Source organism: Vulpes lagopus, chromosome 18, assembly GCF_018345385.1.
Source record: "Vulpes lagopus strain Blue_001 chromosome 18, ASM1834538v1, whole genome shotgun sequence".
Lineage (NCBI taxonomy): Eukaryota > Metazoa > Chordata > Mammalia > Carnivora > Canidae > Vulpes > Vulpes lagopus.
In genome coordinates, this window is record NC_054841.1 from 28,405,503 (window position 1) to 28,529,728 (window position 124,226).

At 43.1% G+C, this 124,226-nt stretch overlaps 1 protein-coding gene, 1 non-coding gene and 1 pseudogene across 4 annotated transcripts; 1 reads left to right on the forward strand and 2 right to left on the reverse strand.

Moving 5' to 3' along the window:
• Positions 1-25,112: 25,112 nt before the first annotated feature.
• LOC121477856 lies at positions 25,113-35,675 on the reverse strand (annotated as a pseudogene).
• A 1,532-nt stretch (positions 35,676-37,207) lies between these two features.
• Positions 37,208-37,314, forward strand: LOC121478474. The gene has a single exon (XR_005984483.1). It is a non-coding gene; the product is annotated as a U6 spliceosomal RNA (small nuclear RNA).
• Positions 37,315-50,556: 13,242 nt separating this feature from the next.
• LOC121478418 (signal-regulatory protein beta-1-like) lies at positions 50,557-93,837 on the reverse strand. 3 transcript variants are annotated; one of them, XM_041733498.1, is made up of 7 exons: positions 93,710-93,837; positions 77,678-78,031; positions 75,289-75,609; positions 74,364-74,702; positions 69,031-69,138; positions 68,426-68,505; positions 50,557-51,006 (listed from the first exon to the last, which is right to left on the reverse strand). In XM_041733498.1, exons 1-6 carry the CDS (start codon positions 93,777-93,779, stop codon positions 68,432-68,434), a joined length of 1,266 nt encoding a protein of 421 aa, XP_041589432.1. In that variant the 5' UTR covers positions 93,780-93,837; the 3' UTR covers positions 50,557-51,006; positions 68,426-68,431. The 3 variants fall into 3 exon arrangements, with proteins under 3 accessions (XP_041589432.1, XP_041589433.1, XP_041589431.1); XM_041733499.1 differs by having other exon boundaries at positions 50,557-51,000; positions 68,420-68,505; XM_041733497.1 differs by lacking the exon at positions 50,557-51,006 and having other exon boundaries at positions 66,181-68,505.
• Between the last annotated feature and the right edge of the window lie 30,389 nt (positions 93,838-124,226).

Sequence of the window (124,226 nt, forward strand, 5' to 3'; positions counted from 1 at the left end):
ATTGAAACTTATTATAAAGCTGTTCTAATTAAGACAGAGCAGTTAAAAAAATACATTTTACATCAGCGAAACTCTCATTACTTCTCATATATGTTCTTTGGTGGAGCATCTGGTCAAATCTTTTCTGTGCATAAAAAATGTGATTGTTATATATGGCATTTAAGAAACAAAACACATGGACATAGGGGAAGGGAAGGAGAAAAATAAAATAAGATGAAAACAGAGAAGGAGGCAAGCCATAAGAGACTCTTAACTCTAGGAAACAAACTAAGTTGCTGGAGGGGAGGTGGATGGGGGGATGGGATAACTGGGTGATGAGCATTAAGGAGGGCACGTGAAGTAATGAGCACTGGGTGTTGTATGCAACTGATGAATCACTAAATTCTATGTCTGAAACAAAATACAGTATCTGTTAACAAAAAATTAATAATAAAAATTTAAAAAAATAAAGTCTCTGGGAACCAAAGACTATAAAGATTTAGTTTTGTTTTTTTCCTTTTTTTTTTTTTATTGGAGTTCAATTTGCCAACATATAGCATAACACCCAGCACTCATCCCATCAGGTGCCCCCCTCAGTGCCCGTCACCCAGTCACCCCCACCCCCCGCCCACCTCCCCTTCCACCACCCCTAGTTCGTTTCCCACAGTTAGGAGTCTCTCATGTTCTGTCTCCCTCTCTGATATTTCTCACTCATTTTATCTCCTTTCCCTTTTATTCCCTTTCACTATTTTTAAAATTCCCCATATAAATGAGACCGTATAATGTTTGTCCTCCAATTGACTTACTTCACTCAGCATAATACCCTCCAGTTCCATCCACATCGAAGCAAATGGTGGGTATTTCTCATTTCTAATGGCTGAGGAATATTCCATTGTATACATAGACCACATCTTCTTTATCCATTCATCTTTCGATGGACGCCGAGGCTCCTTCCACAGTTTGGCTACTGTGGACATTGCTGCTATAAGCATCGGGGTGCAGGTGTCCCGGCATTTCACTGCATCTGTATCTTTGGGGTAAATCCTATGATTTCTTTTAGAAGCTTTATAGCTTTAGGTTTTGAATTTAGGTCTATGATCCATCTCATATTTGTTCTTAGTATTTTGCTATAAAATGTGTAGTAATATTGCTATAAGGTAGCTTGATTTTAAAACAATATTAAATTTTGTGTATGTTATAAGGAAACAGTCAAGATTATTCTTCTGCTTTTGCTTCTGCTTCTTCTTCTTTACACATGAGTATCTAATTGTTTCAACACGATTTGTTGAGAAGACAATCCTTTCCACACTGAATTTCTCTGGCAACTTTTTCAAAAATCACTTAGCCAAGTACATATTATGTATGGATCTATTTCTCTTTTTTTTTATGCCAGGGCAAATTTTATTTTTAAAATATTTTTTTAAATTTTATTATTAGAGCCGATATGCAGTACTATAATAGTTTTAGGTCCACAGCATAGTAATTCAAGAATTCTATGCATTATGCAATGGTCACAGCATAGTAAGAGTAGTTACCAGCTATCACCATACAACATTATTCCAATATTGTTGACTGTATTCCCCTGTGCTATACTTTCATCCCCATGACTTATATAGGATAGGGTAGTTTTGACAGAGACAGACAAGCAGCTCGATGGCAATAAGATCTCATAAAAAGAACCATACATTTATGGAGTGGTTTGCTAAAAGGCAAAGGCGGCTGTGCTTATCAGTGAGTGCTAGATAATTTATCCCAAAGGGAGAAAATAAGAAGATCCCTACCAATTATAACACACACACACACACACACACACACACACACACACACACACACAGACACACATTAGGGGAAAAAAGCTAGGTCAAAGACATATGGAAAGAGCAAAACTTCATCAAAAATTAAAAGCGCTTTTTTTTTTTTTTTTTTTTTTTTAGTATTACAAACGCTCCCAAACAATACTAACACTCCTGCTCCATGGACAACAGCAGAGGAACTAGAGGGACTCTACCATATGTGCCCAAGGAAACAGACAGAAAAATGCTCATTGCAAAGTTGTATTACCCAAACACCAAATAGAGCTTTCATACCATCCTGAGAAGAATCCCTAAGTTATAGCATATGCTTATATAGAGAATTATAGAGTCATGGAAAATTAATAAAATGGAACTCTGCATATCAGCATGAACAAATCCCATGCACTGTGTTGAGCATAAAAATAAAAGTTCCAGAATGTTGTATACAGTATAACAGCATTTATATAAAAAAATATGAATTGGTTAGAGATTTCTAATATGTTGTAAAATTATAAAATCAACTTTGAGAATGATAAACTCTGAACTCAGGACAGTGTTTTTAAAAGAAACAGAAGACCATAATGGCAAAATGTTGGTATTTTGCAAGATAGGATGGTAGGACCAAGGATTTTTAAAAATATATTTCTTGAATATTTCAGAACCAAGAAATGCTTATTTCATGTAGTGATTTCAAAATATGTAGATGTCAAAATAAAATCATACTGGGGGAAGCTCTGTATAAAAGTAAAATGTGCTCATCCAGATTATGGAAGCAGGCCAAGTATTCATCAATAGATGAATGGATAAAGAAGATGTGTGTATATATATGAATATATTCAGTCATAAAAGAAACGAAATCTTGCCATTTGCAACAACAATGGATGGAGCTAGAGAGCACACAACAAAATAAGTCACTCAGAGAAGGATAAATACCATCTGATTTCACTTATATGTGGAATTGAAGAAACAAAACAAATGAAGGAAAAAGGAAGAGTCAAATAAAAAAAAGAGACTCAACTATAGAGAACAAACCGATGGTCACCAGAGGAGAGGTGGGTGCAGGGGTGGATGATTGGTGAAAGGATTAAGAGTACATTTGTCAGGTTGAGCACTGACTAATGTATAGAATTGTTATATTCGGGATGCCTGGTGGCTCAGTGGTTGAGCGTGACCTTCAGCTCAGGTCGTGATCCTGGGGTCCTGGGATTGAGTCCCATATTGGGCTCCCTGCATGGAGCCTGCTTCTCCCTCTGCCTATGTCTCTCATGAATGAATAAATAAAATATTTTTAGAAAAGAATTGTTATATTCTATATTGTACACCTGAACGAATATAACACTCTATGTTAAGTATACTGGAATAACATTTAAAAATAAAAATAAAATAAAGATAAAAAGTGCTCTGAAAATTAAGGGTTGTTCTTGATCAGGAGCAGAATGGAAATCTTGTTTTCTTGACCCACTTGATTCTCTTTTGGGCAGAGGCAGGGCCATTTTGAAACTCAATGCATCAGGGTACAAACATTCCCAGGTCCCTCAGACCAAAGTCCGTTCCTTGACTCAGCTCTGGAGCTCAGAAAGAAGGAACATCACTGGGTATGAGGAAGGGAGCATGTTCAAAGTAGAAGTGAGGGCAGCAGCTTTTCCCCCAATGTGAGCCTCTTGGACAGGGCGGGAGGCAATATATTGTAGAGCATACAAGAGCAATTGGGAAAAAATTCATTCATTCATTTATTCTTGTATTAATTCCCCAAATACTTATTGAGCACCTACTCTGTGGCAAGCACTCTATGTGCCTGGATTTATGGTGTTGATCAGAAAAAAGTCCCCTACTCACTACACTCCAACCCCTTTGCCTGAGTTTTGAACTTTTCCACACTCATGTTCCTCTTTGCCACTATTTAGAGCCTTCCAGTCTCTTGATGGGCTCCATTAGTAGAGTTTAGCATTACTTTCCTTATTCATTCCAAAAATAAATTCTATGAAATTTGACATATATAGCAGTATATGGGGGCACCCTTTGGAAATTGGAACTCAAAGCTTTGACCTTCATCCTATCTCCACACCTTGGACCCACACCCAGGATTCCAAGGGACTTCATTCAAAAACCTTCAAACCCCAGGGCACTGTAGGATGCATGAGAACTGGAAGCCTCTGAGATTTCCAACAGACATTTAAAGAAAACAAGAATGTTTCCAACCTTACCTTGAGGCTAGATCCCCCTGGTATGTGCTGTGTGAAATAGCGGGCTCACTTTGGACTCCTCTGGTCAGCCCATGATGGTGACCATGACCTCTCTTCCTATATAGACCTGCCTCAAACTCACCTGTTATAGAGTCTGCCACCTGTAGATGTAGATGACTATGAAAGTTGAAGCACCTTGAAGCCCAGAAGGAAAGCCACGAACATAAGGACAGGCATCTCTGGACCTGAGTACCAATAGGCAGAATAGGGCAGCAAATGGCTCTCTGTGAGTTTAATACCTCACTCTACCTAGGATATAAGGGTGACACAGTAGCTCAAAGCAATGGAGATGAGCTTACCTGGGCTTCCAATGGGCTTGTATGTGCCATGGGGTGTGTGGACTGTGAGGTTGGCCTGGATGGGAGAGTGTACCTCACGTTGCACCTTACTGTGAGCACTCTTTCGGACTCCTGTGCCGACACATTCACCAAATGTAAGCTTTTCTTTTCTTTTCTTTTTTTTTAATGTAACCTTTTCTAATGGTGTAGTTCCCATTGCTATTCTGCTTGGATGTGAGTTGCTCAGCTCCCTTGAAGATATGACAGTTTTCTATCCAGGTGAGATGCACACTCTGTGGTTAGAATTTCTGCATGTAGCTTATAATAGACACCAAGTCTGAAGACAATGGAGACTGGGACACTGTCACTGTAGGGGAAACTGACACTGTCCAGGAAAGTAATCAGTTACTATAGGAAATTCGCTGTGAGAGCCTGGGGGTTCCTTGAAGATGGGTCATCTGCCCAGGGCCAACCCCAGGGGAGGACACAGGTATCTATTAACAGAGGTATGCATAAATCAATGCATGGCTGAATGAGAGTGTACATTTTGAATGTATGCTTGATGCAAGGGGGAATGGAGGAATGCATGGATGAAAGAATGATGAGATTGAGGAAAGCCATCAAAATCTCTCTCTCTTTCTCTCTGTTTTTTTTTTTTTCCACTTTGGCTATGAAAGATGCAAAGATGAGCGTTACATTCCATTTAAGAACCTACAAGTCAGTTTCCTTACTCTGTGACTTGATAATTCTAAGATTTGAATATTCACAGACTCTACACAGTTATGAGTCCAAGATACTGAGATTTTACATAAGAAGGAACTAGGGTTTGGGGAAGTTCAGTAACTTGCCCAAGGTCACAAGGGGCAAAGCTGAGATTATGTCAGACGCAGCATGTTTACCATCATACTGGGCTTACAACTTTAAGACTATATGTTTGTGATTCCTGGCTTCTGAAATTATGATCTAACGACTTCTAGAATTCTTTTCAACTGATTTCAGCTATGCAGTAGAATGTATTCATAATGAGGAAAATCTGGAAGATGTTTATATATGATAAAATGTTATGTATTTCAGTAGAATTCATACGAACACACAGCATGGTATAGTCTAACACTAAACCAAGGGCAGGGAGATCCAGGTTGTGGTACCTACAATGAAACCACAGACAAATGCAAGAGAATGGCAGGTAAGCCACCTATACTATATTTTTCAGCTTGAGGGAAATATGTAAATTTTCCATGGCCAGTTGGATGGCGTGGAATGTGGTTGGATTTGAAGAAAACATTACTGAAGAAGGCTGGTTTTCCCAGCAGAACAGATGGATACACTGATCTCATTGTATTTATTTATTTTTTTAAATTAATTTTTATTGGTGTTCAATTTACCAACATACAGAAAAACACCCAGTGCTCATCCCATCGAGTGTCCACCTCAGTGCCCGTCACCCATTCCCCTCCAACACCCGCCCTCCTCCCCTTCCACCACCCCTAGTTCGTTTCCCTGAGTTAGGAGTCTTTATGTTCTGTCTCCCTTCCTGATATTTCCCAACATTTCTTTTCCCTTCCTTTATATTCCCTTTCACTATTATTCATATTCCCCAAATGAATGAGAACATACACTGTTTGTCCTTCTCCGATTGACTTATTTCACTCAGCATAATACCCTCCAGTTCCATCCACGTTGAAGCAAATGGTGGGTATTTGTCGTTTCTAATTGCTGAGTAATATTCCATTGTATACATAAACCACATCTTCTTTATCCATTCATCTTTCGATGGACACCGAGGCTCCTTCCACAGTTTGGCTATTGTGGCCATTGCTGATAGAAACATCGGGGTGCAGGTGTCCCGACGTTTCATTGCATCTGAATCTTTGGGGTAAATCCCCAACAGTGCAATTGCTGGGTCGTAGGGCAGATCTATTTTTAACTCTTTGAGGAACCTCCACACAGTTTTCCAGACTGGCTGCACCAGTTCACATTCCCACCAACAGTGTAAGAGGCTTCCCTTTTCTCCGCATCCTCTCCAACATTTGTTGTTTCCTGCCTTGTTAATTTTCCCCATTCTCACTGGTGTGAGGTGGTATCTCATTGTGGTTTTGATTTGTATTTCCCTGATGGCAAGTGATGCAGAGCATTTTCTCATGTGCATGTTGGCCATGTCCATGTCTTCCTCTGTGAGATTTCTCTTCATTTCTTTTGTCCATTTCATGATTGGATTGTTTGTTTCTTTGGTGTTGAGTTTAATAAGTTCCTTATAGATTTTGGAAACTAGCCCTTTATCTGATATGTCATTGCAAATATCTTCTCCCATTCTGTAGGTTGTCTTTTAGTTTTGTTGACTGTATCCTTTGCTGTGCAAAAGCTTCTTATCTTGATGAAGTCCCAATAGTTCATTTTTGCTTTTGTTTCTTTTGCCTTTGTGGATGTATCTTGCAAGAAGTTACTGTAGCCAAGTTCAAAAAGGGTGTTGCCTGTGTTCTCCTCTAGGATTTTGATGGAATCTTGTCTCACATTTAGATCTCTCATCCATTTTGAGTTTATCTTTGTGTATGGTGAAAGAGAGTGGTCTAGTTTCATTCTTCTGCATGTGGATGTCCAATTTTCCCGCACCATTTATTGAAGAGACTGTCTTTCTTCCAACGGATAGTCTTTCCTCCTTTTTTTTTTTTTAAATTTTTATTTATTTATGATAGTCACAGAGAGATAGAGAGAGAGGCAGAGACACAGGCAGAGGGAGAAGCAGGCTCCATGCCCCGGGAGCCCGACGTGGGATTCGATCCCGGGTCTCCAGGATCGCGCCCTGGGCCAAAGGCAGGCGCCAAACCGCTGCGCCACCCAGGGATCCCAGTCTTTCCTCCTTTATCGAATATTAGATGACCGTACATTTCAGGGTCCACTTCTGGGTTCTCTATTCTGTTCCATTGATCTATGTGTCTGTTTTTGTGCCAGTACCACACTGTCTTGATGACCACAGCTTTGTAGTACAACCTGAAATCTGGCATTGTGATGCCCCCAGCTATGGTTTTCTTTTTTAAAATTCCCCTAGCTATTCGGGGTCTTTTCTGATTCCACACAAATCTTAAAATAATTTGTTCTAACTCTCTGAAGAAAGTCCATGGTATTTTGATAGGGATTGCATTAAACGTATAAATTGCCCTGGGTAACATTGACATTTTTACAATATTAATTCTGCCAATCCATGAGCATGGAATATTTTTCCATCTCTTTGTGTCTTCCTCAATTTCTTTCAGAAGTGTTCTATAGTTTTTAGGGTATAGATCTTTTACCTCTTTGGTTAGGTTTATTCCTAGGTATCTTATGCTTTTGGGTGCAATTGTAAATGGGATTGACTCCTTGATTTCTCTTTCTTCAATCTCATTGTTAGTGAATAGAAATGCCATTGATTTCTGGGCATTTATTTTGTATCCTGCCACACTACCAAATTGCTGTATGAGTTCTAGCAATCTTGGGGTGGAGGCTTTTGGGTTTTCTATGTAGAATATCATGTCATCGGCGAAGAGGGAGAGTTTGACTTCTTCTTTGCCAATTTGAATGCCTTTAATGTCTTTTTGTTGTCTGATTGTTGAGGCGAGGACTTCCAGAACTATGTTGAACAGCAGTGGTGAGAGTGGACATCCCTGTTGTTCCTGATCTTAGGGGAAAGGCTCCCAGTGCTTCCCCATTGAGAATGATATTTGCTGTGGGCTTTTCGTAGATGGCTTTTAAGATGTCGAGGAAAGTTCCCTCTATCCCAACACTCTGAAGGGTTTTGATCAGGAATGGATGCTGTATTTTGTCAAATGCTTTCTCTGCATCTAATGAGAGTATCATATGGTTCTTGGTTTTTCTCTTGCTGATATGATGAATCACATTGATGGTTTTACGAGTGTTGAACCAGCCTTGTGTCCCAGGGATAAATCCTACTTGGTCATGGTGAATAATTTTCTTAATGTGTTGTTGGATCCTATTGGCTAGTATCTTGTTGAGAATTTTTGCATCCATGTTCATCAGGGATATTGGTCTGTAATTCTCCTTTTTGGTGGGGTCTTTGTCTGGTTTTGGAATTAAGGTGATGCTGGCCTCATAGAACAAATTTGGAAGTATTCCATCTCTTTCTATCTTTCCAAACAGCTTTAGTAGAATAGGTATGATTTCTTCTTTAAACGTTTGATAGAATTCCCCTGGGAAGCCATCTGGCCCTGGACTCTTGTGTCTTGGGAGGTTTTTGATGACTGCTTCAATTTCTTCCCTGGTTATTGGCCTGTTCAGGTTTTCTATTTCTTCCTGCTCCCGTTTTGGTAGTTTGTGGCTTTCCAGGAATGCATCCATTTCTTCTAGATTTCCTAATTTATTGGCGTACAGCTGTTCATAATATGTTTTTAAAATCGTTTGTATTTCCTTGGTGTTGGTAGTGATCTCTCCTTTCTCATTCATGATTTTATTAATTTGAGTCTTCTCTCTCTTCTTTTTAATAAGGTTGGCTAATGGTTTATCTATCTTATTAATTCTTTCAAAGAACCAACTCCTGGTTCTGTTGATCTGTTCCACAGTTCTTTTGGTCTCGATATCATTGAGTTCTGCTCGAATTTTAATTAACTGTCTTCTTCTGCTGGGGGTGGGGTCTATTTGTTGCTTTTTCTCTAGTTCCTTTATGTGTAAGGTGAGCTTTTGAATTTGAGATCTTTCCAGTTTTTGAATGGATGCTTGTATTGCGATGTATTTCCCTCTCAGGACTGCTTTTGCTGCATCCCAAAGATTTTGAACGGTTGTATCTTCATTCTCATTAGTTTCCATGAATCTTTTAAATTCTTCCTTAATTTCCTGGTTGACCTTTTCATCTTTTAGCAGGATGGTCCTTAACCTCCACGTGTTTGTGGTCCTTCCATACTTCTTGTTGTGATTAAGTTCTAATTTCAAGGCATTATGGTCTGAGAATATACAGGGGACTATCCCGATCTTTTGGTATCGGTTCAGACCCGATTTGTGACCCAGTATGTGGTCTATTCTGGAGAAAGTTCCATGTGCACTTGAGAAGAATGTGTATTCAGTTGAGTTTGGATGTAAAGTTCTGTAGATATCTGTGAAATCCATCTGGTCCAGTGTATCATTTAAAGCTCTCGTTTCTTTGGAGATGTTGTGCTTAGAAGACCTATCCAGGGTAGAAAGAGCTAGATTGAAGTCACCAAGTATAAGTGTATTATTATCAAGGTATTTCTTGAGTTTGGTTATTAATTGGTTTAAATATTTGGCAGCTCCCACATTCGGGGCATATATATTGAGGATTGTTAAGTCCTCTTGTTGGATAGATCCTTTGAGTATGAGATAGTGTCCCTCTTCATCTCTCACTATAGTCTTTGGGGTAAATTTTTACTTATCTGATATAAGGATGGCAACCCCTGCTTTCTTTTGAGGACCATTTGAATGGTAAATGGTTCTCCAACCTTTTATTTTCAGGTTGTAGGTGTCCTTCTGTCTAAAATGAGTCTCTTGTAGACAGCAAATAGATGGGTCCTGCTTTTTTATCCAGTCTGAAACCCTGCGCCTTTTGATGGGGTCATTAAGCCCATTCACGTTCAGAGTTACTATTGATAGATATGAGTTCAGTGTCATCATATCTATTCAGTCCTTGTTTTTGTGGATTGTTCCACTGAACTTCTTCTTAAAGGGGAATTTTAAGAGTCCCCCTTAAAATTTCTTGCAGAGCTGGTTTGGAGGTTACATACTCTTTCAGTTCCTGCCTGTCTTGGAAGCTCTTTATCTCTCCTTCCATTTTGAATGAAAGCCTTGCTGGGTAAAGTATTCTTGGTTGCATGTTCTTCTCATTTAGGACCCTGAATATATCCTGCCAGCCCTTTCTAGCCTGCCAGGTCTCTGTGGAGAGGTCTGCTGTTACCCTAATATTCCTCCCCATAAAAGTCAGGGACTTTTTTTCTCTTGCTGCTTTAAGGATCTTCTCCTTATCTTTGGAATTTGCAAGCTTCACTATTAAATGTCGAGGTGTTGAACGGTTTTTGTTGATTTTAGGGGGGGATCTCTCTATTTCCTGGATCTGAATGCCTGTTTCCCTTCCCAGGTTAGGAAAGTTTTCAGCTAGGATTTGTTCAAATACATATTCTGGCCCTCTGTCCCTTTCGGCGCCCTCAGGAACCCCAATTAAACGTAGGTTTTTCTTCCTCAGGCTGTCATTTATTTCCCTTAATCTATTCTCATGATCTTTTAATTGCTTGTCTCTTTTTTCCTCAGTTTCCCTCTTTGCCATCAACTTGTCTTCTATGTCACTCACTCGTTCTTCCACCTCGTTAACCCTCGTCGTTAGGACTTCTAGCTTGGATTGCATCTCATTTAATTGATTTTTAATTTCTGCCTGATTGGATCTAAATTCTGCAGTCATGAAGTCTCTTGAGTCCTTTATGGTTTTTTCTAGAGCCACCAGTAGGTGTAAAATAGTGCTTCTGAATTGGCTTTCTGACATTGAATTGTAATCCATATTTTGTAACTCTGTGGGAGAGTGGGCTGTTTCTGATTCTTTTTTTTTTGAGGTGAGGTTTTCCTTCTAGTCATTTTGCTCAGTGCAGAGTGGCCAAAAACAAGTTGTATTGGGAAAAGGAGAAAAAGAGAGAGAAGGAAAGAAAAGAGAAAAAGAAAAAAGAGAAAGAAGAAAAAAAGGGGAAAAAGAGAAGAAAAAGAAAGAAAAAGAAAGAAAGGAGAAAAAAGAAAAAAAAAGGGGGGGTGGGGGAAGCAATCAGAAATCAAGAAGAAAGAGAGAGAAAAAAAAGCACAAAACAAAACAAAACAAAAAAAAAAAACAAAAACAAAAACAAAAAAACAAAAAAACAAAAAAAACCACGGGGGAGTATCTTCCGATTCTGTGTAGTTTAAGTCCCTTGACTTCCCTTGGAACTGGTCCGTCTCGCTGGTCTTCTGGGGGAGGGGCCTGCTGTGCTGATTCTCAGGTGTTAGCACTTGGGGGAGCTGCTCTGCCCCTGCCTGGTGCAGGGCTCGGTGGGGGTTGTTCACCCCGTGAGGCCCCGGGAGGAAGCCACAGTGGCGGGGGCAGCTCTGGGACCCTGGAGTCAGCCCCCGCAGTAGCTCCGGGGCTCTCCGTCTGCAGGGCCTGGGGGCTCCCAGGCGGGGCCGCTGATCTGCTCAGTTCCAGGCAGGAGCGTCCTTGCTGTCCTGGGCCCTCCCGGCCTCTGCCTGTCCCGGGGGAGGCCGGATCCTGGGCTGTGTCCCGGCGCCCTGTGCTCCGGGGCCTGCGCTGTTGGGATTCGCGCTCCCGGCGGTGCAGCCCCCTCCGCGGAGCCGCCGCCCGAGCCCCTCCGAGCTGTTCCCGGAGCCCGCGCCGCCCCCTCCGCGGAGCTTCTTTCCTCTGCCCGAGCCGCCGCCGCCGAGCTGTTCCGAAGCCCCGCAGCCCCCTCCGCGGAGCCGCCTCCCGACCCCTCCGAGCTGCTCCGGGTCCCGCCGAGCGCTGCAGCCCTTAGGGAGCTCGGCGCATCTCCGGGGCGCAGTTCCTCTGTTACTGTCCCAGGGAGCCCGAGGGCGTCCCCGCCTTTCTGGGGATCCTGCTCCAATTCCCGGGAGCCCCTTTCCGCAGGGAAGGTCGGTGCAGCTTCTGCTCCTCCGGGACGGGGCTCTCCTGTCCTGGGGACACTCGCCCCGGCCTCAGCCCGGCTCCTCGCGGGGCCCCTCCCCCTTGGAGGCCTTTTGTTCCTTTATTTCTTTTTCCCCGTCTTCCTACCTTGATAGAAGCGCGAACTCTTCTCCCTGTAGCGTTCCAGCTGGTCTCTCTTTAAATCTCAGGCCGAATTCGTAGATTTTCAGGATGATTGGATGGTTTTCTAGGTAATTTGTTGAGGACAGGTGACTTGGAGACCCTGCTCTGCCGCCATCTTGCCCCTCCCCCTGTCGATCTCATTGTATTTAATGTAATTAATTCAGAGAGTGGTAAGAAGTAGGAAACACTGATTGTCTTCAGAAAATAAGAGAAGAGCAGAACTGGAGGTAAGGCAGATCAGGGAAAGATCAAGTGCCAACAGAATGATTCAACCCCTCCAGGACAGCTTTTTCAAACAATATCTGGGGGTGGGTGATATCCAAAACCCCTCCTTCTGGTCTCCTGGCTCCCCCAAAGCCATAATAGGAGACCACATCTACCCACTGACTTCCTGTGTGGGGAACGGGGTCCCTGCCTGCATTGTGGTGGCCCTCAGGGACCTGCCACCAGGCCTCAATCACATTCCAGTTAGAAATGGGTGAGTGGAATTGTGCAGGCTTGTAGAGGTTCTGCCTACCTGTAGATCCCTTTGCTTTGACTCAGGAGATATTAGGTTTGGGGACTCACGTTGAGATTTCATCCAAATCCAGAAGCTAATACATGTGGCTGCAAGGGTCTATGACTGATATGTGGAGTCAGGAAATAGGCACAATAGACACAATGTCTATTCTTGAGCTCAGGTTTATCCCTGAGTTCAAGCCAGTCAGACTTCTAGATTCAGTTTACCAATGTTTTGGACCATGCAGTGCACACTTGTGGTTGCAATTTACCTACTGAGTATCTTTTTATTTTGAATTTCTCTTGCCCTATGTTTAGGTTTTGGTGGTTGGGCCATCAGAGAAAGGCATAGTCTGTCAACATGGCTTGATTGAATATGGGGCACAGGGCCTCCAAGGGACAGAGGGGCCATTTATTGAATCCCAGCCTAAGGGTTGTTTGCAGATGAAGGGGCACAGTGTCCAATGTATGGTGATGATTTGGTAAGTGTTTCAAATTTTGAAAATTTTATTTTTACAAACCAAAAGAATGAGGTTTCTCAGACTGTAGTCACCCTTCATGGACACATAAGTACCTATACCAGATACATACATCATGTTAGGATGCCCTATTTTTTAAAAAAAGATTTATTTATTTATTTGAATGAGAGAGAGTGCAAGAGGGCACCTGACCTGAGGCTTGATCTCATGACTCTGAGATCATGAGATGAGCTGAAACCAAGAATTGGATGCTTAACTGACAGAGCCACCAGACACCCAGATGCCCTATTATTCACTTCACACAGTAATAGATGCTCACATATTTGGGCAACACATCACTAATGCAGATAGAATAGTCTGTTTGGTTGACCTCTGTGTTTTCTACTTCATTTACTCAGGGGCAGCAACTTCCATTGAAATTGTAGACAAGTTGTCATTCTGGATACTCTCCCTAAACCACAAGACAGGTCCTACTGGGGAACGAGCAGATATGTGGCAGCCCAGGGTTAAGGTCTCTCCACTTCTGACTGAAACTGGATTCTCAGGTTGGCTCACCTAGAATTCTTCACCCAAAGTTCCCTGGAAAGAAATTTTGCATCATTTCTCTTGTTTTTTTTGTCTTGGACCAAGATAATCTGAGGGTCTGGTTCTAGGTCAAGATGAGGACTCATTATACACTCTTTTAGCAACATGTACCGATACCAATGCATGAAGATTACAAATTGAGTTGCCATATGAGATGAGAGGAAGGAGGCCAATGTACAGAAAGGAAGAGGATGCCTTCCTTCTGCATCACAATAGGAAAATGGCCTGGAGTAGTACGCACTATATAAACAAGGGGACTTGCTGAATAACAAACTGCCACAAACTTACTGGTTTAAAAAACATATACTTTTCATAGTTCCTGTGGACCAGGAGTTCAGGCACAGTTTAGCTTAGCTGTCATGCACAGAGGGAAGATGATGTGAAACCACAGGGAGAAGGCCATGTACAATCTGTGGGTGGTCTGAGTCTGCCAGAAGGTAGGAGAGAGGCCTAGAACAGATTCCTTCTCATAATTTATAGAAGCTTTAGTCATAATTGCCAAGCATGAAAGCAATCCAGATGACCTTCAGTAGGTAATTGGATAAAGAAATTGTGGTATATCCAGACAGTGGAATATTATCCGGTGCTAAAGGAAATGAGTACCTGAAAGCCCTTTTTTTTTTTTTTAAAATTTTTATTTTTTATGATATCACGAGAGATAGAGAGAGAGGCAGAGACACAGGCAGAGGGAGAAGCAGGCTCCATGCCCCGGGAGCCCGATGTGGGATTCGATCCGGGTCTCCAGGATCGCGCCCTGGGCCAAAGGCAGGCGCCAAACCGCTGCGCCACCCAGGGATCCCAGTCTTTCCTCCTTTATCGAATATTAGATGACCGTACATTTCAGGGTCCACTTCTGGGTTCTCTATTCTGTTCCATTGATCTATGTGTCTGTTTTTGTGCCAGTACCACACTGTCTTGATGACCACAGCTTTGTAGTACAACCTGAAATCTGGCATTGTGATGCCCCCAGCTATGGTTTTCTTTTTTAAAATTCCCCTAGCTATTCGGGGTCTTTTCTGATTCCACACAGATCTTAAAATAATTTGTTCTAACTCTCTGAAGAAAGTCCATGGTATTTTGATAGGGATTGCATTAAACGTATAAATTGCCCTGGGTAACATTGACATTTTTACAATATTAATTCTGCCAATCCATGAGCATGGAATATTTTTCCATCTCTTTGTGTCTTCCTCAATTTCTTTCAGAAGTGTTCTATAGTTTTTAGGGTATAGATCTTTTACCTCTTTGGTTAGGTTTATTCCTAGGTATCTTATGCTTTTGGGTGCAATTGTAAATGGGATTGACTCCTTGATTTCTCTTTCTTCAATCTCATTGTTAGTGAATAGAAATGCCATTGATTTCTGGGCATTTATTTTGTATCCTGCCACACTACCAAATTGCTGTATGAGTTCTAGCAATCTTGGGGTGGAGGCTTTTGGGTTTTCTATGTAGAGTATCATGTCATCGGCGAAGAGGGAGAGTTTGACTTCTTCTTTGCCAATTTGAATGCCTTTAATGTCTTTTTGTTGTCTGATTGTTGAGGCGAGGACTTCCAGAACTATGTTGAACAGCAGTGGTGAGAGTGGACATCCCTGTTGTTCCTGATCTTAGGGGAAAGGCTCCCAGTGCTTCCCCATTGAGAATGATATTTGCTGTGGGCTTTTCGTAGATGGCTTTTAAGATGTCGAGGAAAGTTCCCTCTATCCCAACACTCTGAAGGGTTTTGATCAGGAATGGATGCTGTATTTTGTCAAATGCTTTCTCTGCATCTAATGAGAGTATCATATGGTTCTTGGTTTTTCTCTTGCTGATATGATGAATCACATTGATGGTTTTACGAGTGTTGAACCAGCCTTGTGTCCCAGGGATAAATCCTACTTGGTCATGGTGAATAATTTTCTTAATGTGTTGTTGGATCCTATTGGCTAGTATCTTGTTGAGAATTTTTGCATCCATGTTCATCAGGGATATTGGTCTGTAATTCTCCTTTTTGGTGGGGTCTTTGTCTGGTTTTGGAATTAAGGTGATGCTGGCCTCATAGAACAAATTTGGAAGTACTCCATCTCTTTCTATCTTTCCAAACAGCTTTAGTAGAATAGGTATGATTTCTTCTTTAAACGTTTGATAGAATTCCCCTGGGAAGCCATCTGGCCCTGGACTCTTGTGTCTTGGGAGGTTTTTGATGACTGCTTCAATTTCTTCCCTGGTTATTGGCCTGTTCAGGTTTTCTATTTCTTCCTGCTCCCGTTTTGGTAGTTTGTGGCTTTCCAGGAATGCATCCATTTCTTCTAGATTTCCTAATTTATTGGCGTACAGCTGTTCATAATATGTTTTTAAAATCGTTTGTATTTCCTTGGTGTTGGTAGTGATCTCTCCTTTCTCATTCATGATTTTATTAATTTGAGTCTTCTCTCTCTTCTTTTTAATAAGGTTGGCTAATGGTTTATCTATCTTATTAATTCTTTCAAAGAACCAACTCCTGGTTCTGTTGATCTGTTCCACAGTTCTTTTGGTCTCGATATCATTGAGTTCTGCTCGAATTTTAATTAACTGTCTTCTTCTGCTGGGGGTGGGGTCTATTTGTTGCTTTTTCTCTAGTTCCTTTATGTGTAAGGTGAGCTTTTGAATTTGAGATCTTTCCAGTTTTTGAATGGATGCTTGTATTGCGATGTATTTCCCTCTCAGGACTGCTTTTTGCTGCATCCCAAAGATTTTGAACGGTTGTATCTTCATTCTCATTAGTTTCCATGAATCTTTTAAATTCTTCCTTAATTTCCTGGTTGACCTTTTCATCTTTTAGCAGGATGGTCCTTAACCTCCACGTGTTTGTGGTCCTTCCATACTTCTTGTTGTGATTAAGTTCTAATTTCAAGGCATTATGGTCTGAGAATATACAGGGGACTATCCCGATCTTTTGGTATCGGTTCAGACCCGATTTGTGACCCAGTATGTGGTCTATTCTGGAGAAAGTTCCATGTGCACTTGAGAAGAATGTGTATTCAGTTGAGTTTGGATGTAAAGTTCTGTAGATATCTGTGAAATCCATCTGGTCCAGTGTATCATTTAAAGCTCTCGTTTCTTTGGAGATGTTGTGCTTAGAAGACCTATCCAGGGTAGAAAGAGCTAGATTGAAGTCACCAAGTATAAGTGTATTATTATCAAGGTATTTCTTGAGTTTGGTTATTAATTGGTTTAAATATTTGGCAGCTCCCACATTCGGGGCATATATATTGAGGATTGTTAAGTCCTCTTGTTGGATAGATCCTTTGAGTATGAGATAGTGTCCCTCTTCATCTCTCACTATAGTCTTTGGGGTAAATTTTTACTTATCTGATATAAGGATGGCAACCCCTGCTTTCTTTTGAGGACCATTTGAATGGTAAATGGTTCTCCAACCTTTTATTTTCAGGTTGTAGGTGTCCTTCTGTCTAAAATGAGTCTCTTGTAGACAGCAAATAGATGGGTCCTGCTTTTTTATCCAGTCTGAAACCCTGCGCCTTTTGATGGGGTCATTAAGCCCATTCACGTTCAGAGTTACTATTGATAGATATGAGTTCAGTGTCATCATATCTATTCAGTCCTTGTTTTTGTGGATTGTTCCACTGAACTTCTTCTTAAAGGGGAATTTTAAGAGTCCCCCTTAAAATTTCTTGCAGAGCTGGTTTGGAGGTTACATACTCTTTCAGTTCCTGCCTGTCTTGGAAGCTCTTTATCTCTCCTTCCATTTTGAATGAAAGCCTTGCTGGGTAAAGTATTCTTGGTTGCATGTTCTTCTCATTTAGGACCCTGAATATATCCTGCCAGCCCTTTCTAGCCTGCCAGGTCTCTGTGGAGAGGTCTGCTGTTACCCTAATATTCCTCCCCATAAAAGTCAGGGACTTTTTTTCTCTTGCTGCTTTAAGGATCTTCTCCTTATCTTTGGAATTTGCAAGCTTCACTATTAAATGTCGAGGTGTTGAACGGTTTTTGTTGATTTTAGGGGGGGATCTCTCTATTTCCTGGATCTGAATGCCTGTTTCCCTTCCCAGGTTAGGAAAGTTTTCAGCTAGGATTTGTTCAAATACATATTCTGGCCCTCTGTCCCTTTCGGCGCCCTCAGGAACCCCAATTAAACGTAGGTTTTTCTTCCTCAGGCTGTCATTTATTTCCCTTAATCTATTCTCATGATCTTTTAATTGCTTGTCTCTTTTTTCCTCAGTTTCCCTCTTTGCCATCAACTTGTCTTCTATGTCACTCACTCGTTCTTCCACCTCGTTAACCCTCGTCGTTAGGACTTCTAGCTTGGATTGCATCTCATTTAATTGATTTTTAATTTCTGCCTGATTGGATCTAAATTCTGCAGTCATGAAGTCTCTTGAGTCCTTTATGGTTTTTTCTAGAGCCACCAGTAGGTGTAAAATAGTGCTTCTGAATTGGCTTTCTGACATTGAATTGTAATCCATATTTTGTAACTCTGTGGGAGAGTGGGCTGTTTCTGATTCTTTTTTTTTTGAGGTGAGGTTTTCCTTCTAGTCATTTTGCTCAGTGCAGAGTGGCCAAAAACAAGTTGTATTGGGAAAAGGAGAAAAAGAGAGAGAAGGAAAGAAAAGAGAAAAAGAAAAAAGAGAAAGAAGAAAAAAAGGGGAAAAAGAGAAGAAAAAGAAAGAAAAAGAAAGAAAGGAGAAAAAAGAAAAAAAAAGGGGGGGTGGGGGAAGCAATCAGAAATCAAGAAGAAAGAGAGAGAAAAAAAAGCACAAAACAAAACAAAACAAAAACAAAAACAAAAAAACACAGGGGAGTATCTTCCGATTCTGTATACTTTAAGTCCCTTGACTTCCCTTGGAACTGGTCCGTGTCGCTGGTCTTCTGGGGGAGGGGCCTGCTGTGCTGATTCTCAGGTGTTAGCACTTGGGGGAGCTGCTCTGCCCCTGCCTGGTGCAGGGCTCAGTGGGGGTGTTTACCCTGTGAGGCCCCGGGAGGAAGCCACAGTGGCAGGGGCAGCTCTGGGACCCTGGAGTCAGCTCCCGCAGTAGCTCCGGGGCTCTCCGTCTGCAGGGCCTGGGGGCTCCCAGGCGGGGCCGCTGATCTGCTCAGTTCCAGGCAGGAGCGTCCTTGCTGTCCTGGGCCCTCCCGGCCTCTGCCTGTCCCGGGGGAGGCCGGATCCTGGGCTGTGTCCCGGCGCCCTGTGCTCCGGGGCCTGCGCTGTTGGATTCGCGCTCCCGGCGGTGCAGCCCCCTCCGCGGAGCCGCCGCCCGAGCCCCTCCGAGCTGTTCCCGGAGCCGCGCCGCCCCCTCCGCGGAGCTTCTTCCTCTGCCCGAGCCGCCGCCGCCGAGCTGTTCCCGGAGCCCCGCAGCCCCCTCCGCGGAGCCGCCTCCCGACCCCTCCGAGCTGCTCCGGGTCCCGCCGAGCGCTGCAGCCCTTAGGGAGCTCGGCGCACTCTCCGGGGCGCGGTTCCTCTGTTACTGTCCCAGGGAGCCCGAGGGCGTCCCCGCCTTTCTGGGGATCCTGCTCCAATTCCCCGGGAGCCCCTTTCCACGGGGAAGGTCGGTGCAGCTCCTGCTCCTCCGGGACGGGGCTCTCCTGTCCTGGGGACACTCGCCCCGGCCTCAGCCCGGCTCCTCGCGGGGCCCCTCCCCCTTGGAGGCCTTTTGTTCCTTTATTTCTTTTTCCCCGTCTTCCTACCTTGATAGAAGCGCGAACTCTTCTCCCTGTAGCGTTCCAGCTGGTCTCTCTTTAAATCTCAGGCCGAATTCGTAGATTTTCAGGATGATTGGATGGTTTTCTAGGTAATTTGTTGAGGACAGGTGACTTGGAGACCCTGCTCTGCCGCCATCTTGCCCCTCCCCCTGTCGATCTCATTGTATTTAATGTAATTAATTCAGAGAGTGGTAAGAAGTAGGAAACACTGATTGTCTTCAGAAAATAAGAGAAGAGCAGAACTGGAGGTAAGGCAGATCAGGGAAAGATCAAGTGCCAACAGAATGATTCAACCCCTCCAGGACAGCTTTTTCAAACAATATCTGGGGGTGGGTGATATCCAAAACCCCTCCTTCTGGTCTCCTGGCTCCCCCAAAGCCATAATAGGAGACCACATCTACCCACTGACTTCCTGTGTGGGGAACGGGGTCCCTGCCTGCATTGTGGTGGCCCTCAGGGACCTGCCACCAGGTCTCAATCACATTCCAGTTAGAAATGGGTGAGTGGAATTGTGCAGGCTTGTAGAGGTTCTGCCTACCTGTAGATCCCTTTGCTTTGACTCAGGAGATATTAGGTTTGGGGACTCACGTTGAGATTTCATCCAAATCCAGAAGCTAATACATGTGGCTGCAAGGGTCTATGACTGATATGTGGAGTCAGGAAATAGGCACAATAGACACAATGTCTATTCTTGAGCTCAGGTTTATCCCTGAGTTCAAGCCAGTCAGACTTCTAGATTCAGTTTACCAATGTTTTGGACCATGCAGTGCACACTTGTGGTTGCAATTTACCTACTGAGTATCTTTTTATTTTGAATTTCTCTTGCCCTATGTTTAGGTTTTGGTGGTTGGGCCATCAGAGAAAGGCATAGTCTGTCAACATGGCTTGATTGAATATGGGGCACAGGGCCTCCAAGGGACAGAGGGGCCATTTATTGAATCCCAGCCTAAGGGTTGTTTGCAGATGAAGGGGCACAGTGTCCAATGTATGGTGATGATTTGGTAAGTGTTTCAAATTTTGAAAATTTTATTTTTACAAACCAAAAGAATGAGGTTTCTCAGACTGTAGTCACCCTTCATGGACACATAAGTACCTATACCAGATACATACATCATGTTAGGATGCCTTATTTTTTAAAAAAAGATTTATTTATTTATTTGAATGAGAGAGAGTGCAAGAGGGCACCTGACCTGAGGCTTGATCTCATGACTCTGAGATCATGAGATGAGCTGAAACCAAGAATTGGATGCTTAACTGACAGAGCCACCAGACACCCAGATGCCCTATTATTCACTTCACACAGTAATAGATGCTCACATATTTGGGCAACACATCACTAATGCAGATAGAATAGTCTGTTTGGTTGACCTCTGTGTTTTCTACTTCATTTACTCAGGGGCAGCAACTTCCATTGAAATTGTAGACAAGTTGTCATTCTGGATACTCTCCCTAAACCACAAGACAGGTCCTACTGGGGAACGAGCAGATATGTGGCAGCCCAGGGTTAAGGTCTCTCCACTTCTGACTGAAACTGGATTCTCAGGTTGGCTCACCTAGAATTCTTCACCCAAAGTTCCCTGGAAAGAAATTTTGCATCATTTCTCTTGTTTTTTTTGTCTTGGACCAAGATAATCTGAGGGTCTGGTTCTAGGTCAAGATGAGGACTCATTATACACTCTTTTAGCAACATGTACCGATACCAATGCATGAAGATTACAAATTGAGTTGCCATATGAGATGAGAGGAAGGAGGCCAATGTACAGAAAGGAAGAGGATGCCTTCCTTCTGCATCACAATAGGAAAATGGCCTGGAGTAGTACGCACTATATAAACAAGGGGACTTGCTGAATAACAAACTGCCACAAACTTACTGGTTTAAAAAACATATACTTTTCATAGTTCCTGTGGACCAGGAGTTCAGGCACAGTTTAGCTTAGCTGTCATGCACAGAGGGAAGATGATGTGAAACCACAGGGAGAAGGCCATGTACAATCTGTGGGTGGTCTGAGTCTGCCAGAAGGTAGGAGAGAGGCCTAGAACAGATTCCTTCTCATAATTTATAGAAGCTTTAGTCATAATTGCCAAGCATGAAAGCAATCCAGATGACCTTCAGTAGGTAATTGGATAAAGAAATTGTGGTATATCCAGACAGTGGAATATTATCCGGTGCTAAAGGAAATGAGTACCTGAAAGCCCTGAAAAGATAGGGAAGAATCTTAAATGTTTATTATTAATCGAAAGGAAAATCCTGCATACTGCATGGCTCCAACTATATGACATTCTGGAAAATAGAATAGTAAATATATCAGTCATTATACATTATTTCTTCTCTTCAATTTATCTATTTATTCATTTATTAATTTTTATCAATATGAACTCAAAGATATTTATCTCATGTGTGGGGTTATAATCAGTCTTGGTCAATTCAAGCAGCTATAACAAAATATCCCAGACTGGGTGGCTTATCACAAAGGAAAATTCTTGCTCACAGTTGTGGAAGCTGGAACCTGAGATCAGGGAGCCAGTGTGGTTGGAGGAGGGCCCTCTATGGATTTTTCATTGTGTCTTCATGTGGCTGAAGTGGCTGGGGAGCACTGGGGGGTCTCTTTTATAAGGACTAATCCCACTCATGAGGGTGGAACATTCATGACCTTCTCACTGTCCAGAGGACCTATCTTCTTTTTTTCTTAAACATTTCATTTTTTTTTCATGAGAGACACAGAGAGAGGCAGAGACATAAGCAGAGGGAGAAGCAGGCTTCCTGTGGGGAGCCCGATGTGGGATTCAATTCCAGGACCCCAGGATCACAACCTGAGCAAAGGCAGACGCTCAACCACTGAGCCACCCAGTGCCCCCAGAGGCCCCATCTTCTAACACCAACAAGTGGGCTTGAAGATTCTAACACTTGAATATTGTGGAGACTTCAACATTCAGATCATAGCAGAACCAGATATACTGCTTTACTTATTTGTTGCTCAAACTGTTGCACTTTGGCCATTGGGAGCTCTTCCAGGAGGTTCTTGTACTCATTTGACACACCCAGGAAAGGGTTATTGTTTTGTTTTTTGAAAATCCACTTGCTTACTTTCTGGAGGATATGAAGTTCTGGTAGAATTTTTCAACACAAAGAAGAGAGAGTAGTATTTAACAAAAAGTTTTTAGGTACATGTACCAGTTGATTGAATTAAGTTAAATGTTATTTTACAATCTGACATCTAGTAGAAACTGATATCTTCAATGAAGTATTTTCCAATTTGTTTTTTTTTTTTAATGTGATGGCCTACCACATGGCCGTCATTGTTCTGGGAACTGAGGACACAGGTATGGTCCCTTCTCTGTCAGAGTTGACACCCTATTTGAGGAAGAGACACACACAGGCAGTTCTCACTTTGCATGGTGCTGATGCCTATGAATGTCAGTTGCCACAGGTCAGTTAAATAGCATCAGTCCCCCAACACACATTTCTTTTTATCATGTGGAATTTACCATGAGCAATTGCATGAAGTACAAACTTTGCTGCCAGCTCTTCCTCAGGCCACAAATCCCTATGTAACGAATAGGTGCTCATCTCACGATAAGTAAGCATCACATCTTTTAAAGCCTGTAGTGATTGATCACTGTGACAGCTTCATATTCTTTCCCTTTTCCCAATAACTGTTTTTTTCTTGTATATTTACATTAAGAAATGCAAATAATTTTTGAAATACATGGAATAATCTTAAAGGAAGGAACAGAGAGCTCACCATATTTGCCCCCTGGCATGTTGGAGGATGGTAGGTCTCAGATGGGTAAACTTCTGGGCTTTTTTTTTTCAGTTGAAAGAGCTCTATTGCCTATGTTTGCACTTGCTTAGAGGGGAGCCTGCAGCAGAGGACTGGAAAAAGTAGGGGTACCGAGGCTTAGCCCCTCCACTCCATTTAAAATAACTCAAAAAGAGCATCCAACTAGCCAATCCTATGTCCATGGGCCATGTCTTGCTGTGCTGCATTGTGTTCAAAATCTCCCTTTGCCAGTCCTGCCTCCTTCCCTCTTTCATGCATGTGGATTGGGCAGCACTCCACAGTGAGTTTCCCCTTCTAATATCATCTTAGATTCTGCTTCCCAGGGCACTTGATGTGTGAAGTTTGTGTGGGGAGCATCTAGAAAGCCAGCCCTAATGTGCATATTTGGACCTTGGTCTCTTTCAGCTGGCTGATGAAGAAGTCCCAAGGCCTGGTGGGAGGTAGAACAGGATAGGTCCAAGATATCCTGGCTCCGCACTTCTGATTGCTGGGCACAGATGAAGGCTCAGATATGGCATTCAAATAAAGAAGGTCTAGTTTAATAACCTTTGTTCCCATTTAAAAAAAAATGAGGAGTAAAATAAACCCAGAGCAAGCAGAAGGAAATTTTAAAAAAGGAGAGAGAAAGGCAATGAAATTAAAAACAAACAATTGAGAAAATCACTGGAACAAAAGTGGGTTCTTTGGAAAGAGTGATAAAATTGAAAAATTTTTAGCAGTCTGACAATGAAAAAAAAGAGAAATGATGGGATATCACTACAGTACCTACAGTCATTGAAAAGAAAATAAGGTAATATTATAAGCAGCTCTGTGGGCAGAAATTTGACAAAATGGAACAAGTTCCTCAAAGCACTCCCTGTCACAAACATCCAAAATGAAATAAAGATTTGAGTAGCCTTAGTTAGCTATTCAGATTCTTTTCAAATCAAAGAAGTGTGGAGGCCCACATGTTTCACAGGAAAATTCTTTCAAGCATTTACAGTTGAATTTACAGTTAACTTAAAACCATGTTAGGTGCAAAAAAATAAAATTACAGAAGAAATTTTGGAGGATGTGGATATATACTTCATTTAAGATGCTATTAGGCAATTATTATTAATTTTTGGAAGTGTGTAGTTGCATTGATTTCATAGAAAAACCAATGTCATTAATCACGTGACCATATAATTGTGAACTCCATTTGCAACTGGATGTATATCCATGACTAAGTCATTAGTGGACACAATATGTAACATTTGCATACCTCTAGTTTTAAGTGAAATCATTAGTTCTTCCCTTCTTATCTCTACTCTCCCAGCCAGTACAGACATGGACACTCAGTGATCCAGTGCTGACCCAGCAGTGAGGACAATGCCTCATGGGCCTTTGGGAGGTACTCCAGAGCAGACTCCTGGAAACCTGGCTCAACCTCCTTCTGATGTTACATGAGAGAGAAATAAATATTTTGATTGTAGAAAAGGGACTCTGTAGGTCCTTGGGAAAATTCCCTGCTGCTATAATTGACACGTTTGTTGTATAGGTCTCTGGTCCTATTTTAGGGACTCCAGTATCCCTTGAATAGTTTATCTCATCATCTAAAGGCAAGAAATCTTCACCACCTGTCTTTCATTGCTTCCCAAGTCCCTTCTGTAAAAGGGTCACAGGGTTGGTTGAAGCAGGAAATGAGATCAGAAATGAACTGGAATTCTCATAAAGTAATACTGCAGTAAGTAATCATGATTACTGCTGATCCGTTATCACAAATGGGACAAAAGGAGGCTGTGCTGTGACTACCCATGGTCACCCAGGAACCTGATTCAAACTTAAAACTCCGGTCTCCAGGGCTACTTCTTGGAATTTCAGAGTGGCAGATATAGACATTTGCTGGAGTGATGATGGAAAGGTCTAGAAAGGATACAGACCACCCTTAGGTGAGAAAGAGCAGGGGGAGGGATGGCTGGCCTGGCATAGTGACTTAATCACTGTCAGGTGAAGGAGCAGGAGGTGGGATACTAGGAACAGATCACTGAAGCCTCACCCTGGGGTTTAAGTGTTTTCCTGGCCCTTCTGGCAGGCAGAAGCCACAAGGGTATGGTTTTTGATGACAGTGGACTGCCCCTCATGCTGGACCAGGCAGGTGAACACTACATCTTCCCTGTGGGTGGATGAATTCACCGGTCCCATCCTTGTTCTCTAGGAGGTTGGAGGCCACCAAGGCCACTTCTGTTCCGGACACATTTCCATTCTCCAAACAGGTCAGCTGTAGGCGCTGAGGGTGGAACTTCTTCACTTGGCAAGTGACATTCACCTGGTCCCCTGCTGTGGGGTGCCTTGGAGTACCACTCCAAGGTGGGTGGAACTGAAACAGCACAGAGCAGAAGCTCTGACCTTATGGAACAGACAGATCATGGGGGAGGGGGGAGGCTTGAGAACTTAGCTCCCACCGCACAGCAAGGGAATCACCCAGAACATGCTAGGCATGCAGCTGGTGCTCAAACACTGAGGGTAGTCTGCATGTGAATGACATCCCTAAGTACAGTGCCCAGCACACAGTAGGTGCTCAAGGACTGATAGCTCCTATTAGGATAAGAATGAGTGAAATCAAGACACTGCAAGTTCCTGGCATGCAGTAAAACAGAATAACTGTAGCAAAACAAATGAAATCACCAAGCACATGATAGCTTGGGTTACAGCAGGTGCTTAATAATTGGAATTGCCATGGTAAAGTAAATGAAACCTAACACAGTGCTCAGCACGATAGGTGTTCGCCTGGAAGCTGCCACAGAAACAGTAGCAGATGACTATACATCTATGTGTCAGATGACTGGGAGGGTCTTTCAGGATTCAGACTCCAGACAATGGAAGGCCTGGAGCAGAGTGGGGGAAGGGCAGGCTCCTAGGCTTGGGGGCCAGACCTGGGCTTGGGCTGGGGGTGGGGGGGCATCTACCTTGGAAGGTCTCAGACAAGTTGGCAGTCTCACAAAGAGGAGGGCCCCCCTGCAGGGTCACGTGGGCCACCTCGCAGATGACCTGGGAGCGAATGTCCCCCGGGAAGCACCAGCTTGGTTGTGCTAGAGATGCTGTAGGAAGCGTTGTCTCCCTCTGGGTACACAGTGGTCTGAAGGACTGCCAGTTCATTCCCATTTTTGAACCATCTCAGGGTGCTGCTTCTGGGGGAGAAGCCGTGCGACTTGCAGGTGAAGCTCATTGTCTGCTGAGGTGTGGCCCTATCCATGGGGCCAGACACCATGCGGGGAGAGAGTTTGGCTACAAGAGGAGCATCAATGAACAGTAGCATGACTGTGGTCATCAGCACTAACCATACGTGTGTGACACTGTGGAGAAGCCTCAGCCCTCCTCCTGATAGTGTGAGGAGAGCAGTGTCATCTCATCACACAGAGGAGGACACAAGGTTCCAGAGCTGAACTGTGAGTTGGGCGCATGGCCCAGGTGCAGTTCCAGGCCTGAGTTCAGAGTCCTTTCTCTCCTCTGCCAGGTGACTTCCCACCAATCTGTGCACAAGAAGGACATTTCTGATGGCTCTCACTCTTGGTATCCAGGGTTCCTCGCTGCCTCCCTGGAAACCTCAGAGAGCCTGTGCAGCTTTCTTACAGGGGAAGCAGGGGTGGAGCAGGACCCCATGGAAGCCAGAACCAGATGGGACCATGGCACAGTGTGGCCCTCCTCTGTGAAATGGAACAGCAGGCATTTCTCTTTCCCAGGGTTGCAGTGAGGGGCAAGTGAGGCAATGCAAACAGTTGTTTGGAATTTAACATGGAAATGCAGATGAAAAGAGCAGATGAATCAGATAGTGGCTGACTGTTAGATCAACCTCATTATAATGTTGAATCCCCCTGTGAATATTCTCCTCAAGCCCTAGTAAATGGAGCTGCTGTCTCCTGTGCAGAGCTTGGCTTTGGAAATTTTTCCCTATGATCTCCTTAACTGTAAAAATGAAGACAACTTTGTGAGAGAACCCCCCCTGGATAGTCTCTGTCTATACCTCACCAAGGAGCCCAACTATTTTCATCCAGGTACAAAGAGGTTACTCCGATCCCTTACTGCATCCCTAGGGACTTCCTGTGGCCTCCAGTCTTGTTGTCCACAACTGAGCAAGTGTCCCACCTTCTCCAGCCAGACAGTGACACCATCCTCCTTTTCCCTCTGAGTTTCTGCACTGCAAACAATTATGGGGAGGGGTTCTTCTAGGTGCCAAGACCTGCTGACGCCTCAGCAACAGAGGGAAAATGTGGAGTCCCAACAGCTGAGTCTGGAATATGAACTTTTGCTCAAGGGACTCAAAACACCCTCCAGGAAATGCCGCCAGTCATCCTCAGGGAATGTGCTACTAAAAAGTTCTGTAATACTTGTACCATCAGGATACAGCTACCTTCTCTGCCTATGTCCAGGGGTTATGGGGAGATTCAGTCACTATTTTGTGAGTCAGTCCCCAAATTACATGAAGCTTTTCTTTCAGACTCACTGTCATCATTTCCAACGTGAGATGCCAGAATAAACAGTGAGCCTGTGCTTCTTCTCATTGTGATTTTTCTGAAGCTGAAAGAAAGACATTGACCCACCTCTCTGCCAACGGTGCATTTATTCTCACTGGAAGGGAAGGGAACTTAAGCTCCATGAGAGAGAAGCTCTTGCCTGTTTTGTTTCCTGCTGCTTCCCCAGCACCCAGAGCAGAGCCTGTATACAGCAGGTGCTCAATAAGTGCCGAGTAAAGAGAACAGTAATACATTGAGGGGAGTGCTCTCTGGAGCCAGGGTTGAGGTCAGATCTTGTGACTGGGTAAGTCACTCAGACTTTCATTCCCTTATCCCTGGAACCAGAGGGCTGGTCAGGATTGGAAAAGGCAAGAGCGGGGGCGGGGGGGCGGGAAGGAAAAGGCAAGAGCTGCGGAGCTCTCAGACTGGGGATTCTAGAGTTTCCCACTGTTTTCCCAGTGGGGCACCTTAAGCAAATTATCATAACATCTCTAGGCTTCAAATTCTCTGATATGTGGAAGGGCCTGAAATTAGGGGCACCCACTACAACACCTGATTCTTAGCTGTTGCCTAGACAATGGAGGGCATTCTTATTGACTTGTCATAACCAGGGGAAGAAGGATGCCATGCCATACTCACACTCATGGTGACCTAGGTGCCTGGTCCAGACTTGAACTCTACATGGAGTTTCCTTTCTGGAACTTCACACAATAGTAGGATCCTGTGTCTGTTGGGGTGATATTACTGATGCTTATGGTTAAGTCCATGTTGTTTCTCTTTGTGGCATCTGAAACTTTTGTTACTCAGGGGAAGTGGTCCCAATGGAAGGAGAAGATTAACTCCCAGCCTGGCCCTGTCCCCTTGAACCACTTAACCATCCCAGTGGGGATCAGGGAGGTCAGGGTGCAGCGCAGAGTGGCAGTCTGTCCAGCTGCAACAGATATTGACTTCTCAGGCTGGATCACTTGCAGCTCCAACTCACCTGCCACACCTGGAGGTAAAACAAAGCAGTCATTTATCCATCCTTATGTGATCCTACATATTTCTTCAAGGGTTTATTCACAACAGCTCATTGACTGAGTGCACCCCGTGAGCAGGCCTGGACTCAGCACGTTGCACATACATGGCATGTAACCCTCACAATGAGCCTATAAGGTGAGACCCTATCACAAATGAGGAAGCTAAGGGACACCGAGACTCAGTGATGTGTCACACAGTAGGTCTAAGTGCCTCAGTACTCTCTGGAAGCATCATACTTCACCAAATGTTTCTGAGTGTTCACTTTCTGGCCTCATGGAGTGTTGCACTTTCTGATCAGGCACTCTCAGGACCATGAGACTTCTTTAGAGCATTGTGTATGAGCTAATGGGATGGGTGTATTTTCTGGGCTGTGCATTTAACATCAAGAACCTCTGTGGATCAACTTCTCTCTTCCACATGCAAATCTATGCTGAGATCCCTTCATTAGTTTGGATACTTACGTGACAGTGATGGCAGAGCTTCCAAAAACACAATGAACAGGCAGCTCAAATGAGAAGTAACACAATGTTTTAAATCTCTGGGAGTTTTTTCCCATACTGAAATCACATTATATTAGTTTTCAAATGCTGTTGTAATAAATTATTAAAAATGTAGTGCCTGAAATGTACTATCTTATAATTCTGGGATCAGGAATCCAAAATTAGTGTTGTTGGGCTAACACCAAAGTTCAGTCATGATGCATTTCTTCTGGAGATCTCTTCTTTGCTTTTCCAAATTCTAGAAGCTGCCCACAGTCCTTTACTCATGGTTCCCATTTTCTTACCATATCAAATTCTTGCCTCTATTCTCACTTCTCCTTTTCTGACTTTGACTTTCCTGCCTCCTTCTTACAAGGACTCCTGTGACTATGTCAGAGCCACTTTGATGATCTAGGATAATCTCTTAATAGCAAGAGTCATGACTTAACTACTTCTGCAAAATCTCATTTCCTGTGTAAGAGGAAACTATTCACAGGATATTAGGATATTAGGATACGGGTATTAGGATACAGATCTCTTTGCAGGGCCATTGTTATGTCAACTACATGTCTCCGCAGACTATTATAGAAATAGGTTAGCATAAAAAATTTTTTTGTATGGGCCACTATCATACAGGTTGAGTGAGCAGGCTGAGTGAAATAAGTCAATCGGAGAAGGACAAACATTATATGGTCTCATTCATATGGGGAATATAAAAAATAGTGAAAGGGAATAAAGGGGAAAGCAGAAAAAGTGAGTGGGAAATATCAAAAAGGGAGACAGAACATGAGAGACTCCTAACTCTGGGAAACGAACTAGGGGTGGTGGAAGGGGAGGTGGGCGGGGGGTGGGGGTGACTGGGTGATGGGCACTGAGGGGGGCACTTGATGGGATGAGCACTGGGTGTTATTCTATATGTTAGCAAATTGAACACCAATAAAAAATAAATTTATAAAAAAAAGGATCTGAAAGGACTATTCAAGCAGTGAATTGATGGAGTTCTTTGCAAAATAAAACTAGAAATCAATAGCAGAAGAAGTAATCAATATTCTCAAATGTATTTTTTTAAAGATTTTATTTATTTGTTCATGAGAAACACAGAGATAGAGGCAGAGAGAGAAGCAGGCGACCTATCAGGAGCCCGATGCAGGACCTGATCCAGGGATTCCCGGATCAGGACCTGAACCAAAGACAGATGCTCAACCACTGAGCCACCCAGGTGCCGTCAAATGTATTGAAATGAAACAACACACTCTAAAAAAACCAAAAGGGCAAAGAAGGAATCATAGAGGATTTAGAAAACACCTTGGGATAAATTAAAATGAAAACACAACATGCTCAAACCCATGGTCTGTGGTGACAGCAGTGCTAAGTCAAAATTTATAGGTGTAATGCCTACATTTAGAGAGAGGCAAGATCACAAATCTATTAACAACTCTCATTGTAAGATGTCAGAGAAATAAGTGAAAAATAAACCCAAAGCTAGCAGAACGAAGTAAAAAGGGCTAGTATAGAGATAAAAAATAATTTGAATAAAAAACAAGAGGGAAATTAAACAAACTGAAGAGTACCTCTTCAGAATAACCAACATAGTTGACAAAACATTAGCTAGATTGACTAACAAAAGAGAGAGAGAGAGAGAGAAATGACTTCACTAACTAAAGTCAGAAATAAGAGGAAGACATTACTAAGAATATCGTAGAAATAAAGGAGATTCGAAAAGAATACACTGAACTTTGTACACCAATAAATGGGAAATCCTAGATAAAATGGATGACTTTTTAGACACACACAACTTACCATGGCTGAATCATGAACACATAGAACTTCTGAATAGAATATCACTAGTAAAGGGATTGAATCAATAATCAAAAATTTCCCAACAAAGAAAAGCCCAGGACCATATAGCTTCACGAGAGACTCTTTCCAAAAATTAAAAAAAATAAAAATAAAAAAAGTAACACTAATCCTCTTCAAAATATTCCAAAAAACATAAGTCTTCTAAGTAATTTCTAGTTATTTGAGACTCATCCTAGGGCAGCATTATGCTGATACCAAAGCCAACAAAGGCACTCCAAGAAAGCTACACACCAATATCTTGTTTGAATATTGATGCAACAATGCTCAGCAAAACATTAGCAAACCATGCTCAACAGCATATTAAAAGAATTATACACAATATCCAAGTGGAATATCTTCCTGGAATGCAGAATGCAGATTCAACATATGAAAGTCAGACAGTGTAATAGTCCACATTTATAGAATGAAGGAAAATGAACATGATCATTTCTTTTCATTCAGAAAATAGGTCAACAAAATTAAAGATATTTCGTGATAAAAACAATCAATAAACTAGGAATAGGTGGAAACCTACACAAAATGATAAAGTCATATATGAAATTCCTATAACTAACATCATCCTACATGGGGAAGGTCTGAAAGGTTTCCTCTAAGACCAAGAACATGGCAAAGATGCCTACTTTCACCATTTGTATCAACACAATAGTAGAAATTCCAGAAATGTAATTAGGCAAGAAAAATAAATAAGTAGCATCCAAACTGCAAAGGAATGAGTAAAACTATATCTCTTTGCACATGACATGATTTCATGAGTAGCAATCTTAAAGGTTCCACACATAAACATAAACTGTTAGAGTTAATAATTGATTCAGCTCTTTTGTGTTATACAAATAGAATAGTCATGAACCAGGAGCATTCTATATGCTAGTGATGAACAACTCAAAAAGGAAATTCAGCAAACAGTTCCACTTACACTGACATCAGAAACTATAAAATACTTAGGAGTAAATTTTTGTATGGAAAAAAACACTGAAAAAATGCAAAACATTGCTGAAAGAAATAAAAGAAGCCATAAATAAATGGAAAAACATCCCCCACTGGTGGGTTGGAAGGCTTCATCAGTACTACCTAAAGCAGTTGATATTCAAACAATCACTATCAAAATCCCATGGCATTTTTTTTTTTCAGAAACAGAAAAGCCCATTCTAAAATTCATATACAGTCTCAAGGGATGTCAAATCACCAAGCAACGCTGGAAAGGAACATAATTGGGGAACTCATACTTTTTTATTTGAATACCTATTACAAACGGTAATAATCAGAGTACTATGATACTGAGAATAAGATACAAATATAGAGCAATGGAATAGCATAGAGGCCCCAGCAATAAATCCTCACATATAAAGTCCAATAGTTTTCAACAACAGTGCTAAGATTATTCAATGGAGTAAGAACAGCCTTTTCATAAAGAACAACACTAAGTGGCGGGAAAACAAGATATCTAAATGTGAAGAATAAAATTGAACCCTTACTTTGCTCTACATAGAGAAATGAACTCAGATTGGTTGAAAGGACTTATGTATAAGAGCTAAAACCATAAACATCTGAGGAAAAACTATAGCAAAACTCATGATATTGAATTTAGCAGTGATTTCTAGGGCATGACCCCAAAAGCACACATAAGAAAATAAAAAATATATGATATGGTCTTCACCAAAATTAAAAGCTTTTGTACAGAAGAGGACAATATCAAAAGTGACAAAATAACTCACAGAATAGGAGAAAGTTAACTCAATGATGCAAAGCATATTTCTCACAACGGATTAATAACTAGCATTATAAAGAACTCCTATAATTCAGCAACCAAATAACAAAATGCCCAGTTAAAAATGGACCAAAGACTAGAATAGACATTTATCCAAAGAAGGTATTCAAATGGTGAGAAAGCACATGACAAGATGTTGAAGATCACCAGTCATTGGAAAAATGAAAATGAAAACCACAGTGAAATATCTCTTCATTCCTTAGAATGGCTGGCTTTTATCAAAAAAAAAAACAAAACAATACAATACAATAAGAAATCAGAAAAGCTATAGATACCTAGGAATAAACCTAACCAAAAGGTAAAGGATCTGTACTCTGAAAACTATAGAACACTTATAAAAGAAATTGAGGAAGACATAAAAAATTGGAAAAACTTCCTGTGCTCATGGACGGGAAGAACCAATATAGTTAAAATATCTGCTACCCAAACAATCTATATATTCAATGCTATCCTTAACAATACATCATCAGAATTTTTCAGAGAGCTGGAACAAATAATGCTAAAATTTGTATGGAATCAGAAAAGACCCTGAAAAGCTAAAGGAATGTTGAAAAAAGGAAAACCAAAGCTGGTGGTATCACAATTTTGAACTTCAAGCTGTATTACAAAGTTGTGATCAGTAAGACAGAAAAATAGACACATACATCAATAGAACTGAAGAGAGATCCCATAAATGGACCCTCAACTCTATAGTCAACAAATCTTTGATATTTTAATCTTTTATCTATTGAAAGAAAAGAATATCCAATGGAAAAAATTATTTTCAGCAAATTGTGTTGGAAAATTGGATAGCCACATACTGAAGAATGAAACTGGACCATTTTCTTACACCTACAGAATAAAAAAACTCAAAATGGATGGAAGACCTAATGTGGGCAGGAATCCATCCAAATCCTAGAGGAGAATACAGGCAGCAATCTCTTTGACCTTGGTTGCAGCAACTTCTTGCTAGACACATCTCCAAAGACAAGGGAAACAAAAGCAAAAATGCACTACTGGGACTTGATCAAGATAAAAAACTTATGCACAGCAAATGAAACAGTTAATAAAACCCAAATACAGCTTACAGAATGGGAGAAGATATTTATAAATGCCTTATCAGATAAAGGTCTAGTATCCAAAATCTATAAAGAACTTATCAAACTCAACAGGCAAAAAACAAATAATCCAGTCAAAAAATGGGTAGAAGACATGAACAGACATTTCACCAAAGAAGGCATACAAATGGCCAACAGACATGAAAAAATGCTCAGCAGTACTCCACATCAAGGAAGTGCAAATCAAAACCACAATGACGTACCACCTCATGGCAGTCAGAAAGGCTAAAATTAACAAGTCAGGAAATGAAAGGTGTTGGCAGGGATGCAGAGAAAGGGGAACCCTCTTATACTGTTAGTGAGAATGCAAGCTGGTGCAGCCACTCTGGGAAACAGTATGGAGGTTCTTCAAGAAGTTGAAAATAGAGCAACCCTACAACCCAGCAGTTACACTATTAGGTATTTATCCAAAGGATACAGACATAGTGATTTGAAGGGGCACCTGTACCCCAATGTTTATAACACAATGTCCACAATAGTCAAACTATGGAAAGAGCCCAGATGTCCATGGACGGATGAATGGATAAGGAAGATATGGGGTATATATACAGTGGAATATTACTCAGCCATCAAAGAACTGAAGTCTTGCCATTTGCAATGATGTGGGTTGAACAAAGGGTATTATATTAAGTGAAATTAGTCAATCAGAGAAAGACAATTATCATATGACCTAACTCATATGTGGAATTTAAGAAACAACAAAGGATCATGGGGAAGGGAGGAAAAAATAAAATAAGACAAAATCAGAGGGAGAGAGAGAAACCACAAGAGACCCTTAACCCTAGGAAGCAAACTGAGGGTTGCTGGAGAGGGGTGGGGAGGACGGGGTCATAGGCATTAAGGAGGGCACGTGATGTGATGAGCAGGAGGTGTTATATGCAACTGATGAATCATTAACCTGTACCTCTTCAACTAACAATACACTATGTTATATTTTGATTTCAAATTTAAAAAGGAAAGAAAAAATTCCATATGCATGAGCAAGTTTGTGTATGCAGCTTTTTCACACCCACCTATACATGTACACACCTGCACACACACACACACACACACACACACAAGTGCATTCCCACATATATATAATGTTTGCCCTAGCATGCTACTATAGAGTTCATTTTGAAGAATAAATGAAATTTTAAAACGTGTTAAACTTCAGTAAAAAATTTAACACATAGGAAACATCCAGCACATTACTAATAAAAGTTTCTGAGTTCACAGAGCAGAATTGGAACTCTAGAGACCCCTGAGTGTGATAAGTGACGGCTCTTTTTCTGTTTGTCTCTCTGTGTTTTCTGATGTTTCTGCAATTAGCCTCCACTGAGAAAGAAGGAGCATAACATGGTTAACAGAATGATCTGTGGAGCGGGGTGGCCTGGACATGAATCCCAGCTGGGCCACTCTGACTTAAGTAAGTGATATTGGGCCTGCTGCTCTCCCTGACTCAGGTTCCCCATCTGCAATCAGGACAGTCTGAGCTACCAGGCAGGGCGTTGTGAGGATTAGATCAATGAACACACACATTGTCATTGTGACCAATTGAAGCATCAACTGTTTGGACACCTCTGGTAACCAGCTGCAGGTGATAGATTCATAGAGGAAAGGCTCAGATCCCTGATGTCATGCTCTCAGATGATACCCAGTCCTTGGCGTTCTTTGGCAGACCTAGGTAGCATATCCGTGCTTACCTGGAGGCCTTCAATGTCCACGGGCAGGGAAAGATTGAGGAGTCAGGGAAAGGGGAGTCTCCCCTAAGGCAATGCTCACCTGTGAGTCCCAATAGCAGAGCCAGCAGCAGGTAGAGAGGGGGGCTGGGTTCAGAAGCAGGAGCTGACATTGTGGAGGCCAGAGGACCTTGCCCTGTGCAAATGAGTGTGCTGGAGAAAATGAGCCTCTGTTCTGTAGAAAAAAAATACCCGCCCCTCAGGTGATATAAGGGAAGCATCTATGATGCAGTAACATAGCTGTCAGGCAGCAATCTGCTTGTGCATTGTGAAACAGAAGTCATGTACAGAAGACCTTACATGGTGAGGAGGAAATGTAGGAAGAGGCCTGTTCTTATGTTTCAGAGGGAGTGGACAGTTCTAGCAGAAACAATGGTTCCTGCCAACCTGGGGCCTCTGCGCTGTGCACTGGGCCCCTCCCCCCATCTGGAGGTCTTCCAGGTGATTCTTCACTTAGAATCTCCAAGCCAAGAAGAATCTGTGGTTGGGGGCTTTGTCTTAAACTCCTGAGCCTATGACACTTGAGGGTGGCTAGCTTGTGCCCTCATTCTGTACCATCCTCCACCAAGAGCTACTGTACTGGAGGAAGGAATGGCTTTGACAGGACCTGAAAAACTTGGGGATCAAATGAGGTCTGCTCCACAACTGACTCCCTATTGTAACCCTTTATTGATGGAACTGGTAAAACTTCACCTCAATGCACAGTGCACTGTGGACCTCAGAAAGGGTTGTGCTTGGGGCACCTCACTGGCTTATTGGTGGAGTTAGTAACTCTTGATTCAGGGTTGTGTTTTTGGGCCCCAAGTGGGTGTAGAGATAACTTTTTGTCTAGAAAAAACAATCTATAAAACAATCTATAACAAACAATCTATAAAAAGTCTATAAAAAAGAAGAAGTTGCATGTGTTTGCATCATTTCTTTTCTTTCAGGAGAGGAAGTGGGTTTCGCTGTCCTCAAAGTCACATTCCCAGGCATTTATCTGAGAGATATGAAGACTACAGCCTCACAAAAACCTGTGTGTGAATGTCTACAGAAGCCTTCTTTGTAATGGTAAAAAGCTGGTAACAAGTAAAATATCCAGTGATAAGTGAATGATGGAACCAAGTGTGCTACATTTCTACGAGGAAATACTACTCAGCAATAAAAAGGAATAATTTATTTTCATGTGCACAACTTGTAAGTTTCCAAAGGCATTACACTGTGTGAACAAAATCAATCGCATAATGTCACACACTGTGTGACTCCACTGACACAACATTCTTGACATTATAGAGAACAGATTGGCATGTGCCAGAGCTTGGTGTGATGGAGCTGACTGTCCCAAAGAAAGAGTAGCACAAGGGTAACCTCTGTGGCCACAGAACTGTTTGTACCCTGAATATGGTGGTGGTCACACAAAATACACATAAGCAGGTGGACACGCACAAAAGCTAGGGATGTTACACGATTGAGCTATAAAATCCAGTATCATTATCATGAGGACACTGACTATGATGTTATCCAACATTAAAATATTATGTTGATGGGGTAAAGATGTGCACACGTTGGGAGGGGTCAGGAGTGACAGAGCATTGTATCCCAATCGTCCATAGTGGGAAGTCAGTGAATATTTCCGACGGGTGAGAAGTCAAGAAGTGGCAATATAAGCATGCTATCTGAGTTCTGGCTATCATCTCTAGAAGAAGCAGTTAAAAATAACCAATTAAGTGCTCGCTTTGGCAGCACATATACTAAAATTGGAATGGTACAGAGAGGGCTAGCATGGCCCCTGCGCAAGGATGACATGCAAAAATAATCAATAAAAGACTATAAAATGGTTGCCTCTGGGAGATAGAGAATAGTGGGAGGTAGGGAGACTCTAATCTTCATATGTAGAACGTATAGAACTATTTGCCTCTTAAACCATGTGCATATGTAGGTTTAATGAAGGTAAAAACTAAGGTAGTTGAGCCGATTGGTGTTGGAAGAGTTACACATAAGAGAATGTCCATACTTTGAGCATTAGTGTGAGTGTGATAAGCTTGTTGGAATAAGATTGATGTTCAAAACTCAATTACAATCCTATAAAGCAGCTCCAAACCTCAATGGCGATATGCTTCATAAAAAGAGCCATACATGGATGGAGTGGTTTATTACATGGCAAAGATGGCTGTGCTGACCAGTGAGTGCTGGATAATTTATCCCAATGGGAGTAAAAATACAAGATTCCTATCATATATCACACACACACACACACACACACACACACACGCAACTCAGAAGAACAAAGCTAGATCAGGTATAAATGGAAAGAGCAAAACTTCATCAAAGATTAAAAGCTTATTTTGTGCTACAGTAGCTCCCAAATGATACTAACTCTGCTGCTATGTGGACCATGGCAGAAGAACACGAGGGATCCTCTCATGTGTGCCCAAGGGTAGAGAGAAATACTTGTAAAGTTTCTGACCCAAATAGTAGGTTACCTTTAATATCATCCTCAGAAGAATCTCTAAGCAGTAGCATATTCTTATAATAGACAGCTATAGAGATGTGGAAAGTTAATAAAGTGGAGCTACATATAGCAACATGAAGAAATACCACAAGTTGTATAGAGCATAAAAAATAAAAGTTCCAGAATGTCGTATAGAGTGTAATAGCATTTATATAAAGTATAAAACATGCAAGTAAAATTCTATATTGCTTAAGGATTATAGGATGTCGTGAAATTATAAAATCAAATTTGAGAACGAGAAACTCCAGAGGAAGGGCAAGATGGCAGAAGAGTAGGGGTCCTCGACTCACCTGGTCCCACCAACTACCCTAGATAACTTTCAAAACATCCTGAGCACCTGTGAAGTTGACCTGAGATTCAAAGAGAGAACAGCTGGAACGCTACCGACAGAAGGGTTTTCACTTCTAACAAGGTACGAAGGCGAGAAAAAAAATAAAATAATAAATAAATAAATAAATGAAAAAGAATCAAGTGGGGGAGGGGCACCGCGAGTAGCAGGGCTAAAGGGGAGCAGCGGGAGCCTCAGGGACAGGAAAGCCCAGCTCTGGAGAAGTGGGAACTTTAAAAACCTACGCCGGAATTTTCCCTGATGCAAAACTGCTTAGTAGGGAAATCGGGCAAAATCCCAGGAGGGGCAGTGAAGCCTCAAGATTCCCCGAGTCACTATTAGAGGAGGGGCTCCCGGGGAAAAGCTCACCGCAAACCTCGGGTCCGATATCCATAAAGGGCTGGAGCACCACAGCCCCCGGGGCCTTTGGGAGCAGCCGGTTGGTCAGGTGGGCCTGCTCTAGACGGAGGTGGCTGTGCCCCATTCCCTTTGGGAGAGGCGGTCCCCGGGAGCTCGTGCCCAGCAGCACAGGGCCCCGGATCCCAGGGCATCCAAGCTGGGGATCCTGCGTTCCCCTGGGACAGGCGGAACAGGGGAGGGCACAGGACAGTGAGAACTGCCACTAGGTGACTCCAGGTTGTGCAGATCAGGGCACCCACGCCTGCCCCGGGAGCATCCAGGCCAGTGTGGACTGGAAGACTGCATTAGTTACTCTCGGGAGCTGACTCCAGAGCTGGAGAGCTGGCCACCGCCATCATTCTGTTTCCTCCTGGTTTCACCAAGTGCCTGGGAGAGGTGTGGCCGCCAGGGAACCAAGGCCTCACAGGATAAACAGCTCTTACTGAGCCGGGCACCTGGCATCTCCGCCCAGGCACAGACACCTGAGAATCAGCACAGCAGACCGCTCCCCCTGAAGACCAGCTGCAAGTACAGGGCAGGAGCAAGTTCTTGACCAAGCAGTGATGGAAAGCTCCAGGACCAAGGGAAAATAGGATATAAAACTAGAGGCCCCTCCCTTTATTTTTTAACCTTTTTTTCCCTTTTTCCATTACCACCTGTTTTTGTATCAGACTAAAAATTTCCAATATTTTTTCTCTTTTCCCACCTTACCTACAATATTTTACCAGCTGTTCACTTTTAAGTTGTTTTCCTTTTTCACTTTCATATTTCTACAATTACATGTCCTAGATATATTTTTCACTTCTGGATTTCCTTCAGCGTATTCAATTTAATTTTGGGACATATACGAGAAATGGATTAATGCTTTGTGTTTTGTGTTTTCTCTGCCTCGTTTTGTTCTACAATGTGGAAGGTAATACCTTCTAAAACATGACCAGCGTAGACTGAGAACCAAGTGGAATACTGTGCTGGTTCATTCTGGGAGATTACATTCTCTCCTCACTCCCATTCTGCACCCCTCTTTTATCTTGTTTATGTTTTGGTGGTCATTGTTGGGGCTACAATTCTATAAGCATTGCTGTTTTATATAGATTTGGGGTTGAGCATGTCCTAACATACAGAACAAAATACACTCAGAACCAAGAGAATCACCCTCTAGGACTCCTCAGGTAGAATACATTCTCTCTCTACTACCACTTCTTCACCATCACCATTCCTCAAAACCCGCTTTTTTTCTTTTTTCTCTTTTTCTGCTTTACTTTTGTTTTCTTTTTCTTCTTCTTTGCGGTTTTTGGCCTTTTTTCTACTTTGTTTTAGAATTTGTTTCTCACGTTAGTGGTCCTTTTGTTTTATTTTGTTCTGATCTTCTTTTTCATTTTCTGGTCTCTGACCTCTTTGGAATCATCTAGGGTGTACTTTACGTAGGTCGTGGCTGATATTTTTGACTCAGCCCACTCATACAGCCACTCTGCACTGAACAAAATGACTAGAAGAAAGAATTCACCACAAAAGAAAGAACCAGAAACAGTACTCTCTGCCACAGAGTTACAGAATATGGATTTCAATTCGATGTCAGAAAGCCAATTCAGTAGCACAATTATGAAGCTACTCGTGGCTCTGGGAAAAAAAACCCAAAAATAAAAGACTCTAGAGATTTCATTACTGCAGAGTTGAGATCTAATAAGGCTGAAATTAAAAATAAGTTAAATGAGATGCAATCCAAACTTGATGTCCTAACTGCTAGGGTTAATGAGGTGTAAGGAAGAGTGAGTGACATAGAAGACAAGTTGATGGTAAGGAAGGAAGCTGAGGAAAAAAGGGAAAACCAATTAAGAGACAATGAGGAAAGGCTTAGGGAAATAAAGGATAGCATGGGAATATAACTGTGGTTCCAGAGGACGCCAAGAGGAAGAGTGCCACAAAGTATAATTGAACAAATCATAGCTGAGAACTTCCCTAATTTGGGGTGGGAACCAGGCATTCAAATCCAAGAGATAGAGAGGTCCCTCCCAAAAATCAATAAAAACCATTCAACACCTCAACATTTATTAGTGAAACTTGCAAATTCCAAAGATAAAGAGAAAATCATTAAAGCAACAAGAAACCAGAGATTCTTAACTTATATGGGGAGAAATATCAGATTAACAGCAGACCCATCCACAGAGACCTGGCAGGCCAGAAAGGGCTGGCAGCATATACTCAGGGTACTGAAAGAGAAGAACATGCAGCCAAGAATACTTTATCCAGCAAAGCTGTCATTCAGAATAGAAGGAGAGAGAAAGAGCTTCTAAGATAGGCAGAAACTGAAAGAATATGTGACCACCAAACCAACTCTGCAAGAAATATTAAGGGGGACCCCGTAAAAGAAAGAAGAAGTCCAAAGTAGTAATCCACAAACACAGGACTGAATAGGTATTACCATGACACTAAATTCATATCTTTCAATTAATATCTTTCAGTTATTCTCTGAACGTGAATGGGCTAAATGATCGCATCAAAAGGAGCATGATATTGAACTGGATGAAAAATCAAGACCCATCTATTTGCTGTCTACAAGAGAATCATTTTAGACCTCAGGACACCTCCCACCTGAAAATGAAATGGTGGAGAACTATTTACCATTCAAATGATCCTCAAAAGAAAGCAGGGGTAGCAATCCTCATATCAGATAAATTAAAGTTTATCCCAAAGTCTGTAGTAAGAGATGAAGAGAGACACTACATCATACTGAAAGGGTCTATCCAACAAGAAGACCTAACAATCAAGAATATTTATGCCCCTAATGTGGGAGCTGCCAAGTATATCAATTAATAACCAAAGTAAAGAGATACTTAGATACTAATACACCAATTGTAGGAGACTTCAACACAACACTTTCGGCAAATGACAGATTTTCTAAGCAGAACATCACCAAAGAAACAAGGACTGTATCTTATATACTGGACCAGATGGATTTCAGATATATACAGAACTTTCCATCCGAATGCAACTGAATACACGTTCTTCTCAAGGGCATATGGAACTTTCTACAGAATAGACCACATACTGGCTCACAAATCAGATCTCAGCCGATACCAAAAAAGATTGGGATGTCCGCTGCTTATTTTCAGACCACAAGGTTTTGAAACCACGACTCAAGCAGAAGAAGAAATTTGGAAGAAATCCAAACATATGGAGGTTAAAGAGCATCCTACTAAAAGAGGAAAGGGTCAACCAGGAAATTAGAGAAGAACTAAAAAGATTCATGGAAAGTAATGAAAATGATGATACGACCATTCAAAATCTTTGGGATACAGCAAATGCAGTCCTGAGAGGGGAATACATCGAATACAAGCAACCCTCAAAAAACTGGGAAAAACACAAATACACAAGCTAACCTTGCACCTAAAGGAACTGGAGAAAGAACAGCAAGTAAAACCTACACCAGGCAGGAGAAGGGAAATAATAAAGATTCAAGCAGAACTCAATGAAATAGGGACCGGAAGAACTGTAGAACAGATCAACTAAACCAGGAGTTGTTTCTTTGAAAGAATTAATAAGATAGATAAACCACTAGCCAGACTTATTAAAAAGAAAAAAGACTCAAATTAATAAAACATGCTTGAAAGAGGCAAGATCACAACCAATAACAAGGAAATACAAATGATTTTAAAAACTTATTATGAGCAGCTATATGCCAACAAATGAGGCAATCTAGAAGGAATGGATGCATTTCTGGAAAACCACAAATTACCAAAACTGTAACAGGAAGAAATAGAAATCCTCAACAGGACAATAACCAGTGAGGAAATTGAAGCAATCATCAAAAACTTCCCACGACACACAAGTCCATGGCCAGATGGCTTCTCAGGGGGAATTCTGTCAAATGTTTATTTTTTAAAAAGATTTTATTTATTTATTCATGATAGACACACAGAAAGAGAGAGAAAGGCAGAGACACAAGCAGAGGAAGAAGCAGGCTCCATGCAGGGAGTCTGACATGGGACTCGATCCCAGGTCCCCAGGATGACGCCCTGGGCAGAAGCCAGCACTAAACCGCTGAACCACCCTGGCTGCCCTCTATCAAATGTTTAAAGAAGAAATAATACCTATTCTATTAAAGCTGTTCCAAAGGATGGAAAAGGATGGAATACTTTCAAACTTGTTTTATGAGTCTGTGGAAGGGGTCTCGGGGTCCATCAAGAGATGAATGGATAAAGAAGCTGTGGTCTATGTATATAATGGAATATTACTCAGCCATTAGAAACGATGAATACCCACCATTTCCTTCGACGTGGATGGAACTGGAGGGTATTATGCTGAGTGAAGTAAGTCAATCGGAGAAGAACAAACATTATATGGTTACACTCATACAGGGAATATAAAAAATAGTGAAAGGGATTACAGGGGAAAAAAGAGAAAATGAGTGAGAAAAATCAGTGAGGGTGACAGAACATGAGAGGCTCCTAACTTTGGGAAATGAACGAGGGGTGGTGGAAAGGAGGTGGGTGGGGGGATGGGGTCACTGGGTGATGGGCACTGAGGGGAGCACTGGATGGGATGGGCACTGGGTGTTATACTATATGTTGGAAAATCAAACTCCAAAAAAAAAAAACGGAGAATGAGAAACTCTAAATTCAGTCAGTGTCTTCAAAAGAAACGGAACATCACGGCTAAATGTTAATATTTGGCATCAATCCGGCGGTAGGACTGCGGATGTTTATTCTACTTCTCTATGTTTCAGAACTGAAAAATGCTTTCCATGTAGACTTTTCAAAATATATCGAAGTTAAATTAAAATCTTACTTGCAGAACTTCTGTAGAAAAGTAAAATGTGCTCATTCAAAATATGGAAGCAGTCTAAGTGTCCATTGTAGATGAATGGATAAAAAAAGGTGGTGTATGTGTGTGTGTCTACATATACATATACATACATACGTGATATGTGTGTATATATATGCCATATAATTATACACATATAATGCTGTATCACTCATCTTGAAAAGGATGAAATCTTCCCATTTGCAAAAACATGGTTGGAGCTAGAGAGTGCAATGCTGAGTGAAATAAGTCACTCGGAGAAAGAAAAACACCATCTAATTTCACTTATATGTGGAATTGAAGAAACAAAAGATTAAAAAAAATCAAACCAAAAAATAGCAGGTTGACTATAGTGAACAAACTGATGGTCACCAGGCGAGATCGGGTGTGGGAATGAGTGATTGGTGAAGGAGATTAACATTACACCTAATAGGATGTGCATTGAGTAATGTATAGAATTATTGAATCACTATATTGTACACCTAAAACTAATATAACACTGTATGGTAACTACACTGGAATTAACATTAAAAAATAAAAAATAAAAGTCAAATGTGCTCTGAAAATTAAGGGTTGTTCCTGATCAGGAGCAGAATGGAAACCTTGTTTTCTTGACCCACTTGATTCTCCTTTAAGACAGAGGTAGGGCCAGTTTGAAGCTCAGTCCGTCAGGATTCAGACATCTCTGGGTCTCACAGATCAAAGTCCATCCTCCATGCAGCTCTGAAGCTCAGAGACAAGGAACATCAGAGATGTGAGGAAGGGATCGTGTCCAGGGTAGGAGTTAAGACTGGCAACTTCTCCACCCCCCCACCAACACACACCCTGCGTGAGCTTCTTGGACAGAGTGGGAGGCAATGGATTGCAGAGCATGCAGGAGCAGTCAGAAAATCATGCACTCATTCATTCATTCTTGTATTAATTCCCCAAATACCTCTTGAGCACCTACTATGTGGCAGGCACTCTGCAAAACTGGACTCATGGTGCAGATCAGAAAAAAGACGCCAACTCACCTTACCCCAGCCCCTCTGTCTCAATTCTGAGATCTTTCACACCCACATTCATCTTTCCCACTAGTCAGAGCCTTGCTGTCCTTAGTGGGCTCCATTCGTAGTCTTAGTAATACTTTCCTTAATCATTCCAAAGATAAGTCCTATGAAACCTGAGATTATAAAAGTATATGAGGGCACTCTTGGACTTTGAAGATCAAAGCTTTGACCTTCATGCCAACTCCACAGCTTGGATCCCCACCCAGGACTCCAAGGGACTTCATTTAAAAATCTTCAAACCCAAGGGCACTGTAGGATGCACGAGAGATGGAAGCCTCTGAGATTTCCAACAACATTTAGAGAAAACAAGAGCTTCCCAACCTTCACTTGAAGCTAGATCCCCTGGTGTACTGTGTGAAATAGTGGGCTCACTTTGGACTCCTTTGGACAGCCCATGAGGTGACATGACTTCTCTCTCTTCGCACTAAGGCCTACCTCCAAATCAAATCACCTGTTACAGGTTCTGTTGCCTGCAGATGTAGGTGACTATGAAGCTCATCACCAGCAGCACCTTGAAGCCCAGAAACAAAGCTACAAAGAAAAGAACAGGCATCCCAATGGGCAACAGGAGACATCAAATGGGGGGCTCTGTAAGATTAAATACCTCACTCCACTCAGAAGACAAGGTGAACCAGGAGCTCAGAGCAGTAGAGGTGAGCTTAACTGGGCTTCCAGTGGGCTTGTATGTCCCATGGGGTGCTGTGGACAGTATGAGGTTGGCCTTGATGGGAGATTGTACTTCATGTTGCACCTTACAGGTGAGCACCCGCTCAGACTCCTGGCCTGACACATTCACCAAATGCAAGCTTCCCAAGGTGTAGTGCCCATCACTCTTCTCCTTGGATGTGAGTTGCTCAGCTCCCTTGAATGTAGGACAGTTCTCTATCCAGCTGAGATGCACACTCTCTGGATAGAGTCTCTGCACGTGGCAGATAGCCACCAATCCAAGGAGGGTGATGACTGGGACACTGTCACTGTACAGGGAAATGATACAGATTAGAGAGAGCAGACTCTTACTTGAGGATGTCCACTGTGGGAGCCTGGGAGTTGCTTGAAGATGGGTCATCTGTGGAAGGTCCACCTCAGAGGAAGATTCAGGTACCCATTAAGTAAATGCATAGCAGAATGAAAGTGGATTGAGTCCATGCTTGATGCATGGTTGGATGCAGGAATGCATGGATGAAAGAATGAATAGTATTGATGAAACTCTCAGGCTAATTCACCTGGAACTGTTTACTGAAATTCCTGGAAAGAAGTTTTGCTTCATTTCTCATGTTCTTTGTCTTGGCCCAATGTCTGACGGCCTGGTTAGGTCAAGGTGGGGACTCACTACGTACTCTTTTAGTAACATATCCCGGCACCAATATATGAAAATTACAGATTGGGTTGCCATATGGCAGGAGGGGAAGGAGACCAATGTACAGAGAGGAAGATGGTACATACCTTCTGCATCATAACAGGGGGATGGCTTGGAGCATAGTAGACATTATATAAACAAGGGGACTTGCTCAACAACACGTTACTACAAACATAGTGGTTTAAGGAAACACATATTATTTCATAGTTCTTGTGGACCAGGAGTTCAGGCGTAGCTCAGCTTAGCTCTCATGCACAGACGGAAGGAAGATGATGAAAAGACACAGGAAGATGGCCTTTTCTGGGGCTACCAGAGGCTGGGAGAGAGTCCTGTAACAGGTTCCCCCTCACAGTTTAAGACAGCTTTAGTTATGCTCGCCAAGTTTGAAAGCAACCAAAATGACCTTCAATAGGTGAGTGCATAAAGAAATTGTGATTGTACACCAGACAGTGGAATATTACCCAGTGCTATGAAGAAATGACCTATGAGGCCTTGAAAAGATGAGGAAGAACCTTAAATGCTTATTGTTAATCAAAGGGAAAGCCTGCATCATCCCAACTATATGACATTCTGGAAATGGCAAAACTTTGGAGACAGTAATATGTCAGTGATTGCCAGGGATTAGGGTAGAGAGAGATAAATAGAGCACAGAGGATTTTGGGGGAAGTGAAACTACTCTGTGCCCTAATAGGATAATTTGTAGTGTGTTACACTACAAACTTGTCCAAACCCACAGACTCTACAATACCAAGAGTGAATCATAATGTGAACTGTGGACATTGGATGTTAAGGACATATCAGTGTAGGTTCATCATTTGTAAGAAATGTACCACTGGTGGAGGATATTGATAATGGCAGCAGCTGTGATGTGTGGAGGTGGGGAGTCCTACGGGAAATCTGCACATTCTGCTCAATTCTGCTGTGAACCTAAATCTACTTTCAACTATGAAGTCAATCCATTAAAACAATCCATATCAAAGGTCATCTAGATTTTATTCCAAGATATCCTCTAGATATTTTTAAAGTTTTGTGTCTACATTTGAGGTACTTTTATGAAGGCTGTTAGGAGGTCTGCGTCTGGAGTCAATTTGTTTTCACATATGTCCACATGTCCAGCAGCTCCATCAACATTTGTTAAAGACTATCTTGGTACTTCCCGAAAGATCAGTTGGCTGTATTTATGTGGGTCTATTTCTGGACTTTCTATTCTCTTGCTTTGCTTTGTGTGTCTAGTCCCTCACCAATGCCATTTTTTTGATTCCCGTAGTTCCCTAGTAAGTCTTATAGTGGAATGATGTCAATCTTCTAGTTTATTCTTCTCCTACATTGAGTTGGCTATTCTGGATCTTTAATTTCTCTACATAAACTTTAGAATCAGTTTGTAACTATGCATAAAGTACTTTTCAGGTATTTTGACTGAGATTGCTTTTAATCCCTAGGTCAACTTGGAAAGTATGGATACCCTGACAATAGTGAGTCTTTCTATCCATGAACATGGGATGTAACTCTATTTCTTTAGTTCTACTTTGATTGTTTCATCAGTTTTCTAGCATTCTTATTTAGGTCTTGTACAAATTATATGAGATTTATACCTGAGTATTTCTCCTTTTTTGCATGCTAATGAAAATTATCATATGTGTTTTTAGTATATAGAAGCACAATTGATTTTTGTGTGTTGATCTTGGATCCTTGCTGAACTCACTTATCAACTTAAACAGTTTTCTTAAAAAGTAGATCCTCTGAGATTTTCATCTGCAAATAAGGAAGTTTTATTTCTTCCTTTTAAAAAATTTCTACCTTCTCACTTTAGATTCCTTTCACCTCTGTTTCTTCCCTTCTCTTCCTCCCTTCTTGTCCCTTGTTCTCCTATAACTTCTAGTACTGTGTTGAATATGAGTTGTGAGAATGAAAAACCTCCCTCATTCCTTACCTTAGGGGAAAAAAAGCCATTCAGACATTTACCATTAAGTGCAATGAAAGGTGTAGGACGTTCTGCAGATGTTTCTCATCACGTGGAGGAAATTCTCTGCTATTTCTAGTTGGCTGACAGTTTGCATCATGAATACATTTTGGATTTGTCAAAGGCTTTTTCTGCATCAACTGATATTATCATGTAGTTTTCTTTTTTAACCTGTTGATGTGATAGAATACAATAATTGATTTATAAGCAGCAAAACAGTCTTCCATGCCTGAATAAATCCTTCCTAGGATTAAATACCATGGTATAGAACTTTACATTCTGAAATTCTATTTGCTAGCATTGTGTTGAAAATCCTTGCGTGTAGAATCATGAGAGATATACGTCTGTTGTTATCTTTTTTTTATGTACATTCAATCTGGTTTTGCTATCACGGTAATAATAGCCCCAACAAATGAATAAGGAATGTCTCATCTTCTTCAATTTTCTGGAAGATTGTATAAAATTGGTACTAATTCTTTTGCAAATGTTTACTAACATTTTGCAAGGGGTCTAGATGTCTCATATATTTTACTCGTTCAAAAAATATCCAAGCTTTCTTGGATAGGAGTTGACATCCTATTTGAGGAAGAGACAAAAACACACAGGAACTTCTCATACTGCATGGTGCTGAAGTGCACGAATGTCCGTTGCACAAGTCAGTTAAAGAACATTAGTCCCGGGAATCCCTGGGTGGCTCAGTGGTTTAGTGCCTGCCTTTGGCCCAGGGCGTGATCCTGGAGTCCCCGGATGAAGTTCCACATCGGGGTATCTGCATGGAGCCTGCTTCTCCCTCTGCCTGTATCTCTGCCTCTCTCTCTCCTTTGTGTCTTTCATGAATAAATAAATAAAATCTTAAAAAAAAAACACTTAGTCCCCAAACACACATTTCAACTTTTATTGACCACAAGGAATTTACCATGAGCAATGGCATGAAGTACAAACTCTACTGCTGGTTCTTCCTCAGGCCACAAATCCCTATGTAACTAGCAAATGCTCATCACGATAAGTAAGCATCACATCTTTCAAAGAGTGTAGTGGTTCATCTCTGTGACCCTGTTACTTATTTTACCACACACAGCAGCACAGGCTGTTGTGTTGTCCTCTGTTCTCTCAGCAATGAACCACAGCGACATCGCGTAAAGGTGGAAAAAATGATAAAAGGGAATTGGCACAAAGCTGAGAGTGCAATGGAGAAAGAAGAAGAGATGAGGCTGCAGGTGAAGTTCACGTTGAATGTGAGTGGAGCTCATGAAGGCCTAGCTACCATGGGAATGGTGACAGGGATGCTGGTCCCCAGTGTGTGGATATGCAGCCTAAGGAACAGAATGAAGGCAAACTTACCCCGTGAAACAGGAGAGTGGTGGTTGAAGCAGGGGGCAATGTGTGAAAGTGTCCCAAGGAAGTGACACCAGCAAATAATTAAATTAATACTGTAAAGATTTCACAACATTGAAAGTGCAAGAGTTGAAAAACAATTTAAAAAAATAAAAAGAAAGTGCAAGAGTTGGAATGTTGGAAGCTGATCCCAATTGAGAACAGAGTGAGATAAGTCAGATGCTGACTCTATATTGTCAAGTGTGAGGTCAGAAGAATGCAAGCACTGTGCAAACTACTCTTGATAGGTCTTTACAAAAAATAAAACACAAGCCTTTTCAGTGTTGCTAATGTTTCAAATGACGTATATCAAGTAAATGATAGTTTTATTGTTTTTTAATTTCCCTTTAACTTTCACAATAGATACCTAAAGAGTTTTTCTATGTTTTGAAAAACATTTGTGAAGGTCACAGAAGAATCATTATTTTGCCCGTTAATTACTGAGTTAACGTTGCATGTTTCAGCCAAACAGTGATTGCTTCTGTCCCGCAATCTCCAACAAAATGAGCACTGGCCTCCATTTATCATGTCCGCTGACCATAAGTTCTAGGGAAACAATTCAATTCAGCTATGACCTATCAGAACACAGAGCAAGAGAAAGGAATTGATATTTTATAAGGGTGGTTTATGTAAGGGGCTTGAAATAAAGTGACATGTCAGCAGAACTTGAAAGAGGGAGAGACGGTCATGCAGATCCTTAGGGGGAGGAAACAAAGGAGACATATACTTTGACTTCCACTTTTATGGAATCACTGTGGCTGAAACTAGGGGGCCTGCTAGAGAGGAAGCAATGGTCCAGGAACAGATGCTGGTGGCCAGGATCAGGGAGCAAGCAGCCCTGGGAGTGAACAGTGTGCAGACTCTGGGTAGAGCTCACTGGTGTGTGGGAGGAGGCTTACACTCACTCCTGAGAGTTTTGTGAGCTAATTGTGAAAATGCTGGCAGCTTGTCGTTGGCCACGTCGGAGTGTTGACAGCACAGATGTCCATGAGCACTACAAATCAGGTTTCTTTTCCTTTCTGGGAGTAGATTGTTTATCATTTACCATCCTGCTATGGGACTTAGAATCCCAAAGGCAGAATTGAATGTGGTATATAATGAAAGGATATCAAGGATGGCTCCGGCCTCCTGGACTGCCAGCTGGTGTACATGAGCAGTGGGGTTGGGAAGGTTGAAGGTGACAGAAGAGCTAACCTTTCCATCACTGGGAGGAGGGAATTTTCTCTCTGGGATTGAGGAGTAGGGCATGGAGGCAGAATAAGGAGAATCATTTCTCTTCATCAGACCAAGATGGAATTCATTTCTATTCAAGACGCAATGGGGAACCTCACCAAGGCTGGGAAATCTGGGGCTTGGCAGGAATAACTCCTGAGAGTATGGACATGACTGTGTAGTTCATGGCCACAGTCCCCAGGAGATGGTTGAGATGCCTGATATGTGTAGATGTGAACTCTTCCTCATATTCCAGACATATGTCCTTACATAAGTCCCCGGAGCAAGTTCCCTGGATCCTGGTCAGGCCCAGGGATGAAGACCCAGTGCTGAGGGCAGAAGGACTGTGAGAAGGAGCCGCAAGATCTGAGGGTAGGCTGGCCTCTGGGGGAAGCAATGCATATGGAGCAGAATTGTGGAAGCGTCTAGTTGTTCCTTCTCTTAGGCTGGGCCTCTCAGGGAAGGAAGGAGGCAGCAGACACTGATGGTGGCATGTGGCAGTGGAGGAGGAAGGAGGTGTGGGATCCATGTCCACATTAGAGATAAAAGAACTAAAATATAATTAGGCTGAAATAAAAAAGCTATTACTGAGATGTGGTCAAAAATGGAGGCTCTAAGTGTTAGGATAAATGAAGCAAAAGAAAATTAGTAATATAGAAGGCAAAAGGCAACTGTGAAAGAGAGAAAAAGGCAGTGTGAAAAAGTGAAAAACTATGGAATCACAAAGGGTGATCAGTGATAGCATAAAGCAAAATAATACTAGAATACTAGGGCTGCAGAGGTGGAGGAGAGAGACACAACAGAGACAGATATGGAGAGAGAGATGCAGATTTAATTGAACAAATCATAGTTGAGAACTTACCTAATCTGGAGAAGGAAACAGGCATACAAGTCTAGGAGGCACAGGGAACTCCTTTTCTAAATCAATAAAAATATGTCAACACCTCAACATATAATAGTGAAACTTGCAAATCTCAGAGACCAAGAGAAAACCCTGAAAGCAGCTCAGAACAAGAAGTCTGGAACCTACAAGGGTAGAAACATAAGGCTAGCTGCAGAGCTGTCCATAGAGACCTGGCAGGACAGAAAGACAGGCATGATATATTCAAGATACTCAATGAGAAAAATATGCAGCCAGGAATACTTTACCCAGCAAGGCTGTCAATCAAAATAGAAGGAGTGATAAAGAAATTCTAGGACAAACAGAAACTAAAGGAACTTGTGAACACTAAACCAGTACTGCAAGAACTATTAAATAGGAGCCTTGGAGCAAAGAGAGAGCCCAAAAGGAACATAGAGAATCTATAAAAACAGGGACTTTACAGGTAATACAATGGAATTCAATTCCTATCTTTCAATGATTACTGTGAATGTAAATGGGCTAAAAACCCCAATCAAAAGGCACAGGGTGTCATATTGGATGAAAAGCAAGACCCATTGATATTGTGTCTGCAAGAGACTCATTTTAGACCCAAGGACACCTCCAGATTGAAATTGACAGGGTGGAGGACCATTTATCATGCTAATGCACATCAATAGAAAGATAGGGTGGCAATCCTTATACCAGAGAAGCTAGATTTTAAAACAAAGAGTGTAATAAGAGATGATGCAGGACACTATATGACAATTAAAGGGTCTGCCCAACAAGAAGATTGTAAATATTATGCCTCTATGTGGGAGCAGCTAATTATATAAACCAGTTAATAACAAAATTAAGGAAACACATCGATGATAATATAATAATACTAGGGAACTTTAACACCACACTCACTGCAGTAGACAAATCATCTAAGCAGAAGGTCAACAAGAAAACAAGGGCTTTGAATGACAGACCAGGTGGACTTTACAGATGTATTCAGAGCATTTCCTCCTAAATCAACAGAATACACATTTTTCTCAAGTACACATGGAACATTCTCCAGAAATCATCACATAATGAGTCACAATCACGTCTCAACTGGTACCAAAAGATTGGGATCATCCTATGCATATTTTCAGACCACAATGCTTTAAAATTTGAATTAAATCACAAGAGAAAATTTGGAAGGAACACAAATACATGGAGGTTAAAGGGCCTCCTACTAAAGAATGAATGGGTCAACAAGGAAATTACAGAAGAATTTTTTTTATTCAAGAAAACAAATGAAAATGAAAACACAAGAGTTCAGAATCATTGGGATGCAGCAAAGATGGTCTTAAGTGGGTGTATATAGTATTACAGACCTTTCTGAAGAAACATTGAAGTCTCAAATACAGGGGCAGCCCAGGTGGCCCAGCAGTTTAGTGCTGCCTTCAGCCCGGAGCCTGATCCTGGACACCTGGGATCGAGTCCCACGTCGTGCTCCCTGCATGGAGCCTGCTTCTCCTTCTGCCTGTGTCTCTGCCTCTCTCTCTCTCTCTCTCTCTCTCGCTCTCGCTCTCGCTCTCGCTCTCACTCTCTGTGTCTCTCAAAAATAAATAAACAAAATCATGAAAAAGATTCTCAAATACACAACACAATCGTACATCTAAAGGAGCCAGAAAAAGAACAGCAAAGAAAACCTAAGCCCAGCAGGAGAAGAGAATTAATAAAGATTAGAGCAGAACTCAATGAAATAGAAACCAAAAGAACAGTAGAACAGATCAATGAAACTAGGACATGATTTTATGAAAGAATTCATAGGATTGATAAACTCCTGGCCAAACTTACCAAAAAGAAACGAGAAAGCAACCAGATATCGAAAATCATATGAAAGGGGAGAGATCACAGCCCACACTAAAGAGATACAAACAATTATAAGAATATATTATGAGCAATTTTATGCCAGCAAATCAGGCAATCTGGAAGAAATGGACGCATTCCTAGAAACATGTAAACTACCAAAACTGAAACAGGAAGAAATAGAAAAATTGAACAGACTCATAACCAGGAAAGAAATTATAGCAGTAATTAAAAATCTCCCAACAATCAAGAGTTCAAGACCCGATGGCCTCCCAGCAGAATTCTACAAAATATTTAGAGAAGATTTAATAGCTATTCTCCTGAAACCGTTTAAAAAAATAGAAATGGAAGGAAAACCTCCAAACTCGTTCTATGAGGCCAGCATTACCTTGATTCCAAAACCAGACAAAGACCCCAACCAAAAAGGAGCATTACAGACCAGTAATCCCTGATGAACAGGGATGCCAAACTTCTCACCAAGATACTAATAGGATCCAACAGTACATTAAAAGGATTATTCATCCTGACCAAGTGGGATTTATTCCAGAGCTGCTAGGGTGGTTCAACATCTGCAAGTCAATCAATGTGACTCACCATATTAACAAAAGAAAGGACAAGAACTGGAGCACCTGGGTGGCTCAGTTGGTTAAGTGTCTGTCTTAAGCTTAGGTCATAACCTTGGGGTCCTGAGATTCAGACTATGTCAGGCTCCCTGCTCAGCGGGGAGCCTGCTTCTCCCTCTCTCTCTGCCACTCCCTCTGCTTCTTCTCTCTTCCTCAAATAAATAAATGAAGTTTTTTGGAAAAAGAAAGGACAAGAACCATATGATCCTCTCAATAGATGCAGAAAAAGCATTTGACAAAATACCGTATCCTTTCCTGATTAAAACTGTCTGCAGTGTAGGGATTGAGGGGACATACCTCAATTTTGTGAAAGCCATACGTGAAAAGCCCACTCCTGTATCACCCTCAATGGGGGAAAAAGTGAGAACTCTTCCCAGAAGGACAGGAACACCACAGGGATGTCCACTTCCACCACTGATGTCCCACATAGTATTGGAAGTCCTGCCTCAGCATTCAGACAACAAAAAGAAATATGAGGCATCCAAATCGGTAAAGAATCTAATTTCACTCTTGGCAGATGCCATGATACTCTATGTGGAGAACCCAAAAGACTTCACCCAAAAGCTGCTGGAACTCATGTAGGAATTCAGCAAGCAGCAGGAAATAAAATCAAGGCACACAAGTCAGTTGCATTTCTGTACATAACAATGAGACAGAAGAAAGAAAAATTCAGGAGTTGATCCCACTTACAGTTGCAACAAAAGCTATAAGATACCTAGGAATAAACCTAACCAAAGAGGTAAAGGATCTGTACTCTGAAAACTATAGAACACTTATAAAAGAAATTGAGGAAGACATAAAAAATTGAAAAAATTTCCTGTGCTCATGGATGGGAAGAACCAATATTGTTAAAATATCTGCTACCCAAAGCAATCTACATATTCAATGCAATCCTTATCAAAATATCATCAGAATTTTTCACAGAGCTGGAACAAATAGTGCTAAAATTTGTATGGAATCAGAAAAGACCCTGAAAAGCCAAAGGAATGTTGAAAAAAGAAAACCAAAGCTGGTGGTATCACAATTTTGAACTTCAAGCTGTATTACAAAGTTGTGATCAGTAAGACAGTATGGTACTGGCAGAAAAATAGATACATACATGAATAGAACTGAAGAGAGATCCCACAAGTGGACCCTCAACTCTATGGTCAACTAATCTTTGATATTTTAATCTTTTAACTATTGACAGAAAAGAATATCCAATGGAAAAAATTCTTTTCAGCAAATTGTGTTAGAAAATTGGACAGCCACATACTGAAGAATTAAACTAGACCATTTTCTTACACATACAGAAGAAAAAACTCAAAATGGATGAAAGACCTAATGTGGGCAGGAATCCATCCAAATCCTAGAGGAGAATACAGGCAGCAATCTCTTTGACCTTGGTTGCAGCAGTTTCTTGCTAGACACACCTCCAAAGGCAAGGGAAACAAAAGCAAAAATGAACTACTGGGACTTCCTCAAGATAAAAAGCTTATGCACAGCAAACGAAACACTTAATAAAAATCAAAGACAGCTTACAGAATGGGAGAAGATATTTTTAAATGCCTTATCAGATAAAGGTGTAGTATCCAAAATCTATAAAGAACTTATCAAACTCAACAGCCAGAAAACAAATAATCCAGTCAAGAAATGGGCAGAAGACATGAACAGACATTTCTCCAAAGAAGACAAACAAATGGCCAACAGACATATGAAAAAATGCTCAGCAGTACTCCACATCAAGGAAGTGCAAATCAAAACCACAATGACGTACCACCTCATGGCAGTCAGAAAGGCTAAAATTAACAAGTCAAGAAATGAAAGGTGTTGGCAGGGATGCAGAGAAAGGGGAACCCTCTTATACTGTTAGTGAGAATGCAAGCTGGTGCAGCCACTCTGGGAAACAGTATGGAGGTTCTTCAAGAAGTTGAAAATAGAGCTATCCTACAACCCAGCAATTACACTATTAGGTATTTATCCAAAGGATACAGACATAGTGATTTGAAGGGGCACCTGTCCCCCAAAGTTCATAGCACAAAGTCCACAATAGTCAAACTATGGAAAGAGCCCAGATGTCCATGGACGGATGAATGGATAAGGAAGATATGGGGTATATATACAGTGGAATATTACTCAGCCATCAAAGAACTGAAATCTTGCCATTTGCAATGATGTGGGTTGAACAAGAAGGTATTATGTTAAGTGTTTTTCTGTATGTTGGTAAATTAAACACCAATAAAAGTTAATTAAAAAAAAAAAAATAAAATGTGGGGAGGGTGAAAAAAAAAAAAAAATAAAAATAAAAAAAAAAAATAAAAATAAAAATCTTCAAACCCAAGGGCACTGTAGGATGCACGAGAGATGGAAGCCTCTGAGATTTCCAACAACATTTAGAGAAAACAAGAGCTTCCCAACCTTCACTTGAAGCTAGATCCCCCTGGTGTACTGTGTGAAATAGTGGGCTCACTTTGGACTCCTTTGGACAGCCCATGATGGTGACATGACTTCTCTCTCTTGGCACTAAGGCCTACCTCCAAATCAAATCACCTGTTACAGGTTCTGTCGCCTGCAGATGTAGGTGACTATGAAGCTCATCACCAGCAGCACCTTGAAGCCCAGAAACAAAGCTACAAAGAAAAGAACAGGCATCCCAATGGGCAACAGGAGACATCAAATGGGGGGCTCTGTGAGATTAAATACCTCACTCCACTCAGGAGACCAGGTGAACCAGGAGCTCGGAGCAGTAGAGGTGAGCTTAACTGGGCTTCCAGTGGGCTTGTATGTCCCATGGGGTGCTGTGGACAGTATGAGGTTGGCCTTGATGGGAGATTGTACTTCATGTTGCACCTTACAGGTGAGCACCCGCTCAGACTCCTGGCCTGACACATTCACCAAATGCAAGCTTCCCAAGGTGTAGTGCCCATCACTCTTCTCCTTGGATGTGAGTTGCTCAGCTCCCTTGAATGTAGGACAGTTCTCTATCCAGCTGAGATGCACACTCTCTGGATAGAGTCTCTGCACGTGGCAGATAGCCACCAATCCAAGGAGGGTGATGACTGGGACACTGTCACTGTACAGGGAAATGATACAGATTAGAGAGAGCAGACTCTTCCTTGAGGATGTCCACTGTGGGAGCCTGGGAGTTGCTTGAAGATGGGTCATCTGTGGGAGGTCCACCTCAGAGGAAGATTCAGGTACCCATTAAGTAAATGCATAGCAGAATGAAAGTGGATTGAGTCCATGCTTGATGCATGGTTGGATGCAGGAATGCATGGATGAAAGAATGAATAGTATTGATGAAACTCTCAGGCTAATTCACCTGGAACTGTTTACTGAAATTCCTGGAAAGAAGTTTTGCTTCATTTCCCATGTTCTTTGTCTTGGCCCAATGTCTGACGGCCTGGTTAGGTCAAGGTGGGGACTCACTACGTACTCTTTTAGTAACATATCCCGGCACCAATATATGAAAATTACAGATTGGGTTGCCATATGGCAGGAGGGGAAGGAGACCAATGTACAAAGAGGAAGATGGTACATACCTTCTGCATCATAACAGGGGGATGGCTTGGAGCATAGTAGACATTATATAAACAAGGGGACTTGCTCAACAACACGTTACTACAAACTTAGTGGTTTAAGGAAACACATATTATTTCATAGTTCTTGTGGACCAGGAGTTCAGGCGTAGCTCAGCTTAGCTCTCATGCACAGACGGAAGGAAGATGATGAAAAGACACAGGAAGATGGCCTTTTCTGGGGCTACCAGAGGCTGGGAGAGAGTCCTGTAACAGGTTCCCCCTCACAGTTTAAGACAGCTTTAGTTATGCTCGCCAAGTTTGAAAGCAACCAAAATGACCTTCAATAGGTGAGTGCATAAAGAAATTGTGATTGTACACCAGACAGTGGAATATTACCCAGTGCTATGAAGAAATGACCTATGAGGCCTTGAAAAGATGAGGAAGAACCTTAAATGCTTATTGTTAATCAAAGGGAAAGCCTGCATCATCCCAACTATATGACATTCTGGAAATGGCAAAACTTTGGAGACAGTAATATGTCAGTGATTGCCAGGGATTAGGGTAGAGAGAGATAAATAGTCAGAGCACAGAGGATTTTGGGGGAAGTGAAACTACTCTGTGCCCTAATAGGATAATTTGTAGTGAATTACACTACAAACTTGTCCAAACCCACAGACTCTACAATACCAAGAGTGAATCATAATGTGAACTGTGGACATTGGATGTTAAGGACATATCAGTGTAGGTTCATCATTTGTAAGAAATGTACCACTGGTGGAGGATATTGATAATGGCAGCAGCTGTGATGTGTGGAGGTGGGGAGTCCTACGGGAAATCTGCACATTCTGGTGTGAACCTAAATCTACTTTCAACTATGAAGTCAATCCATTAAAACAATCCATATCAAAGGTCATCTAGATTTTATTCCAAGATATCCTCTAGATATTTTTATAGTTTTGTGTCTACATTTGAGGTACTTTTATGAAGGCTGTTAGGAGGTCTGCGTCTGGAGTCAATTTGTTTTCACATATGTCCACATGTCCAGCAGCTCCATCAACATTTGTTAAAGACTATCTTGGTACTTCCCGAAAGATCAGTTGGCTGTATTTATGTGGGTCTATTTCTGGACTTTCTATTCTCTTGCTTTGCTTTGTGTGTCTAGTCCCTCACCAATGCCATTTTTTTGATTCCCGTAGTTCCCTAGTAAGTCTTATAGTGGAATGATGTCAATCTTCTAGTTTATTCTTCTCCAACATTGAGTTGGCTATTCTGGATCTTTAATTTCTCTACATAAACTTTAGAATCAGTTTGTAACTATGCATAAAGTACTTTTCAGGTATTTTGACTGAGATTGCTTTTAATCCCTAGGTCAACTTGGAAAGTATGGATACCCTGACAATATTGAGTCTTTCTATCCATGAACATGGGATGTAACTCTATTTCTTTAGTTCTTCTTTGATTGTTTCATCAGTTTTCTAGCATTCTTATTTAGGTCTTGTACAAATTATATGAGATTTATACCTGAGTATTTCTCCTTTTTTGCATGCTAATGAAAATTATCATATGTGTTTTTAGTATATAGAAGCACAATTGATTTTTGTGTGTTGATCTTGGATCCTTGCTGAACTCACTTATCAACTTAAAGAGTTTTCTTAAAAAGTAGATCCTCTGAGATTTTCATCTGCAAATAAGGAAGTTTTATTTCTTCCTTTTAAAAAATTTCTACCTTCTCACTTTAGATTCCTTTCACCTCTGTTTCTTCCCTTCTCTTCCTTCCTTCTTGTCCCTTGTTCTCCTATAACTTCTAGTACTGTGTTGAATATGAGTTGTGAGAATGAAAAACCTCCCTCATTCCTTACCTTAGGGGAAAAAAAGCCATTCAGACATTTACCATTAAGTGCAATGAAAGGTGTAGGACGTTCTGCAGATGTTTCTCATCACGTGGAGGAAATTCTCTGCTATTTCTAGTTGGCTGACAGTTTGCATCATGAATACATTTTGGATTTGTCAAAGGCTTTTTCTGCATCAACTGATATTATCATGTAGTTTTCTTTTTTAACCTGTTGATGTGATAGATTACAATAATTGATTTATAAGCAGCGAAACAGTCTTCCATGCCTGAATAAATCCTTCCTAGGATTAAATACCATGGTATAGAACTTTACATTCTGAAATTCTATTTGCTAGCATTGTGTTGAAAATCCTTGCGTGTAGAATCATGAGAGATATACGTCTGTTGTTATCTTTTTTTATGTACATTCAATCTGGTTTTGCTATCAAGGTAATAATAGCCCCAACAAACGAATAAGGAATGTCTCATCTTCTTCTATTTTCTGGAAGATTGTATAAAATTGGTACTAATTCTTCTGCAAATGTTTACTAACATTTTGCAAGGGGTCTAGATGTCTCATATATTTTACTCGTTCAAAAAATATCCAAGCTTTCTTCCTCCTTCCTTGTACTCAGAAAATGGTTTTTGGCGTCCTCTTCCATCAGATATGCACCTCTCAAGCCATCTGCTCTGGCAATTGGGACTCAAAGCCTCTGCAACATGAACCAATGGCCTTGGGGAAGAGATTCCACAAGCTGGATTAGCTTTTTCAGCAAGTAGAGTCAGAACCTTAAGCTCTGTTGGAGAACCTGCAGTGTTCAACTTCCATCACTGACCCAGAGAGACCCCTAGTGACCACTTCTGGCCAGTGTTCCATAAGCAGGCAAACCTGCAAATTTTCACAGTGATTATGTTTAGATGGAACATTATGGATTCTTTTCTTGCTTTATAATTTCATATTTTCCCACATTTGTTGTCTATTGAGAGGTAGCATCTGTATGGTGGTAAAAAATTAAAAGACAGATTTTTTTGTTCCTATGTAACCCTGCGGGCGGGGGGGCAGGGGATGAGAACTCTAAAATGTGCTGTGCTCATAGAGGAGTGATCATAGAGGAGTGTCTTTCCTTGAATATAATGGTGTGGACTGTTCCACACAGCCACTGGGAGATTTTAGGAGCCAAGAGCTATTCCAATCTAGTTCTATCAATTCTGGCTCAGACACTTGGAAATTCTCCTCCAAGAAATTCTAAGTAAACTGGTGAGAACAGAGTAAACAGGCATAAGGGAGTCAGGGCTTATGAGGGCTCAGACACTTGGCAATTCTCCTCCAAGAAATTCTAAGTAAACTGGTGAGAACAGAGTAAACAGGCATAAGGGAGTCCCCACCACACACATCTGAAGCCCCACTCACTGGAGAATTCGAGCAGCAGAGTCAGCAGCAGGGATGGCAGAGGTGGGCAGATGCAGAGCCAGGGACAGGCTTCATCATGGTCTTAGGGCCTTCCTGTCTGAGTGTTGTCGTGGGAGGCCCAGGACTCTGTGCTCTGAAAAGAGGAGACACTCCCTGCCTCCATGATGTCAGAAGAAGGGGACTGTGATGAGAGGAAAGACCCCGGGACTTTAACACTTTTTCTTTGAGATTATCAAAGGATGGGCAAGGTGGCCACAAGCTGAGAAGATGCTGCTTGAAATGTTTGGGGTTTCCAGAGTTAAGGGCATGACACCCATGAACTTATGCTCATTGCTGAGCCTCATCCCATCTGAGATCTCCCCAACCCAACCCCTGCTGCTGTAGAGGTAGACATGATGCGGGAAAGAGGTTAGACTTTTGGAGATGGCGATAGTTTGTGGTTTATAGAATTGAGGGTGCTACAGGGAGCATGAGACCACTGTGCAGGAGCAAAAGCAACCCACCTAGAAACACGCCTGGAAGGTAACGGCTGCCTATTCTATCTGTGCCGGTCTGGGGGTAGCTCTGGAAGAAGGGAGTGGAGGACAGAAGAAAAGCTCTCAGAAGGAGAAGAGAACCAGCATGTTGGCCTCCTTCTCTCACCTCCGGAATGGGCTCAATCCAAGCACAAAGGTTGTGTCCAGGGCCTCTCAGCCCACACTCAGCTACTGAACCTTTAATATCCACGAGTGCATTGTCAGCACTGACCGCTAAGGCTATTTCGCTTTGCTTCTTTGTTAGCCCCAGATCCTCTAGGGATCGACAGAATGTTAGGACCAGGAGAGGTGTTAGAACAAGAGGAGAATGCTGAATAGTCCCAAACTGCCTATGGGAGATGACTAGAGTCCCCTCCTCCACATATGACACCATCCTATCACATTGTTCTGGAATGAGGAAGTCCATGCTGGATTAGCCCTGCTGAGAGCTGGGCAGTATCTTACCCCAGCTTTCAGGAAACCTGCCTTTTAATACTTCTCTAGCAGACCTCACACCTTCCATTACACTCTTATCTCTTTAGAGCCTGGGATTTTTAGTGCCTTCACAGTCAAGAGCACTGGCTTTGCAAACAGAAGCACTTTAGGTTCAAACCTTGAATGTACTTCTTGGTGGCTGAGCTGTGTCAACTTTGACCTTGAAATGTTCATTTGTATAGCTCTAATACTCAAAACTGTGTTCATAGTCTGCACTTCGACTTTCTCTTCTCCCCCTAGCCCCTGTTCAGTGTTTGGCACAACTTGTAACCATTTGGTCGAACCAAGAAGGGACCCATGTTCTACACCCTCGTCTCTCTCCTACCAGCCCCTATTCATTTTACCTCCTAAACACCTCTAGAATCTATGTCCCCATTTCCACATCATCTTCTTCCTGGGTGAAAACTATTACTTCCTGATAGGCTATCCCTAACTCCTTTGCCCACTGTCGCTCTTCCTTCTACTTCATCCAGGGTGCTTTTCCAACACACAGATCTGAGGACATCCCATTCTTGCATAAACATTTTTGTGGATTCTCATTGTTCTTGCATAGTTAGATTGTTTGGTATATGGTATGTGGTGTGTGGTGTGTGGTATGTGGTATGTGGTATCTGGTGTATTGTTTATGCCATATAGTGGGTGATGTATGGTAGAGGCATATTGTAAATGGCATATGTGTTTGGTATGTGGCATATGGTATATGATATAAGGTATGTGGTATGTGGTACGTTAAAAAGCCCATCCTTCCGTGATTGGCTTGGCCCCAGGGGATAAAATGATCCTACCCTTTCTTTTTTTTTTTAATTTTTATTTATTTATGATAGGAACACAGTGAGAGAGAGAGGCAGAGACACAGGCAGAGGGAGAAGCAGGCTCCATGCACCGGGAGCCCGACGTGGGATTCGATCCCGGATCTCCAGGATCGCGCCCTGGGCCAAAGGCTAAACCGCTGCGCCAGCCAGGGATCCCGATCCTACCCTTTCTGGTACCCACCACATCCTCTCTACTCCCCATCAGGTTTCCTGGGAAACGTGCTGACATGAATATTAGCAAGCAGGTCATTTTCAGGGAAAACACTAGAATCCAACATGGTAGTGAGGAGAAGGGAGTGAGATGGTTCAGAAGAAGTGGGTGGCAGTGAAGTCCCAAAGAAAATTGCAGCTGATCTCCCAGGGTCCTCGGGTACTAGGATGTTCCTTTAAAGTTTTCCTGAACTTGGGTGAGAGGGCTGGACCTTTACATCCCCATGTTGATGAGCCACTGGATGTGGCAGATTCCCAGGCATGACCTTGGCATTGTGGCTTTCCTCAGCTGAGGCCATCCCAAAGAGGGCTGACAGCTCAGGGCCATCTCCTGAGGTCTGGTTCATCATAGCACTCACCACCCTCTGCTGAGCCCCTTCCACTTCAGTTCCTTGGGCTCAGGATATGGTTTAACTTCACCTCCCCTCCCATGAGGTCTTACAGCCCCCCCACCTCACTCAGAGGCTCAGAGTGTGCTGACCCCGCTTGGTCTAACATGGGCTTTACTAATTGGAAATATTTAGGTGAATGTCATAGGACCGAGGAGCAGCTTCTTTTGGGATCTCTGAGTGCTTGGCTCTGGAGTGAGCTCTGGCAGTGGACAGAGAAAGGAGGAGAAGGACCTCAGACTGTGAAGTGAAATGAAACCTGGCTATGGGGACGCCTGGGTGGCTCAGCAGTTGAGCATTCTGCCTTTGGCTCAGGGTCTGATCCCAGGGTTTGGGATGGAGCCTCACGACCTGCTTCTTCAGAGAGTCTGCTTCTCCCTCTGCCTGTGTCTCTGCCTCTCTCTTTGTCTCTCATGAATAAATAAATGGAAATCTTTAAACAAACAAACAAACAAACCAAAAAACCCTGGGTATAAAAACACAGAAGTCTCCCCAACACACATTGTCTTGTGTTGTCCCCCAATGAGGTGCAAGAGGCAGAGATCCAGCTGAGGACAGGATGGTGACATTTTTTAATAGTTCCTAATTTGGAACAATTTACATTTACACAAAAATTATGACAATCACACAGAGTTCCAATATATAACTGCACACAGTTCCCCTCTTATTAGCATCTAATGGAAATATGGGGCACCTGTGATAATTAGTGAACCAAAAATTGGTACATTACTATTAACCAAAGGGCATAGTTTATTCAGATTTTTTCTTAGCTTGGGCTGCTATAACATTGCACCATAAACCGGATGCCTTGAAACAGCAGGAACTTATTTCTCACAGACCTGGAGGCTGGAAGTCTGAGATCAGGGTGCCAGGATGGTTGGGCTGTGATCAGAACCTTCTTTGTGGTCGTAGACTGCCGATTACTTGTATTCTCACCTGGTGGATGGGGCAAGCTGGTTGCCTGGCCTCTTTTCATAAGGGCAATGATCCCCTTCGTGAGGACTCCATCCTCATGACCTCAACACCCATCAATGATCTCACTTTCAAATCCCATCACACTGGATTTTAGAATTCAACATTTGAACTTTGGGGAGACACAGATACTCAGCCCAGCAAACATTTATTTAGTTTTTACCCCAATGTCCTTTTGTCTTTCAGAATTCCATGCAGGTTACCACATGACATTTTCTTGTCTTTTTTCTTTCGATTGCTCTCAGCTCTGACAGCTTATCTGCCTTTCCTTGTTGGTGGTGGCCTGACAGTTTGAGCAGTCCTGCTCAGGTATCTCATGGAATGTCTCTCTGCAATTTGTCAGATGCTTTCCTCATAAGCAGACTGGGGTGACGGGTTTGGGGAGGAAGGTCACAGAGGAAAAGTGCTGCTTTCATGACCTTATATCCAGGGTGTACACTGTGGCCATGGCTCGTGGCTGTTGGTGAACTCATGATCATGCGGCTGAAATCTAATTGTCAAGTGTCCTCTGTGTAGTTACTCCTTTTTCCACTTTTCCATGCTATCCTTTTTAGAAGAGTCACCACAACCAGCCCACCGTTCAGGAGTGGGCAGTTAGGCTTCCTGTCCTTAGGGTAAAGTATCTACGTAAATCATCTGGGACTTTTCTGCACAGGACATTATTTCTTCTCTTCAACTTATCTATTTACTCAATTATTAATTTATACCAATTTGGGCTTAAAGATATTTATTTTATATGTGGGACTGTAATCGGTCTTGGAGGAAGCTATAACAAAATATCCCAGACTAGGTGGCTTATAACAAAAGAAAATTCCTGCTCACTCTTGTGGAGGCTGGAACCTGAGATCAGGGAGTCAGCCTACTTGGGAGAGGGCCTCTAGGTTTTCATTTTGTCCTCACATGGCTGAAGGGGCTGGGTCTTATTTATTAATTTATGTATTTATTTATTCATCTATGTATTTATAATTCATCTATGTATTTATAAAAGATTTTATTTATTTACTCATGACAGACACAGACAGAAAGGGGCAGAGACACAGGCAGAAGGAGAAGATGCTCCTTATTAGGATTCCAATGTGGGATTCTATCCCAGGACCTGGGATCAGGACCTGAGCCAAAGGCAGATGCTCAACCTCTGAGCCACCCAGGCACCCCATGGGGTCCCTTTTAAAAGGGCTAATACCACTCATGAGGGTGGATCCTCATGACCTACTTACTATCCAGAGGCCCCACCTTCTGTCACAGCATGTGGGCTTGAATATTCTAACACTTGAATTTTGTGAGGACTCAAACATTCAGACCATAGCAGAACCGGATGTACTACTTTACTTATTTGTTGCTCAAACTGTTGCACTTTGGCCATCGGGAGCTCTTCCAGGAGGTTCCTGTACTCATTTGACGTACTCCAATCAGTGGGCTATTGTGTTTTTTTTGGAAATCCACTTGCTTATTTCTGGGGGATATGATGTTCTGGTAGAATTTTTCAACACAAAGAAGAGGGAGTAGTATTTAATGAAAAGGTTTTAGGTACATGTACCAGTTGATTGAATGAAGTGAAATATTATTTTATAATCTGACATCTAGTAGACACTGATGTCTTCCATGAAGTGTTCACCAATATGTTTTTAAAAAATGTGATGGCCTGGAATCCCTGGGTGGCGCAGCGGTTTGGCGCCTGCCTTTGGCCCAGGGCGCGATCCTGGAGACCCGGGATCGAATCCCACATCGGGCTCCCGCTGCATGGAGCCTGCTTCTCCCTCTGCCTATGTCTCTGCCTCTCTCTCTCTCTCTCTCTCTCTCTCTCTCTCTGTGACTATCATAAATAAATAAAAATTAAAAAAAATTTAAAAAATGTGATGGCCTAACATATGGCCGTCATTGTTCTGGGAACCAAGGACACAGGTATGGTCCCTTCTCTGTCAGAGTTGACATCCTATTTGAGGAAGAGACAAAAACACACAGGAACTTCTCATACTGCATGGTGCTGAAGTGCACGAATGTCAGTTGCATAAGTCAGTTAAAGAACATTAGTCCCGGGAATCCCTGGGTGGCTCAGTGGTTTAGTGCCCGCTTTTGGCCCAGGGCGTGATCCTGGAGTCCCTGGATGAAGTTCCACATCGGGGTACCTGCATGGAGCCTGCTTCTCCCTCTGCTTGTATCTCTGCCTGTCTCTCTCCCTTGTGTCTTTCATGAATAAATAAATAAAAATCTTAAAAAAAAAAAAAAACAAAACAAAACACTTAGTCCCCAAACACACATTTCAACTTTTATTGACCACAAGGAATTTACCATGAGCAATGGCATGAAGTACAAACTCTACTGCTGGTTCTTCCTCAGGCCACAAATCCCTATGTAACTAGCAAATGCTCATCACGATAAGTAAGCATCACATCTTTCAAAGACTGTAGTGGTTCATCTCTGTGACCCTGTTACTTATTTTACCACACACAGCAGCACAGGCTGTTGTGTTGTCCTCTGTTCTCTCAGCAATGAACCACAGCGACATCGCATAAAGGTGGAAAAAATGATAAAAGGGAATTGGCACAAAGCTGAGAGTGCAATGGAGAAAGAAGAAGAGATGAGGCTGCAGGTGAAGTTCACGTTGAATGTGAGTGGAGCTCATGAAGGCCTAGCTACCATGGGAATGGTGACTGGGATGCTGGTCCCCAGTGTGTGGATATGCAGCCTAAGGAACAGAATGAAGGCAAACTTACCCCGTGAAACAGGAGAGTGGTGGTTGAAGCAGGGGGCAATGTGTGAAAGTGTCCCAAGGAAGTGACACCAGCAAATAATTAAATTAATACTGTAAAGATTTCACAACATTGAAAGTGCAAGAGTTGAAAAACAATTTAAAAAAATAAAAAGAAAGTGCAAGAGTTGGAATGTTGGAAGCTGATCCCAATTGAGAACAGAGTGAGATAAGTCAGATGCTGACTCTATATTGTCAAGTGTGAGGTCAGAAGAATGCAAGCACTGTGCAAACTACTCTTGATAGGTCTTTACAAAAAATAAAACACAAGCCTTTTCAGTGTTGCTAATGTTTCAAATGACCATATATCAAGTAAACAATAGTTTTATTGTTTTTTAATTTCCCTATAACTTTCACAATAGATAGCTAAAGAGTTTTTCTATGTTTTGAAAAACTTTTGTGAAGGTCACAGAAGAATCATTATTTTGCCCGTTAATTACTGAGTTAACGTTGCATGTTTCAGCCAAACAGTGATTGCTTCTGTCCCGCAATCTCCTACAAAATGAGCACTGGCCTCCATTTATCATGTCCGCTGACCATAAGTTCTGGGGAAACAATTCAATTCAGCAATGATCTATCAGAACACAGAGCAAGAGGAAGGAATTGATATTTTATAAGGGTGGTTTATGTAAGGGGCTTGAAATAAAGTGACATGTCAGCAGAACTTGAAAGAGGGAGAGACGGTCATGCAGATCCTTAGGGGGAGGAAACAGAGGAGACATATACTTTGACTTCCACTTTTATGGAATCACTGTGGCTGAAACTAGGGGGCCTGCTAGAGAGGAAGCAATGGTCCAGGAACAGATGCTGGTGGCCAGGATCAGGGAGCAAGCAGCCCTGGGAGTGAACAGTGTGCAGACTCTGGGTAGAGCTCACTGGTGTGTGGGAGGAGGCTTACACTCACTCCTGAGAGTTTTGTGAGCTAATTGTGAAAATGCTGGCAGCTTGTCGTTGGCCACGTCGGAGTGTTGACAGCACAGATGTCCATGAGCACTACAAATCAGGTTTCTTTTCCTTTCTGGGAGTAGATTGTTTATCATTTACCATCCTGCTATGGGACTTAGAATCCCAAAGGCAGAATTGAATGTGGTATATAATGAAAGGATATCAAGGATGGCTCCGGCCTCCTGGACTGCCAGCTGGTGTACATGAGCAGTGGGGTTGGGAAGGTTGAAGGTGACAGAAGAGCTAACCTTTCCATCACTGGGAGGAGGGAATTTTCTCTCTGGGATTGAGGAGTAGGACATGGAGGCAGAATAAGGAGAATCATTTCTCTTCATCAGACCAGGATGGAATTCATTTCTATTCACGACGCAATGGGGAACCTCACCAAGGCTGGGAAATCTGGGGCTTGGCAGGAATAACTCCTGAGAGTATGGACATGACTGTGTAGTTCATGGCCACAGTCCCCAGGAGATGGTTGAGAAGCCTGATATGTGTAGATGTGAACTCTTCCTCATATTCCAGACATATGTCCTTACATAAGTCCCCGGAGCAAGTTCCCTGGATCCTGGTCAGGCCCAGGGATGAAGACCCAGTGCTGAGGGCAGAAGGACTGTGAGAAGGAGCCGCAAGATCTGTGGGTAGGCTGGCCTCTGGGGGAAGCAATGCATATGGAGCAGAATTGTGGAAGCGTCTAGTTGTTCCTTCTCCTAGGCTGGGCCTCTCAGGGAAGGAAGGAGGCAGCAGACACTGATGGTGGCATGTGGCAGTGGAGGAGGAAGGAGGTGTGGGATCCATGTCCACATTTAATTATCTGCTCATCATTCCAGAAATGTTCCCCACGTGTCTGCTATGTCCTTGGTGCTCTTTTCCTCCTGGGGCACCTGTTGTGGGAGGTCAGGCAGCCCCTGATATAGGACACTGCCACCTCAGGCTCTCCCCCAGGTTCTGACCCCCCCTTCCCCATCCCATCCAGTCTGTCCCACAGAGGGTCAGCCAGGAGCCCTCCTCAGAGCAACTATCTGGCACCTATAAGCATCTCCTAGACGCAGACTCCTTGTATCCTTAGAAGCCCATGCTTGATAATCTAGGGATGGTCTCCAAAGGATTCCTTGCACAAGCTGCCCCTCACTCAGGCCCTCTGCCCACTCCCTTCCCAGAACCTCTAGGACTCTGTGCACACTCTTGATGGCCTTGAACCTCAACCGCCAACTACAGCCCCTCCCCCACACTCCCTGGTATTGGGAACCTCCTGGAGGGTCCCTGAGATTTCTGAGGGCATCAAGGGAAGTGTGTCACCTGCTCTTTACTCCAGATGGGTGCTGACCCTCTGTGCTCTGTGGGCTGCCCCTCTTCCACCTGGATCCTACTGGGACTGACCTTGCCTGCCTTACCTGACCCAAACTTACAGTTAGGTCCTTGCTTCCTGTGGGCATAGATGGCAGAGACAGTGATGAGCAGCAGCAGCTTTGGGCTCAGGAGGAGGGCTGTCAGCAGTGGAGCAGACAGCTCTGGGTCTGGAAATGAAGGGACATAAGGCACCATATTAAGGAGCACCCTGGGCAGGGGGCACCTGGGTGGCTCAGTGGTTGAGCATCTGCCTTTGGCTCAGGGCATGATCCCAAGGTCCTGGGATCGAGTCTTGCAACAGCTTCCGTGCAGGGAGCCTGCTTCTCCCTCTGCCTATGTCTCTGCCTCTCTGTGTGTGTCTCATGAGTAAATAAATAAGATCTTGAAAAAGCAGAAGAAGGGGCACCTTGGAGTCCATTCTGTGGGGCCTCCAATTATTCCATCTGGGTCAACTGGGCCCCATCAACACTCTGATAGTCGTGAATCGGCCCTTGCACTCAAGTTGAGGCAGAATTCAGAGTAAGAAGTTCCTTATCTTGCTCACCTTTCTCAGGCTACACAGGTGTCCTTCTTGAGGGAAGGAGTGGAGAGAATGGGGCTCAGTAACCTGTAAGTGTGGTTTACTAACCTAGTCCTTATATAAGGACTAGTCCTAGTCCTTATATAACCTAGTCAGGTATATATCCTCTTTCTGAAGAGGGAATAAGCTCATAGTTGAAGGAGGGTCACCGAAAAGTGAGAAATCCCAGGCATTCCCTCATTGGTGTCTCATGGGATAACTCTGAGACCTTGTCCCTGGGCCAGGACAAGTTCAATACCAGGGTAATAAGAACAAATGTCAGCCCAGGCTTGAGTAGAGTGAGGGCAAGTGTCATATGAACAAGGTGAAGGCTGCCCTGCTTTGCTCCATGTGTGGGGCTTGATGACCTCAGGTTCTCATGTGCTGAGGGAGGCCTCAAGGTGGCCTGATCTCTTGAAACCTCCTGGGGAGGGAAGGAAATGGAGTCTAATGCATAGGAGGGCATTTAAACACCATCCAGCCCACCCGGACCCCTGTACCTACACCAGCTGCTATGTTTCTGTGGACATAGAGCTTGGGTCAGGAAGCACAACTTTATATTTGCCTTTTCACAATGACTGGTTTTGGCTTGTTCGCTTCTCCCTCTGCCTGTGTCTCTGCCTCTGTGTGTGTGTGTGTGTGTGTGTGTGTGTGTGTCTCATGAGTAAATAAATAAAATTTTTAAAAAATAGAAAAAAGGAAGCTGCTGAGAGCACACCATATTTGCCCTTGGGGTGCTGGAGGATGGTAGGTCACAACTGGGTCCCGACCTAGTGTTCTCTCAGTAGAAAGAGCTGCATTGCCCACTTTTGCACCTGCTTCTAGCAGGCAGCCTGAAGTAGAGGACTGAAGAAGTGGAGGCTAAGTGGACACTAGCCTCTTCACTCCAGTTAAAACAACTCACAAAGAGCATCCAGATTGCCAGCTCTCTCTGAGCTCCCCGTCTTGCTGTGCTATATTGTGTTCAACATCTCCCTTTGCCAGTCCTGCCTCCTTCCCTCTCTCACACATATGGATTGGGCAGCATTTCAGAGTGAGCTTTACCCCTTCTCATAGCATCTTGGAGTTTGCTTCCCAGGACACAAGACATGTGGATCTTGTCTGGGAGGGGTCTGGAAAGCCAGCTCTAAAGTGCACATTTGGACCAGGATCTCTATCAACTGGCTGGCCAAGAGGGCCCCAGTCCTGGTAAGAGGTAGAGTAAGGTAGGTACCAGCTTGCTCTGCTATTGTCACTGCTGGAACCTCACTGTGGTGACCCCGGAGGGTGTAAGCATAGGAGGGGAGTGCCCTGGAATTCTGGAAATGAGTTGGTAATTATGAGAACTATGGGACTGGGTGGATGTTACTGGGCATCAACTCTTTGGAAAAGGACAATGCAAAGAGAAAGCTGATGAAAAAATTAAAACAAAAGAAAGCCAAGTCCGACTGATCACACATGAAAGGTTCTTGGGAAAGTCAGAACTTCTGGGCAACATTGTAGACTCTTACCTCCTACAGGCAAAGGGAAGAAAAGCTGAGGACATAATTGGGTTCAACGTAATCCTAAGAGCATCAAAGAGTGCTACAAAGAGGATTGAAGTCTACAGCTACAGGGCACCTGCTGTGCCAGAACGGGGAACGTGTTGGGGGAAATATGGGAGATTGATACGGAGATGTGGGATAAGGACTTCGGGGCCAAGGCATTCAAAGCCCTCAGGACACTTGTGTCTGCTGAGGACAAAGTAGCAGCTTGGCTACTCATCTCCAAACACAGACTCTGAACCCAAAGAAAACACAACAAAAGGACACTAAATACTATGGAAAATTGGCTCTCAGTAGTCCTTGGAGAACAATGCCCAAACTGCAAAATCTCTGGGAGAAAAAAGGGAAAAGCCACCAAATCCAAATGCACTACTCTTTACATGTTGCCCTCTCATGCTCACTTGCTCAGGAAAGGGCAAGTGCAACAGACAAGGGTAGCTAGCCAAGGAGCCTGAGAGGTATTTAGAAATGCCACTCCCATATAAAATACAGCTAAAAGTAGAAAAATATTGGAAATGTGTCCTGCAGATCAGGACACAGAGGGGGTTTCCAAGTATGCTTGACATAAGAGGGCTAGCCCAGAACCCCTAGAGTGGGAACAATTGGTACCTTAAATGGCAAGAAAGACTGTGTGGTAATTAGTTAGGGTTTTGCGTGGGTTTATCTTGGAGTACCTGAGCCGAGCCAACTTAATCACAGAGACCCTTATAAGTGAAAGAAGGAGGCAAGAGAGTGGGAGCAAGATGCATGACGACCACAGCAGAGGTCAGAGTGTGTGGGGCCCTCTGCGAAGAGTGTGGCTGCCTCTAGAAGCTGGAACAGCAAGGACGCCCGCTCTCCCCCAGAGTCCCCTGAAAGAACACAGCCCTGCCATCCCATCTCTAGAAATGGACGAAATAAATTTGTGTTTAAGCCACTATTCACTTGCTAATTATTATAGCAGTAATAGGAACCTAATACAGGGAGGTAGGGACATTTTAGGCCAACAAAAGTGAATAAAAGGGAGAGGCTTGATTAAAATGCATAATTTGTGGGGGGCAAAGGCAAAAAAGGAGAAAGAAGTGCTGTTTCCAAATTGAGGGATGAAGAGAAGAAAGAACAATGGAGGAGGCAAACTTGGGTTCCTCACAAAGTAGTAGAAAGATCAGAGGACTCAGAGCCTGTCTCCCACTCTCCGAACCAGCCAACCAACCCCAAGCCCTAGTAACATACCTGGTCATGCTATGCTGAGAGAAGGGAGCTCTTTTAAGCTAGAAGTATTGTAAAATTCCTCAGTACCATAAACATGAACAAAAAGATATGCATCCTTACACCACACCAATTGGTCCCATGATGGCAGTGGTCACTGCCTTGGGTTGCCCAGGGGAGGTGGCACCCTTGTACATCAGGGACACATAGGCATATCGTACTTGCGCCCAAAAGGCCAAGCCAGACAACCCCAATATCGAACCCCATTTCGAACCTTAGCACACAGGAAACATGTCAGTTCCAGACCGCTGGAAGTATAAGAAGTAACAGCCTTAGTCTGAGCCTAGTGCAAGACCAAAGACAAAAACCCAACCCAGGTAGACCAGACATGATTATGTAGAGTTCTCTCTCCCTGCTCTCCTGGTTGAGTGCAAGCCTGACCTCTGGAAATCACATGACGTCCAAGCATAGGAGGGCCCTGAGAGATGGAAGAGGAATGCAAGCACGATGGGTGCCCTGGACTGGAGGAGGAACACAGCTCCAGGTACCTTGGCTCCACATTCCTGACTCCACCAGCACTGAAGGAGGCCCAAGAGTGGCATTCGAACTAAGAAAGGTCTATACTCAATAACACCAGTTCCCATTTCAAAAAATGAAAAGGAGCAAAATAAACTCAAACAAGAAAAGTGAGGGGAAAAGCAATGAAATTGGAAAGAGAAACAATAGAGAAAAATCACTGAAACAAAAGCGGGTTTTTTGAAAAGCTCAATAAAATGAAAAACTTCTAACAATTCTGACAACAAAAAAAGAGACAAATGACATACTTGCAGTATCAGGAATGAAACGAGGTATCACCACAGACATCAAGGATAACAAGGTAACATTACGAGCAATCTATGGGCAGAACCTTGACAACTGAAGGGAAAAGGACCAAATTCCTCAAAAGCACAGCCTGGCAAAAGCATCCAATATGAAATGAAGAATTTGAGTAGCCTTAGCTATTCAGATTCTTTTCCAAACAAAGAAAGAATTGTGGAGGCCCAGGGGTTTCACAGGAAAATTCCTCGAAGTATTTACAGATGAATTAAAACCAAGTTCGATGTGCAAAATAAAGTTATACAAGAAATGTGGAAAATATGAATACATACACCATTTGAGGTGATATTAGGGAATTATTCTTAATTTTCCAAGGTGTGTAACGGTATTGCTTTTGTAGAAAAACCAATGTCATTAATCACACGACCACACCATTATGAACTCCATTTGCAACTGGATGTGCACCCATGACTAGGTCATTAGTGGACACAATGATGCAACTTCTGCATACCTCTCGTATTAAGGGAAATCACTAGGTCTCCCCAACCTACCTCTCTCTACTCTCAGAGCCAGCAAGAACATGGACACTCGATGACCCAGTGCTGACTGAGCAGTGAAGACAAGCCACAGGGCATGTTAGAAGGATCATGGGCCTTTGAGAGGGACTCCAGAGCAGACTTCTGGAAACCTGGCTCAACCTCCTGCTGATGTTACATGAGAGAGAAATAAGAAATATTCTGATCATGGAAAGGGGACTCTCTACGCCCTTGAGACAATGCCCTGCTGCTATAATGAACACATGTTTGTTGTACAAGTCTCTGGTCCTGTTTTAGGAACTCCAGTGTCCTTTCAATCGTTTTTCTCATCACCTAGTCTAAGGGCAAGAAATCTTTACCATCTGTCCCACCTTGCTCCCTGGGTCCCTTCTGTAAAATCCCAAGGTCACAAGGTTGGTTGAAGCAGGAAAGGAGATCAGAAATGAACTGGACATAAAGTAAATGTGCTGTAAGCGACCATGAATATTGATGTCCTGTTGTCCCAAATCGTGGGAGAGAGGAGGCCCATGCTGTGACTACCCATGGTCACCTAAACTTAAAACTCCAGGTCCCCAGGGCTACCTTCCAGGATTTCAGAGAGGCAGGTACAGATACTTGCATTGGTGATGATGGGAAGTTCTAGAAGGGTAGAGACCACGCTTAGGTGAGAACAACAGGGGGACGAGGTGGCTGGCCTGGCACAGTGCCTTAATCACTGTCAGGTAAGGAGCAAGGGGGAGGGTGCTAGGAATAGGCCACTGAGACCTCACCTTGGGTTTTATGTATTTCCTGGTCCTTCTGGCGGGCAGAGGCCACAAGGATATGGTTTTTGCTGACTGCAGGCTGCCCGTCATGCTGCACCTGGCAGGTGAACACCACATCTTCCCTGTGGATGGATGAATTCACCAGGAGCCAGCTCGTCCAGTTAAAGGTCCCATCCTTGTTCTCTAGGAGGTTGGAGGCCACTGAGGGAGTTTCTGTTCGGGACACGTTTCCATTCTCCAACCAGGTCAGCTGTAGGCGCTGAGGGTAGAACTTCTCCACTTGGCAAGTGACATTCACCTGGTCCCTTGCCATGGGGCGCTGGGAAACCTCCAAGGTGGGCGGAACTGAAACAGCACAGAGCAGAAGCTCTGACCTTATGGAACAAACAGATCACAGGGGAGGGGCTGAAAACTTAGCTCCCACCACACAGCAAGGGAATCACCCAGAACTCTTCCAGGCATGCAGCAGGTCCTCAAATACTGAGGACAATCTTCGCATATGAATGACACCCCTAAGTACTGTGCCAGCACACAGTAGGAGCTCAAGGACCGATAGTTCCTATTAAGGCAAGAATGAGTGAAATCAAGACACACAGCCTCTGGCAGGCAGTTGGGATAGAATAACTGTAGCAAAACAAATGAAATCACCAATACGCGGTGGCTTGGAATACAGCAGGTGCTCAATAATTGGAAGCGCTATGGTAAAGCAAATCAGACTGCCTAGCACAGTGCTTGGCAGGTGGTCGGTGTTCACCAGGCAGCTGCCATGGAAACCGGGGAGGTGACTGTACATCCAGGTGTAGGGTGACTGGGAGGGTCTGTCAGGAGTCAGACTCCAGGCAATGGAAGGCCTGGAGCAGAGTGGGGGAGCGGCAGGCTCCTAGGCTTGGGGGCCAGACCCTGGCTTGGGCTGAGGGTGAGGGGCGTCTACCTCGAAGGGTCTCAGACAAGTTGAGAGTCCCACGAAGCGGAGGGCCCCCCTGCAGGGTCACGTGGGCCACCTCGCAGATGACCTGGGAGTGAACATCCTCCGGGGCCAGCACCAGCTTGGTTGTGCTAGAGATGCTGTAGGAAGCGTTGTCTTCCTCTGGGTACACAGTGGTCTGAGAGGCTGTCAGTTCATTCCCGTTTTTGAACCATCTCAGGGTGATGCTTCTGGGGGAGAAGCCATGCGACTTGCAGGTGAAGCTCACTGTCTGCTGAGGCCTGGCCCTGGCCATGGGGCCGGACACCACAGGGGGAGAGGGTTTGGCTACAAGAGGAGCATCAATGAACAGTAAGCATGACTGTGCTCATCAGCACTAACCATACATGTGACACTGTGGGGAAGCCTCAGCCCTCCTGATAGTGTGAGGAGAGCAGTGTCATCACCTCATCACACAGAGGAGGAAGGAGTTTCCAGAGCTGAACTGAGATGGGCCCAGGACCAAGGTGCAGTCCAAGTCCTGAGTTCACAGTGCCTTCTCTCTCTGCCAGGTGACATCCAGCAATCTGGGCACAGGAAGGACACTTCTGATGGCTCTCACTCTTGGTATCCAGGGTTCCTAGCTGCCTCCCTGGAAACCTCAGAGAGCCTGTGCAGCTTCCTTACAGGGGAAGCAGGGGTGGAGCAGGACCCCATGGAAGCCAGAACCAGGCTGGCTGGCTGACCAGAGGTGTGGACGTGGCACAGCGCGGCTCCCCCATCTGTTTAATGGGACAGCAGGCATTTCTTTCCCTGGGGTTGCAGTGAGGGGCAAGTGAGGCAATGATGCAGTGGTTTGGAATTTAACACAGAAATGCAGATGAAGGGATCCCTGGGTGGCGCAGCGGTTTAGCGCCTGCCTTTGGCCCAGGGCGCGATCCTGGAGACCCGGGATCGAATCCCACATCGGGCTCCTGGTGCATGGAGCCTGCTTCTCCCTCTGCCTGTGTCTCTGCCTCTCTCTCTTTCTCTCTCTGTGACTATCATAAATAAATAAATAAATTAAAAAAAAAAAAAGAAATGCAGATGAAAGGAGCAGATGAATCAGAAAGTGACCTACAATTAAGTCAACCTCATTATAACGTTGAATCTCCCTGTGAATATTCTCCTCAAGCCCTAGTAAATGGAGCTGCTGGCCCCTGTGCAGAGCTTCGCTTTGGAAATTTTTCCCTATGATCTCCTTATCTGTAAAAATGAAGACAACTTTGTGAGAGAACCCCCCTGGATAGTCTCTGTCTATACCTCACCAAGGAACCAAATTATTTTCATCCAGGTACAAAGAGGTTACTCCGACCCCTTACTGCGTCCCTAGGGACTTCCTGTGGCCTCCAGGCTTCTTGTCCACAACTGAGCAAGTGTCCCACCTTCTCCAGCCCGACAGTGACACCATCCTCCTTCTCCCTCTGAGTTTCTACACTGCAAGCAATTATGGGGAAGGGTCCTTCTGGGTACCAAGACCTACTGGCGCCTCAGCAACAGAGGGAAGACGTGGGGTCCCAAGAACTGAGTCTAGAATATGAAGTCTTGCTCAAGGGACCTAAAACACCCTCCAGAAGATGCCCCCCAGTCGTTCTCAGGGGATGTGCCACTGGGAAGTTCAGTAATACTTGCACCATCAGGATAAGGCTACCTTCCCTGTTTTTGTCCAGGGGCTGTGGGGAGATTAAGTCACTATTTTGTAATTTAGAACTCGAATTGCATGAAGCTTTCTTTACACCCTCACAACAAATGCCCTAACACTGACATCATTTCCAATGAGGGCTGTCAGAGAAAACATTGAGCTGGTGCCTCTTCTCGTTGTGAGTTTTCTGAAGCTGAAAGAAAGACATTGACCCACTTCTCTGCCAAAGGGGCATTTATTCTCACTGGAAGGGAAAGGAACTTAAGCTTCATGAGAGAGAAGCTCTTGCCTGTTTTGTTCCCTGCCGCTTCCCCAGCACCCAGAGCAGAGCCTGCACACAGCAGGTGCTCAATAAGTGCTGAGTAAAGAGAACAGTGATACATTGAGGGGAGTGCTCTCTGGAGCCAGGGTTGAGGTGAGACCTCATGACTGGGAAAGTCACTCAGACTTTCATTCCCTATTCCCTGAAACCAGAGGGCTGGTCAGGATTGGAAAAGGTAAGAGCTGTGGAGCCCTCAGCCTGGGATTCTAGATTTTCCCACTATTTTCCCACTGGGCACTTTGAGCAAATAGCATAACATCTCTAGGCCTCAATCAACTTCTCTGATCTGTGGAAGTGGCTGAAATCAGGGGCCCCCACTACAACACCTGATGCTTAGCTGTTGCCTAGACAATGGAGGGCATTCTTATTGACTTGTCATAACCAGGGGAAGAAGGATGTCATGCCATACCCACCACTCACGGTGAGCAGGGTGCCTGGTCCAGACTTCAACTCCACATCGGGGTTTCCTTTCTGGAACTTCACACAATAGTAGGTTCCCGCATCTGCTGGGGTGATATTACTGATGCGGATGGAAAAGTCCATGTTGTTCCTCTTTGTAGAGTCTGAAACATTTGTTACTCGGGGGAAGTGGCCTCCTTTGAAATGGAAGATCAACTCCCGACCTGGCCCTGTCCCCCTGAACCACTCAACCTTCCCAACGGGGATCAGGGAGGTCAGGGTGCAGTGCAGAGTGGCTGTCTCTCCAGCTACGACAGACACTGACTTCTCAGGCTGGATCACCTGCAGCTCTGCCTCTCCTGCCACACCTGGAGGGGAAACAAAGAAGTCATTTATCCATCCTTATGTGATCCTGCATGTTTCCTCAAAGGTTGATCCACAACAGCTCATTGACGAGTGCACACCGTGAGTGGGACGTGACTCAGCATGTTGCATGTACATGCATGCAGCCCTCAAAATGAGCTTATAAGGTGAGACCTTATCCGAAATGAGGAAACTAAGGCACAGAGAGACACAGTGGTGTGGCACACCAGGTCTGAGTGCCTCAGCACTCTACTTCACCAAAAGTCTCTGGGTGCCCACTTTCCAGCCTCATGAAAGTTTGTACTTTCTGATCCCTTGCATTCAGCAGGACCACGAGACTTCATTAGACCACTGTGTGTGAGCTGAAGGGAACTTGTATTTCCTGGGCTGTGCATTTAACTTCAAGAACCTCTGTGGACCAACTTTCCTCTTTCACATGCAAATCCCATGCTGAGGTCCCTTCCTTTGTCTGGATACTTGAGTGACAGTGATGGCAGAGCTTCCAATACACAAGGAACAGGTAGTTTAAATGAGAAGTAACACAGCGTTTTAAATCTCTGGGATTTTTTTCCCATACTGAAATCACATTATGTTAGTTTCCAAATGCTGTTGTAACAAATTATTAAACATTTAGTGCCTGAAAACTGTATAAATGTAGTATCTTAAAATTCTGGGATCAGGAATCCAAAATTAGTGTTGTTGGGCTAACACCAAGGGTCAGTCATGATGCCTTTCTTCCGGAGATCTCCTCCTTGCTTTTCCAAATTCTAGAAGCTGTCCACATTCCTTTACTCATAGTTCCCATATTCTTAACATATCAAATTCTTGCCTCTATTCCCACTTCTCCTTTTCTAACTTTGGCTTTCCTGCCTCCTTCTTACAAGGACTCTTGTGACTATGTCGGGGCCATTTTGATCATCTAAAATAATCTCACATCAAGATTCATAACCACTTCTGCAAATCTCCTTGGCTGTGTTAGAGAAAACTGTTCACAGGTTCTGGGTATTAGGATACGGACCTCTGTGCAAGGCCACGTTGACCACATGTCTCCCAGACTATTACAGAAACCAGTTAGATAGGAAACCTTTCATATGGGCCGTCATCACACAGGCTGAGTGAGCAGGCAACTCACTAGAAGGACTATTCAAGCAGGGAGCTGAAGAAGCTCTTTGTAAAATAAAACTAGAAATCAGTAACAGAAGAGGAAATCAATATTCTCAAATCTATTGAAATGAAACAACACACTCTTAATAAGCAAAAGGGTGAGGTAGGAATCACAGAGGATTTAGAGGACATCTTGAGATAAATGTAAATAGAAACACGCAAAAAAAAGAAAAAAGAGAAAATGGAAACACAACATGCCCAAACCTATGGTCTGAGCAGTGCCAGCCAAAATTTATCGGTGTAACGCTTAGATTTAGAGAGAGGCAAGATCACAAATCTATTAACAACTATCATTGTAAGGCATTAGAAAAAGAAGTGAAAAATAAACCCAAAGCCAGCACAATGAAGGAAGTAAAGACTAGAGATTTAAAAACTGTGCATAGAAAAACAAGAGGGAAAATCAACAAACTCGAGTACCTTTTCAGAATGACCAACAGAGTTGACAAATTTGAACTAGATTGACTACAAAGAAAAGAGAAATGATTTCACTACCTAAAGTCAGAAATAAGAGGAATATATGACTAACCATTGTATAGAAATAAAGGGGATGCTAAAAGAATATCTCAAACATTGTACACCAATTAACCAGATACCCTAGATTAAATGGACAAATTTCGAGACACCCTCAACTTACTATGACTGAATCATGAACACATAGAACTTCTGAATAGGATATCACTAGTAAAGGGACTGAATTGATAATCAAAAATCTCCCAACAAAGAAAAGCCCAGGACCATATAACTTCATGAGAGACGCTTTCCAAAAATTAAAAACCAAACAAACACAAAACTAACACTAATCCTCTTCAAACTATTCCAAAAAATTTAAGAGGAAAAAATCTCCTAAGTCATTTCTAGTTTCTGAGACTCATCCTAGGGCAGCATTATGCTGATAGCAAAGCCAACAAAGGAGCTACAAGAAAACTGCACACCAATATCTTGTCTGAATATTGATGGAACAATGCTCAACAAAGCATCAGCAACACCAGCTCAACACCATATTACAAGAATGATACACAATGACCAAGTGAAATTCCTTGTGGAATACAGGGATGATTCACACATGAAAATCAGACAGTGTAATAGACCAAATTTCAGAATTAAGAATATATGAACATGATATCTCATTTGATGCAGAAAAATCAGTCAACAAAATTAAAGATTTTTCATGATAAAAACAAGGAAACTAGCAATAGATGGAAACTTACATAAAACGATAAAGTAATAGATGCAAACCATAGCTGACATCGTTCTTCATGGGGAAAGTCTGAAAGGTTTTCTCTAAGACCAGGAACATGGCAAAGATGCCTACTTTCACCACTTGTATCAACACAATACTGGAGATTCCAGAAATGCAATTAGGCAAGAAAAATAAGTAAATAGCACTTAAACTGTAGAGGAATAAGTAAAACTATGTCTTTTGTACATGACCTGATTTCATGAGTAGAATCCTAAAGATTCCTCACATGAACATAAACTGTTAGACTTAATAATTGATTCAGCTGATTTGTGCTATACAAAATCAATAGTCACGAACCAGGAGCGTTCTATATGCTAGTGATGAGCAACTCAAAAAGGTAATTCAGCAAACAATTCCACTGATACTAACATCAAAAAATACAAAATACTTAGAAGTAAATTTTTGCATGGACACAAAACACTTAAAAATGCAAAACATTGCTGAAAGAAATGAAAGAAGCCATAAGTAAATAGAAAAACATCCTGCATTGGTGGATTGGAAGACTTCATCAGGATTACCTAAAGCAATCTTGAGTCATACACTATCACTATCAAAATCGCCATGACATTTTTTTTTTTTGGCAAAACAGAAAATCCCCCTTCTAAAATTCATCTCAAGGGACGCCAAATCACCAAAGAATCCTGGAAAAGAACATAGTTGGGGAACTCACACTTCTTTATTTGAAAATCTATTACAAGCTGTAATCATCATGGTACTGTGATACTGAGAATAGAATACAGATATACAACAATGGAATATAATAGAGACCCTAACAAACCCTTCACATATAAGGTCCAATGATTTTCAACAAGAGTGCCAAGACTATTCAATAGAGGAAGGAACAGCCTTTTCAACATAAGGTTCTAGGAAAACAAGATATCTAAATGTGAAGAATAAAGTTGAACGCTTACCTTGCTCTACATAGAAAAATGAACTCAAATTGATTGAAGGGGCTTAAGTGTAATAGCTAAAACCATAAACATCTGAGGAAAAAACTATAGGCAAAACTCATGATATTGGATTGGACAGTGATTTCTAGGGCATGACCCCAAAAGCACACGTAAGAAAATAGAAAATATATGAAATGGACTTTACCAAAATTAAAAGCTTTTGTACAGCAGAGGACAATATCAAAAGTGACAAAACAACTCACAGAATAGGAGAAAGTTAACTCAATGGTGCAAAGCATATTTCTCACAATGGACTAATAACTAGCATTATAAAGAACTCCTATAATTGAACAACCAAATAACAAAATGCCCAGTTAAAAAATGGAGCAAAGACTAGAATAGACATTTCTCCAAAGAAGGTATTCAAATGGTGAGAAAGCACCATTTGACAAGATGCTGAACATCACCAGTCATTGGAAAAATGAAAATCAAAACCACAGTGAGATATCTCTTCATTCCTTAGAATGGCTGGCTTTTATCAAAAACAAAACAATACAATACAATAAGAAATCAGAAAATAAAGGTTGACTAAGTTGTGGGGAAATTGAAACTCTTGTACATCATTGGTAGGAATATAAAATGGTGCAGCCACAGTAGAAACAATGGTGTTCTTCAAATTTAAAATATATAATTTACCATATGACCAAACAATTCAACTCTTAGGTAAATATCCACTAAATTATAAGTATGTAGTCAGGACATCAATGTTCACACCAGCATTATTCTCAATAATTGAAGGTTAGTAGAAAAAATTCATTTCCATCAAGTGATGAAGGATAAACAAAATGTTAATGTAGATATATTCAATGGAATATCACTCAGCCTTAATAAACAATGACATTCTGATATACTCTATGGGTAAACCTAAAAAATACTATTGTAAGTGATAAGCCATAAACAAAAGGACAGATATATGATTCCAGTGACATGAAGTATTGAGAAAAGACAAATTCATACGTACAAAAAAGTAGGACAGAGTTTACCAATAGTTGTAGCCGAAGAAGGAATGAGGAATTCTTGTCCAATGGATGGGGAGTGTCTGCTAGGGATGTTGAAAGAGTTGCTGAAATGTACAGTGGTGCTGCTTTCACAATATTGTGAATGCACTTAAGCCACTGAGTTGAATCCTTAAGAATGGCTGAAACAGTAGATTTTATGTTACATGTCTTTTAGCACAGTAAGAATTGTATGCTCACAGAAGATAATCACCCCATGTAAAGCTTTGTATGGGAAATAAATGGTTGGTGGGAAAAGAGAAAAGATATTGTTCCAAAGGCTGGCAGATTTGAGAAACCTGCGCTTCAAGGGGGAGGTAGAACCATGGGAGCCACAAAGCAGGGGAAACAGCAGGCTTCAAACTCATGTTCTGAAAAGAATTATGGGAGACTGCCTGTATCTGGACAATGAACTATGTGTTGAAGGGACATGAGTCACCCTCAGGCATCCTTTAATTGAAGCTGCAAGACTTTGCAGGTGGATTTCCGGTCTCAGTGACCAGCCAGTCTCTGGAGACATCAAGAAATACAAAATCACTCCTTCTTCCTTGAAGTGTCCTAAAAACCAGGCAGAGACATACATCAGAGGAGCAGCTGCTGTGCGCTGTGGCACCACACATACACCCAGGGTTCTTTTCTATTTCTTAGTTACTCCTCAGCGAGAACATTGTCATTCACCCTTGCAGAGTGCGAACTGGTAAAACCCATGCACTTAGCAGTTTGCAAGCAAACATGTCTCCTCAGGAGGGCACATGCTGTTACAGGCAGGTTGCAGGCGTGGCAAGAACATCAGGTGGTGTGGTTTCTCTAAGTCTAGAGAAGAAGATTGGGATCAGGAAACTGAACTGCTAAGATAAAAAGGGGAAGAAATAGGAATGTGTGTTGGATGGTAAAATGGAGAGAATATTGGAGGACAAAGGGAAGAAGATTGCGAGGGTCAAGAGGACCCAGTGAAAGGTGAAAATCTGTCATTTTGTATCTATAAAGTTCACATTTCTACCTCTAGCCCAGGCCTTGCTCCTGACTCCAGATTTGTGTGCCCAACCAGCCTCTTGACATTTTCCTTAGATAGAAATCAACCTATCACAGTTAATATTTCCCAAACTGAACTCCTCAATTGCCTCCACATTCTTGCACATTTCCCAGACGCTCAAGTCCCAAGGCCTTGGAACCTTTCTTTCCCACCCCAAATCCAACATATCAGGAAATCCTGACCTCTCCTTCTGCATGGACCCACAATCTGACCTCTTTCCCCTTTCTCTTGGCTGCTAGCTTGCTCAAGACTTTTCCTCGTTTGCATGAACACAATGAGCTCTTGAATGCTCTAGTTGCTTCTGTCTATGCCCCAAGGTGGTCATTCTACATCAAATACTAGAATAATTTAAAACTCATATGGGATCTTGTCACTTATTCTTCCAAACCTTGTAATGGCAACCATTTCGGTCAGAAGTCAATGCCCAAGTCCTGAACAGAGCCAGAGGATTCTACTCTCATGCTGTTCCCATACTGTTCAGCAAGGCTCTTCCCCAGAAAATCATGGCTCACCTTCTTATAATCTGATGCTCATATCTCCCTTCTCACGATGGCCACTCAGGCACCTGTGTAAATACATCCCACCATGAAGATTCATTCTCTCATTGTCTTATCCAGATGTCTGTCATGTTTTTTTCCCTTAACACTTAAAAGTTGCTGAATGCAACGTTATTTCCGATTTGTTATGTCTATTGTTTCCTGTCCTTTCCTCCATTATGACATACATTCCATGAGTGCTACTACTTTGTCTCTTCTATTCACCAGTGTGCCCTATGTTCATGTAACAGTCCTTGTTGCTTAGTATGTGTATAGTAAACATTTGTGCAATGTGTGAATAGTGTAATGTGACCATGTTCTGAGACCCTGAGGTCTATCTTCATTGGAGAATTTCTCAGGAATTTACATCAGAATCTGAGTTTCCCACATGCATGGCTTGGGAGAAACAACTATTTGCATATACCCAGGAAACAAGAGTCTGAGAGAAGCAAACCACAAATGCTTTTCTCCACACTCCACCCTTCCCTACACTGTTTGGCAGATCTACAGGAATCTCATGGGATGGCAGTGGGGCTGTAGGGTTTGAGAAGATCAATGCCTAGGCCCATGAGATTTAGCATCAGATTTCCTAAAATCACTCATACCCCTCCCATGTACCATTGAGGGATTTGGACCTTTTCCTGCCTCCTCTTCTTATCTTTAAGGTAGAAGTGACAAGAATGTCTAGCTTGGATACTAAGATAACATGACATAAGAGATGTAGGTATTTCTAGCTGTGTGTGGTACATGGTGAGTATTCAAGAAATTGGACACTTATTCCTCATGAGATTTCCTGACATGGAGGCATCACCCAACATCAGATAATTGGGATTGGGATGAAGATAAGATTTAATTAGAGATGCAGATCATACAGGCAGTAATCTCCACAATGTTTTATCCTTCTTTCCCCTCTTCCCACCCAGATCCTACATGAAGGGGGATCTCCAGAGTAGTAATGCACAAAGTTCTAGTCATTTTGTCAAGAGAGAAACTTGCTTTACTTAAGAACTTAGTGGAGGGTGAGCAATAGGTTTAGAGAATTCAAAAGAGAGTGAGTAGCTGAGAGACAAGGATCCAAATATCTGTTCAGTGTTCATTTTATGGAGACTGGACATGTTATGAAAAAAAAAAAGCAAAATGTTTTCCAAAAATCCCGTGTGTGGACCTCTACAGAAGTAGGATGACAGAAGGAGAGGGGACCCTAATTTTGTTGGTTCCTGGAATTCATCTAGATAGTTATCAAATCAATCTGAACACATGTGAAATCAACTGGAGATCTCAGAACTGAATTGCTGCAATTCTACAAATAGAATAGTGACCGCTTTTGCAAGGTAGGAGGTACAGAGTTGTGAGTACAGGGCGATATATCAGAATATAAACCACAGAGGGAGGAAGCATCTGTAAGGCAGGTACCAGAACGAGATATAGCAGTGGAGTAAACATTTGGAACTTTTAAAAGTCTGTTACAGTGGGAGACATTCCTGTCTGAAAGGCTCAAGTGGCCAAGTGGGGCTGAACCCCAGATGGGACTGGGACGTCAGGATCCCCAGGATCACAGGAATAACAGGGAAGGCAGCAGAGTTCGCAGGCATTGGAGTGGGGAAGCCTATTGCAAACAGCATGCCCAGGAGTGGGCTTTCAGCTAGGTGTTGCCATAAACAATGAATGGTGGCATGGTCGGTGACCACTCTCCAAGCAAGGGCCCAGGAAGCTGCAGAACCCCATGAAATTCCCTTCTTCCCCAGGAGGAATGGTGGTTATCAGAGTAGTCCCTAAAATTTGAGACTTTAAATGATGTTGCCCTCTGAGATATAACACTTGGTAACAGGCTGGGTGAACACAGAGTGTGGATAGAAACTAAGGAGAAAAAAGTGATTGCTTTTCCCTGATGGTACATTGAAGAATGGGGGCTACAATCTTTCAGCTCTGGGGCTGGAGTAGGGTTGACACCATTTCAATTTTTATCCCCTAAAAGGCATGCAAAGTCTTCAGGGAACAAAATCCACATAGAGGAATCCAGAGCTGATTACTTAGCCTGGTCCCCTGGCAAGGATGGTGTAATTCCACCAGAGCAAGGACACTCATGAACCAGCGCAACAGGCACCTCCCCCAGATCAGTAGGGACATCTGGCTAATACCAAGTTTGCCAATCATACAGAATTGCAAACCTCTAGCTCTTGGGAAAAACAGTATATAGCATTCGTGGTTTTCTTCTTTTCTTTACTCTATTTTTTTTTCCTTTACAGATATTTTCTTATTATATCAATTTTTAAGGTCTTTTTTTAAGTCTAATTTTTACATATACAGGGGATCCCTGGGTGGTTCAGTAGTTTGGCGCTTGCCTATGGCCTAGGGCGTGATCCTGGATTCCCGGTATCAGGTCCCACGTCGGGTTCCGGGCATGGAGCCTGCTTCTCCCTCTGCCTGTGTCTCTGCCTTTCTCTCTATATATGTCTTTCATGAATAAATGAATACATAAATTTAAAAAATTTACATTTACTTAATATGTATATTTTTTCATTTTTAATTTCCTTTCATTGTATTCCATTTTATTTTTGTATACATATTTTTCCTTCTTTCCTATTTTGGGATCTAGTTTCTTCTAACAAATCGATCAAGATACATCCAGGATCTAGTTTATTGTTTTGTTCTATTTCACTTCTTATTTGATTTCTCTCTCTCTCTCTCTCTCTCCTTTCTATTGTCTTTTGATTTGTTTGTATTTTTCTGGTGTGGTTGATGTTTTTGTATTTTCTCCCTCTTTCATCTATTCTTTTCTGGACATAATGACAAGACGGCCAAACTCACCACAAAACAGACAACAAGAGGCAGTGCATACTGCTAGAGATTAAACCAACATGGATATAAGTACAAGAATTCAAAACAGTCAGTACTAGAATGAAGTCTAGTCAGTACTAGAATTCAAAACAATGATTCTAAAGATACTAGCTGGGCTTGTAAAAAAAAAAAAAAAACATAGAGGACACTAGAGAATCCCTTACTAGAGAAATAAAAGAACTAAAATCTAATCAGGCTGAAATTTAAAAAGCTACTACTAATAGATATATGGTCAAAAATGGAGGCTCTAACTGTGAAGATAAATGAGGTAAAAGAGAGAATTAGTGATATAGAAGACAAAATGATAAGAGAATAAGGTAACTGTGAAAAAGAGAAAAACAGCTACTAGATCATAAAGAGAGATCAGTGATAGTGTAAAGGAAAATAATATTAGAATAATATTAGAATAATAGGTCGCAATAGAAAGAGGAGAAACAGAGAGCAGAAAGTGAGACAGAGAGAGAGGCAGAAGTTTTATTTGAACAAATTGTAGTTAAAACTTCTGTAATCTGGAGAAGGAATCAGGCATTCAAGTCTAGAAGGCACAGAGAACTCCCCCTCCAAATCAATAAAAATAGGTCAGTACCTCAACATATAATAGCAAAACTTACAAATCTCAGAGAGAAGGAAAAAAACCCTGAAAGCAGCTCAGAACAAGAGGTCTGAAACCTACAAGGGTAGAAACGTAAGGCTAGCTGCAGACCTGTCCGTAGAGACTTGGCAGGACAGAAAGGACTGGCGTGATATATTCAAGACGATAAATGAGAAAAATATGCAGCCAGGAATACTTTACCCGGAAAGGCAGTCAATCAGAATAGAAGGAGAGATAAAGAAATTCTAGGACAAACAGAAACTAAAGGAATTTGTGAACACTAAACCAGCACTGCAAGAAATATTAAATGGGAGTCTTGGAGCAAAGAGAGAGCCCGAAAGTAACATAGACTAGAAAGGAACATGGACAATCTAAAAAAAACAGGGAGTTTACACATAATACAATGGAACTAAATTCCTATCTTTCAATAATTACTCTGAATATAAATGGGCTAAAAGTCCCAATCAAAAGACACAGGGTATCACATTGGATGAAAAAGCAAGACCCATTGATATTGTGTCTGCAAGAGACTCATTATAAACCCAAAGACACCTCCAGATTGAAAGTGATGGGGTGGAGAACTGTTTATCATGCTAATGGACATTCAAAAGAGAGATGGGGTAGCAGTCCTTATACCAGACAAGCTAGATTTTAAACCAAAGACTGTAATAAGAGATGATGAAGGACAATATATCATAATTAAAGGGTCTGCACAACAAGAAGATTCTAAATATTTATGCCCCTAATATGGAAGAGGCCAATTATATAAAACAGTTAATAACAAATTAAAGAAACACATTAGTAATAACATAATATTAGTAGGGAACTTTAACACCATACTCACCACAGTGGACAGATATTATAAGGTCAACAAGGAAACAAGGTCTTTGAATGACACACTAGACCAGATGGACTTCACAGATATATTCAAAGCATTTCCTCCTAAATCAACAGAATATGCATTTTTATAGACTGCACATGGAACACTCTCTGAATAGATCATATACTGAGTCATAAATCAGGTCTCAACTGGTGCCAAAGATTGGGATCATTCCCTGCATATTTTCAGACCACAATGCTTTGAAGCTTGAACTAAATCACAAGAGAAAATCTGGAAGGAACACAAATACACGGAGGTTAAAGAGCATCCTACTAAAGATTGAATGGGTCAACAAGGAAATTAAAGAAGAATTTTTTTTTAATTCAGGGAAACAAATGAAAATGAAAACACGAGTTCAGAACCTTTGCAGTAAAGGTGGTCTTAGGTGGGTTGTATATAGTAATACAGATCTTTCTCAAGAAATATTAAAGTCTCAAATACACAACACAACCTTACATCTAAAGGAGCCAGAGTAAGAAGAGTGAAGAAAACCTAGCCCCAGCAGGTGAATAGAATTAATAAAGATTAGAGGACTCCTAACTCTGGGAAACTAACTAGGGAGGGTGGGAGGAGAGGTGGGTGGGGGGTGGGGGTGACTGGGTGATGGGCACTGAGGTGGGCAATTGACGGGATGAGCACTGGGTATTATTCTATATGTTGGCAAATTGAACACCAATAAAAAATAAATTTATAAAAGAAGATTAGAGGAGAACTCAATGAAATAGAAACCAAAAGAACAGTAGAACAGATTAATGAAACTAGGGCATGATTCTTTGAAAGAATTCATAGGATTGATAAACACCCGGCCAGACTTATCAAAAAGATAAAGGAAAGGAACCAAATACAGAAAATCATAAATGAAAGAGGAGAGCTCACAGCCCACGTTGAAGAAATACAAACAATTATAAGAACATATTATGAGGAAAATTAACAAGGCAGGAAACAACAAATGTTGGAGAGGATGCGGAGAAAAGGGAACCCTCTTACACTGTTGGTGGGAATGTGAACTGGTGCAGCTACTCTGGAAAACTGTGTGGAGGTTCCTCAAAGAGTTAAAAATAGATCTGCCCTACGACCCAGCAATTGCACTGCTGGGGATTTACCCCAAAGATTCAGATGCAATGAAACGTCGGGACACCTGCACCCCGATGTTTCTATCAGCAATGGCCACAATAGCCAAACTGTGGAAGGAGCCTCGGTGTCCATCGAAAGATGAATGGATAAAGAAGCTGTGGTTTATGTATACAATGGAATATTACTCAGCAATTAGAAACGACAAATACCCACCATTTGCTTCAACGTGGATGGAACTGGAGGGTATTATGCTGAGTGAAATAAGTCAGTCGGAGAAGGACAAACAGTGTATGTTCTCATTCATTTGGGGAATATGAATAATAGTGAAAGGGAATATAAAGGAAGGGAAAAGAAATGTTGGGAAATATCAGGAAGGGAGACAGAACATAAAGACTCCTAACTCGGGGAAACGAACTAGGGGTGGTGGAAGGGGAGGAGGGCGGGTGTTGGAGGGGAATGGGTGACGGGCACTGAGGTGGACACTTGACGGGATGAGCACTGGGTGTTTTTCTGTATGTTGGTAAATTGAACACCAATAAAAATTAATTTAAAAAAAAAAGAACATATTATGAGCAACTATATGCCAACAAATTAGGCAATCTGGGAGAAATGGACACATTCCCAGAAACATATAAACTACCAAAACTGAAATGGGAAGAAATAGAAAAATTGAACAGACTCATAACCAGGAAAGAAATTATAGCAGTAATTAAAAATCTCCCAACAATCAAGAGTTCAGGACCCGACAGTCTCCCAGCAGAATTCTACCACATATTTAAAGAAGATTTCATAGCTATTCTCCTGAAATTGTTTCAAAAAATAGAAATGGAAGGAAAACTTCCAAACTTGTTCTATGAGGCCAGCATTACCTTGATCCCAAAACCAGATGAAGACCCCCACCAAAAAGAAGAATTACAGACCAGTATCCCTGATGAACATGGATGTCAAAATTCTCACCAAGACACTAATAATAATAGGATCCAACAGTACATTAAAAAGATTATTCATCCTAACCAGGTGGAATTTATTCCTGAGCAGCTAGGGTGGTTCAACATCAGCAAATTAATAAAAGAAAGGACGAGAACTGGGATACCTGGGTGGCTCAGTTAGTTAAGTGTCTGCCTTCAGTTCAGGTCATGATCTTGTTGAGATCCTTAGAATGAGCCCCATGTTGTGCTCCCTGCTCAGAGGGGATCCTGCCTCTTCCTTTCCTTCTGTCACTCCTCCTGCTTCTGCTATCTCTCTCAAATAAACAAATAAACTTTTCTTTTAAAAAATAAAAGACAAGAACCATATGATCCTCTCAATAGATGCAGAAAAAGCATTTGACAAAAGACGGCATCCTTTCCTGATTAAAGCTCTTTGCAGTGTGGGGATTGAAGGAACATACCTCAATGTTATAAAAGCCATATGTGAAAAATCCACAGCAGATATCATCCTCAATGGCAAAAAGTGAGAATTCTTCCCATAAGGACAGGAGCAAAACAGGGATGTCCATTTTCACCACTGTTGTTCAACATAGTACTGGAAATCCTACCTCAGCGTTCAGACAACAAAAAGAAATAAAAGGCATCCAAAGTGGCAAAGAAGTCAAATTTCACTCTTCGCAGATGAAATGATACCTTATGTGGAAAACCCAAAAGACTTCACCCCAAAGTTGCTAGAACTCATGTAGGACTTCAGCAAGCAGCAGGATATAAAATCAATGCTCAGAAGTCAGTTGCACTTGTATACATTAACAATGAGACAGAAGAAAGAGAAATTAAGGAGTTGATCCCACTTACAATTGCACCAAAAACCATAAAATACCTAGGGATAAACCTAACCAAAGAAGTAAAGAATCTGTACTCTGAAAACTATAGAACACTTGTAAAAGAAATTGCAGAAGACACAAAGGATTGGAAAAACTTTCCATGCTCATGGACTGGAAGAACAAATATTGTTAAAATGTCTGCTACCCAAAGCAATCTACATATTCAATGCTATCCTTATCAAAATATCATCAGCATTTTTCACAGAGCTGGAACAAATAATCCTAAAATTTGTGTGGAACCAGAAAAGACCCTGAAAAGCCAAAGGAATGTTGAAAAAGAAAACCAGAGCTGGAGAAATCACAATTCTGAACTTCAAGCTGTATGAAAAAGTTGAGATCATTAAGACAGTATGGTACTGGCAGAAAAACAGACACATAGATCAATGGGACTGAAGTGAGAGCCCAGAAATGGACCCCCAACTCTATGGTCAACTAATCTTTGATATTTTTATCTTTTACCTACCGACAGAAAAGAATATCCAATGGAAAAAAGTCTCTTCAACAAATGGTGTTGGAAAATTGGACAGACACACTCAGAAGAATGAAACTGGATCATTTTCTTACAGATACAGAAACATAAACTCAAAATGGATGAAAGACCTAAATGTGAGACAGGAATCCATCCAAATCCTAGAGGAGAATACAGGCAGCAATCTCTTTGGCCTCAGCCACAGCAATTTCTTGCTAGATACACCTCCAAAGGCAAGAAAAACAAAAGCAAAAATGAACTATTGAGACTTCATCAAGATAAAAAGTTTATGCACAGCAAATGAAACAGTTAATAAAACTCAAAGACAGCTTACAGAATAGAAGAAGATATTTATAAATGTCTTATCAGATAAAGGTCTAGTATCCAAAATCTATAAAGAACTTGTCAAACTCAACACCCCCCAAAAAATAATCCAGTCAAGAAATGGGCAGAAGACATGAACACATATTTCTCCAAAGAAGGCATACAAATGGCCAACAGACATATGAAAAAATGCTCAGCAGTACTCCACATCAAGGAAGTGCAAATCAAAACCACAATGACGTACCACCTCATGGCAGTCAGAAAGGCTAAAATTAACAAGTCAAGAAATGAAAGGTGTTGGCAGGGATGCAGAGAAAGGGGAACCCTCTTATACTGTTAGTGAGAATGCAAGCTGGTGCAGCCACTCTGGGAAACAGTATGGAGGTTCTTCAAGAAGTTGAAAATAGAGCTATCCTACAACCCAGCAATTACACTATTAGGTATTTATCCAAAGGATACAGACATAGTGATTTGAAGGGGCACCTGTCCCCAAAGTTCATAGCACAAAGTCCACAATAGTCAAACTATGGAAAGAGCCCAGATGTCCATGGACAGATGAATGGATAAGGAAGATATGGGGTATATATAGAGTGGAATATTACTCAGCCATCAAAAAACTGAAATCTTGCCATTTGCAATGATGTGAGTTGAACTAGAGGGTATTATGTTAAGTGAAATAAGTCAATCAGAAAGACAGTTATATGATCTCACTCATATGTGAAATTTAAGAAACAAAACAGAGACTAGGAGTAGAGAGGGAAAATAAAATAAGACAAAATCAGAGAAGGAGACAAGCCATAATAGACTCCTAACTCTAGGAAACAAAGTGAGGGTTGCTGGAGGGGAGGGGAAGAGGGGCGTGGGGTAAGTGGGGGATGGGCATTAAGGAGGGCATGTGATGTAATGAGCACTGGGTGTTATATGCAACTGATGGTCACTAAACTACCTCTGAAACTAATAACAAAGTATATATTAATTGTTGTTTTTAAATTAAAAAGGAAAAGAAAGATAGAAATCCTGCATGTGTAAGCAAATCCATGTATGCAGCCTTCCTCACACACATGCACACATAAGTGCATTCCCAGGTATGTACAATGTGTGGCCTAGCATGCTAGTATGCAGATCATTTTGAGGATTAAATGAAATGTTAATACATGTTACAGTTCAGTAAAAAATTTGGCATATAGGAAATATCTAACACATCGTTCACAAGTTTGGAAGTACACAGAGCAGAATTGGAACTCTAGAGACCCCTGAGTATGATAAGTGATGGCTCTTCTTCTGTTTGCCTCTCTATATTTTCTGATGTTTCTGCAATTAGCCTCCACTAAGAACGAAATAGCATAATGTGGTTAACAGAATGCTCTATGGAGCTGGGTGGCCTGAACATGAATCCCAGCTGGGCCACTCTGACTTAGATAAGTGAAATTGGGCCCATTGCCCTCTCTGCCTCAGGTTCCCCATCTACAATCAGGAGGACTGTCTGAGCTACCAGGCAGGGTGTTGTGAGGATTAGATCAATGAACACACACAATGTTGTCATTATCATTGTTATCATTGTCTGTTTGGACACCTCTGGTACCCAGCTACAGGTGATGGATCCATAGAGGAAATGCTCAGATCCCTTATTTCATGCTCTCAGATGACACCCAGTCCTTGGCCTCATGTGACAGGCCCGATAGCATATCTGTGCATACCTAGAGGCCTTCAATGTCCAGGAGCAAGGGAAACTGAGGGGGCAGGGAAAGGGGAATCTCCCCCACAGCAATGCTCACCTGTGAGTCCCAACAGCAGAGCCAGCAGCAGGTAAGCAGGAGGGCTAGGTCCGGAGGTAGAAGTTGACATTGTGGAGGCCAGAGGACTCTGCTCCGTACAAATGTGTGTTCTGGGGAGAACTGGCCTCTGTTCTCTCTGCCCCTCTTGTGAAATAAGAGGAAGCATCTATGATGCAGTGACATAGCTGTGAGGCCACATTCTGATTCTGGATTGTGAAACCGAAGTCAGGCAGACAAGGCCTCACAGGGTGAGGAGGGCCTCTTCTTATGTTTCAGAGAGAGTGGACAAGCCCAGCAGAAATGATGCTTTCTGCCCTCCTGGGGCATCTGCTCTCTGCATTTAGCCTCTCCTCCAATCTTGAGGTCTTCAGGGAGATCCTCCACTTGGGAGCCCCAGGCCAAGAAGGATCTGTGGTTGATGGCTGTGTCCCAAACTCCTGAGCCCAGAACACTTGAGGGTGACTGGCTTGTGGCCTCATTCTGCACCAGCCTCCACCAAGAACTACTCAGTTGGAGGTAGGAATGGGTTCATCAGGGCCTTAAAAATTTGAGGATTGAATGAGGTCTGCTCCAGAAATGACTCCCTATTCCAACCCTTTATTGATGGAACTGATAAAATTTCACCCCAATGCACAGTGCAGTGTGGACCTCAGAGATTGTATGTGCTTGAGGCACCTGGCTGGCTCACTTGGTGAAGTGAGCAACTTTTGATCTCAGGTTAGTGATATGGGTGTAGAGATTACTTTAAAAAGAAATAAAATCTTAAAATAAAGAGAAGTTGTATGTGCTGTCTCCAACAAAATGCATCATTTCCTCCATTCTTTCAGGAGAGGAAGTGTTTTCTATGTCCCAGAAATCATACTCCCAGGCATTTATCTGAGCTAAATGAAGACCATGGCTTCACGCAATCTCTGCATAAATGTTTAGATCAGCTTTCTTTGTAATGGGAAATACTGGAAACATGCAAAATATCCAGTGAGAAGTGATTGGTTGAACCAACTGTGCTGCATTCCTATGAGGATGTACTACTCAGCAATAAAAAGGAATAATGTATTTACATGTGCACAGCTTGTAAGTTTCCAAAGGCATTATGTTACATTAATCAAATCAATATCAAAATGTCACATACTGTGTGACTCCACTGACACAATATTCTTGAAGTTATAGAGAACAGATTGGCATCTGCAGGACGTTTGGCTTGATGGGGCTGGTTGTCCCTAAGAAAGGGTAGCACAAGGGTAACCTCTGTGGCCATAGAATTGTTCTGTACCCCGAATACGGTGGTGGTTATACAAAATATACATGAGCAGACTTGATACAAACAAAGCTGGGCATGTTACACAAGATTGAGACACTTGACGTAATGAGCACAGGGTGTTGCATGTAACAAGTGAATCACTAAGTTCTACCCCTGAAACTAATACTACACTCCATGTGAACTAACTTTAACTTAAATAAAATCTTGGGGGGAAAAAAAGGATTGTGCTATAAAACACAATGTCATTACCATTATAATGTGGACACTGACTATGATGTTGTCTAAAATTAAAATACTAAAGTGGTGGGGTAGAAATACATACATGTAGTGTGGGGTCAGGAGTAACAGAGCATTGTATCCCCATCATCCACAGTGGAAGTGACTGTATAACGCCTTTGAGTGAAAAGTCTAGAAGTAAGAATAGAAGCATGCTCTATGCGTTCTGACTATAGAATCTAGAAGAATCAGTTAAAAATAATCAAAGGAGAGGGAAATGGCTGCCCCTAAGAGGTGGCAAGTAGCGGGAGGTAGGGAAACTCCAGTTTTCATATGTAGATTGTATAGAACTATTTACCTCTTGAAGCATGTGTGTATGTAACTATAAGGAAGGAAGGTAAAAACTAATCTAGGGGAGTCAATTGATGTTATAAGAGTTACACATAAAAGAATGTCCACAGTATGAGTGTGATAAGCTTGGATAAGTTCTATGCTCAAAACTCATTTACATCCATATACAGCAGTCCCAAACCCACTGCAAACAGTAATACTAATTTTTAAGGATTCCATAAATGAGAAAGTATTAAAAATAGCTCTAAGTAGGGATACATAAGACCATCATGGGACCAAAATTCTTCTTAAACTGGTGAACTAAAAGTCATCAAACAAAACCTAAATTGAGTTACCGCATGTCTGTGAGTGGCAAAAATCAGCATTGGAAAGATATTAATTTGCCCACATGAATATACAAAGTCAATGCAATTGAATCATAATTGTAAAAGGGTTTTTAATGAAAGTTGACAAAGTGATTCTAAAATGCATCGAGGGTAAGAAGAGCCATAGAAGTTCTGAGCAACAGGACAAGGTGGGAATGTTTGCCTCAAAGAGGTATGGAAACTTATTAAAAAGCTATTCTAATTAAGACAGAGCAGTTAAAAAAAATACATTTTGCATTAGCAAAACTCTCTTTGCTGCTTGTACATGTTCTTCAGTTCGTTGGGAGAGTTCTGGTCATATCTTTTTTTAAAAAAAGATTTATTTATTTACTTGAGACAGAGAGCAGAGCGAGCAAGAGAGAACATGAGTGGGGTAGAGGGGAAGAGGGCGAGGGAGAAGCAGGCTCCCCACAGAGAGAGAACCCAACAGGAGGGCTTGATCCCAGGACTCTAGGATCATGACCTGAACTGAAGGCAGAAGCTTAACTGACTGAGCCACCCCCAGGCACCCCCGGTCAAATCTTTCCTGCAGTTAAAAATGCGACTATCTTCTTGCTATTTTGTTGTTACAGTTTTTTAAATATTCTCTCTCAGGCGCTGGCAAACTTTTTGTTAGAAGGTCGGACAGTAAATGCTTCATGCTCATAGGCCATCAGTCTGGGCTGCAATCACTTCTCTCTGATTTCAGCCTGAAAGAAGCCACAGATAATAAATCTGACAAACAGGCAGCTGTCACTTGCCCACCTCTGTCCCATACGCAAGTCCTTATTAAATTCACTTTGCAAACATTTTCTCCTAGTCGGTAACCTTCCTTTTCTTTTTATTAACAGTATCTTTCAAAGAATAAAAGTTTTAAAGTTTTATGAAGTCAAATGGCTCAATATTTTCCTTTATAGATTGTCTTTCCCCTGTCTTATCTATAAAGTCCCTGCTAACCCAAGACCAAAAAGATTAGTTTTGTTTTTTTTATCCCTATAGTTTCTTCTATAAGCTTCATAGTTTTAGGTTTTAAATTTAAGTCTATGATCTATCTGTTTGTATTAATTTGTTCTTAGTACTTTCGTGTAAGTTGTTCAGTAATACTGATATTAGGTAATTTTTAAAGACAATTAAATTTTGTGTATGCTATAAGGAAATGGTCAAGGGATCCCTGGGTGGCGCAGCGGTTTGGCGCCTGCCTTTGGCCCAGGGCGCGATCCTGGAGACCCGGGATCGAATCCCACGTCAGGCTCCCGGTGCATGGAGCCTGCTTCTCCCTCTGCCTGTGTCTCTGCCTCTCTCTCTCTCTGTGACTATCATAAATAAATAAAAATTAAAAAAAAGTTGTTTGAAAAAAAAAAAAGGAAATGGTCAAGATTTTCTTTTTTAGCAAGACCCATCTATTTGCTGTCTACAAGAAACTCATTTTAGACATAAGGTCACCTACAGCCTGAAAATAAAAGGTTGGAGAACGATTTACCATTCAAATGGTCCTCAAAAGAAAGCAGGGGGAGCAATCTTCATATCAGATAAATTAAAGTTTATCCCAAAGACTGTAGGAAGAGATGAAGAGGGACACTATATCATACTTAAAGGATCTATCCAACAAGAGGACCTAACAGTCATGAATATTTATGCCCCAAATGCAGGAGCTGCCAAGTATATCAATCAATTAATAACCAAAGTTAAGACATACTTAGATAATAATACACTTATACATGGAGACTTGAACACAGTGCTTTCTACAATTGATAGATATTCTAAACACAACATTTCCAAAAAAACAAGAGCTTTAAATGATACACTGGACCAGATGGATTTCACAGATAGTTACAGAACTTTACATCCAAATGCAGTTGAATACACATTCTTCTCAAGTGCACATGGAACTTAAACCACATACTGGGTCACAAATCAGGTCTTAACCGATACCAAAAGATTGGGATCGTCCTCTGCATATCTTCAGACCATAATGCTTTGAAACTAGAACTAAACCACAAGAAGAAGTTTGGAAGGATTTAGAACACGTGGAGGTTAAAGACCATCCTGCTAAAAGATGAAAGGGTCAACCAGGAAATTAGAGAAGAATTAAAAAGATTCATGGAAACTAATGAGAATGAAGATACAACCGTTCAAAATCTTTGGGATAGAGCAAAAGTAGCCCTGAGGGGGAAATACATCGCAATACAAGCATCCATCCAAAAACTGGAAAGAACTCAAATACAAGAGCTAACTTTGCACCTATAGGAGCTGGATAAGGAACAGCAAATAAAACCTTCAACCAGAAATATCAGAAAGGGAGACAGAACATGAAAGACTCCTAACTCTGGGAAACGAACTAGGGGTGGTACAAGGGGAGGTGGGCGGAGGGTGGGGGTGACTGGGTGACAGGCACTGAGGTGGGCACTTGACCGGATGAGCACTGGGTATTATTCTATATGTTGGCAAATTGAACAGCAACAGAAAGGGGATCCTTGGGTGGCGCAGCGGTTTAGCGCCTGCCTTTGGCCCAGGGCACGATCCTGGAGACCTGATACATGGAGCCTGCTTCTCTCTCTGCCTATCTCTCTCTCTCTCTGTGACTATCATAAATAAATTTAAAAAAATAAATAAAAATTTTAAAAAAAGAACACCTATAAAAAATAAATTTATATATATATATATAAAAAAAAAAAACGCTTCACCCAGCAGAAGAAGAGAGTTAATAAAGATTCAAGCAGAACTGAATGAAACAGAGACAAGAAGAACTGTGGAACATATTAAGAAAGCCAGGAGTTGGTTTTTTGAAAGAACTAATAAGATAGATAAACCATTAGCTAGCCTTATTAAAAACAAAAGAGAAAAAACTCAAATTAATAAAATCATGAATGAGAAAGGAGAGATCACCACCAATACCAAAGATATACAAACGATTTTAAAGATTTATTATGAGCAGCTATACCCCAATAAATTAGGCAATCTAGAAGAAATGGACGCATTCCTGGAAAGCCACAAACTGCCAAAACTGCAACAGGAAGAAATAGAAAACCTAAACAGGCCAATGACCAGGGAGGAAATTGAAGCAGTCATCATCAAAAACCTCCCAAGACACAAAAGTCCAGGGCCAGATGGCTTCCCAGGGGAATTCTATCAAACATTTATTTTTTTTTTCTATCAAACATTTAAAGAAGAAACCATACCTATTCTACTAAAGCTGTTTGGAAAAATAGAAAGAGATGGAGTACTTCCAAACTCATTCTATTAGGCCAGCATCACCTTAATTCCAAAACCAGACAAAGACCCCACCAAAAAGGAGAATTATAGACCAATATCCCTGATGAACACGGATGCAAAAATTCTCAGCAAGATACTAGCCAATAGGATCCAACAGTACATTAAGAAGATGATTCACCATGACCAAGTGGGATTTATCCCCGGGATGCAAAACTGGTTCAACACTCGTAAAGCAATCAATGTGATAAATCATATCAACAAGAGAAAACAAGAACCATATGATCCTCTCAATAGATGCAGAGAAAGCATTTGACAAAATGCAGCATCCATTCCTGAACAAAACTCCTCAGAGTGTAAGGATAGAGGGAACATTCCTCAGCATCTTAAAAGCCATCTACGAAAAGTCCACAGCAAATCTCATTCTCAATGAGGAAGCACTGGGAGCCTTTCCCCTAAGATCAGGAACAAGACAGGGATGTCCACTCTCACCACTGCTATTCAACATAGTACTGGAAGTCCTAGCCTCAGCAATCAGACAACAAAAAGACATTAAAGGCATTCAAATTGGCAAAGAAGAAGTCAAACTCTCCCTCTTCGCCGATGACATGATACTCTACACAGAAAACTCAAAAGCCTCCACCCCAAGATTGCTAGAACTCATACAGCAATTTGGTAGCATGGCAGGATACAAAATCAATGCCCAGAAATCAATGGCATTTCTATACACTAACAATGAAACTGAAGAAAGAGAAATTAAGGAGTCAATCCCATTTACAATTGCACCCAAAAGCATAAGATACCTAGGAATAAACCTAGCCCAAGAGGTAAAGGATCTATACCCTAAAAACTATAGAACACTTCTGAAAGAAATTGAGGAAGACACAAAGAGATGGAAAAATATTCCATGCTCATGGATTGGCAGAATTAATATTGTGAAAGTGTCAATGTTACCCAGGGCAATTTACACGTTTAATGCAATCCCTATCAAAATACCATGGACTTTCTTCAGAGAGTTAGAACAAAGTATTTTAAGATTTGTGTGGAATCATAAAAGAGCCCGAATAGCCAGGGGAATTTTAAAAAAGAAAACCATATCTGGGGGCATCACAATGCCAGATTTCAGGTTGTACTACAAAGCTGTGGTCATCAAGACAGTGTGGTACTGGCACTAAAACAGACACATAGATCAATGGAACAGAACAGAGAACCCAGAAGTGGACCCTGAACTTTATGGTCAACTAATATTCGATAAAGGAGGAAAGACTATCCATTGGAAAAAAGACAGTCTCTTCAATAAATGGTGTTGGGAAAACTGGACATCCACATGCAGAAGAATGAAACTAGACCACTCTCTTTCACCATACACAAAGATAAACTCAAAATGGATGAGAGATCTAAATGTGAGACAGGATTCCATCAAAATCCTAGAGGAGAACACAGGCAACACCCTTTTTGAGCTCGGCCACAGTAACTTCTTGCAAGATACATCCACAAAGGCAAAAGAAACAAAAGCAAAAATGAACTATTGGGACTTCATCAAGATAAGAAGCTTTTGCACAGCAAAGGATACAGTCAACAAAACTAAAAGACAACCTACAGAATGGGAGAAGATATTTGCAAATGACGTATCAGATAAAGGGCTAGTTTCCAAAATCTATAAAGAACTTATTAAACTCAACAGCAAAGAAACATACAATCCAATCATGAAATGGGCAAAAGACATGAACAGAAATCTCACAGAGGAAGACATGGACATGGCCAACATGCACATGAGAAAATGCTCTGCATCACTTGCCATCAGGGAAATACAAATCAAAACCACAATGAGATACCACCTCACACCAGTGAGAATGGGGAAAATTAACAAGGCAGGAAACAACAAATGTTGGAGAGGATGCGGAGAAAAGGGAAGCCTCTTACACTGTTTGAAGGAATGTGAACTGGTGCAGCCACTCTGGAAAACTGTGTGGAGGTTCCTCAAAGAGTTAAAAATAGACCTGCCCTACGACCCAGCAATTGCACTGCTGGGGATTTACCCCAATGATACAGATGCAGTGAAACGCCGGGACACCTGCACCCCAATGTTCATAGCAGCCATGTCCACAATAGCCAACTGTGGAAGGAGCCTTGGTGTCCATCGAGAGATGAATGGATAAAGAAGCTGTGGTCTATGTATACAATGGAATATTACTCAGCCATTAGAAACGACGAATACCCACCATTTGCTTCGACGTGGATGGAACTGGAGGGTATTATGCTGAGTGAAATAAGTCAGTCGGAGAAGGACAAACATTATATGGTCTCATTCATTTGGGAAATATAAAAATTAATGAAATGGAATAAAGGGAAAGGAGAGAAAATGAGTGAAAATATCAGTGATAAATATCAGGGTGATAAAGCATGTGAGACACCTAACTCTGGGAAACGAACAACAGGTGGTGAAGGGGAGGTGGGCAGGGGGTTGGGGTGACTGGGTGATGGGCACTGAGGGGGGCACTTGGCGGGATGAGCACTGGGTGTTATGGTATATGTTGGCAAATTGAACTCCAATAAAAAAATTTTTAAGATTTTTCTTTTTTAAAAAAACATATGAATATCTATTGTTTCATCATCATTTGTTGAAAAGATCCTTTCCACACTGAATTGCTTTGGCACCTTTGTCAAAAATCACTTGGCCAGATAAATATTGTGTGTGGGTCTATTTCTTCATTTTCTAGATGCCACAGCAAATTTTATTTTTAAGATATTTTAAAAATTTTTATTATTAAAGTTTCATACAGTGCTGTATTAGTTTTATATGTACAACATAGTAATTTGAAAGTTCTATGCATTATGTAATGTTCATCACAGTAAGTGTAATCACCATCTATCACCACATTATTCCAATACTATTGATTGTATTCCCCTGCCATTCCCGTGACTTATAGGGCAAGGAAGCTTTGACAGAGATAGAGAAGTAGCTCATAGCAGTAAGACCTCATAAAAAGAACCACATATTTATGGAGTAGTTTGTTATATGGCAAAAGCAGCTGTGCTGATCAGTGAGTGCTGGATAATTTATCCCAATGGGAGAAAAAATACAAGATCCTTACCATTTATAATGCACAGACACACACACACACACAGCTCAGAAGAATAAAGCTAGATCAAAGGTATAAATGGAAAGAACAAAACTTCATCAAAAATTAAAAGCTTTTTTTTTTTTTTTTTGTATTACAAAAGCTCCCAAAGGATACTAACACTGTTGCTGTGTGGACCACAGCAAAGGAGCAAGAGGGACTCTCCCTCCCATGTAAGCCCATGGAAACAGAAAGAAAAATGCTGGTTGCAAACTGTATTACCCAAACAGCAGATAGAGCTTTCATAATATTCTATGAAGAATCCCTAAGTTGTATCATATTCTTATAACAGAGAGCTATAGAGCTGTGGAAAATTGATAAAATCAAGCAATGTACTGTAGAGCATGCAGGTATAGTTTAGGGAAATCAATCATTCATTCACTCATTCATTCTTTCTTGTATTAATTCCCGAAATACTCCTTGAGCACTATGTGGCAGGCACTCTGCATGTCTGGAATCAGGGTGCAGATCAGAAAAAACACCTCTACTCCCTATCCCCAGCCTCTCTGTCTGAGTTCTGAGCTCTCCCACACCCATGTTCATCTTTGCCACTATTTAGAGCCTCCCAGTCCCTCGATGGGCTCCATTAGTAGTTTTAGTAATACTTTCCTTATTCATTCCAAAAATGAGTCCTATGAAAACTGACATATATGCAGTATATGGGGGGATCTTTGGAGTTTGAAGATCAAAGCTTTGATCTTCATCCCAACTCCACACCTTGTAACCCCACCCCAGATTCAAAGACACTTCATTCAAAAACTTTCAAAGCCAGGATGTACAAACTCAGGATGCGTGGGAGCTGGAAGCCTCTGAGATTTCCAAAAACATTTAGAGAAAACAAGAGCATTCCCAACATTTTTGTGAGACTATATCCCCCTGGTATGTGCTGTGTGAAATAGTGGGCTCACCTTGGACTCCTCTGGACAGTCCATGATGGTGACATGACCTTCTCCCTATGTACTAAGGCCTGCCCCCAACTCACCTGTTATAGGTTCTGTCGCCTGCAGATGTAGGTGACTATGAAACTCATCACCAGCAGTACCTTGAAGCCCAGAAGGAAAGCCACAAAGAGAAGGACAGGCATCTCTGGACCTAAGTACCAATGGACAGAAGGAGACAGCAAATGGGGCTCCGTGAGTTTAAATACCTCAGTCCACTCAGGAGACAAGGTGACCCAGTAGCTCAAAGCAGTAGAGGTGAGCTTACCTGAGCTTCCAATGGGCTTGTATGTGCCATGGGCTGCTGTGGACAATATGAGGTTGGCCTGGATGGGAGGCTGTGCCTCATGTTGCACCTTACAGGTGAGCACCCGCTCAGACTCCTGCCTGGACACATTCACCAAATGCAAGCTTTCCATGGTGTAGGTTCCATCGCCATTCCGCTTGGATGTGAGTTGCTCAGCTCCTTTGAACATATGACAGTTGTCTATCCAGGTGAGATGTACACTCTGTGGATAGAATCTCTGCACGTGGCAGGTAATAGCCACCAAGCCCAAGGAGGGTGAAGACTGAGACACTGTAACTGTAGGAGAAACTGACACAGCCCAGATAAAGCAGACAATTACTATAGGAAATCCACTGTGAGAGTCTGGGGGCTCCTAACATGGGTAATCTGCTCAGGGCTTGCCCCAGAGGAGGATTCAGGTATCTGTTAACAGGTGCATGCATGAGTAAATGATGTCTGAATGAGAGTGTGCATTGAGTGAATGCATGCTTGATGCGTAGGTGGATAGAGGAATGCATGGATGAATGATGAGATGGAGGAAAGTCATCAAAATCTCTCTGTTTTTTTCCCCACTTTGGCTATGAAATATGCAAAGATAAGTATTAAATTCCATTTAATAACCTACAAGTTCCTCTCTCTCTCTCTCTCTCTCTCTCTCGAATAAATAAAGAAAATCTTAAAAAACCTCTCTCTCTCTCTCTCTCTCATGAATAAATAAATAAAATCTTAAAAAAAAAAAAAAGAACTTAAAAAAAGGGGCAGCCCTGGTGGCTCAGCGGTTTAGTGCCGCCTTCAGCCCGGGGCCTGATCTTGAAGACCCAGGATCTAGTCCCACATCAGGCTCCCTGCATGGAGCCTGCTTCTCCATCTGCCTGTGTCTCTGTCTCTTCTCTCTCTCTCTCTCCCATGAATAAATAAATAAAATTTTTTTTTAAAAAAAGAACTTAATAACCTACAAGTTAGTTGCCTTACTCTGTGACTTGATAATTCTAAGATTTGAAGATTCACAGATTCTACATGGTTATGAGTCCAAGATACTGAGATTTTGCATAGGAAGGAGAAGGGGGCAGCCCCGGTGGCGCAGCAGTTTAGCGCCGCCTGCAGCCCAGGGCATGATCCTGGAGACCTTGGATCTAGCCCTGCATCGCATCGGGCTCTCTGCATGGAGCCTGCTTGTGTCTCTGACTCTCTCTCGTTCTCTCTCTCTCTCTCTCTCTCTGTGTGTCTATGAATACATAAATAAATAAAAAAAATCTTTTAAAAAATTTTTTAAAAAAGGAAGGAGAAGGGTTTACGTAGGGTTTGGAGAGGTTTAGTACCTTTCCCAAGGTCACAAGGGAGCAAGACACAGTATGTTTTACCATCATGCTGATCTAACACCCCAACTTTGAGACTATATGCATTTGTGATTCTTGTCTTCTGAAATTATATTCTAATGACTTCTAGAATTCCTTTCAACTGATTTTTAGCTGTGCAGTAAAATGTATTCATAATGAAGAAAATCTGGAAGATTTTTAAATTCTATTAAATGTTATATATTTCAGTAGAATTCATATGAACACAAAAGCATGGTAGAGTGTAACCTAAACCAAGGGCAAGGAGATCCAGGTTGTGGTCCCTACAGTGAAACCACAGCCAAATGCAAGAGCTTGTGTGAGTCACTTTCCCTCTGTCTCTGGAATTCTTTTTTTTTTTTTTTCTGTCTCTGGAATTCTTAAATTATGCAATAGCCCAAGGTCAGATCATGTCTTACAGATCTAGTTAAGATAGATTTCACCCCTTGGTCTAGGGTAGAGAGAGTAACTCCTTAGGTAGTGCAAAAGAAAGAGCAAGGAGCGTCTAACCCCCAAATATCCTTTTTCCATAATCAACTCAGCCAGCTCTATAAAATTCTGTCAGAGTTATTTCATGGATGGACAGCCAAGGCAGGTAAACACCCCAGGAGGTCTCTATCTGTACTCATCATTTCCCCTTTGCAGGGATGACTCCCAAGCAAAGAAGTGGAGCCGGAGAAGGAATCAGGCCTAGTAACTGGGGTGATGTCCAGGAAGGATAGGCCAAGGTAAGGTACTCCCAAGCAAGTGTTATGGACTGTGGAAGTCAAAGGAGGGAGAGGCCCAAATGCCAATTCTAGCTGCCAGTGAGTTCTCCTGGCTGTGTGGTCCCCCAGCAGTATTAGGAAGACAGAGACCCAGACACAGGAGATGATCACTGCTTCCACACACAGAACAGCGGTGCATATGATATCTCCTCTAATCCTCACAGAATCAAATGAGCTAAACATGGAAGGGTACTTGGTATCAGAAAGCAACAACAAAAAGCCACTATAAGGAATCTATACAAAATGGGCCACAATTTCATAGAAATTGTCAAGGAAGAGTTGGTTGAAATTTCATCTTGAAAAACATTTCAGTGATAAAACTAATTTTATTTAATTTGTTTTCATTAAATGTAAAATATAAGCACACCTGTGCACTAACTCTTAGAAGGAACAGGTGTTGGGAGTATAAGAAGGTAAATATACTTTTTCCTAAAACCTTATACTACAGTACCAACAAATCCATATGGTGTCTACAGATATCACATTCACAGCGCCATCATGAAAAGTAATTGAAAAATTATTTGAAAGCATTTGAATGTTCTACAAATTTTCACAGGGGCCTCTTTCAAAGTGTCCTCTTTTGAAGTGCCAATGGAATCATGAGCATCATGGATCTTTTTTTCCTTTTTCCATCTTGAAGCACTCAGAGGCTTTGCCTGTGATCCCAGCAGTTTCCCCACATCATTGGCATCAACTTCTTGAAATACAACTTTTGCAAGAACTCTGATTTCACTTTGCAAGGAATGCAGATTCTTTCTGCACAGTGTGGTCTCTTGTTTGCCACACTTCAATCAAAGCAACGCTGATCTCCAACAGAGGGTCTCTGAGCTCCACACCACCTACACCTTGCTGCCCTATCTCAGGGCAGCCAAGCTGGGAGGTGCCTCATACTTCCTGCAACTCCCACAACACTTCCCAGATTCTCCACCTTGGGCTTTCTCCATGACCATGAAATGACACCCAGACCATGCAAGCATATCCCAACTTCCTTACCCCACCCAGGGACAATCCTCAGGAACAGTCTACCCAGGTCCTGAGAGGGTCCCAGTGCTGTTGAGCCTCAGTTGTCCACAGGGGCACCCATTCAATAACTCACCCTCTCTTGGGTGTCCCACCGTCCCTGTCTGATGCTCCCCATCCCTTGTCCCAACCTGTGCCTCTGTGGATCATTTCCCAAATGCCTGCACCCAGACCTGTTTTGAGGCTCTGTTTTCAGGGGAACCCAGATAAAGACGCCCACAATGGCATTTCCCTGATGGGAAACCCAACAGAGATGCAGCCAGTGTTAAGCAGCCAGAGGTTTGAGTAGGGGCTAATTTTATAAGTAATTATTCATTTGTGAATATTTGTATTTTCTATGATTTTTGCTTTTCTATACATGTGTTCAGCTTCAAGGAAATTATAAAATAAATACTCAGATAAGGAGGACCCCCCTGAATGATCATTTTCCTGCTTTACACTCAAAGATAGGAGTGGGAGAGCCTCAGTAACTAAGCAGGCGATCCCACAGATGGTAAAAAGCAGCTAGAAGCCTGAATTCATATGAAAGGTCTCTCACTCACCAGCTTTAGAACCTGGGGCAGACTTTACTTCTTTGAACCTCAATTTCCTTGTGTGAGTCACCAATATAGTGAGCACAAACAGTATAGGGCAGTGACACAAACTTAATAAGTGAACCCACACGAATGTGCCTTAATGACTGTGTGCTATGCTCATTTGAAGTGTTAATAACAATATTTTTATTCATATAAAGTGATGCCTTTATTGCCATGATAATAGCAAAAATATTGAGGAAAATATTTTGTACACTTAAAAGTCCTACACACATTTAAGGAATTATTTTCTGCTGTGCAACCTTGGACCACTCACTTGCCTTCTCTGGGCTTTAGAGTTGTCATAAACAATGGGATGAGAGCTATAATTCCCTCTAAGCATGATACACACAGCCTCACTGAATTTATAGACCTGCCAAGCACTGGTTCAGGCCAGGAAAATCAACAACAAAAATCAGATGAAAAAAAGACTTTTATGTCCTCTCCATATAAAACAATAATAATAAAAGCATGAAGTTCCTGAAAGATACTCTTCTCCATTTTACAGATGAGGAAACTGAGTCCAGAGAAGTGCCACTCTGAGTGATTCATATAAGCAAGGCCTGTATTATGTACTTAACAGGTATTATATCACTGAACCCTTGCCATAACCAAGTGAGGGCTGTACCATTTTCAGAGGAGGAAATGGAGGCAGAGACATGCACAGCCCAACTCTGCACTGACCCACCTGAGCCGAGAGAATATTCTTACCACGGAGGTACTGGTCCAGGCTGATGGTTTTCTGGAAGAGTAGTGTGGACTTGTGATTGACATGGCACTGGACAAAGGAGAGCACGTCATCAGCCTGCAGTGGGACGAGCACTCTGCTGGTCACATTGTACGTGTCTCCGCTGAGGTGGACATGGGTCTGCCACTTGAGGAGCTTGTGGTTCTTCTTAAGCCAGGTCACAGTAACGTGACGTGAGGGGAATCCGAAGGACATGTAGGTCAGCTGGATGTTCGTGCCGGGCTCTGATCGCTGGAGGGGGCCTTGCAAGGAGTAAGAGTGGACGCTCTGGCCTGCAGGGAGAGACCCCTCCCGTGAGAGGCACAGAGGTGCCCAGATGCCTGGAGCAGAGCAGCGGGTATGGGGCTGACTCCCACCCACACCTCCCAGCAAACACCCACATCGCTGAATTCTTGCTTTCCAGCTCTGCTAACTCACCAGGTTCTCCCTGCAACCCTAGGAGTAGGGACTGTTACTATCTCCATTTCACAGGTGAAGAAACTAAATAAGGCCCAGACAGGCTAGGTAACCTCTCCATGGTCCTCAGCCAGCCAGTGGCAGAGCCAGGGTTCTTAGCCAGGCAGTCTGGCCCCGGGGTCTGTGTCTGTGGTCATAGATCTGTGGTCACAGGTCACAGGCCTCAGGTCTGTCTTCCATCCCCAGAAAGAGTATAGCAGCTCCATGCTCAAGGCCCAGATCATATAAAAGCAGGTGGTACAGGGGATCCCTGGGTGGCGCAGCGGTTTGGCGCCTGCCTTTGGCCCAGGGCGCGATCCTGGAGACCCGGGATCGAATCCCACGTCAGGCTCCCGGTGCATGGAGCCTGCTTCTCCCTCTGCCTGTGTCTCTGCCTCTCTCTCTCTCTCTGTGACTATCATAAATAAATAAAAATTAAAAAAAAAATTAATAAAAAAAAAAAAAAAAAAAAGCAGGTGGTACAGAGAATAGGTTAGGAGCATTGGCTATGAGGTCACATCCAACCCAGGTTTGCATTCCTGGCCCCTCCACTGGCTGAGCCTGGGCAACTTGGCTCTCTAAGACTCAGCTTCCCCATCTGCAAACTGGGGAGCATTCTTAATTTTTAGCTGGTAAATTAAGTAAAGTAACTAGAGTAGAATATAGTGATCACATAGTGATCACTCCATAAATGATCCTATCATCATCCTATACTCACAAGAACCATCTGAGAAATTGTTGTTTATTTCTAATGTTAGAGAGAAAGAAAAGGCTCAGAGAGGGTTAGTGACTTGCCCACGGGCCTCACAGCAAACAGCATCCATATTCCAAATCAAGGCTTGTGACTTCAGGTCATGGGCTCTTTCTGTTACAGGCCTTTACTTTCCTACTATTGGTACCATCATGATCAGTGAACTTCAATATTTTGCTTCTTGCAGCAGGCTTTGGGTTGGGCACCCTGGAGACTGCAAGCAGTCGTGGCACAGCACCCTTTGTGAGCCTCATTGTTCAGTTGCCAAGCAGGGGCCAAGGAAAGGAATCCCCGGCAGGTCCCACAAGGCAGGTGCCACAGCTATTAGGGCACAGATGAGGAACTGAACCCAAGACACAGATGGCTGGTGGCAGCTTCGTGATGGATCAGCTTAGCTCCAGAGTCTGGCCACCTCCAAACACAAGATCCAGAATCTGCTTCAGAGGAGTGAGAGTCCCATCACTGAGGAGAGGTGTAAGCAAACAGAGCCCCACAGCAGGAGGGCCCTGTGGGCTAAGTGCCATTGTGGGGACCAAACCATGTGCCTGGTGGGTGGGGGGGGGGCATTCAGGGAGAAGGAAATACCAGAAACAGAGCATGTGAGACTGAGATTTGAGAGGAGCAGTGAGATCACACTGAGGTCCTTAGTCTCAGGCAGGAGGGGGAGAAAAATAGGAAAGAGCATATTGACCCGCCTTCTGACCCCAGCTCGGACAGCTGAGATCTCGGCTCCTCTGCTGCCTGTCCTGTCATGTGCCAGCCAAGCCAAGCGAGGGCCTCCGGGACAGGGTCAGTGCCCTACAGGTGTCAGCCAACACGTCAACGGAGGCCCGAGGTGGGGATGCTGAAGCTGCGCGGGTCCCAAGGTCCTCTCACACATAACAGAAAGGGGGCCCAACCCTGGAAAAGGCAGGAGGATGAGGCCAAAGCTCGGAGTGAGCCAGTGAAGAAGTGAGTCAGAAAGAAATACTGAGGCGGGCACTTGACGGGATGAGCACTGGGTGTTATTCTGTACGTTGGCAAATTGAACACCAATAAAAAATAAATTTATTATTAAAAAAAAAAAAAAGAAATAACTGACGCTGGGCTCCGAAGAGCAAAGACCAGTGTGGACTTTCCCACCCAGATCTGCGTATCCCACTGGGCGAACGTTTCTCTTATTCCTGCTGGGCAACAACCAAAAAGGGCCCGGAGAAACTGAACGGTGAGTGGGGCCACTCCCCGACGCCCTGGGAGCAGGCCGCCCTGCGCGGACGCCAGCCGCCCCCCCAGCACCCCACCTTCGCGGGCAGCAGCGGGGACCGAGACACGTGCACGCGGCAGCCGCTTCCCCGCTCCCCCCGGCCCTGGAGGCTGTGGGCCGGCCCGCCTGGCCAGTCATTCCTTCTCCCGAGCTGACGGAGGCAGCCCCAAAGTTGGTCCCGCCGCGTGCGCTTCTCGGGCTGAACTGCTAGCAGGCAGCTCCCCCTCGTGGACAAAGTCGTCCGCGGCCACAAAGGACAGGAGATGGGGAAGAGGGAGGGAGTTAGGATGGGGAGGGGGGTAGGGTGGGGAGAGGGGAGGGGGGTGGATGGGGAGGGGGTTAGGATGGGGAGGGGGTTAGGATGGGGAGAGGGGAGGGGGTTAGGATGGGGAGGGGGTTAGGATGGGGAGAGGGGAGGGGGGTAGGATGGGGAGGGGGTTAGGATGGGGAGAGGGGAGGGGGGTAGGATGGGGAGGGGGGTAGGATGGGGAGAGGGGAGGGGGTAGGATGGGGAGGGGGTTAGGATGGGGAGAGGGGAGGGGGGTAGGATGGGGAGGGGGTTAGGATGGGGAGAGGGGAGGGGGGTAGGATGGGGAGGGGGTTAGGATGGGGAGAGGGGAGGGGGGTAGGATGGGGAGGGGGTTAGGATGGGGAGAGGGGAGGGGGGTAGGATGGGGAGGGGGTTAGGATGGGGAGAGGGGAGGGGGGTAGGATGGGGAGGGGGTTAGGATGGGGAGAGGGGAGGGGGGTAGGATGGGGAGGGGGTTAGGATGGGGAGAGGGGAGGGGGGTAGGATGGGGAGGGGGTTAGGATGGGGAGAGGGGAGGGGGTAGGATGGGGAGGGGGGTAGGATGGGGGGGTAGGATGGGGAGGAGGGAGGGTAGAAAGAGGAAGAGGAGGAGGCGGTAGGAGGAAAGAGAAAGGACAGAGAGACAGAGAACACTGGATAATAGAGAGGAGAGTCTTGCTCCAGCATCCATTCTGTTTCCCAGCTAAGGGAGTGAAGAATTCTGGCCTCTCTTTAAAGTTGACTCCCAGAAACTTTCAGCTGAACCAGTCTTGATTAAAAGCCTTCCAAAAAACAAACAAACAAAAACCACAAAAAAACTTCAATAATAAATCCAGAAAGAAAGAAAAAGAAAGAAGAAAGAAAGAAAGAAAGAAAGAGAAAGAAGAAAGAAAGAAAGAAAGAAAGAAAGAGAAAGAAAGAAAGAGAGAGAGAGAGAAAGAAAGAAGAAAGAAAGAAAGAAAGAAAGAGAAAGAAAGAAAGAAAGAAAGAAAGAAAGAAAGAAAGAAAGAAAGAAAGAAAGAAAAGCCTTCTAGGAAGAGATCTTGGCACCCAGCAGTCCACAGTCTCTGCCTTTTCCTGCAGTCAAGCGTTAAGGCAGAGAAATTCCTACCTGAGAAGTGCCTAGTATTGGAAAAAGAAAGTCCTGCTCCTTCTTGGTGGGAGTGTGGGGGAAGAAGGGGGTGTGGAGTTTAGGGTGAATGACTGAGAGTTTTGTCACCAGCCCAAGGCATCCTCCCTTCCTTCACCTTCATCCGATGCTTCCCTGAGTCCTGGACCTACTACTGCCTGCACCCTAGTCCGAGGGTAGGTGGGAGTGTTCATGCCTGACACCACCTAGCCACGCCACCTGGAGAGCCAGCAAGAGATGGGACCCACCTTTTCCCAACCTGGGCGCCTGGGCATTCAGGGTGATATTGGCTTGGACTGGGGGCTGCTCATCCTGGACCACCCAGCAAGCAAACTCACTCCCATTCAGCGTGGCCTCTGCCTGCCATGTGTGTTCCAGAGAGTAGGTCCCATCTGGGTTTCTCGTGACCTGTGGGGACTCCACCTCCTGGACCTTGTGTCTGTTCTCCATCCAGGTGAGACGTAGGGGGGAGGGGTAGAAGTGGCTCACGTGGCAAGTGAGATTCACTCTCTGATGCACGTGGATGTGCGTCCTAGAGGTCTTGGTGCTGATCTTCAGGGTGGGGACAACTAGACAAACAGAAACATCTGTTGAAATTACCCCTGCCTGCCCAGCCTGTTCCTTCTCCCAGGAACCCACCACAAGACCTCTTACTCTCTCCTCTGTTACTTTTTTTTTTTTAAGAAATAATATTTTCTTGTATCCTCAATATAAGGCAAATAAAGTGAAATGTTAGTGTTCATTAAAAATGGGTAGGGGTACCTAGGTGTCTGGTATATCAGTTTTTGTATGTTTGAAATAGTTCACCTCATGAAATATAATTTTACGAATGAGTAAAATATGATGCCCACAAGGACAGGGATTTAACTTTATTGCTGTATCCCCAGCACCTACAATAATGCCTGGCACACGGTAGACATTCACTACTGGTTGAACAAATAAGACACTTTTTTAGTATATGTGCTGCCGAAGCGAGCACCAAATAAGACACTTTTTAAGGGACGCCTGGGTGGCTCAGTGGTTGAGCATTTGCCTTCGGCTCAGGTCGTGACCCCGCGCCCCCACCTACTGCACCCCCACCTTGGAGCACTTGGGAGAGATTCATGGTCTTTCGCAGAGGCTCTTTCAGCGCCGCGTAGGTGACTTCACAGGTGATCCCCAATAAGATATCTTGGCGGGCCAGTGTCACCCATACCTTACTGGTGATAGAATAGTTGCCTTTGTCATTAATCACCAGGTACTGAGCTGAGGCTGGATGCTCATCTCTGCCCTTCTTCCAGGTGACATTGAGGTCCCAGGAGCTAAAGGGGCCAGCAGTACAGTTGAAAGGCACCGGATTTCCTGGGGTTGTCCTCTGAGATGGGCCCATCAGAGAGATGAAGGGCTGCCCAGCTATGAAAGAGAGCTTGTGACCACACAGAACAGGATGCATACGACACTCAATGGCCCTTGAGAGCTGCCCATGGCACGTCAGGCCTTGTGGGCTTAACTACGCACTGTGTCTCGTTCCAGCCGTGGGGAGCATAAAACAGATGATTACAAGTAAACAAGCAAATATGTCATTAAAACTGGGGCTCAGCTTCAGGGAAATGTGCAGTGCAAGGTAAAAAAAATGCCAGAAGGCTTATTCTAGAAGAGAGTGTTAAAGGCTTCCTAAAGAAGGTGACATTTCGAGCTGAACCTGAGGGATGGATAGGAGGCAGCCATGAGAAAGGGCAAAGGAAGAATGTTCTAGAAAGTGGGAACAGCCTTGGAAGAATACCTTGGAAGGAAGAGCTTGGTGGGCTTGAGAGGCTGAGAGAACCAAGCATCATGAACCGAGAGGTCCACATGGGGAAGAGCCTGTGGTACAGGGTGATGCCTCTGACTCTATTCTGAGTGTGATGGGAAGCCATTGGAGATTGTGAACGCAAGGGCGGGTGGCCTCATGGACGTGGTTTAGAAGGAAACTGGTTGCTGTGTGGAGGATGGAAGGGAGGATGGCAGGATGGGAGTAGGGACACCAGTAAGGAGGCAGCACAGGCCTGCCTGGATCAGGGTGGTGGGTATGGGGGGACCCGAGACCCATGTGACAGATACAGCCAGCAGGACTTGGTGACAGACTGAAAGGGTCTGTCCTCCACTATGGGGGACACCGTGGATTATGGGGAAATGTCTCCCAGGCTTTTCTCTTGGACATCAGGTGGATGGTTCTGGTTTTGGGGAGAGATGTGGTGAGGACTTGAGATTTCCCTCTTGGACATCAGTGTGAAGTCGAAAGCCACCTGAGGCAGAGACGTTTGGCCCTCCTAATCAGGTCCTTCAATGTCCACATCTCACTGGCATCTACCCTCTGCTTGCTCACCTCCAGGGATGGGGAGCTCTCTCTACCTGAGGCAGTATTGCCCATCCTCTTCTAGCCTAGCATCTGCGTCCTAGTGTCATCCCAGGACAACTGCAGAACTAGATTCTCTTCCCCCTCCAGGCACTCTGAACACCCAAGAAACTGATCAGAAGTCTTAGAATGAAGCTGCACATCTACAAACCATCTTCCTCCCCGTGGAAGATGGGGGAATTCACCCCAGAAAAGGAGACAGAGACAACGAGGTTTAGTGACCTGTATAGGATCATCCAGCCTGCTGTGGGCTAAGAAGGAACGTTAAGCAGGTCTGTCTGATTGAGAGTCCTGTACTCTTCCCACAACGCCAGAGATACCAACACTCGAGGGCCCTCTAACTCTGTCTCTCTGGCCCTCTTGCCCTCTCTGACCTAGGTCTGCTAGCCACTCAGACCAGAGCTGACATCAGGGAGCCCGGGTGGGAGGTGGACTCTTTTTCTCTCCCTGTGCTTCCTCAGTCTCTAGCCCTCGTGTCCTCCTGACCCCCAACCTCCCACCACCTTCATTTCCTACCATGTCTACAGTGAGGAAAGGAAACAAACAAACAGCTTGTCATAGGCAAAGGGCTAAGCTAAGTCCTCTAGGGCCCAGACCCCTGCAACACAAGACAACTGGGTTTAGGGATTCCCCAAGGCCTCCCTGCCAGCTCTGAGGGTGTCTTTGGGCAGCACCCAGGACTTACCTATGAGTCCCAGAAGAAGGGTGGGCAGCAGAGTCCCCAGGGCCTGCCCACGTGTAGTGGCCATGGTGAGGAGGCTCAGTGTCCCAGGTCCGTGCTGGGCACCAACCCTGGATGACTCTGAATGAGCCTGGAAGCTACTGCTTGGTCTCCCAACAGTTGAGGACCAGTCACACACTTCCTGGACACATGCCCACTCAGGGTCTGGAGCAGTGGCTTGAGCCACAGAGAGAGAAGTGGTCACTGTGGCCCAGGCCTCCTTTCTAAGCCCAAACTCCCAGGCCTGGGGCCTGTAGCCAGGGAGATGTCTGCTACTTTTAGCCTGGGTGCTGACTATCCCTGAAGCCGCATGAGCAGCAGTGGGAGGAGGCCGGACTCCACCCTGAGTTTAGAGCCACAGAGCTCCCTGGGATGTGCGGAGCGTCCTCGACACTGAACAAATGTGACTAATGGCCTGCTCTGCCCAGCCCACTATGCCTCCTGGGTCTAGAGAATGGGTTGGATAAAGTGAGCTGGGACATATGCAACCAAATAAAACCAAGAAAAGGGCACAGACGGAAACCCAGTTTCACTAGGCTGGCACAGTGTGGTGGGGCTTCTCCTGGTACCCAGAATGATCTAGCAGGCTCTGAGTTGGGGGAAGCCAAATGTTAAATACAGCTACCAGCACCCTGGTCTCTCCCCTTGGCCACTCCCCATCCCCTTATGCTACTAGATTTGGCTTCCCAGTGGCTAGCTCTGACATGTATTCGTTCTTGATCCCTTTTCCCAACCAAGAATGATTGGCAGTGAGGATTGCTGTCTTTCCTTCATTGCTGTCACCAGCCTCTAGCAATGTGCTGGGCACATGGTAGGGACTCAATAATAATAAATGGGACCAGGTACCTTCTCAGGGCTAATAAAAAGTGGCAAAAACTGGCTGGGCCCCCAGCCATCTCACTGCCCCCATGCTGTCTGTTTCACCTACCCAGCTGTGGAGAGAGTGGTTAGCCTTGGGGAGACTGCCTTGGAATCTCTCCCTTTGTCACCTCAGCCAGGCATGGCATCCCCCCAAATATAGCTCCTAGGGATGGGGTGCCTGCAGGAAGGAGAAGTAAGCTTTTCCTCCTCCAGGTTTCTCCTGAGGCCAACCACCAGTGGGCTTCCTACACTAATAGGAGAAAAAGGAAGTGAAAAGAGATGGGGCAGTGGAGGTACAGCCCACACTTCCCCCCTGTGGACTGGCTGGGGGCCAGGTCCTCAGAGAGCCCCCAGGAAGGAGGATGACCAAGCTCAGAGCGTCCTGTCAGCAGCCTGCTCACAAGGGTCCCAGAAGCAAGAGATTGAAGCATGGACTCTGAGGGCAGAGCTGCAGAGCTGGATCAGACCGAGCAGGAGAGACAGCTGTGCTGTGGGCACCCCCATTCCACACACATGCGCATGCCCACATGCACATGCACTCCCCACACCCACATGCACGTGCATTCCCCACACACATACACACACATGCATGCCCACACAAACGTGCACTCCCACAGGGCCCTCAGAAGGACTCACATCTGGGACCCGATTAGGGACTGGATGAGGAACAAAAGGACCACTTTGCCTCCAACACTTCCAGATCTCACAGCAGAGATTTGGGGGCTGCGCTGGTGATGGGGAGGGAAGGAGTAGTGTTTGCCCTGTGCTGGTTGTATTGTTGGCATCTGGAAACAGCTTTGATGGGGCTAGGCTTTAGACAGGGCCTAACACAGAAGAGCTTTTTCATAAGAGTTTGATAAAATGATTCATCTGTGGCCACCCATTCTTTCAACTCTCCTAGAGCATCTTCCGGCAAGTGTCCAGAAATGTGGGCTTTGCCTAAGAGATGGAGAGGCAAGCAGAAGAAATGTGACAGAGCTAGGCTGGAAGCAGGGCTCAGAGAATAAATAAAACTAGTGCAGGCCGGGACCCCTGCCAAGTTTAGCAGCTCAATGAAGTGGTTGCACCAGTCACAGGACCTTGGTCAAACCCGAGCTTCAGTTTCCTAACATGTAGCAAGAGGTTAGTGATATTTATCTATGACTGAGTCTTGTGTATATAATGTCTGAAGTCCTGAGCATAAGATAAAAGCTAAATAAATGTGAACTTCCATCCTGAGAAGTGCGACCCAGTCCCGATACCTCTTAGGCTTCTTCCACCTGTTAACTCCTCCCACTCACCTTTCTGCTCTTAGCTCAGCTCTCTCAGTGGAAAGACAGTGAGAGCCACAGGGAGCTTTAGATTTCTAGTATCCATGCTGAAAAAGTAAAAAGAAACATGAAATTAATTTTAACTACTATATTTTAACTCAACATCTGAAATCCTATCATTTCAAAAAGTAAATGCTATAAAAATACTGTGATGTTTACATTTTTTTCTTTAGTCTCTGAAAATTTCAACAAAATGAAATGTAGTCTTACCAAAAAGTAAAGTTGTGTTTAATAAAGAAACCGCTTCAGTTTTTAAATTTAAATTTAAATTAATTAGAATTAAATGCAATTAAAAATTCAGTTCCTCCACCTGCATTTTGCCCCATACAAAAGAATGAAACTGGACCGCTTTCTCATCCTATACACAATAAAACCTCCAAATGTATTAAAGATCTAAATATGACACCTGAAATCACAAAACTTCTTAAAGAAAACACAGATCAATAATATCTCGGACATTGGCCTTACTAGCATTTTTTTAGATTTGTTTCCCGGGGCAAGGAAAACAGAAGCAAAAATAAACTCTTGTGGCTACATCAAAATAAAAGGTTTTTGCACAGGAAAGGAAACCATCAACAAAATGACAAGCCAACCTACCAAATGGGAGAAGTTATTTGCAAATGGTGTATCCAATAAGGGGTTATTATCCAAATATATAAATAACTTCTACAACTCAACACCAAAAAAACCTCCCCAACCTGATTTTAAAATGGGCAGAAGACCTGAATAAACATTTTTCCAAAGAAGACATGCAGTTGGCCAACAGACACATGTTCAGCATCACTCACCATCAGGGGACTGCAAATCAAAATCACAATGAGGTATCACTTCACACCTGTCAGAATGACCAGAATCAAAAAGATAAAAAACAATAAGTGTTGCTGAGGATGGGAAGGAAAAGGAACCCTCGTGCACTGTTGGGGGGAATTCATATTAGTGCAGCCACTGTGGAAAACAATATGGAGGTCCGTCAAAAAATTGAAAATAGAACCCTATGATCCAGTAATTCCACTACTGGGTATTTATCCAAAGAAAATGAAAACAGTAATTTGAAAAGATATATGTATCCCTATATTATTGCAATATTTACAATAGCTAAGATAGAGATATAACCTAAATATCCATCCATAGATAGAGAAGATATTATATATATATATATATACACACACACACACACAATGGAATATTACTCACCCCTAAAAGAAGATGAAATCTGGCCGTTTGCAACAACATGGATGGAGCTAGACAGTATAATGGTAAGTGAAGTAAGTCTGAAAGAGAAAGGCAAATACCATATGATTTCATGCATATGTGGAATTTAAGAAACAAAGCAAATGAACAAACTAAGAAAAAAAGAGACAAGCAAACAAAACTCCAGACTCTTAAATACAGAAAGCAAACTGATAGTTCCCAAGGGGAGAATGGGTGGGAGGATGAGTGAGATAGGTGATGGGGATTAGGAGTACACTTACCATAATGAGCAATGAGTAATGTATAGTATTGCTGAATCATTATATTGCACACCCAAAACTAATATAATACCATATGTTTACTTCAATTTTAAAATATATATGAGTGTGTGTGTGTGTGTGTGTGTGTGTATTTTTTAATTCACTTCCTTTGTGGCACTGGCCACATTTCAAATGCTCAGTAGCTACATGTAGCTAGTGGTTGCCATTTTGGACAGTACTGTCTTGGGTGAAACATTCCTTCCTTAGGAAAGCCATCTTTACCCTGATGTTCAACCCCCCCCACACACACACACACACACACACACAAATTTGGGTACTTCTCTAGCATAGCACTTTTCACCGCTCTAATTTATTTTACAACTTGCAATTAGTTGCATAATTTCCTTTATTAAACTGTAAGCTCTGTGAGGGCAGTGACCATGTTTTTGTTTGCCACTGTGAATAAGTGCCAGAGGCACAGTAGGTGCTCAATGAATGTTTGTTGGTTGATGGATGGATGTTTGGATAGACAAACAAGAAAGGATGTGTGCTCTGGGGGTAAGGAAAAGGAGGAGGCACTGCTAATGAGAAAGCAGAGAAGGCTTCCTGGAGGAAGTGACTTTGTCCCCAAGGGCCCTGTTCTTCCCTTAGTCTTCAATCATGCCACCTGCAAGAAAGGAAGGGACTGGCAACACCAGGCTGGGGCTGTAAGGGGCATAGCCATGGGCAATCTGCCTATGAAGGGCAGCTGAAGCTGGATGTCTTGAGGAGAAGTGGGAGATTAGAATCCTCTCGGGGGTGGCCTGAGGAGTGCCAAGGTAACCACAAGGTTCACCCAGGCTGGACCTTGTGCCCATTGGGCGAGGCTGGGTGAGGGGAGCCACATCAATCTTCTTGATTCCAGTGATAGCAGGAAGTGGATCTCAAACAATTTGCAAGTACAATGTCTTATGGATGGAAGGCCCCAAGAGAATAATGCATCATGAGTGTGGACCCGAGCCCTGGCCTAATGGGCTGAAGAGTCAGAGAGACAGAACCTAGTTCCTCTGAAAAGAGACAACAGTGATCCCTAAAATCCAACCTCACCTTGCAAGGATCCATCACCATTCCCCCTACCTCATCTTCTCAGATGAGGCTTAGACTCAGCCTAGACAAGCCACTCCTGTCACCCTGCTGCTCCTCCAAAAATGTGTCTCCCCAAGATGGTGATCCATCTCCTTGAGGACAGGAACCACTGTCCACTTGCTCCATGTCTGAGCACAGCACCTGACACATGTTTGCTAAATGAATTCATTTCATTATGAGTTTTCTTATTCCCACAACAGCTCTTTATAGAGCACCAATTACATGCCAGGAGCCAGCAAGCTGCTGAGCAAGCGAGCAGTGAGCACTTGCTCACTTGGTCTCCACCCTCCATTCTCAGGAAGCTATGAACATAGAAGGGAGCCTGAAAATAAAAGAACAAGTATGCACCATCATTTCAGGGAGGGTTAACTGATATGAAAGACTGCATGGGAAAACCTCAGGGGAGGGGGGAGGGAGATGCATGTGAACTGAGACCTGAATGAAGGGAAGCCATGGGCCCATCTTGGAGAAAAGAGCTGCAGAGAAGGACTCAGCATGCAAGGTGGGTGTGAGCTGGGTGCAGCTGGTTGACAGCAGGTCATCACACAGGGGCAGGGGGAGGGGGGCAAATGGTCATGGCAGAAACCACAAGGCCTTGTCTCATGGGCTGTGGTAAAGAGGTTGGATTACAATTGTGTGCAATGCATCAATAAGCTGAGGGCAGAGGTGTGATAAGATCTGATTTGTAAATTAAAAAACGTACTGGCAGGTGGCTGGGAGCGGGGTAGGAGGAGGGTCAGGGTGGAGGAGAGGAGGGTGGTATGTGGAGTGGGAGGAGGTGAAGCAAGAGGCCACTGTAGCTGTGGAGTCTGGAGCTTGGAGGAGAGACAAGGATAGTGGGGAGGGGGAGATAGACATTTGCAAAGTGTCAGCAGGTGAAGGGTTTCCATACTGCATGAGGTAGGGGCAATTGGGAAAAAATGGAGAGGACGGAGAGGGGGAGGGTCCCAGGGCTGGGGTTGTGATCTGGGCTCTGCTACAAGTTTGCAGGGTAACCTTGGGCCACCTCTCTGGGCCTCAGATTCTACAACTGGACTTGGAGAGGTTTGAGTCAGGTGACCTCCAAGGACCCTCTTGCTTGAATATTCACCAGCTGGGTTCATTTCCTGTAGAGAGGGGTCCTCCCCAGCCCAGGCCTCCCACACACAGTGCCTGCTAAGCCTGCTTCTCCAAGCAAAGGGCAGAGTGAGCACCACAGGTGTGAGACCCCTGCAGCTGCGCAGGGCATGCACTGTGACAGACTTGCACCTGATGTCCTGCTCTGCCATCACGACCTTGAAACTCTTAATGATTTCTGAACAAGGGGCCCTGCATTCTCAGTTTGTACTGTTAATTATGTGGCCTGTGCCGCCACCTGGCCTTGGCCGCCTTGCTGAGAGGAGGTGAACTGCCACAGAGGTAGGTAGCAGGCATCCTGCAGGGTGGTAACAGATAAGGTAGGAGGCCCCCCAGGCCACTGAGCACCAAGACTGGGGACCCTGGCTGGGCTCCCTGTCACTAGCACCTCCCCGCCCCTCCAGACTCTCTGATATCCTCCCTACAGTCCCAATAACTTCCCTGTTCCAGGACTGAAGACTTGGACCACTTGGATGGATTGACTCCAGTGACCCCACTCCCATAAAGCAAAAGAAAATAAAAGCAAATAACAGGAGATGACAGGTGAAGATCAAGGCCCAAAGAGTGGCTTTGATGATGGACTTGCGGGCTCCATGCACTTAGAGGGGGGCACATGTGTGGGAGCAGTAGGAAGAAAGTGAAGCCAGGGGAGATGAAGTGACTCGTTTGATAGAGACCCACAGCCACACAGAAGCCAATGGGGAAGTTCCAGGGAGGTGTCTTTCACCTTCAGAGAAAGAAGGGCTTTTTAACAATGAATGCTGTCCAATAGTGAAACCTCTTACCTTCTGAGGCGGAACTTCCCTGCATCAGGGGTGTGCAAGTCACGCATGTCACAGGACAGGACGCATGTCACAGTTGCTGAAGAAAGGTTCTGAAGGAACAGTGGAACTAGGGAAGTGTCTGTTTCAAACCATGGGCCACAGTGTGATGGTGGGGCATGAAATCAATTGAAAGGACCTAACGCATATTTTTTTTAACAAGAAAAGGTAGGAGATGAGACAAGAGAAGACAAGAGGAAATGTCTGGGTTTATCCCATGTAGGAAGGAAAAATGCTGTTTCTTGAAGCTTTCTGTGCATGTGCGTGTGTGTGTGTGTGTGTGTGTGTGTGTGTGTGTGTATTCGCAATGGATGGCGACCTAAAGCACATTACTTACCATGGGTGCTAGTCAGAAAGATTGAAAGTCTCAGGAAGTTCTTCTCCAAGAACCCCCCAACTTTGTAGTCATGTGAGGAAAGATTCTTAGATTTTATGTATGAAATTATCAGGCTGGAAATCCAAGATTCACTTATTTATTTTTCATTCATTTACTTCACATTTATTTAATAGCTCTTATAAGCCATGCTAGGTGCTAGAGGCATGGAGATAGATCAGAATCAGTCCCTGCTCTCAAGTCAAGTGATGGAGACAGACATTTAAACAGATCATTATATATAGTGTAGTAAGTGGTTCAGTAAGCACTTGGCCAAAATGTGTGCATATTTCACCCAAACCTATGAGTGGAATGCTTTTCTCAGCACCATTCTGCAGATGAGGGAAAAAAAAAATCAAGACTCAAATGGTCACACAAAGGAGTAATCAAGGACACTCAGCAGAGCTCTAATTTGCACCCAAGACCACCTAGGGGTACCAGTCGGGGGTGTGGAGGTTCAAGGAGGAGGGTCTGATTAGCAGCTGGCATTGGTTAGGGAGAGTCAGGGAGAGTGTGACAGCAGAAGGGACCCTTAACCAATCTTGAAGGAATAGTAGAATGATGAGATGCCTAGACAAGGTGGGAGAGGCATTCCTTTCCTCAGGAGACAGCCAGGAGGAACCATGCTGAGAATAGGAAATGGTGGGATTTCAAAGCAGGCAGACCTGGTGTGAACTTTAGTTCCAGCTTTTACTAGCTGTGTGACCCTGGGCAAGTCGCCTAACCTCTCTGGGCCTCCATTTCTTCATGGGGTGGGGGGTGGTTAGCATTAGATTAGAAATCCCATATGTAATTCGTCTAGCATTTAGCACAACAGTAGGAGCTTCACGCTGATTATAACCCATTGAGGAGGTTTCCCTTGGTTCAAATCCCAGCTTTGACACTTACCATCTCTCTGGGTGACCTTGGGCAAGTTACTCACCTCTTTGTACCTCATCTTTAAAATGGAAATAATAATAGGATCTACCACCTAAGGCTATGAAAATGAATCATTACATGTTAAGTGCTTAGAAGAGCATCAGGCACAAATCAGGTGCATGATGGAGATTGGCCACTGTTAATACTTCCATGTGCTACATGCTGTGATAAAAGGTTTATAATTTATTCATTAATTAGATTAACGTATAACTATTGAGTGGTCACCATGTTGCAGGTAATGTTCTAGGTGCATGAGAGAGTCTCATTTAGTTCAGTACATGACTGGAACCCTGAGTGTGATTTTGAGTTTGTCTTCTGGTGCGAAGTGGCAGCGGGGCAGGATTTGAGTGAGAGGCAAGATGGGTGGTGAGAAATGAGGCTGGAGAGATGAGACGGGTCAAATAATTAGAAACATTTTATGTCACGTAACCCTGTAAGCAGTGGAGAGCCCATGGTAATTTTTAATCTGGGGAATTTTTACTCTTAGAATTTTTGATTCTCCAGGTGCAAAACTCTAAGTCTACATGCCAAAGTCTTTATGATCCCAAGATTATAGTCCTATGGTTTTGTGACCCTTAATATTTCTTACTTGCAGTGGTAGATTGATAGAAAAAATGGCCATAATAGGGACTTCTGGTTTCAACTCTGACACGTAAAGAGTTTAAAAGCCATCACTTCTGTCTTAACAATAAGAAAAAGTTGGGTGAACTGAAAAACACATGACTTTTCTTGAATCCACCAGAAAACTGAGGTCACAAGGCAAAGGGCTACCCCAGAGTCTGAGGAGTCAGGTGCATCCAGAAAGATGTATCAACCAGGACTGGCTTAGCTATAGCAATGCCAAAAGTTGGTGGGAATGCTTAGGCAGTAATTCTTGATGAATTGCTGAAGACAATTTGGGCACCAGCATAACATACAGAAGCCCCGGGGTGGGGGGGGTGGCAGCCCCAGCGGCCCAGAGGTTTAGCGCCACCTTCGGCCTGGGGTGTGATCCTGGAGACCTGGGATCAAGTCCCACGTCGGGCTCCCTGCATGGAGCCCGCTTCTCCCTCTGCCTGTGTCTCTGCCTCTCTGTCTGTCATGAATAAATTAAAAATCTAATAATAAAAAAAAAGAAGCCCCGGGGGCGTCCTGGTCATGGGCAATGGAGAAGACCTCTTAGGTTTACAGATTTTTTTCCCTCAGGAACCTCAACAAGTTCCAATGGGGAGAATCTGATAGAGCTCCCCATGTGGCTCTGACAGGGAGAGGCAGAGTGGCCATGGTGAGGCCCTCCTAGAACCTTCCTCCTCAACTCTGGTGGATAGGACTTTGCCAAAGGGCACTTCAGAGTCCAGCTCTGAACCTAGCTAAGGCAAAAGGAACTCTGCATGATTCTAACCCCCTCCAGACTTCCTGTTTCATCCCCCAGCCGGGGGCTGGGGGAGTGGGAGG

What these genes read in the sequence shown, in the direction of transcription:
- LOC121478418 (XM_041733498.1), bottom strand. Translation starts at nt 93,779, where the DNA reads ATGTCAACTTCTACCTCCGGACCTAGCCCTCCTGCTTACCTGCTGCTG. An exon ending in CTTGTCTGAGACCCTTCGAG is followed by an intron (nt 74,703 to 75,288) that starts GTAGACGCCCCT and finishes GTGCTGTTTCAG; the next exon opens with TTCCGCCCACCTTGGAGGTT. An exon ending in CAGGAAGCAAGGACCTAACT is followed by an intron (nt 68,506 to 69,030) that starts GTAAGTTTGGGT and finishes CTCCCACAACAG; the next exon opens with GTGCCCCAGGAGGAAAAGAG.